This window comes from Tenebrio molitor, chromosome 2 (assembly GCF_963966145.1).
Source record: "Tenebrio molitor chromosome 2, icTenMoli1.1, whole genome shotgun sequence".
NCBI classification, from domain to species: Eukaryota; Metazoa; Arthropoda; class Insecta; order Coleoptera; family Tenebrionidae; genus Tenebrio; species Tenebrio molitor.
The window spans coordinates 20,870,847-20,993,459 of record NC_091047.1 but is presented as its reverse complement, the minus strand read 5'-3'; the positions used below and the strand labels follow the sequence as shown (position 1 = coordinate 20,993,459).

The window sequence follows — 122,613 nt, the reverse complement described above, 5'->3', positions numbered from 1 at the left end:
TATTAACTTAAACAGCATTATAAGAATTTGACTTGCAAACTATGTGATCCGGTGTAGATTTGAATTATCCCCCTATTAAATTGAATTCGACGCGAAAACCCTTGGAACCTTACAGGCAAGTCTGGTCTAATCCGGGGAAGAAAAATAAAAGGGAAAAAGGTACTGACACATGAAAAGAGGTACCCTATAAATATAGGGGTACCTCTTTTCACGTGTCAGCTGGCCTAATTTGATCACTATCCCACTTATGGGTCATGCGGCTGTTTGTGCTCTTACACCGGACCACAGCTAATTGAGTGCGACGGACACTGGCGGTAGCTTCCCCGATAGCGAGAGTCCCAAGGGAACGAACAATGGTTGAAGATCTTTTAAAATGATTCTAAAATAGATTGCTTTGGCGAGAATGCGTTTCCCCAATCGATAAATGCAACAAGATCATATACTTCGCGATAAAGAATTTAATCCCACATTTTTGAACAGTCCCGTTATCACCAAATTCTCAAAGAAAATAATCTATCTTGATTTCAGTTCCAAAAAGGACTAGTGCTGTTTGAGTGATCAAACTGTGACTACAATAAATTAGAATTAGAGTAATAATTTACCTTGTATTTGTAAAACACGTGGTCACAAAAATATCTGCTGTTGGTACTGGACGTACCTCTATCTATTGGGTGTTCATTTAAATTTCCGGTCAAAGTTGGCGTTGAAGAGTTGATTGTTAAAGCACCACTCATGTAAAAAGGTAAGATTTAAATAGCTAATCCGTGATCCGTCATCCATTCACAATCGACTCTTCAACGCCAACTTCGATCGGAAAATTAAATTTTAAATTTTATTTAAATTTAAATTTAAATTTAAATTTTAAATGAACACCCGATGCTGTGAAGATCAAGTTCCGAGAGAACGAAAAAATCCTCGTTTCCTGTTCCGCGTTCGGTTTTATCATTTTTCCAACACCCCACTTTCGCAATCCCTACTTGATCAAAATGGCCAATCAGCTCTGTAAGATTTTACTTGTTACTTTAGCCGCGATAGCTTTTCGATACTTCTAGAACTTTCGATGTAACCGTCTTTGTTTTCCATCATAAATTTAAATGTTTAATTTTAGACTTAATTTATGGAACCTATTCAGACCATTACAATATATAATTTACGCTACAAGTGCATAACGTAGTTGACGGCGCGAGTCGTTGCGAGTGCGGCAAACCCATGAGTTCCATACATATTTTTTCTACGACAATCTGCAATTAGGAGAATAATAATAATCAACGTCTACAATCTAAAATTTGACGAAAAGTGTGTTTTGATTTGGAACTGTTCATATTACAAATTGATTCTTTTATCGACGGAGATCAAAATAAGGTAGGGTTGATAGATCTGGGCCAAGACATTGCTCATTTTATGCTTAAAAATCCATAACGGGTGAGTGTCTAACACGCATTTCTTTAAATCACTCTGTATTTAATTGCGTAGGACAATATTTTTTTAATCTTTTTTAATAATCTTTACAATGATAATATAATCTTTACTGGGTCTATCTATTACGGGTATTGAATCTGGAATTCGTGTGGTAGAGCCACAGCTTCAGTTCATAGATCGGTGTATAAGCAGTCTTTTTGACCCTGTTCAAAGTAGATATGTTCGGCAATTATGCTATTTGAAATGATGTTTTTTGAATTAATTCTGCTGTTGCATTCCTTGAAGGTTTCTACTTTAACGCTGAAAAAGAAAATTGATTCAAATACATCTCATTTCTCAAAATTTAATTTAAATGTAATAGAATGTCGAAGGTCTGGTAATTCATCTTTGTTCCATTGTCTATCAAGTTAGATAGGTACATGAAACTTATTAAAACTGAATATGTTCACTTGAGAAACTGATAATAGATTCTTGGCAAGCAAAGTTAAAGCTTTTGTATAACAGTTTCAGGAAACGGATAATCAAGTATTCATATGCATACAAAATAATACTTGAACTAAAAGTTCTCACGTAACCTAATTCACTTAGGCCCGGTTGTATAAAGCTTAGTTAACATCGTGTCAGCTAACAACGCGTCAAGTCAGAAATCCGCCCATTTGAATGGCTGATTCAAATCCAATTTTAAATATCCCCCAATCAGATCAGATGTTAACTTTAACAAGAACTTGACATCACTTTATACAACCGGGCCTTAATCATTTTGTTAATTCCTGTCTCACTGTTTAAATAAATTAAACACGATTTAAAGTTATAAAGGGCAGAAACTTTAGCGGAAAGTTTTTGTCACTTCTTTGGTGCGAAGCCTACTCGTACATTAGACAGTAACCTCACTTTTAACATTTGACATGCCTCATGCCTGTCAATTTATTTGTATTTGTCTTCATTTTTGTATGATGTAACTGACAGTACTTTTTAGAATACCCAGTATTTCCGAAATACGCCCATAAAAGTTACCATATTGGAAAAGAGTTATTTTAACTTAATTTAAGTTAGAAATTGGAGCCATTCTAACAATTTTGATAGATTAGAAAACAAGCTTCAAAATTCAATTCAAAACATCAGTCATAATGACAATAAAGCGTGAACTACATCTTTTTTTTTTAAGTGACAGTAATTTGATTTACGAAATTCCCTGGCCGTGATTGTACAGTGCGTTTTTTAACTGTTGCCATAGGGAATTGCATGGTAAAAATTATACCCCCTATTAACTTTTGTTTTGATGAAAATATTTAATAAACCATTTGGAACAAAAGTTTTCAGTTTCTCTTAGAACAAATTACTATGTTATTTTTCTAGACTATTATGTTACTTTATTTGTTATTTGTCTTGAACATCTTTTATATGCTATTGTTTCATTTTCATTTTAGAATGTCCTGACATACAGGCAAAAATTTTCAGTACAGAAAACTATGCATGACTCAATTTCTCGAAACAAATATTGATATAAAACATTTTAGTAAACTTTCCCAGAAAGTACTTTTATTTCTCTAGAGTAGCGATTTGGTGAGAAAGTTCGCATGAGGTGACGATACAAATATTTCATTTCGGAAACTTTACTGGAAGACAAGAAAACTTTTATTCAGGGAAAAAATTGATTTCGAATAAAAAAATGTTTTTTATTTGATAAATAAACTTTATATTGAAATATGATACATAGTAGGTATATTACAACTTTTAAAATAATTTGTAAGAACATTGTTGTAGTTGATTTACACTGAACAGCGGTATCTAATGAAGTAATGAGAGAAATATTAAGAAATGCGCCCAAAAAATTGAATTTCATTTATAACAATAAAAATACAAATGTACCAAAAAGGAACAAACATATTTTATCTACGATCGTGCGATATATCCTATTCATCCGACCCATTTCAGTCAAATGATGACTTACTTAACCGCACGCTGTGCGGTAATAAATGTTTTTTCGCACACCGTGTGGTAAAGTAAATAAAATGTTTTAAAAAATAAAATAAACAAGCTAATTGATATTGATCGAAAGCTAAAATAACGAGTGACTTTGCAAGTTTTACATCAGAACGCTGATTCGCATCTTTTTTTGTAATTTAATTAAAAATGTATCAATTTTAAAACATTGTGAGTGATCACAGATAAAATTTTACGCAACATATGGGATATAACTTTGTTATTGCACTTATATTACATAAATTCAACCTGCAGCCTCTTTTTGAAACCCTTACATATTTCCAATAATAACGTTCATATTTAATAAGGTGTAATTTTGTTTGGATCAGTGAGTCGCAAAGTGGGAAATTAAAAACCAATTTAGAACACTGAACGCAGTTTTATTTGATAATAATTGATAATTTACAAAATTATTTAACGAAAAATAGATTTGCCAAATGTAGTTTATGACCAAAAGAGTTAACAACTTTCTTTCGCTTTTTCACAGAACAGCAATTGTCGTGAATCGTTTATGCTTGTTTATTTTAATCATTACAATCTACAAAATCAACATTTCTCTAAAATTAACTACACAATATTTCTTTCAAAATTATGGTATCCTTATTTGTTGGTATAACACAAATTCTTCTTCTATTTGTTACATAATAAAACACGAATAACTTGTTCACAGTTTAATTCACTGTCTCCATGGAAAATTTCAATTATAAAATACAAGAATCTGTCATTTATTAAAGAAAGATAAATTTAAATATTAAAGACACGTATCAAAATATGTACTAACCATAACAATTAAAATACACACTTATAATAAATATCATTACTTGGAATCACAGTTTTGGACTAAACAGTCCTGTGGATAGATACAACCATTACGTGCACGGGAAACACTGATATCATTATTTATTTTATTCAGTACTAACGCCTTTTTTTTCTATATATTTTAAATTTGCTTTAATGACATCCGTATCTGTCATACAGATCTACAGTTATCAAAAAAAACAACTGATTGTGTGCATCTAACCACAGCAAACATTCAGAAAAATTTTTACGTTAAAACACTACATGGAAAGATGAGATTTACATAATATTAACGAGACAATATTTAGAGTTTCTTAATTAATAAATCAAAACATGTTTTATTTATAATTAGATAACGTGTTTGCAAAATTATCTCTAGTTTTTTGAAATCTACCTATATGTATTAATAAAGTTTTGACACCAAAATAAGAGTTTTGGAAGTTTATAATTGTTTGACAAAACAAAATTCTATCACTTTGTTCAAAAATGTTTCTAATGGAAATTGGCAAAAGAGTGCCTTAGGGTACGATTATGTTGGAGCTGCGATGAGCAATAAGAGCGAAGTATTATGGTTTTCAAATGGCAGTTCGCTCTTATCGCCCCTCTTATCGCTCATCGCAGCTCCAACATAAACGTACCCTTACCTACTGTCGCGGTTCTTATGGACCCTGTGTACAAATATACAGATTGTCCCACCAGAATTAGTACATAGCAAAGTAACTTACAAAATTCTTCTTGTTGTCTTTAATGCTAAAGATTAATACATTTTCTTTGCCTTTAAAGCAGAAGGAATGTGACCAGTTATAAAAAGTTTGAAGGAAAGTTTGCAAGAAAATGTAGGACCTAGAAGACCCAAGGAAAATAAGGACTGGTTCACGGAAAAATACAAAAGAGGTCTAGAAGAACGGAACCAAGCAAGATTAATGCTTCTAAATAGACAGACAGACGAACACCAAAAAAGATATGAGTCACCAAGCAAGACACCGAAATAAGTATGCAGGCAGGAAGAAAGAGATAATTTAATTAAGAAGCTAAAGAGAATAGAGGAAAGTTACAAAAATAAAGAAACAAGGAACTTCTATCAGGGGACAAGGAAAGCTAGAGCGGCCCAACAAAAGAAGAACGGGGAAAAGTCGAAGAGATGGGTGGAGTCTTCGATGAAGTCTTAAATAGCGATAGTCATGAAGAGCAAGTGGAGGATTTGGAGCCCCAAGAAAGTACCTAACGAACAAGAAGCAGTGTAGGAACCAACAAAGCAAGAAGAAGAACTCAAAAAATTAAAAAAACACTACAGGAGAAAATGGCATCCCGGCAGAAATATTAAAATACGTAGGGTGAAGGCGCTGATTAAGCGAATCTGGCAGGAAGAACGAATGCCACAGCAGAGGAGAAACACGAAAAGGTGACCCATCCCAAAAAAGGGGATAGAAGGAACTGCGAAAGCTACAGAGGGATATCGACGTCACCTACAAAGTGCTGACAAGAGTACATAATTAGAAACAAACTAAGCCTCTTTGACGATACCCTAATTGGCGAGTACCAAGAAGGATTCAGGAAGGGAAGATCAACAACAGACCATACCTTTACGTTGAGGGTGCTACAGAAGCAAATCTCAAGTCTTCATATCTTGTTCATAGATTTTAAGAAAGCTTACGATTCGATAGAAAGAAATAAACTGCACCTAGCAATGAAAAACTGATGATCTCGAAAAAACTAAGAATGACCCTGACAGATACTCAGAACAAAATTACAGCAGACGGAAGACTATCGGAAAGTTTTGGAGAAAAATCGGAATCAAACAGGGGACCCGCTATCCACAATGCTAGTGCAAGGAATAATGTACCACCGAAAACAACAAGTAATTACCTATGTGGCACTGTTAACAAAGTCAAAAAAGGAAATAGAAAAGATATTTAGCAATTTGGAAAAGGCGAGGGGTTATGGACTGAGGATAAACGAAGAAAAAACGAAATACGAGTACCTAATAATTAAGCAGGAAATAACAATCCATGACCATACAGCAAATTCAGGACAGAAACAAAAATCTACAACTTCGAGAGGATCAAATACTTGGAATATCTAGGACTAACAATCTGCTATGATAACGAAGAAGAACTGGAGATAGATAAGAAAGTGAGCAAAGGAAGCAAGGCAATGGGTTCATTAAATAGAATGCTAACGTCGAGAGAAATCTCTAGATCAGCGAAGATCAGGATATACTGGATACAGGATATACAGGATATGCCTGATCAGGCTCGTCATCTTACGTGAATAACCCTGTATGTATAAAACGTAAGTTGATTCATTTGTAATATTAAGACAAATATCTACATGAACTAGCACCCGTTTGCAAAATATACATAATTTAATCCTTACCCCATCACGTAAGTCCCTTACAGATCTTAAATACCATTGGTTAATAACTTTTTAACTGAAACTGGACACAGTAACTTCTTAGAAATGAAGAAAATATCCCATTCTTTGTGCCAGCTGTGTAGCAGCATCTACTGGTGATATCACTATGGCAAGTTTAGATATGACAGTGTCAGAGATGGAAATTTTACAGCAAAGCCATAATGTGATGAGAAAATATTTATTTTTACAACAACGAAGGCAAAGATGGATTTTTTCAACGCAACTATGTAGTTCATATACAACACCAAATGTGCTTATACAGGCTCGGGCATCGTATACGCGCATGCGAGAAACCGCGACTTCTAATTGTCGAAATTTTATATACCTAACTAATTATTGATAAGGTATATTTGAGATTTTAAAAAAAATTTTTTGTTAATAAATAAGGCCGTAACAGTTTAATTAGTTTTCTGAAATTATCTGTTAATTTACCTATAAAGTTTTTACACTAAATGAATCTGTACCTGCTAGCGCATTAAATCTTGGTGGCACAATTACAAATTTTGACTTGGTTAGCTAAATAATTCGCTTTTTATGTAAAGGCAAACCAGATGCGTGATTTATGGCCCAAATGGTATAATTTGCCAACAAAAGGACCATTCACTAGTAGCCGGCCGTTTTGAGCCTCTTACTTACAGCTTTGCCATAAAAATGACAGTTCCCATTATTATCTAAATTTACGACAGCACAAGTAGCAGGTCATAAATAAAAATTATTTTGAAAGTTGAAATGTAAAACTGCGTTAAATTCAAAATCTAATTGGTGTTTTTTCCGCTGATTTCGTAAATAATTATAGGAAGTGAATCTGGGTAGGTCAGTGTAAAAATCAGAATTTGACTTTTTGATTGAAATTTACATTTTTTTGTTTTTGTTTTGTTTGTAAGTGTAAAATTGTGTGAAATGTACCTTACCAATAACCAGGTAAGTTTGAAAAATTTCTCGCGTGCGCGTATACGATGCCCGAGCCTGTATAAGAGAATACCCAAACCAAATATGCAATAAAGATCAATAAAGCTTGCAGAGTCACACTACCCACCAAAGCAGCAGAACAACCAGACCAAAAAGTAAAATTGCAAATATTTTCTAATAGATAATAAATAAATAAATAAATAAATAAATAAATAATAAATGAAAGATGTCTTCTAGAAAAGTGAACAAATGTCTAAGAATGTATAACTGCATAAATATTTTTGTAACATCTATTTTTAAGTTTAATACATTCTAATACTATTTGGGCTGCTTTTTGTTTCAATTGATGATGTTAAACGGAATCAAAAATTGAGGTCAACGCTTGGTGTACGTCCCAATAAGCTTCATGTGCTAAGAGTTAAATTTTATTTTATGAAACACGATTACTTTCCAATAATTCTCTTGAAAATATCATCTAGGTACACTAAATATACGAGCTTTTTCCTAGAAAGAATTATGTAGTTCTACTTTAGCATGTAATTCTGGCAGGTCAGTCGCTTAGAAAACCGCATAGGTACATGTATAAAATAAATGTATGAAAATCCTATTGGACAACCCTGTTTCGTTGCAACATTGATAAAACATCTACATTGACAAGGATTGTACATTTACAGACAGGTATCTACAACAGTCGATTCAGTTGAAAAATCTTGGGCGCAAGAACAAACCCGCCGTCATTTCCCACTGAGAGCACACATTCCTTTGGCATCCACAGGAAATTCGAAAGACTCTCCGCAACTTAAACAAACATCTCTTTGGTGTCGCATCGCTGTCACTTGCTCTTTCGCCGGCTTCCTCCAGGACACTAAACAAACAACGTCACCTTTTCTAGCAATACTAACTTGGCTTTCGGAATCAATTCGGTCAGGTATCTGCAAAGAATCGACAAGGTAATCGGCAATGCGTCCTTCTCAACGCAAATAGTTCAAATTTACATTTCACTGGAAGGGCTTAAATGATTGGTTAGGGGTTCGAGCAGGGTGGTTTGAGGAATTCATTATTCTCTCAACCTAATAAATAATTTTATACAATATCGACGGTTGTAATTCGTATTCATATTGCTCGAGTGTCAACAAATCGTTTAGGAAATATATATTGACTTTACATCTGAAAGTAGACGAAATATTTATTCGTAAGCCACTTTCGAGTACCACTAATTTAATTTAAAGTAAATTTACTTGAAAGCGTTTTCGTTCAAAGCAAAACATCAACATCAAAACTAACTCACGATTAAATTAATAAAGATACATTTGAGGTAAATATTTGGTTTCTCAACAACTGTAAGCATGTTTCAATTGAAATTAATTTAAAACGTAAAATAAATACTGAAACTCTTCTTGAAACAAATATAAATTAATGTTGGGTATTTAATTAAAAAGTATATTTTCTGGGTAGTAACTGAACATCCACTCAGAATATGTCACATTAAAATGATGGCGCTCTTTTCTTTTCCAATTGATATTACGAATAGTATGAAAAGATGCAATTTTTTAAGTTATTTAGTGAACAAAAACATAAAATAAAGACGAACTGAGTGATTAGAAAGAAGGGACATCGATATGATTCCAAAAAGATAATTGTATCCATTTTTAGTAATTTAGAAGACTGGTGGTATTAGATTTTGTTTAGCGGTTCATAAGATTTAATGAACACACTAACACAAATTAAATTTAATGAGGTTGTATCTCGGTTTTGTTCGGGGTACTCTGGCCGCTCATTGGTCGGCCAATGAACGGGCTCCGTTCGTGTCGCGTTTGGTCCCAATTTTCCGATAAATAGATGAGGCCGCCAGAAATTCCTTCACTTTCGTTCACGCTGTAAACATATTCGTTTCGTTACTCCTCTCCTCTCCCTCTACAAAAAAAACTGCGGCTCCGTTAAAGCGAGCTGGACAAAATAAGACGATGCTCTTCCTGGAGATTACCGGCTCTTTCCAGAGTCACTCCGGCGTGGAGGAGGCATCGACACCGGCCCCGAAGATTTTGTTTAATTAATTTTAAATTGAAAAAATAAATAATTGAAAAACAACAAACAAGTCGCTACCTAACATCAGTACTTTTTAAAAAGAGTTCTCAATCAGTATTTCATTTGAGATAAAATTATTTTTACTAATAAAGAATTATTTGGACGGAGTAAGAAAAATTAACTTATGCAACAGTCACGCTTTGGATTTAAAGTTTCCAAAACAAACTTTGTTATCTAAAATTCCCACTCGTCCATTTTTTAAGTCAATTAGCGTATGTTAAATTTTCCAAGATAACCATCCCGCAAAGTATGTGAACAAACAGAAAAAAAAAACTACGTTTGACAAGCGCAGCTTTCGTCTGATAGCTACTTAGTAAAATGTTAATAAAACAATTCATGTAATTTTTATTATTTAAAATTCATCACAGTTGAGCCGATGAGTTGTATTTACGACTTGTTGTAAGGACCATCAATTTACTCGTAATATGTTTGTCTTTTAGTTGAATTTATTATTATTATTTTCTGTTGGGGTAATAATATCTATTAAAGTTCACCCAAACTACTACACGCTCTCAAATTTCATTTTGAATTTGTAATTATAATTTGGCATCGTTAGTTTCAAATTACACAAAGAGGTTTCACATAAACATTTTGGTGTTTCAAAGAACAAAGCAAAATATATGTTCATAATTAATATACAGGGTGGAACAAAAGTATCAAATATTGGCTGTAACTTTTTAATTTGACAATTTATGAAAAAATGTTTAATATAAAAGTTGATTGGTCTATTATCCTGCATCATCTGGTCTTTCTAGTTTGTTCCTATCTTCTTTTGTTTCGCTGCTATGGCAACCAACTTTGGTGTTTTAAATAGCACCCATACATTTTTTGTGTGATTTTCAAATAAGCGTATCTTTCTGTATTCATAAATACAGTTTTGCCATTATGGGGAAAAGAAATAAAATTAAAAAAAAATAAACAAAGGTGATAAAATTAACTTACTAAGTAATAAAATGCAATATGAAGAATGCCATGGAAATTTGACAATTTTTGTTGAACGTCATGCATGATAATTGATAATTAACCAAACAATTTTTATATTTAATTTGAAAAATTATGAAAAAATGTTTAATATACAGAGTGTCCCCAAAAAAAAAGACGAGTCCATAGCTCCCTTATTTATCGGACAATTTTAACTATCTGTACACCAAATTAAATGGTTATTAATAGACTACAAAACGGCTTAATAAATTCACGTATAGCTCCAAGAGCTTCAAGACTAAACTGTCAAAATATTTTTTTTCAAATGGGATTACATACTTTTTTTTAGTAATTCTGATAGAGATTTTAATTCTGAAAACAACAATGTATCACAAGTATAACTTCACATAAAAAAAATAACACTAACTTTTGAAACAAATGACGAGCACCAAGCGAAAAGCTATCAAAATGCATTGCGTTACAATGTAATAACCAAATTAAGGTAGCTGGAAAAACAAATGACAAATAATAACATGTGGGATTGCGCAGATATGCCGCCAATGTTTAGCGCAAAATGGAACATAGACGATAGTAGCGTTTTTTACATTTTTTTTTGTGAATTTTTGGTATTTAAGTGTATACTTGTGATACATTGTTGTTTTCAGAATAAAAATCTCTATCAGAATTACTTAAAAAAAATATGTAACCTCGTTTGAAAAAAAATATTTTGACAGTTTACCCTTGAAGCCCATGGGGCTATACTTGAATTTATTAGGCCATTTTGTAGCCTATTAACAACCATTTAATTTGGTGTACAGATAATTAAAATCTTCCGATAAATAACGGAGTTATGGACTCGTCTTCTTTTTTGGGGACACTCTGTATATATTTAATTTTTAATATATAATATTTAATATACATTTAATTAATATATTTAATTAATATATTAATTAAATATATATATTTAATTTGAAAAATTATGAAAAAATGTTTAATTTCTTGATATTGCATTTTATTACTTAGTAAGTTAATTTTATCACCTTTGTTTATTTTTTTTTTAAATTTTATTCTTTTTCCCCATAATGGCAAAACTGTATTTATGAATACAGAAAGATACGCTTGTTTGAAAATCACACAAAAAATGTATGGCTGCTATTTAAAAATCCAAAGTTGGTTGCCATAGCAGCGAAACAAAAGAAGATATGAACAAACTAGAAAGACCAGATGATGCAGGATAATACACCAATCAACTTTTATATTAAACATTTTTTCATAAATTGTCACATTAAAAAGTTACAGCCAATATTTGATACTTTTGTTCCATCCTGTATGTATATTTTTTCTTCTACGTTTTTAATGTAAAGGACTGATGATATAAATTATTGTAGAATCTCATAATTCGTTTACGATAAGGAGAAATTTCCAAAGTTATATTTCGACCAAAATATTTCAATTTGAAGTTGATCATAAATAATAATAATCATAAATGTATAATTTTTTGTTGATGTTTGGAAAAATTCATGTAAAAGATAATTGTTTTTTAAATACAATTAAATTAAACCTTTTCACTGTTTCTTCGATCATTCTTTCACTAAAGGTAACATAACGTGGCCCCGGGAATCGAAATCTTCCAAATAGGAAATATATTTTCAATTAAATTATCATTCGAATAAAGCAATTTGTATAAAGTCGTAGCTTGTAAAAATTGTGGTAGTTTGGTGCTTGGTTCTGTTTCCATTAACCAATGACGTAGCTTTTGGAAAAAAGGGAGAAAACCACGATCTGTTTGACCGCAAATTTATTTGAACACTCATTATAAACAAGACTGAAGCGACTAGAAAAGTTCATACTTTTCTAATAATAACATTTCAATATTGTTTTTTATAATTATACATTTTTTACCATTAACAGTTTGCTTAAAAACTTTTAAAGACAAGTTGCATGAAAGTTCTTCAAGTTTTTGTAGTCGTCTTTGAATCTTCTTCATCATTACAGAATTTGGAGTTGAACTTCTTTAATCTAATTTTCACATGTTTAGCTGATTTGTCTTCCCATTAATTGTGTACTGAAACTAATTTCAATAAACTCATTTAGTATTATTTTTATTAAGCCAGTGTTGTGCTGACCACCATAATAAGTTCTAGTCTAGTACCGATTATTTTCACTTATTAATAAGTTATTTATGTATTAAGGGCGTGTTTTTAGCCCTCGTCACTCGGGCTCAAAATCACACCTCAGGCCATCAAAGTCATTTCACGCCCGCAGTACATTTTATAGTATATTTAATGCACGATTAAGGCCTAAAACCTTAACATTTAACAAAAATTAATAAATAAATGTCTGCCCACATCACGGATGTTCGCATCGCGTACTGCTCCCGGCAAATTTTTAGCTTTGCGTGCACACCTTGGGAACAGTGAAAACAACCGTAGCCATTTTGCCATTTGCAATTTTTGGTTATAAATTTATTAACGATGTGATGAACGAGGTTGAGAAGGCGGCAGAAATGAGTGCCCACTACATATACCGGGTGTAGAATTGGTTTGAGAGAATTAAAAGTACTGTCTAATTCCACTCTTTGTTTTTTTCTAACATCTTGTGGTACTGAAAGAAAAGCAAGAAAGGAGTTAAGACAAAAATACTAAAAAGCAGTAGGTACTAGCAATGAAATTTGACTTCTAAAATTATTTGTCGGGTGGTTTCACTATTATTTAATTTTCTTTTGATCTGCCCTTCAAATGAACTCGTACAGGACTACAGGACGAATGAAAAGGTATCTTCCATTAAATGTTCAAACTTCTCTCCAATTCTTCGAATTGTTTCTATGGCTGAAATTGGTCGGTCTGGGAAACCAGAAGCAAGTGTTGCTTGGAAGTTTCTTAAAGAAGATCCTCCATAATACCACTTAAAGAAAGAAAGAAAATTTCATGCCTAGTAGTACTCTTTAGTATTTTTGTGTTAACTCTTTTCTTGCCTTTATTTCAGTACCACAAGATGTTAGAATAAAACTAAGATTGAAATTAGACAGTAATTTTTAATTCTCTCTAACTTTCATTTGAAGCTCTTTACTTTTACATGTAAAATCCTATGTCTCGTAAGCCAATTCTACACCCGGTATAATTCGGGATTAGGTACTATAGTTTGAGGTAAGTAGCAGTGTTTTCGGAATTTCACCAAAAAGATTTTTGGCTTTTATTTGACATATCTTTATGGCCCACGGACCACTTTATGCCCGTGGGCTATAAAGAGACGTTTATGTCAAGAAAATTTGTGCATAATTGTCAAATTATAATATAATGGTGCATAAAACGTATTTCCATTACTTCTCACTTGTAATAATTATCTAAAATCTTATGTAAGCTACTTTTGAGAGTGTCTCAAGAAACGATAAATTTGTTTTCAACATTTTTACCTTTGTTCTCTTTGGAATTTAACCGAGTTCTTGGAAGTTCTTAACTAACTAATCGATGTAGATTTCCCTTTCTTGATTACTCAGATAACTCACTAACGAATAACCTCGTCTTGGATCCAAGTAAGAAATAGTTATTTATCCAACATGTGCATAAACTACCACTTTTTTATAGGTGGGAAGCTTTTACACACGATCGCAGCGAATATTACAATCTCGCAAACAAGGAAAAAGTGTTTTAGCTATTATTAAACTGTGCTCCTTGTAGTTGATTTCTAGTTTGATTGTATGACGTAATATTTTGTAAAATTCTCTTTACTAGAAGAACGACCGTTTTAATACGCGCACTCGACGTAATGTATAATACGAGTACCACAAAAGTTAATTTAAATTTTATGTAAAAAATATAGCGCCCACAATAACAACCGCTGAATTTCATTTACGATTAAATTAGGTGTTTTAGTTAAAGCAACGATTAAATGAGCAGATAATGAAACCAAAACAGCTACAAACAATCCGTAATCAACTACTAACGAAGATTTGGATGACACTGTAAAGTGATAATTACATTTTCCGTTGACCGCTTGTTAATTTCAATATTAATGAATTCTTTTGTCTAAATTATAGTGTATTAATGGACCTCGAACATGTATTGTTTGCACTTACCAACAGTGCAGCAGGTAGTGCAACAGGGTTTTCTATATTTTATAGCTCCATAACTGCACAATTACAAATTCACTTTTTCAAGAACCGACATTTTTGGTTATAATTCGCATGTCATATTTTTCAAAGGTACCTAACTAGGTTTCCTTAGCAAGCGTGATTTTTACGTGAAATTGAATGTGAGTGGAGTTGACGTCTTCTGACACTCTTTGTGGAAAAGTGAATAGAAAGTGTTGAAAAATTTAAAAATGACCTACCGCGAGGACAAAAAAAGGATGAAGGTATTTTATAAGGTCATATCTTTATCGAAAAAGATGAAATTGGTTTTGATTTGGCTTTAATTTGAAATTTTGTCATCAAAAAAAAAGTTTGCGGTCAACGAAAAAATTTTGTAATCAATTCGTTTGTTAATGGGCGATTAATAATCTCAACTATTAAAGGCACTCACTCGCTACACTCGTTCGTGCTTTAAACAGTTTCGATTATTAATCGCCTTCATTAAGAAACTAGTTTATTAAATAACTATAAATACACCAATTCAAAATATTTACGAAAATGTTGAACACATATTATTGTTTGTTATTGAAATATTATGGTTTATTTTAGTGCACTGCAGAACTAGGTTTATGAAACCATAAGAAGGATTTTGTTAACAGATCAAGAATCAAGAATCAAGAAAATGGTTGTGGATAAATATGGCAACTATGTACGAAAATTTATGCGTGGGTGGGATAGAGTTGACATTTGTATGACATTTCATGTGCGTGCATTTGATTTTTTATATAGGTACTTTTGCAAATTAACTTCACAATTTTCAAAATTGCGGGCCTACGCACTGTCAAAGAAACGCCAATTCTATCCTGCCTACAGAGTTGCCACATACATTTTCGTACATAGTTGCCATATTTATCCACAACCATTTTGAATCACCCAATACTTTATTTAACTAAAATTTTAATCATCTGAATAAAATATTACATTTCAGACAGGATCTTTGGAAAGCTCATATATTTGAAAATAAAACAAAAAGAAAATCTTTCCACTGTTGTTTAGACTAGAACGTGATGAAAATAAAAAGTTCTCCTTATTAAGCAGTTTTCTTTTCATAATTTTGGGACGTCTTAAAAAAATTGCCAGTATTCTATAGCAGTTTAGATGATTAAAAATAACTGTAGTTGTTGTTTTCCTTGAGCTTCTTATTTTCATATTAAAATATTATTCCGTTATATTATTTCTCTACTTGTTCTTTGTTAAACTACATCCATTGCTTGCTTCAACACCGTCTCACTAGCATCAGCAAGCTGCAATAATTAATTGTACCACTAACGCTGTCTATATCGGGTGTGTCAAAAAGGATGGACACCAAAGAAGGGTAATCATGGAACATGAAGAAACATTTTTTTGGCTCGTATCATAGCAACAAAAAAAAAAACACCTTCATAAAATTAATGTCAATTAAATTGTGACAATTTTCAAATTGTTGTCAAAATGAGTTTTACCGCAGATGAATATTGCAATATGTACAGTCGCGATCAATAAATTTTGGACATCATTTTTCTGTCATAAAAAAATTACTCTAAATCATGCTTTATTGAAATTGTCACACATGAATTATTATCTACAATTTGTCGATATGAACGATGACAAAATATTAACCTTATTTATTCATTTTCTATTTTTTATTAATTAAAACCTCGTTCTATTCCATTTGTCTGATTTATAAAACTTCTTGAATGTTTTGTCGGTAAAGCTGACACACATTTTCAAAATGGACACAACAATCAAAATTAAGGTTATTAAATACATAAAGGTCGTTTTAAAATGTTTGACAGCACGATGACACTAGTGTCCAAAATTTATTGATCGCAATAGTACGGTCGCTGGACAAATAAAACTGGGACACTTAAAAATTTAATTTATGTAAATCAGAACATTGAATTGTCAATATATCTGTCACTGTCTATATAATATGTCATACCAAAGTTAACCTATTTGTGATAAAGCCGTAATTAAACGATGCAAATTTGTAAATTTTGACTTATGTGATTGTCATTTTTGTCCCAGTTTTATTTGTCCATCGACTGTACCTATTTAATTCTGGGTGCCCCAGAAAATAACGCGGCATTTAACCTCACAGACATACACCATGCGTTTTCCTAACGGAAGCCATCCCAGTGTGAATGTTATTTATTAGGCTTTTTGATCAACGACTGAGAAAAAAAGATGTAACCATAACAACTACATACGCTAGTTTTTAGTTACCTATTGTGTTGCTGCCATTTTCATTTTCACTTTCTGAGAGTTTTTTCTGTAACTGAAACCTGCAGAACGTTTTTGTTACAAAATTGGGGTCTATGTTATGCTATGCTATGCTACTAAAACGCCTGTCCGTTCTTTTTGACACACCCGATATCTCCCCTTTAAAATTAATTACATATTTTCAAGTAATTTTAATTGTTTAATCATTTCTATTGATTCATCTGAGGTCTTGCGTCATTAACAGCTTTTCCAGAACAACACATTGTAAGACTGTATAATACCACTGTATTTTGTTTTAAAGATCATTTTACTCCTCCATCAATTTTCCCTCGCTCTTGTTCTCATCTCAGTTGTGACCTCCGATTCGTCTCGGTACATTTAAGGTTAACACACTTGAATAAGTTCTATTTCATTCACAAAGACAGTAATCATAACCACAAGCTCGTACAAAATAAAGTCTGGAAGCCTGGCAGATATTAATTAAAATTCGTTACCCGAAATCTGAAATTTATTGCTGCGCACTTAGTCTCCTACGTTCTTTTTGTCGTGTTATATTTTAATATACTCGTAACAAAAAACGATCTAGATATTTTGTTTAAATGCATTATCATAAACAGGGTTCGTAATGGAACTTCACCTGAAGAAGTTTATATTGTCATAAATAAATAAATGGGCGATAGCTATTGTAAAGTGTGCCTCATATACAGGTGTCCCAGAACTCACTCCCCAGAGAAAACTGACCAATGCCGACGACAATCTAGGTTCCAAGAATACAAACGAAGAAAAATTAATGGCTTTCATAACATAGTTGTGAGATGTCTAAAATCCACAAATTCCAGAAAGGGAACTCCAGGTGTTAATGTGAATAGAATCGATTGCTAAGCGTATACTAGCACACTGTCAGAATGACGTTTTTGCAAAAGTGTCAACATCAACATGTTAGGTTAAGGCAGATATCATTCAAGATGTCACTCGCCATCGATCACATGAATCTATTTTTATTTTTTTTAAATAAAACAACAAATGGCGGTTCTGAAGACAACCTTGTTTATTCTAATGCACGTGAGCTTATCGTAAAAAACAGGAGAAAAGGTATAACACACGCCAAAAGGGATTATGAAACGAAAAATAAACACAATCACCATTCATTTGCAAGCATAACCGTGCCAGTCGCAAAAGATTCAGTTTAGAATTCGTAACCACTTCAGGAGTAATTGTGGCAAACGCTTCCTGAACGCAACCCTTGAATTTTTCCCTATAGCAATAGAGCAATAGGACCACACAGGCCGGGAAATAGACCTGGATGGCTTAAAATGCTTTGATTGGTCGTTAAACTGTTCTTTTCTTGAATACCGTTCAAGATAGAAACATTTTTCATTGGGATTATTTATTTGTCCTTTTATGAAGATGTCTCCTCTTTTCTCTGTCGAGCGAGTTCTGGGATACCCTGTATTTTATTTTCGTTCAGCTTGTATCATAATATTTTGTAAATTTCGCTATACTAGAGGGTCGAGCTTTTTTAATAAACCCAAACACCCACACGACATAATTACTGCAAAAGTGAATTTAAATTTCATTTAAAAGTATAGCGGCCACGATGAAATTCCATTTACGATTCAATTCGGTATTTTAGGAAAATCTTGAATGAAATGAGCAGCATTTTACGAGGTCGCAGAGAAATGTGATTGGCAAAATGTCTTTCCGGTAAAATAAAGTTTGTATGATTCTGTGACAAATTATATTAATCAAAGATCAGTGCAAGTCAATAGGTTTATAAAACTAAAATTTTAAACCAAAAGAGTATAGGAAAATTTGATTAGGTCGAGAAGATATAAATAAGTTAAACAACCAGGATGTTAAGAAAATTTTTGCGATAAGATTCTTGTATTTAAGAAGATATTTTTTATTACTCCATTTCAAAACAAAATCTGAAAACGTTTCCATTGCTGTTTGAACTTGAAATTTCCTCTCATGAAGCAAATTTGTTTTCGCCCTACAACACCTTATAAAAGTTGTTGTTAATATTTTTCCGACGACCACTATGAAAAATGCGTAAATTCGCACAAATAACTATTATTGAAAGTTGGCTATTCCATGCAAATAGCGAACCCGTGTGCAATGGAACTGGTTAGCCAATCAGATACCTTCTAGCCTGTGCGCAATGAAATGATTGCACACAGTTGTAGTAACCATGGCCACCAATGTATGTTTTGTCCGCAGCTCTGTCGAATAATATTTGAAGTTTGAAGGGATGCCGAATATTAGCGTTTTTTTTGTGGTCGTCGGAAAAATATCGTGTATACCACGTGTTGAAAATTCGATTTCACACTCGTTTGCTTAAGCCACGCGCCTACGGCTTGTGGCTAAATTCTGCAAACTCGTGTGAAATCTTTCATTTTCAACTCTTGATATACAATATACTATTACAATAGCCTATTCGTATAAATCAAATAATCTAAAAATAAATGGAGTCGTTATCGGTTTTCTTTATCTTTATATTAATTACTGTCGCGAGCAATAAATTTTGGTCGTCAATGTCATTTCAAAATTTGGTTAGATTGTCACAAATTTAAAAAATTTCCCTGCCAGATTATGCCCATGTCAACAAAGTGTCAAAAAAATGAGAACAAAATGACAATTAATGTCATACAACATGATGATAGGTTATGACATTTACGACTGTTTTACATGGAGCATTTTCGATTGCGTCAAAGAATGACCTTGACGACCAAAATTTATTGCTGGCGACTGTACGTTACTCCTCTGAAATTATTTATATTCTTGTTTACTTCTCTACTTACTGTATGTAAACTTCATGTATTGCTTCAGCACAGTCTTACCAGCATTAACAAGATGCAACGATTGGGAAACTCCTCTTTACAGTTAGTTATTATCAAGTAGTTTTTTAGTTATGACATGACCATTTAAGGGATACATACATTTTGCCTAATACGCTAAGAAAGCTACCTTAGCTCTGATGATCTGACAATTATAGTCGTATTGATCTTATTTTTGTATGTACAGATTATTCAACCTTTTCGATTTAAAGCATCTCGACTTTATACCTTTTCAATTACATATACATTATAGTTATTAATATAACGAGAAGATTATGGGATTTATAATATGCGAGGATGTTGCCAGGTGACGAGGAGATTAGCCGAGTCAGCTTCACGACGTCCGAGCGTTGTTTAAATCCCATAATATTCGAGTTATATTTCAAGCTTTATCGTATCATTGTATCTAACGTATTATGAGCGCGTAACTAATGTATTACATATTATGACTAACTAACGTATTATAAGTAACTAAGGAAGCTGAGTTATTCGAATATTATGGACTTCATAATTATCAACAAATGTGTAACATAAAGTCATCATAATCGTTAATGATACGATAAAGTACATAAATTTGGAAAATCTGTTTTAAAATTGTCTTTTTAATTGACTTTTAACTACGTTGCCATTAATTTTGGATAACTGTCCCTTAATGTAAAATTCACCTTTACTCTAACTTGAAACAATTTCATAAATTAATTTTCTGTCGTGTGGCAACTGTCGTGCGGTATAGGTTGAATTTGGTGGTTTTCGTTTCCAAACCTCTTGACAAAGTTAAAATAGAATGAATTTTCGCCGAAGCTTACAGTTCAGCGTCAGATCCAGCACTAGCAAGTATATTTTATGAAGATTGTAAACAAAAAGTATTATAAGGATTTGAAAAAATTCTTTAAATTGTTTTAAGTAACTCTTCTTTATTTTCAAACATTTTAAATTCACTCATATCTGTCAACACGGTTTATTTTCTTTGACAAAGCTTTACCCGTAATAGTATCGGGTGTTTTTAAATTTCAGCTCGTAGTAGGCGTTGAAAAGTCGATTGTGAACGCACCACTCGTGTAAAACGTAAGATTTAAACAGCTGATCCGCGATAAGTAACCTGTATAGTGCGTCCACAACCGACTCTTCAACGCCTACTATGAGGTGAAATTTAAAAAAACACCCGCTATATTACATATCTGTCGAGAGAACAATAGTTCACAGAGATACTTGCCTCGAGGTGAACTAGTTCTCGAGATACAGGAATGGTACTTTTGCCGAGGTTTGTATACTATTTTATTCACAATCAATCATTTAATAAAACAAGCAATATTATAATAACAAACAAAAAATAAATAAAAACCTACCTCCATAATATCGTTTATTTCGACAAAATATTAACACTTGGTAGGCGCTGCACGATTGAGATTGTATTAAATTTTAGTTCACAAAAGTCAAACCAAATTGACATTTGCTCAGATTTTTTAACAAACAAAAGATGTGCGATAGTGAAATAGAGTGTACCCCCTCCAGAATTGCGGGAATCTGCACGTAAATTAACACGCAATATCTTACCTGAGAAAAACAAACTACGATACGAAAAAACGTACAGAGATTTTTCGCGACTAGTGCGATAGTAACGCCGCGCCGCCACAGATCAGTAACGGGTTTCACTACTGACCGATTACGTTTCATTACTGACTCCTTTTTTCACTATTACTGACCGGTTGAAGTGTACGCGTGTAATCGCTCACTTTCCAACTTTTAAGGGGTTCGAAAAGTTGTCCATTACTAACCGATTGTGAATAAAAACATTTAAATGTCGTTATTATAACTCTTTGAGAGAAATTGTGAACGCAGTGGTATTAATAAGTTCAGTTGCAAATGCGTCGTTGTCAAATCTAATTAATAGGCGAATAATATTTCTTCCTTGGCTTCCACAATTCGAACAGAAATAACTATCGAATGATATTAGAAAAGTAAATGTATTTGTCTAAAAATAAATCCACTAACAAAAGATTAACAATAAAATTGAGACATACAGGTGTAAGTTGAAGAGAGTTTTATTATTCCAGTGTCTTTAGTGATATTTCAAGTGGTGGCAAGCGTGTGTCACTGGTCGGAGTTGGTATGCAAGTGTTAACTGTTATTGTGTTGGTTCTGGGTCTCACCTTCCTTCCTGTTCGCCGAGCTCTTATATTAAACACTCCATAAACCACCGGATTCATGCAAGAATTCGTGCAAGCGAACAAAAAAAGTCCTTTTTGAATCCTTTGATCCACATCCATCGCCGATTCTCTGTCCAGCCAATACCTGCGAACAAAGAAACACAAAAAAGATGACTTTTACTACAATTTGTTCTCGCCCAACGTGTCTCATTACTTAATGTCACTCTAATGAGTTATAAAATAGATTCGTTATTCGGCACGGATAAAAGACACTTTCAAGGACTCTTGTTAAGGGTAATCTCCAGAGACCTACGTACAAACAACTCTGTCAGTCTGCGTTTAACTGAAAATATTGTTATGTCCTTCACGTGCATTCATTGTTAAGGAAAGTTATTGACAACCTATTGAGATGAATACAATACTAGCGAAATGTATGATGTCCAAAACAGATTTGTACTTTGGTAGGTATTTCGCAATATGTGTGTGATGGATGCCGTAGTACGTCATAATAGAATGCTATATGAGCATGAAAGTTGACATGGGAACAGACGAACTTTACATTTGGTAAGATCGCTGAACAGGAAACATTTAGAAGCAACAAGTTATCGCGATTTTGTACGGCAATCACACTGATTTCAGGGAGACGGATTACTTGATGCACTCATGTGTGTAAACTTCCCACTTTTAGTGTAGTAGTGCTTTATACACGTGTACATGTGTAATTATTACTGATAATAAAAATTTAGTAGAATGCAATGTGATCTCTGCATAATTTCATGTACGAGTATTGTACAGGCTGTTTCCTAAAAAATGCCGCAAACCGTAGCTCTGTTACTTATTGTCGGATTTTAATAAATAAAATTAGCAATACAATGGTTAAAAAAATACTACAAAACGGCTTAATTTTTTATTTTTTTTCAACATTAACTGTTATGTCAAATAAGTGTCACTTTGTTTTTTTAAATGGAAACATATATTTATTTATTTTCATTATAGTAGAGAATTTTTTTCTGATTTTAATGATGTCTAACACGTTGGCTTTTGTGCAATAAAAATTCAAGAAAATTGAAAAAAAAAATATTTTTGTTCGACACTGTCAGAATTTGAGAATTTTCTCCTGTGTGAACGGATTTTGATAAACTTGTCAAAACGAAACGTCAAACTAATTTTAAAGATTTTAAGCGATTTGGAGCCTTTAAGAGGCTCGTAGAACAAAAAACGTCGTATTCAACTCATTCTTGTGTAAATTGGGCTTTTTTTGGCACTCGTGTTCTAAAATATATATCAGCCACGTTTTATGTTGTCAAACTTACCTAACCTATATAAAAAATATGACGTTCAAATTTCAAAAAGGCATTTTTACATGTGGAAAAAACTGTAATAAATCGACTTCTTGATTTTTCAGGTGTACCCTATAATTTTGAAATTAACTGTACTTGTATTTAGAAAATGCTATTCGCTGAAATTGAATTTCACAAGTCAAACTTAGATTTACGGATAATAAACTAGTAAATTAATTCCGAGGGTTTCAGTTCAGCTGAGTTACCTATTTACTATGTATTACGTCAAAGCGTTAAAGCTTTCAAGAGAAACTGAAAGGTTCTACAAGTTTTCATTAATGTAGTCAGCCGGAACAGACATTTATTTTGAGTAAATTTCTTTTATGTTTAAAAACTATAAAAATTTACTTGTTTCCTACCAACATCAAAGTAAAGAAGAAACACGCTATCAGTTTTATGTAACAATTAATGCTGCAATTACATAGTTAATAAAACTTCAAAATACGAATCGAGTAACCTTAAATTTTTACTGTCATTTATAACTTAGGTAATCAGATAAAAGTCACAAACTGTCATTTTGTTGAAGTTGAAGTGTGCACATTTAGAATTCTTTTACAATTATTTCCATAAAACGAGGCATAATAAAGTGCTGCCAAATACTCCACCAAAAATATTTTTTTAGTTTTCTTTACTTCGGTCCAAAATGAACAAAAACATAAAAACATTGCAAGTGTTTTAAAAATGTAAAATAACAGTTCCAAACTGTAAATTAAGGTTGTTTAAATTGCCATTTATCGCATATGCTAAGTGATTTTTATACACCTTGACAAGCTGTGACTTTGTGCGCTTTCGTCACAAGGTGAAGTTAGCAACGGGCTTTTTAGTCACGAGCTAAAGTTAGCTTCAGCTATTTATTTGCAAAAATCATGTGACACTCAAAATAAAGTTAGTTGTCACTTGTCAATTGACGTTTATCAGTTTCGAATTTTATGTTTAAATTAACGTTTAAAATAAAGAAGTTACTTGTTTTATTTGTTTTGTTTATTTGATCGTAGAAAAAGTATGTGCAGTATGCAATTCGTGGTGTCTAATAAAACTCGTGACTAAAGTGCTGTTTATAAATCTCGTTGCATAATATACTATTATTTTACATTATGAACCAAACGCCCACTTTAAAGTTGCAAAAATCATTTAAGATTAAACATTCCAAATTCAAGTTATTTTGAAACAAGTTGGACAATTATTTTCATCAACGGGAATGTAATTTTAAAGATTAAAACGAATACCTACTAATTAAACTTGAACTTTGGTGGAAAGAGTTGCTCAGTTTAGGATAATAAAACAAATAATTGTAAATTTTCACTTTTAGCTTAAAATAACAGAAGCAAATATCTTTCGTAAACTAATACATATTAATCTTTGCAACCAGGAGAAAGGAACGAAATGAGTTCTTAAAATAATAATCAAATAATAATTAATTTGTTGGAAATATTTAGTCATAATTCAAACATTATATTATCGAAATGCATTTACTGAATTTATTTATTTACTTATTAAAGTGACAACTGGGATAAAGACTACCTATTATGGTTGTTGCTAAATAACTAGGATTAGTTTTTTAATCACATTTAACGAAGGAAATTTTAGTGAAATGTAATTTGATCTCGATAAAGAAAAAAAAACTGAATTAGAAAATTTGTCGTGAATTTTATTTATCATACTAAACGTGGAGATCAATACAATCTTGGAATAAGCGGATGTACTCCTACATGTTGTATTCCCTGATGAATACTCCGGTGGTGAAACGTTTTGTGACAAAACTCAAATTTATCTATTCCAAGACCAAACATTTTTTTTATAAAATACTTTAAAATGAAATGAAAACATTAAATATGTATACTTATTCGTGACCAAAGTTACAGTGAGATAAGTGATAACGAACATTATTTTAGTTAGCTTCTGGACGCTATATAAATAAAACTATATTCGAGGAAACATCACCAATTCGTGCAAGAAGTTTAATATTAAAACAGTAGAAAAAGAAATATTCCCGAAAATGTAAGACAAATGTTCAATGATTCTACGGGTAGATGTGTAAGCAAAAAAATTTATTTCCAACAATGAAGTTATTTCAACTTGAGTAAATTACAGTACAATAGCACAAAATCAATTCAAGAGGGAGAAAATATTGGAAAAGAAAATAATACTGTGTTATGGTTTCTCACACAGTCATTTCCAATTGGTTTTTCAGAAATTAAAAAAATATCTCTTAGTCAACATTTATGTCTTGTGATCAAAGCTTCGTAACGTTAAGCTGAAATTGAAACAAACTAATTTCTTAGTAAGAAACATTCTCTTTGTTTCAAAGAATTCCACCATTCTCTGTTTTTCACGTCTGAAAATTGCTTTTGTGAAATTAGCTGTTTGGTTTATAAAAAGAGGTAAAGAAGGTCAAATTATGATGTAATTAAAAGGGTTAATTTTAAACTGTTTAAAGGAAATAAACAGAAATGAGTTATTAAGTACCTATGCACCAATACAGCTATGACTATGATGAGAAGCTATATATTAAATGTAATTTATAATTATAAAGTACATATAGTTTTTCTACTTCGGTGACACAATGAGTATTTTGTGACACCGAAAACAGTTTCACTAAGATCAACTTTATAGCATTGTTTCTAGTGGTTATTGAATGTGGGGTTGGTATTGATAGTAAATTTCAGTATTGAATGTGATGTCATTTGAACCTGAATCCATGTTTTGGATCAAAATAAACTATTAAACATTTGGGAGACAATTTGAAATTTAATTTTCATATATAATATACCAAGGGCAGATATATTGCCGGAAATTTTTTCGAGCTGTCCTGACACACGAGGGTTTGTAGCAAGAAAATTACACGAGGGCGCCAGCCCGAGGGTAATTTTGAGCGACAAACACGAGTGTTGGACTGCAAGAAAAAAATTCTGGCGATATATATCTGTCCCAAGGTACGAGTATATTCGGAAGAGAATTGCCCGAAAAAGCTTTTCCCTATAATGCATTCATTTTTGTAATGACGAACTAACTGTAACTTTTTTTTTTGTTAGATTTATTTACAAAATAAATGAAAATACGACAGTTGGCAATGATTTAAATTGTCATATTGTCTTATTGTCACTGCCAAAATGAATGAATTTCCAAAAGGGAGTAAAGCATCAATAAGCAAGCAGACGAAGCAGCACATTTTTAAGGCTTTCAACAAAATAAAACACATTTCTCATGGAGATAATGGAAACGTAAATACGCAAAGTTCAAAATTGTAGAAGCAGTGGTGGATGTTTTTTCGGTAAATCCTAATCTAAAATAAAACTCTCCCTAAGTGATGTACAGGCTTCCGTCCCAGAAGTATGTACAAAATTTTAAATGAAGAACAAGAACAAGGCTTATGGGAAACTTTATTATTGTTAATTTGGTTGAATCGATTCGGATTTAGAAAACAGCGACGATGACGAGGATGAGTTTGCTTTTTTTCAAAATAATTAAACAAATTTAATTTCACTATACTTTGTTTGGGACCAGTTTTGACAGAACAAATGACGTGACCCATAACCTAACTTTTTAAAAGCCCAAATTCGCGGTAAAAAGATGTGTTCACAAGACAAAAGTTACTAAATTTAGTAACTCTGGTTCGTCATTACAAAAGTGAATTGATTATAGGTAAATTATGTCGGAAATCTTCCCTAGGGAAAATTTCCGCTTAATTAAATTGTGATTGGTTGCTATTCATTCATGAGAATGAGTTTTTGGTCGAGACCGTCAGGTCGACACTTCAAACTCATTCGAATGCGCCAACAAAACAATCATCTTTCGCACAAAATACAAACACTATTTTTTCTACAACCGCATTTTAAAATTTTTGAATTTTTTAATGTTTGTAAAATTTTCCTTGGATGCTAAAATATAACTATTTTAGCACCCAAGGAAACTTTTTGACAAATATTTTTTCACTATCAAAAATGACATACTTTGCGACTTGATAACGATGCATAAATGTCACGTTTTTTTGACGGTTGTAGAAAAAATAACATGTCACACTCGTTTCACAGGACATGTTCCTTTAGAGCACTCCTCACTGCGTTCGTCTTGTGTGCAACTCGTATAACAATATACTATTGTGTTGCTCTTGAGAAAACTATTTCACTAATCATCAAAAAGTAGACGCAGAAAATTTGTTTGTATTAGAAAAACCTTGTGGAGAAGAATCCGTTTCAAGCACTTCATTTTACCAAAACAATTACGCGCCTGATATTACTGAAATATCGAGATTAAAAAAAATATGTATCAACTAATGGTAATTTATTGACAATGACATAAGTGAGCACAAATGTCTGGAATGGTGGAAATATTTTCTTCCTCGTTGAGCGTTTGGAAAATAACTTTACTTTTTAAAAGAAACATGTACTCGTATTCCCGGATTATTTAAAAAAATTTAAATGGTGATATAAATATTCGAACGAAGTGGTTAAGAACTGGTCTAGAAATTTTAAACTCGGTGGAGAATCTTGTATGCACTAGGCGTCGAAATGATACATCTTGTTTGTAAAGCTTCTCGTTTGTGTCTATTTTGTTGATATGAGTGTAAATTGCAATTGATATGTTATAAAATGTTGGCAGCGCTGCTAGTCTGAGATGCCGAAATTGGATTAAACAACCAAGATTTTCACATTTTATTCCTGCATCGTGTCGTGTCGAATATGACACACGTGTCTCGACGACAATGGCAAATACATGACCAGACTGAACAGAGCGGGTCCTTCAGGACGAAATTGTGGCTTTCATGAATAGTAATAGTTCATTTGGGAGTGACGGCGCGTGCTTCGAGACATTCAATTAAAAGCATAACAGCGACTTACCATATACACATGACGTAATAAGGAGTCCAACATACGAAGAAGACGAGGACTATGATGATCGTCATCTTCAATGTGCGCACCTTCGCTTTACCCAGAAAACCCAAACTGGATCTTGTGATGCTGTCAGCTGAAAAACGTCTCCGATTAAAATTTACATCTGCTGGCAAGGCATTTTGTTTTGCTGAACAGGGATGTTTTCAGTTTTGTTTTTAATAATGAAAATCCTTTGAAAATGTTTTCATTCCGTTACTTTAACAGTTCTATTTGTTAATTTAAATAAAGTTTTTATTTTCTGGGCTTATTATTATAAAGTCTCTTCTAGATACAAGCACTTTGTCTTATACGAATCTTTATTCAGGATGAGATCCTGGAAAGGCTTAAATTGGAAGCGTGTCGGGGCGACAACCCTGAAACGTAAGCTTTCAAATTAGGACAAAAGCTTTCAACTTCGATTTTTAATCGTTGCAAGTGACGTTTCACTTTCTCGTTTCAAAAGGAAACATTTTTTAAATCTGTAAACAATTTATCGACTGAAGGTTTCTCATGTACGTATTATTTTATAGAACAATCGGTATTATTACTTTTACTTCGTAAGCAAGTCAAGCAAGACAGATGACGAAAGAAATTAAACGTTGAGTTCAAACGGAACAACGGTTCTCCCTTAAAGGATAATTTGTAAGTTGAATGGAGCTTTCGGATGACAGATAATAATAGTGCTACTTGAAGAACGCTATTGTCTGAGTTGAGGAGTGAATTTATTTTGTTTATTTGCAGAGGCGAACATCGATCAAATCTCTTACGTGGCGGGAACTAAGAAGACAACTCTCAAGCTTGACAAATTATAGCAATACCGCGTCCAGACGCAATAGAATCTAGACTGGAGTTGGTGAAAAGACGTAATGACAAAGAAAAAAAATGTGGTGTGTGTTAAAACGGTAGTGAGTTTCTTAAATTTACAGATTTATCTCTGTTAAATATAATGAGTGACTATCAAATGGTCTCAAGAAAGGGTTCATGATCGTAGCTCTAAATCTAAAGCTCAACGTAGAACTTAAAAAAATTTGGTCGTAAGAGACAGACAGATTATTATCTACAGCACGAGCTATTGGAAATGAACGGAAGAATCTCGATGTCATATCGCCGAATAATTTAATAATAAATAATAAGTACGATTTCAATGAAAGAAGTCAGTATATTTATCATTCGTCTTTAGTTTTGCATTTTGTACACTTGGGAATTTACTCACCTCCGTAAGGATTTCTTGTTCGGCGACATATCTCCGTAAGTATGGCGGCATATGAAAATATGATGACGGTGAGTGGCAAGGCGTACATCATTATCATACTAAAGAGCAAGTACGCCAGTTCATGGGCGTATGTGGGAAATACGTTGTAAGTTACGCACTGGAGATACCAAGTGATGTTTGGATGAGACTCGACGTGGAAAACCACCATCTGTAAGATTCTCATATTTAGCAGGAAAGCCCGAGCATTATCTGTACATTTACTTGTGGAATGCTGCATAAAGTGGCTCCCACCCAAGCACCGGTTAACATCACTTTGTCCCTTCTATCTAAGGCCCGAAGGTATAGAGGTTTCAAAACGGCATAAAATCTAAAACGAAACAAATATATCAAAATAGATGCAACAGCTCAAGAAATAAATACTCGTATATGAAGCTCAAAATTCATCCATGTGGGTCATTTTCTCGTCAAAGAAATTTTTTGGAAATTTTGTAAATTGTAAAAATTGAAATCTCAGAAACCACAAATTTTAGAATTTAACGATCTGTACCAGAATTTTTTTAGATATGTTTTAACACGAATATATTAAAAAATTTAACAGCGATTATTTCCTTCATGTGTTTAGCAACCAATTGCGTGACAAATATTGACCAATCAAAACGAGAAAACAAAAAATAACCCGATAAAATTTCTCTAAAATGCACATGTGCAATAATCTGACAAAAAATGTCGGTACCTGATTTTTTTTTAATTATTTTGAATAAAAAGGATTGGAAATAATGCGTTTGGTTTCATTCTATTCAGGAAATAATCAGCCGTATACCCCTCGTGCAAAATTTTAATATCGGCAATTTTTTTGGTAATGAACTCAAACATCCATAAATTATTCGGTCAGAAGACCAATTATTATCAAATAAAAGCCCTCGACTTCGTCTCGTGCTCTTATTAATAATTGGTCTTCTGACCTCATTTATGGATGTCTTCGTTCATTAGCAAAAAAATTTCCGATAAAAATTTTTGCACTTGGGATATAATATGTGAATAAATAAAATTGTTTTTTAAATAAAGAAGTAAAACGTATGATTTAAAATTAGAGCGTTAATAATTTTAAATTTTGTAGCAATAATTATCACATGGTTGATTTTGATCTGCATGTCTCTTTTTTTATTGTTTTCTGTTTAACCTTACCTGTCGATACTGATGCAAACAAGAATGAAGCTGGATAAGTAGAGCCCAAACATTCGAAAAAACATCATGATCCTGCACATCGCATCTCCAGCACGCCAAGATACCGTAGCGGCCCAACCAATTTCCAGTGGCATCATGAGAAACGTGACCTATAAGAAAGAAACGTTGCACTGTTATAGTTCTTAGGAATTTTACTTTACTACTTTCACTAGTGATTTTGTAGAATCACTAACTACTACTACTACTACTACTACATACTAACTATTTAGACCGTGGCTAAACACACGTCATTATGCGGATTTCTGAGGTTCACCATATGCAAAATATCACTGGTGTAAAGACAGCACAGTAAAAATCTTTATTTGAACTGTTGGTACATTTTGAAAAAAATTGTTCCGGCTGACCCAAATACCGAAACACGGAAATTCTATTCAAAAAATTGCAATTAAGTACATGAAATGAATTTCAATCTGAGTACCTACTACAGTCACTTAAATACAAACGTGCAATGTTTGCAGCCGCAGTAACTTTCATGTGTCTTTCATTTTTGTTCAAATTTATTTTGCAAAATTTTGACACGACGGTTTTAATATTCACGTTTTGTGTGATGAAAACCTTAACAACCGGCCACAGACATACTAGGTAATATTTTATTCCAATATTTAAAATAAACTCATGAAAAAGAAAGTATGCAATTCAAAATAACTTTGATAGTGGAAAAAAGTTAATAAACAATTCGGGAGGTAAATATTAACCAGTCTCGAACTCTATTGTTAGCCCTCGCTATCGCTCGGATGCAAACACGTCCTCAACAGGTAAATATTAGTTACCTCCCTTAATGTTTAAATAACTATTATTTTAATTTAATTCGTTGTAGTCGTATTGTGCACGGTATAAAAGTAAGTATAAAATGAAAAAACGTTTCATATTTTATGTGGAATAAATAGAGTTGTCGCAGAAATCAATTTCCGTTAGTAACTATTTTAATTAGTAAGATCAAAGGAATATTTATTAAGGCCCTTTAAAAAAAAAACAGTACTCGATGTTCCACTGAATGGAGATTTCCTTTGGTAGCATTAAATAGCAGTAGCAGTAAATACAGGGTATCGATAAATGATTGTCTGGTCCAGCTTGCTATGAAAACTTCTCAAATTTTAAATGTGCCTCCTTTATATGTACAGTTAATTTCAAAATTATCGAGTACACCTCAAAAATCAAGAAGTCGATTTATTAGAGTTTTTCCCAGATGTGAAGATGCCTTTTTGAAATGCAAGACGTCATATTTTTATATAGGTTAGGTAAGTTTGACAACATATATTTTAGAGCACCATAATATTGTTTGTTTTATCCTCTCTACATGGTGCTCTTCGCGATGTTATAATATCGGGCTACCCTCCGGATCAACCACCCTTCTTCTAATTTGGAAAGAATGTACACTTTCGCGTCTTCGGTTAGATTAGGCATTTTGTTTGTCAAAATTGACATTGATCTTTGACAAAAAATGTAAGTGCATTTTACACTGTAGAAAATTAGGTGTACTCTATAATTTTGAAATTAACTAACTGTACAATAAATTCGGTAAATTCTGAAGTTACATTTTCAGTAAGTTGTTGGCTACCTACATTGACAAATTTTGTTTAGCTATAAAACCGAACGTATTTCCAATTTGACTTGAAAAATACAGATTTATGGTGGTTTATTAAATATGAAAAAACGAATATAAGGAAAGAAACAGCATTGAAAAACGCGAATGAAACATCATTAATGCTATAAGTGACAGTCAATAATAAAAATTGGGCATTTGTTTCAAAATATTTATATTGGATTTATACCATAGGTATATGTATACAGTGCATTTTTTTAACTGTTGCCATACAGAATTGCATGGTAAAACTTATACCCCCTGTTAACTTTCGTTCTGATGAAAATATTCAAACCATTTTTGGAACAAAGTTGGAAGATTTTTTAAACTATCGGATAGTTTACAATTCAATATCCTAAACTGTCGAAAAAGTTGTGAAAAAATATTTTAAAGCGCGCCGGAATAATAGTACGTCGAGCGGCCGCCAGAATAGCGTCCCTGTCGGCTCAACCCATGACCAACTTCATTAAACTATGTTATGGCCATTCCAATTCCATTAAAATGCGCTTCGTATAAAGTATGTTATGGATAGTGATGAAGTGGTGCCATCTGTTTGTTAGACATCAAGGTAAAATTGCCGTCAAATTTGAAATTTTGTCAATCAAAAAACTCTGAAAATGTTCATTAAATGCATTATTTGTGGCAATTCTGAAAAACCTTTATTTCAATTTCCCAGCGACAGTGGAGTTAGAGCTAAATGGTTTGAGGTTCTTCGGGAAATTTGTGGTACTAGAAAAGAAATTCGTTAACATAGTTTAATGAAGTTGGTCATGTGATGGAGAGGAAGTGGCGATATCTAGTGAAATTTAGAATAACCACACATTTAAAAAGTCAAATATCAGGTTATGTTATATGCCATTTCATTGTCAAAAACTGTCAGTTTATACTTTTATGACACTATGGCAGGAACATGAAAAATTAGTTAGCGTCTTAGAACCTCGAATTCTGTAATTCTTGCATCGTTTTACTCCGAAATGATCAAGTTCCACGACGAAAACGTATAAACTGACAGTTTTTGACAATGAAATGGCATATAACATAACCTGATATTTAACTTTTTAAATGTGTGGTTATTCTAAATTTCACTAGATATCGCCACTTCATCTCCATCAACGACTTGTCATTTGGTTTACTTTTTTTCGACATTTGGGATGGCCATAACATAGTTTAATGAAGTTGGTCATGCTCAACCAGCACCTGACCAAATTCCATTACAGTGCGACATTTACAAAATAGTGGAAGAAAAACATTTAGAACAATTCCTTTGATAATTTCTGTTAATTTGTTGAATTATTTGTTTGTTAACGTTTTTACGTTTTGTTTTTTTTTATAAAGAAATTTAATTATAGCCACGAGAAGATCTCGCTATTTATTTTTTAATTGAAACTGACAAAAATCAAAAGTGGGGATAGGCAGTTGCTGGTTGAGCCGACAAGGACGCTATTCTGGCGGCCGCTCGACGCACTATTATTCCGGCGTGGTACAAATATTTTTTCACAACTTTTTCGACAGTTTAGGATATTGAATTGTAATCTATCCGATAGTTTAAAAAATCTTCCAACTTTGTTCCAAAAATGGTTTGAATATTTTCAACAGAACAAAAGTTAACAGGGGGTATAAGTTTTACCATGCAATTCCCTATGGCAACAGTTAAAAAAAATGCACTGTATAGTTGCCACACGGTATATTACTTCTCTAATCTAATCGCTAACAAAACAATAATAAATTAGTTATTATGAAATAAAATCATTTGCTTAAAATAGTAGTTTATTTAACGAATTCGTGTGTAATTTGGGCTTTTTTGGCATGAGTGAGCCACGAGTGCCAAAAAAAGCCCAGATTACACAAGAACGAGTTGAATACAACGTTGTTTTGTTCGACGAGCCCCCCAAAGGCTCCAAATCGCTGAAAATCTCTAAAATTAGCTTGACGTTTCGTTTTAACAAGTTGTCAAATTTATCAAAATCCGTTCACACAGGAGAAAATTCTCAAATTCTGACAGTGTCGAACAAAAACATTATTTCGTATAAAGGTTGTTTTTTTTTTAAATTTGGCGTCGAAGTAGGCGTTGGAGAGTTGATTGAGAACGTACCACTCGTGTAAAAGTGAAAGATTTAAACAGCTGATCCATGATCCGTAACCTGTATAGTGCGTTCACAATCGACACTTCAACGCCTACTTCGACGCCAAATTTAAAAAAACACCCGTTATCATATTTTCAGCAGACAGTGTTTACAGAATTATGGAGGGACATACTTAGTACACAAGAATTTATTGTTGGTCTCAAGCACTCCAGTAATAATTCAAATGAGTTTATTTTGGATTTAGATTTAGTCCACGTTGTGAACATTCTCATGACTTTCATGAGGGTTGTTGTGTTAGGCAGCTTCAAGTTTAACAACAAATATTTTCATATCTAATCTAGATTTTGAAAGTTATTGTTTTATCTATTTCGTTACCTATATAGCATATACTCGTACAAGGTTATTCACGAGAGGGGTACTTCTAAATTTTTATTTTGCCGCAACCAACAATACAATGGCAGTGACTATTAAATCAAATGTGTTATTTCTTTTAAATTAGAAATCAAAGTAAGTTGAATAGATTTGTCAGAAATGTCAGATTGGCAGATAACCTGTATTTAATCAAAATTAACAAATTAAGTTAATGTAAAATGTGTTCGAAGTGTCGACCATCGGCTTGGAAACATCCGCAGGGGCGACAGAATTCCTTCCACGCTCTCCAAAATGAGGATCATATCAGTCTTTTCGTCGTTATTGTAGACATTTTTTTCGAATTGACAAAGATTTTTTGCTTTAACGTCAAAGAGACAGGACTAAGAGCCGTCGTGGATTCAGTTATAATTATTTTCAAAATTTGAAATCAAGATATTGTTGCAATGTGTATAATGGGTTGCGGCAAAAAGAAATTCAGAAATACCCCTCTCGTGAATAACCCTGTATGGTATGTGTGGTATTTGTACCATTACCTAGCAGTATTGTAGGTACTATTGTGTAGTATTTAATACGTAATGCAGTAATTACGTTGAACTAATTCTAGAATACCTGATAACAACAATTTATTATAACTTTAAAATGTTTATAATTTATAATACAAAATATACAAAAAATAAAATTATAATTACGGAAATAATTGTTCAATTAAACAAACAAACCTTTAAACTAAACTCAAAAACTAACGAATCAATTTTCTTCAAACAAGTTCGTTAGAAACGAAAAAATTCTGATTGCGTTCTGCACTTTGTTTCATGAAATGACTGACACGCAGCAATGATAAATCTGTGCCAAATACAATATGAGTCAATTGTGGCTTATTTCTGAAAATTTCTTAGATGCAACCAAAATAGTATATTAAAGAACGAGTTTTATAAGGGTTCATTTGGCGCACAAGTCCCAAGTGTAGAAAAAGAGCCGTAGGGGAGTTTTCTATGGGACGAGTGCGGAAATGCCCTTATAAAACGAGTTTTTTAATGTTATTTTTTCGAATTTGCACCCTTTTTTAATTTTTAAATAAAAAAATTAAATTTTCAAATTCTAGGGAATTTTGTATTAATTGGTAATTCAAGGTAACGGATGCAACTACATCTGCAACACATGTTAAAAAGTAGAGTTTGAATATTAATATTGGAAGTTTTTTGGTGTAAATGACAATAATACACTGAAATATTCATAAAAATTTTCTTAGAGATCTAATAAACCACGAGTGCTTTCATAGATAGCCATAAACGACTCCAAATTGAATACAATAATAGGCCTATTAGAGACGCGAATTCTAAAAATACTAATTCCACTTACCACTTGATACTGCGTTTAATTTAAACGATAAATTGAATCAAAATTGCGTTTTTGGCTACAAACCTCAAAATGACAATGTAGGAAATTTAATCAGCAAAATGACAACGTAAAAAGAAAAGCAACGTAAAAATGGTTCAAATTTTGGAGTGAATACGCGTCAACCATATTTAAAACGGACCTTTAAACGTGGCGTAATGTCTCTGGCGTTATGGCGATATACTCACGAATTCTTTGAGTTTTTCAATTGTAAGTACAACTCTTCCAACAATAAGGGCTAACTCATTTTGTAAAAAAAATGTAATACATAAATAAAAAATAAAAATATGCCAGCGATTTGGATACCTCTGTAGATACAGATCCGCAGCGACCATGGCATTTTTACGACATAAGCACCCCATACATGAGAAACATGTCCACTTTCGTTTGAGTCATAATAGTTTATAACCAAATTTTAGCAAAACTGTAAAGACAAAGTTGACAATTCTCAGAGCAATGGAATTGTGGATTACTGTTTTAATTTTTTTGAATTACAGAGCTAGTGAATCCTGGAATTATTATTTTTGGTTGCATCAATGACCATTTCAGAAGTAAGCCACAATTGACTCATACTGTATGTTGCAGTGTAGAGAGCTCCTCGCGACTATTTATGTTTCGTCAATTTTAATCTGGAAAACGGACAGTCGTGTCGTGTCTTGTCAGTTTGTAAAAAAGTTTTTCCAACGTCAAGTCTGAAAATGACATTTCCATCACTCAATTTAGAGATGAAAGTAGGCATTTGCATCACATGTGAGGAAAGTAAATCACTTCCCTCACTAGTGGGGAAAGTAAAACAAAAATTTGATCCCCATTTAGGTATGTACATACTTTCTTTAAAATAACGTTCAAATATACATTTGTAAGAATTCTTTATTAACAATTAGCACTTACAAAGATACTTAACTTTTTTTATCAGTATTATAGAAATTAAATGTACAATTTTTTACACGAATTAAAACTCCAAATGTTCCTGTTTTTTTTTTTCTAAATAACGTGTCGGTACAGAGCTTGACGTTGAAGCCAAACTAGCGCTTCTTGCTACTTGTCTCCATCTCAGTAACGCATTGTATTCTTTTCCGTAGCGTGCTCGAGATTTTATAGGTAATAACTCCAAAGATACCTCGCTGCTTCTTTAATTTCTGTATTTGGTAAATTTACAACACTATCTTCTACTTCCATCACTATTTGTTTAGTAAATTCTGATTGATTTTCAAGTTTTGGTAAAAACACGACTTGACATTCATTAATTAAATTTTATTGTTCACTGTGAGCATGGAAACGTGATTTTCAAATTTTACTTGTATGTTGATTTGTATAAAATAATAAATTGACAATCCTATGCAATATAAACCGAAAGCTCTTGACGTTGGAAAAAATAGTATGTTATATACGTGAGGAAAGGTCCATTGCTAAACTTGAATGATTAGATCAACTCGCTATCGCTCGTGATCCAATTGTCATTCTCGTTTAGCAATGCATCCCTTTCCTCACTTATATAACAATATACTATTTTCTTTCGTGGCAATCCTAAATATCACAAGTCAATTTTTCAATTACTGAATTCTTACATACTTTAATTTCTTTATGATTTAAGATACGTACGGTTATTTACTTGATTTCATCTAATTTCCTGATTTATTTGGATAAGTTGTTCTTTAAAAACGAATTTTTTAATGCCACACGCAGGAAAAAAATGTGTTTAATAAACTCTAGACTCTTTATGTAAGAATATTCATCTGATTGTATCACCAATCCGTGACAAATAAAAGGCACGTACAGAAAGCGAAATATGTAATATCTTTCTGCAATAAAATTCCGTACCAAGTTAGACTGGATGAAAGACTAGCACAAAGAATAATAGAAATCTGATTTCGTATCCCACATTTCTTTTTTGAAGTTATAATTTAATTAAATTCTCTCTCGGTTGTATTTACACTTACCAGTAAATCTGCAATAGCAAGATGCATCAGCATGGTGTTTATTCTAGAAGGGGTCTTCCTACGTCTTTTCACTATTAACACTAACACAGTCGTATTTGCGATAGCGGAGAACACCATCAAAATACTGTACACTATGATGGATAATTGATGACCTTCATTGAACCGCATGTTTATGGGCAATTTGTGTTGTGTTGCATTATCTAGTGAGGTTTCAGTCCAGTCTAATAAGTTTCTGTGGTCTTGCACCGTTTCACTGGCTACCACCGGGTCCTTCATTTTCCACAGTTTCTCACTAGCGTTCATCACTGCAACGGCTTAGCAAGGTATCTGCAAAAAACACTCGTCAGAATAAAAAAGGATAACAAATATTATAGGATGATACAAAAGATTAATGTCAATATTTATTTCATTGCTATTTATAACAAAAAAAGAAATTGAAATTAAGATTTTGAGTTTTCAGTGTTAAAAATTGAAATTATTTTTAATTAGCATTAAAGTTTCTTTATAGTGTGTAAATACTATACTTTTTTTTGTAATTTTTAAAATTTAAATTTTTTCAATCAAATGTTACGAAGCCAGTGTGAACTGAATAAGTCACGCGAAATTGAAATATTTTGCGGTGCTCCTTTGAACGCCTTTCACGCCTAAACTATAATAGCTACAATCCGGCCGTTCTTTTTTATATGAAATTTTATCTTCTAAATAAAATATTCTAAGCAAGGTCCAAAAAACGTGATTTTCAAAAAAATTATTTTCTTCATGAAATTTCAAGAAAATGTATGATTGGGTCTAATAAACCCGTTTGTACCTGTATATATACAGGCTGTCCCAGAGTTGCGAAAAAGCTCCATAACTAGTTTGTTATAAAAGATATCAACTTTTTCTTTTTTCTAGATGATAGCTACGCTCCTACTGCATATTCGGAAAATATTGCGGTATATATACAGAGTGTCCCAATATTATAAAAACACTAAAGTTATGTTTTTTTAAATGGAAACTACCCAGTTTGATTTTATTTTTGAACTCTATGCTAAATTATGAATCAAATTTATACAGGTCGTTTTTACATATCTGCCATCGTTTTTAACCAGTGGCGCTTTTTTTACCAGAATTCCGAATTGCAGGGGTCCCTTCGAAAATTCGTACCTTCCAAATCGTTGCACATAAATTAAAATAATTGACACTGGTTGATTCCTGAATGTTTGCCGCATCTGTTAAGTGTTTACTCAATAACGTGCTTAGAGCCCGATTTCAAGTCAGGGTGACAAGTAAGCGATGCAGCGCAAATGTGTAGCTACAGTGCATTCACATTTGTTTTAGACCAGAGTAGGCTATGGAAATTTGGCGAGTTGTATGGTAAGACTGTGGCTGAATGACAATATACATCATGTATAATATTTGAGGTTACACTTTCTTGTCAAAATTCATGACCATGTAGCCAAGCATTATCATTTTCCAATTAACTACATAGTTTCGAGGACTCAATAATATGTGTATTTAGTGATAAATGTAAATATTGCACAAATTTAAAACTAATTTACCTTAATACTTAATAATAATGTCAAATTTGACACTGGCAGTTCGAACAATTTTGATTTTGTTATTTTGACATAGCCCCGATACCAACATTTAAAAAAATTAAAATAGCCTACTCTGGTCTAAAACAAAAATGAATGTATTATATCTTTGTCCTACACATTAATTACTAATATGCGTCATCTTTCTCAAACTTGCAATTTTGGCCGTTACCATGACAATACAAGTTGCAACTCAACTTGAAATCGGCCTCTTAGTCGCATATGCCTACTGCGATTTTTTAAATATAACAAACTAAAAATGTCAAAAACTCATTTTTTTCAAATGGCACCCTGCATTGCACTAGTCGAAAGCTTTTTTGACAAGCTTTCCAACTGTATAGGATTTGTATAGCCGAATGTGAAAATCTAGGGTGCTATCTTAAAACCACTAAAAATCACTAAAATAATTAAATGTTGAATTGTTAAACACTGTTTTGTTGGTTGATTCATCTTTATGGAGTGACCATATTGTGTGATTATCTTTTGTTAGGCCTACTAGATTTTTGTATTGTCTTTTTAACGGAAAAATTGCACCAAATTTAGCGGCTTTAGGATAGCACCCTAGATTTTCAGATTCGACTATACAAACCTTATATTGTTCACAAGCTTGTCAAAAAAGCTTTCGACCAGTGCAATAATAAATACGGTGTGCCACTTGAAAAAAATGAGTTTTTGACATTTTTAGTTCGTTATGTTTAAAAAATCGCAGTAGGCATATGCGACTGAGCAGGTTGTTGAGTAAACACTCAGCAGATGCAGCAAACATTCAGAAATCAAACAGCGTCAATCATTTTAATTTATGTGCAACGATTTGGAAGGTACGAATTTTCGAAGGGACCCCTGCAATTCGAAATTCTGGTAAAAAAAGCGCCACCGATTAAAAACGATGGCAGATAAGTAAAAACGACCTGTACAAATTTGATTCATAATTTAGCATAGAGTTCAAAAATAAAATCAAACCGGGTAGTTTCCATTTAAAAAAACATAACTTTAGTGTTTTTATAATATTGGGACACTTTGTATATATACCGCAATATTTTCCGAATATGCAGTATAAGCGTAGCTATCATCTAGAATAAAGAAAAAGTTGATATCTTTAATAACAAACAAGTTATGGATCTTTTTCGCAACTCTGGGACACCTGTATGTATATTTTTATATTCTTAGCATTAATTCAAGCGATTATATGGATGCTGCGGTAAATAAATTGCCTGGACTAAACTATCTCGAATTTAAAACAAACATTTTAAATTATATTCTATGATAATTAACTTTGTAGTGATTCTTTAAGCAACACAATGCCCGATAGCAAAAGAAAAATTATTTTCAACTCACACCGGAATTGGGTGTCGGAGGTTTTTAATTATCGAAGTACCATCATGAAATTATTAACAAACAGATGATTTATAAAAGTAGACAAAAAATATGATCACAATGGTTACCACTGCGTACACCGTTCATATTTTTTTCAACAAGTATTCATTAACGCTTATTATTCTTTTATATTTTGCTCTTTAATAATATATTGTCGAGAAACATTCAAAACTCATCACACTAATTATTTCTGCTTACAGTTATTTTTTACTTTGAAAGTTTAGAGCCTGTGTAATCATAAGACATCTCTTTCTTTGTCCTGGGTAGATTATTTTTGCGTAATTTGTAACCGGAGCAAAGTAACGCTGGGACAACCTTCAAAATCCAGGACTGTCCCGGCTAATCCTGAACATGTGGTCACCCTGCTTATAACGCTTCTAACTAAATATTTTTCAGAAGTTTAAGCTACATAAACACACAAAATCCTTACTTAAATGTTGTAAATTACAGCATGAGACAATTTCGACAGATTATGAAAACTGGCTGGAAGTGTTAAAAGCTATAATATTTCTGCTAACATGTTAACAGCAATATTTAATTTTGTCAAATATGTATTAACATATTTCAAACAATTTTACATTATATTTCGATGAAGTTTTTGTTAGTAGTTAGAGTATTTCTTTAGCTTTCTTCTAATATAGAAATTATTATCCATCTTGAGAAGAAGCTGAATAGTTACGAAATAGATCAAGCAACTTGCAGACTTTTTGTAGTAATCACTCGGAGTATTGGCTTAGCAACAGCATATTAGCAAACCAAGTTGAGAGATTGGAATGTTGCTTTAGAGAATCTTTCCAATAGAATGACAAATCGAGGAAGGATGTGAAAAAAAACACACCAAACATGTACGAAAACGCTGACAACCCAAGGAATTCAGGTTTCATTGCACACAATATTATTCCACGAGCGTGTAATCATAGCTATTTCTCATGACAACGAAATATGTAATCATCCATTACACTCGTAGAAAACCTTTTATTTCTACGGCGAACAAAATTCCAGATTTTCGTAATGATAGTTCATTTATTACTTCAATTTAGCGAAAAACTTACAACAATTTGCGAATTATTACATTTCAAAATATGTAATCACCCCATATGAAAATTGCGCTGTATTATAGCTTCATAGACTGCGGTGATTGCGATGATTCGTAAATACAATTTGCGTAATGAGTCATTACTCAAGACCATAGATAATGAATAACATTAATTAACACTAAACTCACATACCCAAATTAGTTACATATTTACTTTATAGTGAACTTATTAATAATAAGTTGCTAAATATATTATTATATATCGGGCGTTCAAATGAAATCCTGGGCTGAGTAGGCGTTGGAAGAATTAAACCGTTTAGAACAGTGTAAAGTTTGAATTTCCCGCCGTTTGACACGAATGACATTTGTTTATGTTTAATGGGGACATAACTGAACATGTTTGTTTTCAGCAAAGGGTGCCCTTAGATATTTGCTTCGAGAATAGGAATCGTTACGTTATTCTATTTTTGATGTAAAATATTGCAAAGAAAGAAAAAAAGAAAAATTTTTAGGCTCTAAATTTTAGGTTAGCTGTCAACATGCTCCAATTAATCTACGCTTTAAAAAAACACAACAACGCCTTCCCAGCCCAGGATTTCATTTGAACGCACGATAGCTTTTATGTAATATACAAGAGAGTAACGAAAATTGTTAACTCTTTTGTCCAACGATTTAGCGATTTCGTCGTTATTGTATTATCCTGACAAATCCGAACACAATAAAACGTCTAAAAAGCTTTAAATCCTGTATTTGATGTTTTATTTCTCAGTTGTACAGAAACAGATATTACTCAAACCTGTAACCCACGGTGACCTCACCAACAACATTAAATCGTATCTTATTTTGTTATTTACGCTACAGTTTCACCGAAATATGAGTAACAAACAACATCATTATAGACACATGATTTATAACATATGGAGGAAAAACATGTACCTCTTTATAAATATCTGTTACGACAATAATAAAATGTACCTAAACCCAGTAGGCGGAATATTACGATTCAAGAATTTTTCCAACTTGTTAATCCTTAATTTTCCTACCCATCTACTCTGCTAACTGCCACTGCTTTTGAACGAACAGTTTCACATCTTTACGGAGGGCAATATTGCGGTTCAGTTCCGTTTCAGCCTTCATTCGGTTTGGTTTTATGCTTCTAAAGACAAAGTTTTCCGCATAACTAACTAGTAACTAGTGGAAAGTGCCACGAGAAATGCTGGTGGTAGATTAGGACACCCAATACTTGTTTGCTGTTAGTTCAAATTACATTTATTAGTTAGATCAAAGCTGGTAGTAGCTAGTTGTATTTATTTTTTAATTGTAGGTACATTAATAAAAACAATGTTGCAAAAAACTTGCATTTTTAATTCATTACTTTTTAATGCATTAATTACTCTTTGTAAAATTAAACTGTATCATTACATCTTCTAATGCCAATTAGGCGTAACCCAGAATACCCTGTGGGTCTAATTGCCATTGTTCTACAACAGAATAACGACCTTTAGCATACGTTTGAATGTGATGGAATTATACTGAGATGACCGAGATCGACTTATACGAAAAGGGGTATTTCCGACCATCAATCAGATTTTTATGATATAACGAAGTAATCGTTGAACTTGTGAGTAGAAAGTTGAGAATCTGTCCAAGCATTATTAAGGCTAAAGAAAAATAATTTGTCGAGAAAAAAATGGACATGTCAGAATCTCAATTCGTTTTCATTAGATTGTTTTGATTAATGGCTAGTAGTGTACCTCTTTAAATTGGTAATAATAATAATAATTCTTGCAATTTTGAATTATTAATTTAAGTAGCTATTTTGAAAAACGAAATTTTTTTTTACTTTTTCTTTTGCTAGAGAAAAAGTTTTATTTTAGACGGTAGACAACAATATTCATTTGTTTTACCTAGGGCATTTCTAATAAAATCACAAATACGAAATGCGAATACAGGGTGGTCCCGATATAACCTGCCAGAAGAAATCCAGCAATAGGTGACGATGAGTAGAACTTATACACAAAAAAAGTTTCTAATAAAAGTCTTTTCGTTTTCGAGATAAAAATAATTGAAAATTTGGTCAAAATTTGCTGTACGCTAATGAGTTAATCGGTTTTAAAAAGGTAATTCTGGTTACTTGGCTGCGATTTCTTTAGCAACGGTACCTGCAACACCTATGACATTTGTCAAGTTTAATTTTAAATTTGCGAATCCTTCAAAAAGTTATGAAATTCACGAAACAAGATTACGCCGATTTTCATTTACTCTATGGCGAAACACGTGGTAATTCAAGACCGGCAAGGCTACCATACGGCAAGCGTTTTCCTGAAGGAGTCCTTCCGTCTCGTTGTACTTTTGTGGAGCTACATCTGCATTTATGTGAGGTTGGTTCTGACTGATTCCAATACGATGGCGTCCCCGATCCTCCATTTAACCCCTCTGGATTTTAATTTTTGGGGCCACACGAAAGATTTGGTATACGAAGTTGAAATAAATACAAAAAGCCAACTCCAGAAACGCGTAACAGTCGCCGCGAACCAGATTCGTAAAAACCCAGAAATGCTGAATTCTGTTTATGAAAATTGGTACCAGCGTACTCAAATGTGCTTAAATGCCAACGGAAGGCACACAGAACATTTATTATAAAATAATGTTTCTAGTCTAGTTTACCTTTCATTAGTTAGTAGATATTCTCAGTTAGATGTGAAAGTACGAATATGCAAAGTCTAAATAAATTTATTCGATACATTATTTTGGTTATTTAACCACAATTAAGACGATACTCTTATTACACAGTTCTTCCACAATTTTGCACACACACTACCTCTACATTTATTTACACATTGAGGAACACCACTTTATTTATTACTCAATCATCTCAGTCTACAAAATCAGCTTTTGTACCTAAATAAGCTGGTGAATTAACGCACGCAGTGTACAGCGTTTTCAATAAATGTCATTAATTTGATTTAGTTTGTCAGATTTGAGATTTGTCATAAACGATACAGGTTGCTTAGATACTGTCATCCTTACAAACACCAACAATTAATTCCTGAGTAGGTACGTATTTTTGTGGTCAGCAGCGTCGAATGGGTGTGGATAGGGGTTAATTTATCCCCATTATTTTGGACCTAACGAAGGGGGTTTTTTTGGACTTGTTAGATCTTTCTAATGACCCAGAATTTTTTTGGCAGGTTATATCGGGACCACCCTGTATAATCAAGTGAAGATACAGTTTGTTTCTCTATTACATTTCTCTTACAGTAAATTTCATCATCCAGTATATGTATATACTGGATCAATATAAATAACTGACAATAAATCGGCAAAGAAAATTGTTGAATTGTTTCAGAAATTCAGTGATTCCAATTTCTACAAAATTATCAAATGGCTCGTCCTAGAACATGTTCTTTGCAACCATACCTTATTTTAATTAAATGTCTCTTCTAGTTCGCTTCGTAGCTCACCAAGAAATATGTTGATTAAACTTGTTTGAAGAATCAAATAATGACAGCACATTTCCTAATAATAATGCAAAAGTGCGTGCATTGAAGTTCCCGATAACTCATTAAATTATTGACGACACTTAAGATTTAATCATTGCTTTGAAGAGGTTGTGTTGAATCTTGGACGACAAAAGCATGATTTTAGAGAAATTCATTTTCTAAATGTGGCAATTTAATTTTTTCCATGTAAGCTATAAGGTAGGAATTTTGTAATTTTGTAATTAGTTTTGAACTACATAATTATTATTAGGTTCGCATTACCAAATTTTGTAAGTCATGTACATTCAATATGTTTTTTTATTCCTCTCTTATTAATGATAATAATTTAAATTAATTAATATCGTTATATGATATTCGTATCATAACTTCATAAAACGATACTCGATTATTATTATATTATCCCCTCTCGTATCATAAAATGGCACGTTACAAATAACTATTTTTTTTGCAACTTGAAGATATTAATGTCAAGACAAATACATAATCTAAAGAAATACAAATGCAAAATAGAATTTGAAAAATGAAATTAAAACTTGGTTTAAGCCCACGCTCTCAAAGAATGTCAAACATGATTTTAATGATATCAAGATCATTTTTGTCTCCATCTGATCAATGATTTCTAGTATTCTCGATACTTCCTTTCAGCAGATATCAAGGCTTAGGTGTAATCCTTGCTGGGTACAACGATTTTGTTTCACACCACTTTAGGAGGTCTTCTTTCAAAAATATGAATTTACCTTAAACAGCTAGGTAAGATAACATGTAATTTGCCTTGTTATACAAATTGTAACTTGTTAAAAAAATTAATCATATACATAATGATGTTCTCTCTGATTATTATTAGTGATTATCGATAATGAAAGTAAAAAATTTTTTCTTACATCCTTATTTCCTGTAATTTTGCTTTATGTCATTGTAGGCTAATTTTCATGAAAATGCCATAAAGTGATTAAACCCAATAAGAATTCGAAAATACATAGAAGTTAAACAATAGTAGGGTCATCGAGGTCATCGAGAAATGACAACGGTAATGTGCGTTACTGCAACTGTCGAATATCGTACAAATGCATTAACATTAAATGTATTAAATAATAATAGATTTTCGTATTCAGAATTTATTTCTACGAGTTTTAAATATTTTAAATGGTTTACCAGAATATATCTGGTCCATATCAAAATGTCGATAATTTTATTGAGTGTGCATTCGACAAGTGACACTCCATCAAATGGAAAAATCAGCTGACCTATGAAATAGCAATATAGCCAAATTCACCAATAAAAATACACTTCCGGTTATTCTTGAATTGAGGAATCGAGTCAACAACACAGATTTTTTTGTGTAAATTCTTGAAAGTCTAGACTGCCATATCAAAGAGTAGCGATTTTAATCACAAAGAATTGTAGAAAAACAAGTTGTTCAACACGTCTAAAAATTTCTTATCAAAGTCGCCTTTCAATTCAAAACGTAAACCTTGCCAATATAAGTTACGACGTACTCTTGCGAATATAAAATGTGACTTTGATGAGAATTTTTTTTAGACATACGTTATTTATGCGCTTTCATTTCGTGCAGAGTAGAATCAACGGGGCAGCGTTTTTATCAAAACCATTTATAACGAACAACAAATTCGCACAGACTGCGTTCAAGCAGGCTGTTTTTATTATATACGTTATGATTTTATAAAGTTGAGATCCAATCATTTTGCAAAACTCGTTCAGAGCAGGTGCCTCTTATTATCTGAACTGCACTCTACGCAAACTTTTCGGTAATAGGTGAAATGCTGCTTCTGGACCGAGCAATTAGGATATTTTAATAGAAGTTTTCAATCGCTCGTTTCTATTCCTAACAAATTATCAACCACTCAGAATTGGAATTATTTGCTTAAAATATTTAATAAATGAATAGCTAATAATAGCAATTTAATTCTGGATCAGAGGAAAAAAAAGTTGTCAGGAAACACGTTATCTAAAACTTGTAAACAAGTTCAAAAAAACTTTCAGATAATTAGGGAAACTTTTAATGATTTCAATTATTGTGCAATTTTCAATTTCATTTCTAGCACAGTAACAATCGGAAGGTATTTTCAAGAAAAAAACTGGTCAAACCAGTAAATATCACATCAAAAACATTTTAAAGTATGCAAAAAACCAAATTTCGCATTCAAAAAAGCATGTTATATGTATGTACGAGTATGTCCAAAACAAATCAAGTAACATTGACTATTCACCTCAACTTTTATTAATTAATTATTAGTAAAATTTATTATACATTTTGTCCGTTGAATAGTCCCTCGAATACCAATCTTCGCCAAAGTTAAGTAGACTATTTTTGTGGTGTTCTCACTCATGTCCCCCACGCTTGAGAATACCACTCGTGCTGCGCACTCGTGGTATTCAAATTCAAGCGTGGGTAACATTCGTAACAGCACCACAAAAATAATCGACATAACTTTGCTTACTCGTGGTATTATAAGTGAATATCATATTCTACTTATAATAATACAAATTTGCTTTGTGCTGAAGACATCGGTAAATGAGTGATCTACGTAAATTGACAATTTCTGTAATAACAGGAATTTTTGTACAAATGGAAACATATTTTCTTTCTCGTTTAACAACTCATTGAAGCAATCTCCCAAAGACTTTCAATATTTTGATTTAAGCATTTGAAGATTAAATCATTATTAACGAATCTGTCAATTGTCATTTGTCCTTTACAACTAAAGATGCTCCCAAATTTCCCTACGATGAATAAATATAAATCTTTTTCTAACAAATATGAATTGTGGTTCGGTTGTTCCCAAACAAATAACAATTAGTCTTAACTATTGTATTATATTAGCATTCTGTTTAACTAGAAGCTTAACTATAACGACGTTAAGTTCAAGTTATTGTTGACACATTAGTTATTCGGCTTAATTTAAACGACAATATGATCTCCATGGATTTGCAGATCTAATGCGCTTCATTATGTTGAATGTATCTAAAGGAATTAATGGTGCAAAGCATGAGTTTAGTTTCAGATTGTTAGTTACTTACAAAAACAAAAACATTGTCAGACCTTTATAATAAAACTAAATATTTGAAAGTTTATAAATTGAAACCTGTTGTTACAGACATCTCTATTGGTGACAACTTGTCTTACTGACTTTCGAATTTGCTATATAGGAAATGCAAGTAAATATATAAAAATAATCTCATTCAAACTGTAATTCAAGGGTTCTACACGCAAATCCAAGGAAACTAATTGTCGTAAACATCCTGATGAGATTAAGATTGAATCTGTTTTGTTACACATCTCGTCAACACTCTTACAAGCAGCTTTATCACAATCCGCAGGAAATGATGAAGGAATTTAACAAGATTGTTTGTACGATTTCTGTGCAAAATATTTTCATTTTCTGTTACGAGAGATATTTTTAGCTGGCGAGCCTAAATTGTCACCAATTAGTTGGTATTCACTCAATAAATCGATCTGTTATCCGTTAAATTATTACTGCTCTTAGGAAGACCTAACTTTAATAGTTCTTTGCGCAACAAGTGGGATATAGACATTATTATCACACGCATGTGAAGTCTGCATAACAAGGGATTTGTCGACTTTTAATTACATAAATACGATTCCAATATAGCAGAAAATTCCATCATTGATTAGAATCGATGTATGATACCGAAGAGCCGAACAAGACATTTCTTCTATTCAGTTTCCTTAATTTTCTGTATAGCTTTTACAATGAATAATTATAAGAATTTGAGATTACTTCAAATATCTTCTTATGTATCATTTTCTGAATCTGAACATGCTTACGCTGTCTGCTATGGAATTAGGCTGGCATAAAGCTGGCTGGCATAAAAATAATTTCTTGTACCCACAGGTAAAAAAACTAAAGATATAATCGTATACGCAAACAACTTTAGTGGCTTTTCATTTTTGTTTCTTTTTATTTAAGACCAGAATTTTCCACTAAAATCTAAACAAGTTAAAGTTCGTTATTTCGGGTTTGCTCGCTGTAAGTAGGTACTTTCTCAAGTTCAAATCTCTAACTTTTATTACTACTTCCAACAGTCATTTCGTTACTATTTATCCTTTAAAGTACATAGGTAACATCCGCTTGTTAGAACTTCACGACAACAATTTTATTAGAGTATAACAAGTTGGTTGAGATGAATTTCGGAATATCAACTGATCACTCCGAAATTATTAACGAGCAGGAGATTCATTACGTTAAGCAGGGCTTTATATTAATCCCTTGATGTATACCCAGATACTTTACGTCCGTCGTTTAAATCGTGTTTTTTCACAGGATCTCTTTGCAAAATCCCTTTTCGTTACGTCACGAGCAGGACATTATGCCGTTACAAAACGCTACTGTTAGTTTACCGACTATTAAAATTATTTTTAATAACACATTTATTCATTTCATAAAACCGAGTCTAAAAATGAAATCTTTTACATCGCACATTTTTCCAGAATGTTACGGTTTTTAGTTTTCAGTAGAAAAATTAATTGACTGTGTGGCTTTAATATTGAAATGTGAACCAGTAGAAATATATTGAAAAATATTCCTTGCATTTTATAAAATTTGCGAATGCTACAATAACTACTAGAAGTATTGGTAGCTCGGTGGTCGCATGGCTGTCGGAGACAGTGCTCCGAGGTCGCGGTCCCGGCGCTAGTGGGTTCGAATCTCACCGAAGGGGGAGGATTTTTTCGAAGGAAGGAACCTCCGCCGGGCCATGGATGTGTGTGTATGTCTACCAGGGGCTGACGGTAGGGTGGTGGAAGGAAGAGCGACACTCTTCCGACACCACCGCGAGGTCAGCGGGGTTCGAATCCCAGGCCGGATGGGCCTCCCATGGATGTTGTGTGTTGTTGTATTCGTGTTGTGTCGTCCAGAAGAAGGAGAAGAGAGAGGGTGGGCGTGGGTAGCGGGGGAAAGTTCCCCGGAGCCCCGCCGCACCACATAAAGGAAAAATGAGAAAAACAAGCCGACCGCAAAAGGTACCTGATAGGCCAAGTGGTGAAAGGGGAAAGGCTATAAAAAAAAACTACTAGAAGTATGATTTCTTACAAAAAAAAACTCTTACTCATTTTGATAACTAGTCTACTACCATCTTTTACTTTTTAGAAAAAAATCCATTTAAATCTTGATTAAACGTTCACAGAATTAAAGCATCGATCTGTTATAAAGCGCTTACCGACCTTGCAACGTAATATACATACTATATTTTAAGTATGTATCGAAGAATGTTTAATTAGTTGGATTATCCTCATGAAAATGGTGTAAAATATTATCTACAAATTGCTTGTTTTTCTGACTCTGGTTCACAATCTGTGAATAATAACAGATTACTCGGTAGATTTCACATTGCTGCACTATCTAACAAAGCAATCTCATAATTACATTATTCAGGTAGCTGTTGATATGTGTATTTCTTATCGCTACCATTTAAACACTTTTTATTACAATTGCAACAACATGGAGGTATTAATTTTCGTTGGTAGGTTGCTGGAGAGCTTTTATTGAAATTTGACAAAACTTCACCACATTTCATAACGAGACGGCACATTATTCAAAAACTAGATGCCGTTGAGCGTCATCTTACAGCTAAACAAATTAAAGAAACTTCCATCCGCTTACTAAATTAATTAAACTTGATAGTATCGCCTAACTAATTTCAAACAATTTGCACTTTTCACCAATTTTGTCGTTCTAAATTTAATTGAAATCATAATTTAAGAGGCCACAGTATTTGATACGAGTTTCCTGCTAATTAGTTCCTTTCTTTATCTTCTAATTTTCGCGTTCATAGTTCACACAGGTATTCGGGAGCAAATATAAATCTTAAAATTTTCATTCGATTCTAAATTCACTTTTTTCGCAGTGACAACATCAATCTCTATAATTGAACTGAAAACAGATCATCACTCAACGTCATGTGAACTATTCTATTGCGATCTTCGCATTTCTTTAAGGAAGGGATGAATTATGAAAATATGTGTGGGGCTTTAAAAATAAAACGTCAGATTCAGATGATTGCGAATGAAAATCGAAATCGATTCTCTCTGCTCTTGAAAGCCATAGCTCCTACATATCGGATAGAGAAAAACTTTCAAACCGTCGTTGTTTTCACCTTATTTGATATCCGACTGTCCCAACAATTTTAAATTAGATCAATAAGTCTGACGTTTCCTAGACATATTTTGCAGGAAAATCATGTTATGCAGATCAGTTTTCAATAAAACATCTCCTGTACGAAAATTGGATTATTAGACTTTTTGGCATTTTCGATTTTATCTAATTTAAACCGCACACTTTGTACGTCCAAATTAAATTGTTCTTGTGATTTTCGACAGTTAGTCAATCCCCATTCTCAATTTGGAATTTCAGATTTATAAGATATCTTTAGCATAATGGCTTTGCCGAAATGAGTTCCGTGACATTCGTTACTGCAAAAACTGAAAAAGTTAATCAGAGATCGATCCAATCGGCAGCTATTTCCAGTGACGGTGTAAACATGTTTAAATTGACTTCTTTTCAAACAACCGCACGTAAATGAAACAGTTAATTTAAACATAGAGTAGATAGAAGATTGGTTGCTACAATCCGCTTGTGGAAGCATTTAATGCAACTGCACAAACGAGTTGCAAACCTTTTAATTACACAGTAACATGTACGCGGAAATAAAAAAGGACCAGCTTCCCGCCGCAGACGTGACTGTAAAAAGGGTCCATTGTCGTGTATGTTGTAGAAGAGATTGATGTGTCTGGTGTACAATTTCAACAAGAATTATTCATGACTTTCAGAATGTTAATATGGACGCGACTTCAGATTTATCAACCAGAAAATAAACTCTTCAAGTTTTGTTAAGATGTTTCAAGACCATCTTAAGAAAAAAATGTTTTCTGGTGAGCGAAAATTTACAGCGAAAAATGTACATATTTACAATTTAAAGTTGCTGTAAAAGATCCAGACAACAGTTTAACAAAAACGCAAAGTATTTGGAATGTAGAACCGCTTGAAACATGACACTGTTTATCTTCTGCCCCATTTCGCTAAAATATTGTTCAACTGTTTTTACGTATTTTGAAGTGGTAATGTGGATCTGGTGGTAATCTGATCGTCCCTTTCCCTACGTTGTGATTTTTCCCTTGCAAATCTAAGTTTTGCATGACTGAGCTTGATAAACAGTCTTTAGATGTAGGAAAGTGTTCATGAAACAATTCGTTAAATTGTTTTAAAAGAGCTAGAGCTTTGACGACAGCAAATTTACCGTCTTGTTTGCTTCAAGAGAGATCACGAATTTCGCCTTTGAGACATGCAACTTTGGTATAAAAATAAAACGAAATGAAATTGAGCGAAGTACTTTTATTTGTTTGTGTTACAAAAATGACAATTAGCCTTATTCTTAAAGTCACTCCAAACATCACACTCTAGTGCAACATGTCTAAAAAAAAATTCTCATCAAACGTTTTTGTTGCCAAAAATTTTATATTATTTAACTTGTTTATTTAAACCCTACAGTACTTTATAAATGGATATTTTGAAAGCAGAGAATGGAATTATTATGCCACACCTTGCTTGCATTTCGTATTCGTTTCCTGAGATACTTATATAACGTGGAAAGTCGTATATAACTAAATGTATAAACTTGGCCTGTTCTGCAGCACTCGGCTGGCGCCTCGTGCTTCAAATTTCGGCCTCATACCTGAAAAGTAATTTGACAGTGTATGAAAATAATTATTACAAGATAGTTGCTCGACTTTGAGAAACCAACAGCAAGAAAAAATAGTCAGTATCAGTATTAGATACTGCAATAAAGAAGCGTTTGTCATTACATTACTTTTACGGAAGCTTATCACAGAAAGAGAAATTAATTTTGAAATTTTGTATGAAGCTCATGAAATCGCCTTTGTTTACAGAGTTATTTAAAACAATCCCTACTTTTTTAGTCTGCGTGACGTGAGATATATCTGATTGATGACAACCACTAAATAAAAACGTTTTTGATTAGCTTACCAATCCAATTATTGCCGTTTTATTAAAAAAAAAGATGTTTTACAAAATTTCACATCAAAATAAATGGACAGATTTCAATATTCAATAATGAAAAAGAAACATCAGTGGAAGTATAAACGAATTGTGGAAAAACAAAATAAAACTCCTGATTGAATTGGGAGAGATTTTATTTTTAAATGTATGGAACAGAAAGATAATTTCTGTGTTGTCTTTACTGATAAATATTCATGGAAACCTTTTGCAGAAGACAAAATGAAACTATCCAGTAGTTGCAAACAAAAGTGTAAAAGTTATTTGATTTTATTAAAAGTTACTTCTAATCCAGATAATTACTGTACGCCTAGCAAAATCTTGAAATACATTGCTCGTGATATACTGGGCGTTCAAATGAAATCGTGGGCTGGGAAGACGTTGGAAACCGTCAATCGTTTTGCTTTTTTTAAGTGTAAATTGACAGTTGTAAAATTACAAAAAGTACAAAAAATCTTTCTGTTTTTTTATTTCTTTGCAATATTTTACATTAAAAATAAAATAACTAACGATTCCTATTACCGAAGCAAATATCTAAGGATACCCTTTGCTGAAAAAAAAACATGTTCAATAATGTGCCGATTAAACATAAACAATGTCATTCGTGTTAAACGGCGGGAAATTCAAACTTTACACTGCTCCAAATGGTTTTCTTTTGGTTTTATTCATATCAAGAGGCGTTGAAATATGATTTGCCACTACTACAAAATATTCCACAGTCTATTACAGGCACTTAAACATTTTCTCTTAATCACGGCTTTGTTTTAAATAGACCAGACGTGATCAAATGTGACCGAAACCTCCATCATTCATTTTTAATTAGCCAGCACTATTCTTCCACGTCTATGAGGTCAAACCCTTTCACCTTGTACACTTGCATTTTCAGATACGAAAGAGTCTGTGGTCGAATTTCATCTATGTATAATAAGCACCTCGCTGATCATCACCGCCTCTGCATTATTTTGCAAACTACGCTGTCGAACAGTTGTTCAAAATCTCCATTTGGTTTCCATTCAGCATATTGTCATTGAATAAAGTTGTATGGTTAAAATAATTTATTGTCATAGATTTTCCAATTTGATAAGTATTTCGCTTCATGTTTAAAAAATTATCAATCTTCTAAGTAATTCCATTCATATCTAAATAAAAACAAACGGTAGACGAGGAATGATTATGTATGTATGTATTTTAAAACAAATTTAAGATATGAATTTTGATTCTCCAAAATTATTATGTTAAATATCAAAGAAAGACGGAGATGAAGTAATATTATTTAGGAATTTAAGGTGGAATTTAAATTTTAGGAGAATAATTTAGAGCACTAAGGATATTAATTGTTGTGGAAGAAATAAAATTAGCATAAACGTTAAAAAGATATTCAGACTTTGTCACTTAGGACAAAAATGTATGCCATGAAATAACGAAGGAATCCAGAGTCGGTGAAAAAGTGTAACGAAAACTAGAAATTATTATTTCGTGTTCGTTTCCTGGGGTATATAACCGGGAAAGTGGTATATAACTAAATATATAAACTTTCCCGGTTATATACGTAACTTGACATCTGTCAAAGATGACCTCAAAATGTACAATAAATTAATGTTTTTTAAGACTTTGCCTAAACGAACATGAAAAATGTTATTCAATATTCGTGTGCTGTCCGTTTTCAGGTATTCGGCCTGTTTTGCAGCACTTGTGCTTCAAATTTCGGCCTCATACCTGAAAAGTGATCTGACAGTGCTACTCATATGAAAATAACTAATTATGCTCTCATAAATAATGAAAATTATGTATGATGTCATGTAATCCGCCCATTGGGATAAATCTAAAATTTAAATTGTTTTATGGAGAACTTTCATAAGATGGTGCTTCTGCCGAAGATAAAACCGTAAATATATGATCGATTTTATTGAAAGCGAAAGTTTTTTCAACATAGTCCGGTGTTGGATCGAGATTTATCTCGTCGTAAATGTGGGAAACGGCACACGTTGTGGCGAACAGGTTGGCACATCGTGTCAGCAGTAAGCACTCGAAAAGGAATTCGCACAATTTGCAATTTATCAGTCGATGGTAAATGATTGATGTGACAAACAATCAGGCGCCTTGTTTGTGATAATGGGGGTACGTTGGAAAATTTATTTTCAATTTTTATGGAAATCATTGTTATTGACGCGGTTCTTGCTAAAGCGAGTCGAGATGTATAAATTCTTTCGCAAACATTCATCTTTCTAATGGGAGACGCTTGTTTAATTTATTCCCAAGTATGTACAGATAACCGCGAAAATGCATACAAACACGAATTTGCCCACTAAAAAGTGTGACCGTAAATTGCACCAAATGCTCCGAATACTTTCCAGCAAGAAAATTAGAAGAGTAGTAAAGTGGAAATGGGGCGAAAACAGTAACAAACGTACAAACAAGAAGTAACGAGAAGTAAGAGCTGCTTCAGAGATTTCATTTAAAGGAGATTCTTGTGAACTTGCACCAGGTGCAAAATTATTTTGGCACAAGAAAATATTGATTTGGTCCAGGATATGATTTTCCACGATAACGGGTCACAGAATTTCTTGAAACATTTTTTACAGGAATCACAGCTTTGCTCGACATAACACAAGGGAGGGAGACACAAAGATTCACCACTTATTAAAAAAAAATCGTGCCACAGGAAAACAGCTTTTTAAGATTTGATCCGTCGCGTGCACAAAAGGATTATGCTAAATTAATTTGTAAAGTACACGATTTTGTCAAAGAAAAAGGAAAATTGAAAATGTAGCTATGTTTCACCTGAGCTTTCACGGTTTTAAGCCAATTTCAGGATACTGGAGTAACCCCTTTATTATTCGTCGGATGTTTATTTTCAAAATTAAACAACAACCTGTGTGGTAATCATTTTCCGGGCAATGAAGCAGTGATGACCGAGATAAACAAAAGGATTTTTCTCAAAGCATTAAAACAACATCGAATCCCTACGTTAGTGACTTAAGCAATTTTTCTGGAGTTTTTATCCGTGTCAGAGACATTCTAAAACAATTTTTCTTGGTTGAATGTCTTCATAAAAAATTGTTTTTCTAAATAATTTATAATGGAACAACTAATATTTCAAGCTCATTACAATTACATGTTACAAATACATACAGGCTGTTTGATAAAAAACGCCTCAACCCATAACTTTTTTATTTATTATCCGATTTCAATGAACAAAAAAACCGAAGATATGGTTTTTCATGCGCTACGAAGCAACCATAAAATAAATTTTTTATATAATTGATTCAAAAAATTGAAATTCACGCATAGTTATCTGTGCATGAAGTGGGTCATTTTCTTACGTGTCTTTCTTTTTACATTGTTAGTAAGATCGAAACCATAGAAACCATACAAAACAGTGTGTGAAATGCAATTTCACGCATACGACTATTTCTGTTTTTCATTTCACGCACTGTTTTTATTAGTTACCTAGCAACATGGTCACTGCATTGAAACTTCAGAGTTCCTTCAAAAATTTGAATTTTTAATTTCAATTTTTTGAATCAATTATAGAAAAAATATTGTTTATATTTCGTGCGCGAAGATGTTTTTGTGCATTCAAAGGCTTATACTGCCTCGACCTTCGTCTCGGCGTAAAAGACCTTTTCATGCACAAAAAACACTCTCTTCGCGCACTTAATATAAAAATAACTATTTTTGGCGTTATTTTCAGTAGCTTACGATAGTCAACTTTTTTTTTTTAAATGGACACATGTAGTTTTTTAGGCTCAGTCTGATAAAGTTTTTTTTTCTGAATCTAACGATGTATTAAAAATTACCGTTTGGTTCATAGCTGACTGAAAAAAAAATTTTTAATTGTGGTTCAGTTTATTATGAAATTTTCAAGTGTGCCGTGAAAAACAATTGGAATACAAATAGCAACAAATGTCAAGTGTGAGTTTGAAAATTTTCAGGTGCAATCTTGAAGAGTTTTATTATTATTTTCTTGGAAAACATAAATAATAATTAAAAAAAATATATTTTTTTAATTATTATTATTTTTTCTATTAACTTTTTGTTTTTGACTAATTACGATTTTTATTACACTCGAACATAAAATAATAGTCAAATGACTGCTATCCTGCATGACTGACAATGTTATTTTATACTTAAATAAAAAAAGTTTAAAAAAGCAGATGAAAACTTCTAAGCTGACGTTTAGATGACATTTATCGTACTTTGTATTCCGATTGTTTTTTACGGCACTCTTAAAAAATTTATAATAAGCTGAACCACAAAAAAATGTTTTATTTTTTTTTCAGTTAGCTATGAACCAAATGATAACTTTCAATACATCGTTAGATCCAGAAAAAAAACTTTACCAGACCAAGCCTAAAAAACTACATGTGTCCATTTAAAAAAAAAAGTTGACTATCGTTAGCTATTGAAGATAACTCCAAAAAAAAAACATTTTATGGCTGTTTTGTAGCGCTTGAAAAACCATATCTTTGATTTTTTTGTTCATTGAAATCGGGTAATAAATAACAAAGTTATGGGTTGAGGCGTTTTTCATCAAACAGCCTGTATAATCGTATAAAGTGCTAAGAACATGCTTGAAAATTTAATGAAATAGTAGCAAGATGTAAGTGACCAATACCTAGATCAATTCAATTTGTTTTCTGACAGAGATACGTCAAAAATCTCCTTTGAACTTTATTTATATTTAAGTGCAATAACTGGAAGATCACATCAATCTAGTATATTCCACCTGAGAACTTCCAAATATACAACATATAAAGTTAGGACTGCTTCTAATAAATAAAGATAAGTATCGTATCCCTTGAGCAATCAATATACAGTGTGGAAACTACTTATGGAATAAATTCAGTAATTTCAAAACTAATTACATTTGTTGAGAACGCTGAAACAGGTCAATTTTTATTTCTCATAGTGCTTATTTTAAGTTACTTCACTTGTTCATGACATTATCCATATTTGAGCTATTACGTCATCACCAATTTTTTTAAATAACAACCCCCACTTTTTTGATCAAAATTAAAGTAGAAATAGAGGTTGATTTTTCCCCCAAATTATAGCAGTTACCGTGTTCAATTTTCTTTAATGTTTGCCCTTATGTACTATTACCGCACGGCGTGCTGTAAAGACATATATTATTGCAGCCCGTGCGGTAAAGTCGTCGTTACTTGTCAGAAATGCCTGGGATAAATGCAATATACAGGGTGAGTCGGGAGGAACGACCGAAACTTCATGAGTGTATTTACACCTGAAAATAATGTAAAAAAAGTCATTTGTTCTTATCCGCCAGTCGCCTTAACACAAAATTTACCGCGCTTTTACACCATCTCCTCGTCGAGATAGGGCGAATAGTGCACTCCTCGTGTTACCACCCGAACGGTGAGAGATGCACTTATTTGCTTATTTCAACTCCAAATGTCCAGCTCCAACGGTTTAGGAGCTTTTAGAGCAACTCCGACCGCACGGAGTGAATAACCCCAACGCACCCATATTACCTTATATACTTAATTAACTAGGGCCAAATTTGGAATCCTTTGAAAAGCGGTAAAGTAAAACAATTGGTCCATAATTTTCTACCAACACTGTAAGATTGAAAAGTTCCTCATCCCCTTCACAACAGTCACTTTAATTGCATTAAATAATTATCATTATCGTTTTGGAAAAGCAGAGACAACAAAGGGAAATTCTAATTGCGTCATTTGTATTGGATTGACGTCATTCTCTTTTTGCAAATTTTATTCCTTAAACTGGTGAGAAACTTACGTGAGTCCATAATTATTATTTCCATTATTTTGCTTAATTAATAATTGCCCAAATAAATGAAGCCTCATGAAATAAATCTTTTAAGAACACCTCACCGTCTAATTATTGAATCCCTGTTCCATCAAGTAGGGAGTTTACAATTCAATTACCCATCTGGTTTTAAGAAGTTTAATAAGATATTGGAGGCCGTTTCATTACGTAACTTTGAGAGAATAGCAAACGTTGTTAATAGGTACTTAAACCGTCACGTAGAACTGCAACACTTAACTCCTGGATCTTGTATTAATCCAATAATCTTGCATAATTTATACCGACAGGGTAATGTTCAAATTGGAAAAGTGCGTAAAGGAGATGATTAGTAAGCTCGAGTTAAGCTCCAAGAAACGCTTTTGAGTATTAGCTTAATAAAAAAAAGTGTTCAAAGATTCTTCACGGTTCTTTTTCTACTCTATTTCTGAATCGACGTAATACGTATACATTAGCATTGACAGATTTTAAAATTTAATCATTTATTTGAGGAAAGCGTGGGCATTTATCCTGTGAGCATTCACTTAATACCAGAAATGCTTTTGTCTAAATGTCAATTGATGGCTTCCAATATTCTGAATTATTTGTATCTGTAACTTATTCAATGCCTTTTCTTAGGCTTCAGAGTGAATCAACTACAAGAAATTTATTTCAGACATCATCGAACGCAGGAATGCTATAAATTTTTGTAGAGAATTTCCGGTTGGAACTTGTATGCAGTTTCTTCATCGTGTGCACCAGGAAATTAAGAAAGATGAACGTGAATCCTTGGAATATTTAATATGAAGTCATTAAAAATGAGCAGAAATTTGTTGCCTCAGCATTTATTACATTACACCACATTAATGTTAATTACAAATAGATATTAAATTACATGTTATAGATTTGTATGATGTTTAGATTTTTAAACAATTAATGATCAATCCCTATTCAAAAATTATAAATTATGATAATGTTTTAACATTAAATTGCCAGTCACAACTCACAAGTAACTTTCAACCACAAAATATGAGTTATCGTTGTAGACATATGTATTTTATTGAAAATATAATTCATGTCATCTGATTCCTTTTCAACGATTTCGATTGGCTGAAAAAGGGTCTCTCATAAAATATAAACTCGGGATATGATTAATGATACGACTCGTGAAACCGCAGCAGCACATTGTAGCTCGGTTTCACTGGTAGATATCATCCATGATAATCACACCACCTTAGCTGAGAAATAAGTGAAATTTGGTTGCTGTCTTTCACTGTAATATTTTTGCAAGAAATAAATATTTGTGACGAAAGAAAATATGTAGTTATTTATGTGACAAGAGATGAAAGTGTATCAGACAGAACAAGAACAATTTCTTCTCTAGGGAAGATTATGTAACGAATCGGATAACGCAAAAAGAAATGTCAAAATAATAACATTTTAGTTAATTTATTGAGCAAGTCGAAAACGTTAAAATCATATTCCACATTGAGAAACAAAGCTGGGTATTATTAAGAAAAATATCAGTTTTGATAATGTTAACAATTAGTAATATTAATAAATAAATTGTTTCTAAGATTCAAAAAATCACGACAGGTGTAACAAATTATTACCTAGATAGATAATTTTTCAAAAATACTTCTAGTGAGTTTTCAATATGAATAAAATAAAAATGGATAATTTTAAGAAATTGTACATGTTTATTAAAGTTATAATTTCAAAATTGAAACACAGTATTTGCTGCTTTAGTAAATGTTGCAGGCTTTTCAGCAAAAAAGTCTTCGAGATCCATCTTTCACCATAAAAAAAAATTCAAGATTGCCAAATTTTTTTTAAATTCATCTTTATTTATCTAATAATCTTAAAATTATGTCAATACATCAATAAAAATGTTAAAAGTACCTTTTAAAAATGTTTCGTTTTTAATCTTACATGGTTTATGAAACCAGTCGTAGGTATACAGGGTCTTTCAGAACTGCCGGACCAAAATAATACGGTGAATTCATCATCTTCTGGGAATAATAGGAAAAATGTTCAAAAAGATCTATTTTAAATAGTGATTAGGAAAGAAGCAATTTAAACTGACCAATCCTGTTGTTGATGTTAAGTTACCTATAAATTAGTTTTCCTGCTTTATTTGTAACTATGGACGCATTTCAAATGATGCCTATGCATTGTTGGGTATCCGCATTGTTTGTGCAATGACGGACATTTTCGGGTTATAGTATTTGACATAAAAACTTTTGATCACATAAACGACAGTTTATTTAAGAGAGTAACAAAAACACTAAACATAATACTCCTGAGCAGCAACCAGCAACTGTGGCACTCTCATCACACTGTCCATATAAGACAAGCATATCAAAATATTCTGAAAAAGTAAACATGACGCGTTTTTAATGACTTTTGTAATTGTCAGAAATAATTTATTATGACAGAATATTCAATTATTATGTCTTTGCAACAATCAAATTTGTTTCGATAGTTACTAATATAATTTTTTAAGGTAACTTTATATCTACTCGCGATTGGTCAATTAAAAACGTTCTTATTTTAAAATCCAATGAGGATGGATTTTTTAAAATATTTGTACTGTTATTCCCAGAAGATGATGACTTCACCGTATTATTTTGGTCCGCCAGTTCTGAGAGACCCTGTATACACCTCAAGAAAAATCATGCATTTCGCTCCATAGATGTAAAATATATTATTGTTGATATTCCAAATTACTAAGAATGTTATTTTTAACAAATACAGAAATGTCTACTTTTCGTATGTTAGAAAAGTTTTTTTTTTCTTCTATAGTTAATAACATTCTTATTTCATTGTTTACTTCCGTACCTAGATCAATTGGTACTTTGTGTTTGATGATTGCTTTCAAAATAAAAAAATAAGCATATTATAACAATGCTGGATCTAGATGTGATTTGATTTGGGAAATAAAATGTATACACAGCAGACCAGAATTTTGTTTCTTCAATCCTCTTTTGACTCAAAGAGAATTGGTTACAATATTCAAATTTCCCACAAAAAAAGTTCAATTTCTATTGACCTTCACAAACAAATAAATAAACATTTCATTCCATCTTGTGTGAACAACGAAAATTAAAATGAAACAACGAATTTACAAACAAATTTCAAGTTTCTTACAAAACTGAATTTTTTTATATTCATTGCAAAAACGAATCATACTTGTTGCGAACAAATCATAACATTACATTATTCAACCAGCGTGATGGTTATTACCTACGGAGATGCGGCACGAACCGTTGGCGAGTGCTGTAATCATCCGAGTGTGTAATAACCATTACACGTCAGCTGAATACCGATACTCTCTCGGCAATGTACAAATATCATCATTTTCACAATGAGAGATCATTTATTGTTCTTTTAATTTTTATTATTTTTAAAATCGTACACAGACTCACGAATTATAACATTTCCAACTAATTATAACATGTACATGTACATGTCAATATTGCTTTCCATTATTGCAACTTTATTGCCTATGCGCTGATTTGCAATAGGTAATTTCGCAATTGTCACAAACTCGTGTAAGTAAGGAGTCATTACTCACGGCCGTGGGTAATGAACAGTAATTAATAAGTTTGCCGAAATTTCTTTATACATTTTCGTAAATCGAAAGATATGAGTATGTATAACAAATAATTACATCAACACAAATTTTATATCTGCTCAAATACATATATTCCAGTTTATTTTATGACATTAATATTACGTAATATCAGTGATATGTTGGTCCTAAATGATCTTACGCCCACGTTATGTTTTCAAATAAACGAATAAATAAAAATCATAATAATTGTCGTTTTTATTTATATGGCTCAATACAACAAGCATTGCATTATCAGCTGTACTAATTGCGCTTTTAATACCCATAGGATACTCCAACCGCAAAAACGTATTAGAGAATAATTATTCAGCTTTAGTAACACTTGTGTCAAAATTTCGCAATATCACAATTCAGTATTGTATCATACTGTTTGTCTGAGTTCTTTAATATGAATATCCATGGAGGCAATTTTTTGTAAAATTTAAAGCGTGACAATTTCCTAGATCAATGGTTTTTTTTATAAATGTACAATTTGTAGTACATATAAGAATATTTCAATAAATCAATTTTAAAGTCTAAGTCAAATTAAATTTTCCGTCCGACTTCTATATTCTCAAAGCTCAGTTATTAAAAAAAAAATACATCAAGAAATAACATAACCTTCAGAATCATCTCAAAGTCAAAAAATATTTCAATAAAAACAAACATTTCACTTTGGAATAATGAGCTTTTTGTCCCCCGTGGCGCAAAACTTTTCACGTTTATGTCATATTTTGCATTTTTATTTATCAACGTTTTTTAATAAAACCCAAATTTAAATTTAAGAAAGCTGTGGATAAGTACGTTGACAAAAGCAAATGAAATTCAACCGCTTTAAGAAAGAAATTCCAAGCAAAACATTGCATTAGCGCCCAACTTCATATTCAAATGACAGAGTTAACGTATTAATTAATTTATTCCGAGAGGACTTTGCATCACGTAAAGGTTCTTTTCTTGTTTCTTGTCAACAAACCGTCGCAACAAATATTTAATTTGTAAACCCAAACTTACCGCAAAATATGATCAGGAGTGACACAATTGAAGCAATTGGACAGCATTCAATTAGGTCACATGTGGCACCGACTCGATGTAATGTTATTATCAATCAAGGGACATGGACATCGCGGACAAGATTGAGAATATCATGGAAACGCGCGATTGCAACTGGTGGACGTCGCGACGCTTATCATGAAGCTCGGCCAAGTTGCAAAAGCACCACTGAAAATCAACGGACGCTTGCGCAAACATTGGAAAAAATTGCCGCTTGTCGCTAAAATATTGTACATTTTGCGTGTTTACCAGAGTTTTTGGTCGTCTCATTAAGCAGTAATTACTTGAATTTGACGGTTTGATAACCGACGATTAAAATAATTCGTCTCAGTGCACCCACTCCCTTTTATCTGTTTGGCGATTGGCTGCGATGTGCGAATGTGTCAATAGAGACTGATGAGGTAGTTATTAAAACATTAGGTACTCGTACTCGTATACTTCTCTTTCTAATTTTATCTTTGCCGAACATTTTGCCGTTTATTTTTTGTTTGTTCCCCACCCATTATCTGAAAGATTAGTCCTGTTGGTTGCCAATTTTCTTGTTTTAATACAGATAACTCTGCCTGAAGGATAACGACCTTTAACCTTTCCAAAAATCTATCATCTCCAAATACATGTTTCATGTTTTATATAAATTTTATTTACTTTCACTAACAAGCACACAAATGTTCGTTCTATCAAGGAGACTCCCTTTTGCTTAATTGGCTGTCGAACATACATAACTACTTGGAAAATGTTCTTATTGTCAAAGCCAAGACATTCTAAATTTGTTAAAAAGCTGCATATCAAATTATGATTCGTCCCGGTTATTCCATTGAGAACTAATTGATAAGGATGCTTTTTGAAACTGTAAACAATAGATTCCATGACAACGACCCAATAAAATCCAATCAGTGTTGGTGAAATAAATACTCTCTCTACAAGCTTCAAAGGTATACCGCAAAAATGCTGTCTCTCGTAGTACATACTGGATAAATCTAAAAATAAGTTGAAAAGTGCCAATTATAATATTATTCTTCTACAGCTGCTTTTGAAAATTCTGCTATGGACTCTAGTGTTAATCACAGATCTTCACTTGGTGGTATGACTGAAGACGCAGAAGCTACTTTACTATGAAATTACAATCGGAAAGAAAACTTTTAATAAAGCGCGCTGTGACTTTGACAATATGTAAATATGTCCGAGTGCGCTCACGGGCCTTCTCACAGCTTACCCAGTCAGTCTCGATAAGTTTACGTTTACGAGGATTTAGAATCTCTAAAAACCTTACTAAAACGCGATCGAAAATCATATCTAGTTTATGCAACACAAAATTGTTGTTGTCATTTCTATCAGTGATAAAAAATTATTTCACATTTGATAGGCAGTCAAGAGTCAGACCTAGGAAGTATAGCAAGAATAAAAATTAAAAATAAATGCTTTCACGAATGGTGTCAGAAAACGATATGCTTTCTGGTGTGAACATGTCTGAGAATGGAAGATAAAATTTCAACACTTCACTTGTCTTGAGACAAGCTCTGTCAGGAGAATACGGTAACTCAACGCATCCACCACATCAAAGGCGAAACTCACTCTCTTCGCTGTCCAGAGGATTAAATATTTAAGTCGTTTAGAGTACATTACAACATCGCTTTCGGTTATATTTAGATTCGTTACAGTACACCAGTTGACAATACAAAGATGTTGAAGAAGCACACAAACCAAAACTTCTCATAACTAATCAAGCAATAAATATCATTAAAACAGTCGAGCATTGTTACGACGACGTTTCCCAAGCTGTAAGGAAAACTGTTTACCGAAAACGTTGTGTTAAAAGAAAAGTTTGTAGCGGAAGACCAAACAAAACAATGTTCAGATCCAATCGCAAGCTTAGCCAAACAATTGAATTTATCGTTTGGTACCACGAGATCAATTTTAAAAGAAGACTTGCAAATGTATTCATATAAAATTCACCTTTACCATCAAATTTTATCCGAGGATTTTCAATCTAGAACAAACTATTGTAACTAGTTTATGAACAATTTTAATAACAACGAAATTTTGGACATTACGTACTTTAGGGATGAAGCTTAGTTTCATCTTGATGACTGACTGACGCTTGGTTATTCTGAAAATCCCAATGCGATTGTTAAGGCTCCGCTTCATCCAATTAAACATAGTTTGTGAGTTGCAACTTCAAGAAGACGCGTTATACCAACTTTTTCAGGAAAACGGTAATGCAAATGCATTAAACAATTTAATGATGAAGAGCTGCAGAAGTAGTTAGTAGAATTTTATAATCACAAGGGTTGGCAGATTTTGTAACATTTCCGGTGCGATTTTAGGCAAATCTAACCGGAAATGTTAGAAAACGTAAGGGATGCATGTTATTATTAATTTTCAATTTGCCAAGAAAGAAACGGTGTCCATTTTGAACATTTGTTGCATTAAATAGAATTCAACTTATAAAATTGGTTATTATTTTTTAGCACGTAGGCTTTGAAAATATTCAGGAAACAACTAGTGCGTTGTATTCCTTACGAAGTGGGCTTTCAAACGGGGTGTCACTTGGCATACCCTTATATTTGAAAAAAAAAGTTAGGGGTGGTTGCGCACTTACGGGAGGAGATATGCAAAAACCATAGGCACCAAAATATAGGCAAGCAAAAACAAAAATCGATCTGTTTCGGGATTTTTTACAAAAATCGCCCAAGTCCAAGTTATGAATTTTATTCCAGTTAAAGTTTCCACACTGTATATTTCTCAGGCTTCAAATTGTTGGTGGCTTCAGGTCCATATTTGAAAAATACAACGAATTATTCCACTGCAATGACGTTTTCTTTCACGCCGGATGCGAAGCTGATAAACGTCAAAATACCAACTTGATCTAGAGCTAAACATATCCAAAAAAATCAAGCCGTGTTTAAAGCATAGCCAACTGTATCGATATACACTAGACGTGTATACATGGCCGTTTCAATTTCAAAATAAAAGTGTTCCTAGAAAGCAAACCATGAACTACCGTAAAGTAGCGACATCTGTTGGACCCTTTCATAATCATTTTTTTAATTTGAAATTGTCAAATTGAACGTCACTAACGTCAGATTTTGGAAGTATTTTCTTACCTTCCTGTGCTCAGTGTCAATTATAACATTTACTGTTCTGTTTATGATTGTCGTGTTTAGTTTCGTTGTGTTCATTTTAACTTATTAATTTCGAGTGACAAGCAAATTAACAGACAAACAACATACGACAACTAACCGTTACCTAACCAAGAATATAAATTTGACAAGTTGACGTAGTCGTAGATTGTAGATTGGTTAAAATTATATTCGTATGGCGTCGCTACTTTACGGGAAATTTCAATTGTTTCATCGGAATTTTTCTCTTATGGAAAAATTGCAAAATGAAACGGCCATGTATACACGTCTAGTGTATATCGATACAGTTGGCCATGGTTTAAAGAAACTTCGAGCGTGTTTAATATGCCAAAAACGCCCGAATGGACATCCAGTTGTGACTAATGATAATGAACAATCGTTTTTAAAGTGACGTTTTATACACTTATTGGTCAGTGCAAAATGTGACACTTTAGAGAAGGAAGTAGAAAAAATATGTATTTGCACATTTCATAAATACGTTATGCATTTTCACTAACCAGGCTTCCTTTTTTGTCGCTAAAGTTGTTATGAATGAAGCTGTAATAAAGAGGAAAGCCACATCAAAAATGTACACGTGCAGCGACATCATAAACAACTTATGTTGACAACTGCTAAAAATAATCCAAATGTTTTTGGCGATGTGGAAATACATTGTTTCCAATGGTTCGTTCACCGCATTCAAGAATAAAAGGAACCGGGAAGTCATACTTTTATAACTTCAGTAAGATTGTTCACAATGTTATTCTGCTATTATTGATGAAGCTTGAAATTTCTTTTGGAACTCGACGCCTAATTATAAAAAAAAATTCATGATTATTGATTACGTATGCTGATGTAAAAACAACCGGAGTCGAAGACCTCCAACTAGTCATTCGGTCGTATGAACCCACCTCCAACCCCCTACTTATACGGGGTTATTAAAAATATTTTTTAAATCATAGGCGGCTGTGAAATTTGCCACCTACTGTAACTGTCGGGGCGTAGAGCCACCCCCCTCCTTTCAGAACCGAGAACCACCCCTGCGTGGGTGAAGACAGAGATTTGAGACGACAGTAGTGACAGTACCGAGATGGACTCAGGGTTGAACAGTCAGAGTCACAAGTCAGAAGTCATTTACCCAACATCTCGAGTACGGTCGTACGGTCCAAAGAATTGTATAAATGTAAATAAACGTTTTACACAAAACGACACGGTGTGTCAGTTCACGCGCGCCTACAGTCAAACCAGTGAAGCCTCCATTAGGCTGAGCAAACCCAGGAGCCCCATTTGGTTCCGAGCAATTCCTGGAGCCTCTTCCTGGAGCCTCCATTAGGCCCCAAACAGTAACTATACTATACTAAAGGTAAAGTGTTCCCATTTCTAATTTGGTTTTACTACCAGCCCTGTTGTCAGGGTCTGTTGTCTGACCAGGTTACAATATCTTCACTATTGCCAAAACCACAACCCCAGCCCCTAATAATTACAATTGCACTGCCATAAAACCAAATTATAAATGGGAAAACTATACATTGATATGATTACTTGGTTGTCTAAAAACAAGGGCCTTCAAGATAATGTCATTTAAAATATTTTTTTAAATAAAAAATTAAAATCAACCTCACAACAAATTTCATCGGTTCAGTTGATTAACATTTTATTGAATCTTGAAAAATACTCTTTTGCTTCTGTACATAATTCAGAATACCTTAATTAACGCTTTGAAAAATGGAAAACGATGTAAACTGCAAAGTGACAAGTGTGACCTGTCAAAATTACAAATCCAATCACAATCCAATTACAAATCATAAATCACAAGCCAACTACGATGTCAGCAACTTTTATAATAACTCTGTATATCATTATATGATTTTATGTAAAGTTAAAATATTTTGCACATCTGTAGAAACAATGCATTAATAAATAATTAAAAATAACAGAAATATTTATATCGCATTCATAGACTACAAAAAAGCTTATTCAATACCACATTCATGGTTAATTAAAATTCTTAAAATTTATAAAATTAATTTGGATTTGATTAACTTTTTATCCCATGTTATGACATTTTGGAGAACTACTTTAAATTTATCAATAAACAATACTAAATTAAAATCCGAGGCTATTCAAATTAAACGGGGAATTTATCAAGGAGATTCTTTAAGTCCTTTATGGTTTTGTCTAGCCATTAATCCTTTGACAAATCTATTAGATAGCATTGGATATGGTTTCAATATTAGACTTAATAATACCACACTATCCAAATTAAATCACCTTCTTTATATGGATGACATAAAACTTTATGCATCTAAAAAGAATCACATTTTATCTTTACTAACAATAACTGAAAATTTCTCAAATGATATTGGCATGAGTTTTGATATTGATAAGTGTAAAACACAATCAATATGTCGCGGTCATTACGAAAATTTAGAATATATAACTAAAGAATGAGAAATCATTAAAAATTTAAATAAAGGAGAATTTTATAAATATTTAGGTATTAATCAATCAAATCATATTCAACATTCAATTTAAATATCCTCAAGACTCAAGATCTCGTTTACGAACTACCCACTGGAAAATTAGTGATAAGGATTTAACCGACGCAGGTCCTTCAAACGTTAATATAAATCTTGACGAAAAATTCGGAAATGTCAAGAAATGTCACAATACAATTTATGAAGATAAATTAGTTTTTCAATGTGAAGAGTGCAATAGGAACTTTAAAAATGAAAAGGGTCTTAAAATTCATAGAACAAGAATCCATGGACTAATGGGACAATCTTTTTTGTGTGAATCATTTTCCTCAAAAATTGATAAAACAAGGAAAAATGAAAAAATCCATCAAACTCCACCTACTTCCATGGATTATGAGAAACAATCCGGATCAGAAGATAGTCATCCTGATGGATCTCAACGATTACGTTGTACTCTGTGTCCTGGAAAATCATTTAAGGATAACAACAGATTGAAAATTCACGTAGATAAGTATCATGTCGATAATAATCTATCAACTTCTACTACTTCTTCTTCAACCGATTCAATAACAAAATTGCTAATTAATTTGAAACTTCAGTTACCAACTATTAGAAGAATTCCAAAAGCTTGTAGACATTTAGCTGCAGACAAATTAAGTTCCATCCAAATACGAACTGGTTCTAAGAAACGTACAAATTTATCATTAGCTAAGAAAGTAGAAGCAAAAGTAGCCGATTTTGATATCAGAGGAGCTGTTAAATTATTGTCCTCGGATGACTCATTAGCTTCATTCAACGAAGATGTTGCTGAAGAACTTAAAAAAAACATCCTTCACCATCTCGCGAACTTTTTTTCCCAGACCCTTCCAAACCAGGAGACATTAGTTGAATAGTCAATGAGCAAAACGTTCGAGAAGCTATAAATTCATTTCCTACCGGTTCTTCCCCAGGTTTAGATGGCATGAGACCACAATACATGAAAGATATCATATCTTTGTCAGCGGGTGAAGCAGGTCAGAAGGCACTAAGAGCTTTAACCAAACTGTGCAATTTTTTATTATCTGGGCAACTTCCTTCAGAAATCTGCTATTTATTGTATGGTGCGTCTTTATGTGCCCTTAACAAGAAAGATGGAGGACTTAGACCGATCGCTATCGGAAACTGTTTGCGAAAATTGACCTCAAAGCTAGCCTGTTTTCAAAGTCGAAATATTGTAAATTCGTATTTATCTCCACACCAACTTGGAGTTGCAACTAAATTAGGATGCGAAGCAGCAATTCATACCACACGAACCTTTGTTAATAACGATCAAAACCGTGGCAAAGTTCTTAAATTAGATTTCAAAAACGCCTTTAACTCAGTCGAACGGGATTGTATTCTGAAAGAAGTCCAATGTCATACCCCACTTCTGTACCCTTATGTTTATCAATGCTATAGAAATCTTTCAACTTTATTTTTCGGTAATCATTTAATTTCTTATTCTGTTGGAGCCCAGCAAGGAGATCCCTGCGGTCCCACGATTTTTAGTCTTGCCATTCAACCAATTATTTTATCTTTGGATTCTCAAATGAATATATGGTATTTAGATGATGGAACCTTAGCTGATTACCCAGAAGTAGTTTTATCCGACTTTAAGAAAGTTATAAATTTATCTCAGGAAATTGGCCTTGAATTAAGCTTTAACAAATGCGAGATCTTTTGCTATTCTGGAGACACAGATTTAAAAGTCATAAAGGAATTTCAAAATTTAGCACCAGGCATTAAAATCTGTGACCGAGAAAGTTTATCTCTTTTAGGCTCACCAATCTTTGACCAAGGTTTCAAAAACACCGTCGAAAAAACTATAATTACAGTTGAAAATCTTTTAAACAAAGCTGAACTCCTTAACAGACACGTGGCTTATACTTTAATCAAAAACTGTCTTTTCATACCAAAATTTAATTTTTTATTAAGAACAACTCCATTTTGGAAATTTTCTAATTATGTTAGTTCAATTGATTCTTCTTTAAAGTCTTGTTTAGAGAGAATACTTAATTTACGTTTAACTGATTTACAATGGCGTCAGTCCACTTTACCGATTAGATTTGGTGGTCTGGGAATTCGTCGCATTTCCGATATTTGCCTCCCTGCTTTCCTATCTTCAATTAATGGGGTTAAAAAGCTTGTTTCTTTATTACTAAACTCAAAGGATAATGAGCTTAATATTCACCATTATGATGAAGCTTTAGCAGTCTGGAGTGTAGCAAATGAGAACGAAATACCAACAATTCCACAATTTCAGAAGAATTGGGATAATATTAATATCCAAGGAATAATTGCCAATGACTTAATCTTTAATTCACCTAGAGACTTGGCTCGTTTTAAAGCTTTGCAATGCAGAGAATCAGGATCTTGGTTACATGCAATACCTTCTCCTAATATTGGTACTCTTTTAGATAACACTTCCTTCCAAGTTTGTATTGGTTTAAGATTGGGTTGTAATCTTTGTACACCTCATATTTGCAAATGCAATGCGAAAGTTGACGAAATTGGCACCCACGGTCTAAGCTGTTTTAAAGGCAGTGGTAGATTTTCAAGACACACTGAAATTAATTCCATTATCAACCGGTCTTTAACTTCTATTCATGTGAATTCAATTTTAGAACCAAACGGACTGTCTCGGGATGACGGAAAACGCCCAGATGGGATGACTTTAGTACCTTGGATTAAAGGTCAACCTTTGGTTTGGGACGTTACTATTGTAGATACACTTGCAGAGAGTTACGTATTGAAATCATCTGAAGTCTCAGGTTCTGCCGCTGAAATGGCTTGCAAACGCAAACATAGCAAATATAGTTCAATCATTTCGTCAAACTACGTGTTTAAGGGTTTAGCATTTGAAACCTTAGGCCCTTGGTGCAAAGAAGCCATCGATTTCATTAATGTCATCGGAAACCGACTTATCGCGGAATCAGGCGAATCAAAATCAAAGAAATTCCTTTTCGAGAGGATTTCCCTTGCCATTCAACGTGGAAACGCTGCAAGCATTCGGGGCACTTTTCCAGATATTATCGGAAATTTTTGTATTATAAAACAAAAATGTTTATGTAATTATGTTATTAATATAAGCTGTTACATTGTTGACCTATTCTTTTGGTGTTATAAAATGGTCCAAAACTAATTTACAGAATATAAACATTCAAACTAGAGTTCTCTTTACAAAATTTTGTAAACATCATCCCAAATCTGCCATTGAAAGATTTAATTTACCACGCGAAAATGGTGGTAGGGGTTTTTCAAATCTAGAAATTCTACAACACAATCAAATTGCTTCACTAAAAAATTATTTTCTCAATAGAGCTCGTGATAACACTTTTTTTAATACTTTGGTTTCAGCGGATAAAGGTTACACACCTTTAAATTTAAGTGATAATATAATTTCAGATATTGTTGAGCCAAATATACCTGACACTATAGCAAATATAAAACAGAAGTCTTTACATGGGAGATATTTTAAAGAACTGGAACAAACAGGAATTAATATTCAGGCTTCTCATGCATGGCTTAAGAAATCAAATATTCATCCTGAGACTGAGGGTTTTATATTTGCAATACAAGATCGTGTTATCAATACAAGAAATTATTAAAAACACATATGCGGTTTACAATCGATCATCGATAAATGTAGGATTTGCGGAACTGAAGGGGAAACCATTGAACACATCATTTCTTCTTGCACCGTTTTAGCTCAAAGCAAATATAAGAAACGTCATGATATATTCGCTAAAATTATACACATGAATTTAGCTGTTAAATTCAATTTATTATGGCCCGGTTGCATAAAGCTTAGTTAACATCGTGTCAGCTAACAACGCCTCAAGTCGGAAATTCGCCCACTTGATTGGCTGATTCAAATTCAATTTTAAATATCCACCAATCAGATCGCTTGACAGTATGTTAACTTTATAACTTTAACAACGAATTGACATCGCTTTATACAACCGGGCCTAAAGGATACACAACCACATTACATTTATAAACCAGAAAGTTGTTTGGAAAATGACAATTACAAATTATATTTTGATCGCACAGTTTTAACTGACATTCACATTCAGCATAACAGACCAGACATTATTATTTTAAATAAACAACAAAAGCAAGCATATCTTTTAGATATAGCTGCTCCAAATTCACATAATATAACACAGACATATAACACAAAAATTAATAAATATTTAGAGCTCTCCGTTTCTGTGAGAAATCTTTGGAGTTTAGAAAAATTTCTATTTTACCACTTATAATTTCAGCAACGGGAATAGTAACCGCAATCTCTTTTTAAAAATTCTGGATTTAGAGACCACATTGGTAGTTGAAATTCAAAAAGGTATATTATTTTACTCATGTCATACCGTGAGGAAATTCCTTAACATTCACACAGAACATAATACACAACAAAGTCAAAATGCGGAGGCGAGACGCCGGTAATTATGTTGATAAGCACTGCACTATTACTTGATAGTAATATGCGTAATAGTGTATGGACTCCGGCAAAATTGCCGTGCCACCGGGTGGCGGAGGGATAGTGGATTGTTAAAATAATGTAATTATAAACAACTTTTAAAAGATCATTTTTATTTACCATTTGGTTATAATAATACTTCACCCAATAGCCGACGGTGCCGGCGTTAGGATAATTAACGTCAAAGCTGAAACTGAACCAATCAAGCCTGACCACCTGTAAGTAATTTGTTTGCTTTATTTATTTTATTCTATTGATGAAACGCACTTTCTGGCTCTCTTAATTTATATTTTCGTGATTTCAGACTTGAAAAGGAATACATCGAAAATGTAATAAATATTCCAGACCTTGATCGGAATGTTTTCCTGTTTACAGTAAATATTGAATGTTTTGGTAATTTAGAAATTTTAATGGACAACATATTTATTTGTGGCTTGTCCGACTTATTTATATCTAATCAATCCTCTCAGCTTAATAACAACGCTTTAAGAATTCTTGTACACTTGAATAACATTATATTACCTCATAATTAGTGTTAAATTCTCTCTCCATGTTGTTAAAAATTCGGCCTTCGGACAGATATTTTGAGTGCTTTTTGTACAATATTAAGCTGGATCAGATTCGACTCCTACGCTGTCACATCGGTGGCATTGAAATATCAAAAAAATAAAATTTAAAGAAAATTTAACAATATTCATAAACAAATATTGAGACATCCCTGAATCATCTTGAATTTATTTTTTATGACTTGTTAATATTTGTAATAACGATAAAAAACATTTTTTCTACCGAAGAAACATTATACAGCCTGGAAACTCAATAATATGTCATTTATTTGAATGTGGTATGTAAATAGCTGTTTTTAGAATTTGCGTCTCTAATAGGTCTATTAACGTATTCAATTTGGAGTCGTTTATGGCACTTAAAGCACTCGTGGTTTAATAGGTCTCTAAGAAAATTTTTATCAATATTTCAGTGTATTATTGTCATTTACACCAAAAAACTTCCAATATTAATATTCGACTCTACTTTTTAACATCTGTTGCAGATGTAGTTACCATCCGTTACCTTGAATACAAAATTCCCTAGAATTTGAAAATTTAATTTTTTTATTTAAAAATTAAAACAAGGGTGCAAATTCAAAAAAATAACAAAAAAAACTCGTTTTATAAGGGCATTGGCGCACTCATCCCATAGAAAACTCCCTACGGCACGAGTTTCATAATGGCATTTCGATCACGTGTGATATACGACGTTTTATCTTACAGCTGCAACTATTGCAAAAAATCCAAGAAATGAAGTTTCATTCAAGTAAAATGACAGCTGTCAAATTTACTCACTGTGAGTACCTACTTTATCTCAAGTAAAATGGCAGTTGTAAAATTTACTCACTTGTGAGTACTTTATCTCACTTGTGAATAATATTTGATTTCTATCACCGAAAACAATGGTCTAAGGTTGTTCAAAAACTCAACCTCTAAGATAAAAATATTTTTTGTTGAAACGGAAACAGAAATTCATTAAACTCAAATCGTTACTTGAACGATACAAATTCCAGTTGTCATCGTGAGTCAGATGAAAGTGGCGTGCGACGTGATGAAATGTTTAATAATCCTTCGCAGCTAATCGGGGTTGTGGGAGGCCGATCGATATTCTCCCACATATCAATCGAGAATAATTCAGAACATAGCAGAGATCGGTTAAAAGTCTCCGTATTATTGGCTTCTAAGAGCTTTGTCTTTGCTTTGCCAATGTGTTGCGTCAGATTGTTGTTTCGCCACAAAGTGACACTTCAATTGATTCGAATGATTGTATAGGAAGGCAGTTGGTTACAAGATTGTTAACTTGCTGAAGTGGTTTTAGGGATAATTAAGAGCAATCAAAATTCAGAACAGCATTGTTACAAGCTTACCAAACTGTCACTTGAGGTCATTGTACTGGGGGATATAGTGCGAAAATTACAACTGCTCTGTATCCAAAACAATACAATGTAAATTTAAAATCATCTCTCTTCAAATCAAATAAACGTAGACGAATTAAATATTGCAGTGACACGTGTATAAAAATTCAGTGAGATATAAATGAGGAGACTGCGTAAAGGAGTACCTTGAGAAGTCACTCCTTGTGTTTTTACAAGCTCCAGACCAGCAGATATGTGCTCAAATTTCCCAGAAAAGCATAAAAAATGTTTTTCTATTTTGCACCTATAACACAGTCAGTATAAAACTCAAACGGGGTTCGAAAGGGAGCTCTTTTCGATACGCGTTTGCAGTGACTCATAGTGAATTGTTGCTAGGTGATCACTGCGTTTCACTTTCACGACACTTTAAATTCAAATCTTACAAATTGTTCGTCTATTTACCAGCGTTACCAATCCTTATACTTGTCAAATATAATTTTCCTAGCATTATGTTTTGAACTTTTTTTAAATTTAAGGGGCAAAATAGAAAAAATATTGTATTATACTCGTTTTATAAGCCATTATGTCGCACTTGTTTGCTTTATAGCACTCGTCGCTGCGCTCCTCGTGCTCTAAAAAACGCGTGCGAAAAAATGGTGTCTTATGAAACTCGTATAATAAAGAACTACTTTAGAATTTGCGTTTATAATACGTCTATAAACGTCAGTCAGTGGAAGTCGTTTATGGCTTTATAAAAGTACACTGTACTTTAATGAAATTTTTATCAATATTTCAGTGTATTACACCAAAAAACTTCCAATATTAATGTTCAAACTCTACTTTTTAACATCCGTTGCAGATGTAGTTGCATCCGTTACCTTGAATTACCAATTAATACGAAATTCCCTAGAATTTGAAAATTTATTTTTTTTATTTAAAAATTAAAACAAGGGTGCAGATTCTAAAAAATAACATAAAAAACTGGTTTTATAAGCATATTGGCGCACCCCTACGGGTTGTTTTCTACACCTGGGACTCGTGCGCCAAATCAACCCTTATAAACCTCGTTCTTTAATATACTAATTTGGCGTAGGTATACTTGCGCGTTATTCTTACATTACATTCTTGAATATCATCATAAATTTTTAGCAAGCAAGATATTCACATATATGGTATTCCTCTGTAGTTGCCGTAACCTGGCAAATAATGTTAATAACATGGCTAATTGTTTTTAACAAACGTCCCTTGCGATATCACTCGTCCATCTGAAATGGAACAGAATTGAGTTAATGAAGGTGACTTTCAAGGACCCTTGAGATAATTATTATCAGACCGTAATATTACCAGCGGTCCTCATAATAGCTTCAAAGACTAAATTCCACTTAATCTTAACACCTGTAAGTTTAAAGGGAAACGGAAATCGTTTATCAATTACTCCTAATAAATTATTTTATCTCGGTCGCCCGGAAATAACGTGATTGCGTTTCTCTTCCAATAAATTACAAATTATCTTGGAATAAACGGCTCTCAATCATATTTCTGATCCAACAGTTCAAGATTATTGCTTCCGTGTATTTTTCATTCTGAAGGTGTGTCAACTCTGTTTTTGAAATACTGATGTAATGGCTGTCAAAAAAAATGTTTCCAACATACTTGATTTGTCCGACATACAGGCTGTCTCAGAGTTAACTCAGAGTTGCGAAAAAGTTCCATAACTTGTTTCTTATTAAAGATATCAACTTTTACTTTTGTCTAGATGATAGATCACGCTTTTAAACGGAACCTACCCAGTTTGATTTTATTTTTTAATTCTATGCTAAATTATGAATCAAATTTATACAAGTCGTTTTTACTTATCTGTCATTGTTTGTGACCAGTAGCGCTTTTTTTACCAGAATTTCGAATTGCAGGGGTCCCTTCGAAAATTCGTACCTTCCAAATCGTTGCACATAAATTAAAATGATTAACGCTGTTTGATTTCTGAATGTTGGCCGTATCTGCTGAGTGTTTACTCAACAACCTGCTCAGTCGCATATGCCTACTGCGATTTTTTAAACATAACGAACTAAAAATGTCAAAAACTCATTTTTTTCAAATGGCACCCCGTATTTATTATTGCACCGGTCGAAAGCTTTTTTGACAAGCTTTCGAACAATATAAGGTTTGTATAGTCGAATCTGAAAATCTAGGGTGCTATCCTAAAATCGCCAAATTTGGTGAAATTTTTCCGTTAAAAAGATAATACAAAAATCTAGTAGGCCTAACAAAATATAATCACACAATATGGTCACTCCATAAAGATGAATCAACCAACAAAACAGTGTTTAACAATGAAACATTTTATTATTTTAGTGATTTTTAGTGATTTTAAGATAGCACCCTTGATTTTCACATTCGACTATACAAACCCTATACCGTTGAAAAACTTGCCAAAAAAGCTTTCGACTAGTGCAGTAATAAATGCGGGGTGCCATTTGAAAAAAATGAGTTTTTGACATTTTTAGTTTATTATATTTAAAAAATCGCAGTAGGCATATGCGACTAAACACGTTATTAAGTAAACACCTAACAGATGCGGCAGACATTCAGGAATCAAACAGCGTCGATTATTTTAACATATGTGCAACTATTTGGAAGGAACTAATTTTCGAAGGGACCCCTGCAATTCGGAATTCTAGTAAAACAAAGCGCCACTGATCAAAGACGATGGCAGATAAGTAAAACCGAGCTCGTAGATTTGATTCACAATTTAGCATAGAATCTAAAAATGAAATCAAACTGGGTAGGTTCCATTTAAAAAAACATAACTTTAGTGTTTTTATAAAATTGGGACACCCTGTATACAGGCTGTTTGATGAAAAACGCCTCAACCCATAACTTTGTTATTTATTACCCGATTTCAATGAACAAAAAAATCAAACATATGGTTTTTCAATCACTACAAAACAGCCATAAAATGTTTTTTTTTGGCGTTATCTCCAATAGCTAACGATAGTCAACTTTTTTTTTTTAATGGACACATGTAGTATTTTAGGCTTGGTCTGGTAAGGTTTTTTTTTCTGGATCTAATGATGTATTGAAAGTTATCATTTGGTTCATAGCTAACTGAAAAAAAAAATATTTTTTTGTGGTTCAGCTTATTATTGAATCAAACAGCCTGTATATACCGCAATATTTTCCGAATATGCAGTAGAAGCGTAGCTATGATCTAGAAAAAAGAAAAAGTTGATATCTTTAATAACAAACAAGTTATGGAGCTTTTTCGCAACTCTGGGACACTGTATATTTTTTCAAGCATAGCTATTATTACTAAAAATATCAAACTGAATTACATCCATGATATTCCAAAATTCCTATTCTTACAACATTTTATTAGCTTACTGCACAAATTTGTTGCAGATTGCCAACATATTGATTATTTTGTTTGCAAGTAGATAGGTAGCTCCTAACAGGCGACTTTTCAGGAGAAGCCTTAAAAATCATAAAAGGAGGTTGCAAGTAGTTCTCGTGTAATCGGTTGATGGTTAGAAATATGATCTTCCGCCCACACTACCACCCTTGTCAAAGTGACAGTAATTGGCGAAATAAATGGGAGTGAGAATTGCAGTAACCACAACATTATAATTTATCTTCTTGTAACTTTTCACTAAACCTCATCAATTATGAAAAATCTGACAACTGGTAAAAAGTCTATCAGGCACTTGTTCGAAAACAAATAATTAGCTGTAATTTAACTACTCAAAGACATTTACAAATAAATTTGCTTCTAGCTGAAATAAAAATATTTTTTTAAGATATAAGAGTTTTTTATAGATGGAAAGCATGAAAATAATGGACAATGATGTATAGAAAACAGTGTAGTGTGTAGTGATGGGTATGATATGCCAGTGGAATGCGATACTTTTTACTTTTTACACAAGCTCGCGGATTATGACAATTCAAAATAAGTATTGCATAAACATTACGCTCTATCATATTCATAAGAATAATCAATGTGATGATTTGCAAAACTATTTTGCAATTGGTCACACTCCGTGGAGTAATGAGCCAATACTCACACTCGTGGGTAATGAATAGAATTATTTGTCAGCGAATGAATATAATGAAAGTATTACGTAAAGTAGTAGAAAAAAATTAGTTTTTTCCACGGATATGACTCTGCCGTTGGACACAGTAGTCATATGGAATTAAATCAAGATCCATAATTCAATTTCTTCCAGTTATTAGGTATATTCTAAAGTAGAAACCTTCACAAGAGTCAGATGTGATGATAATGTGAATCAGTTCGTTCAGAGTTCCAAAAATTTGTGAAGACGTCTTGTTTTAACGTTGCATCACTTAACAGCATGATAAATACAAATGCTCTTTTTTCATCACATAATTATGACGAAATATGCAAACTCCCATCAAGTTACACAATCATGTTTCAAGTTGCCTGAGCAATAGTAGTTTGTTATGACCCTATAAAAAAATTGTATTCAATTACAAAGCTTGAAATAAAATCTGTTTAGAATATACAAATACGTTTCAAACACTGCATAGATTCTACATAGTTATAAATCTCTTAACCTTTGCCAAGAGGCAAAAAGTCTGTGCTACATCTAATCCGCTCTTCTTTCTAAACTATAAGAACTTGCAACATACGCTATAATATTCATTCCCTACTCATGTATTCACTTTGCAGGTCGTCCTTCTAGGATTTATCTTCAACAAACTCCTCTCGACAACGGAAATCCAAACAGAAACAATCTTTAATCTCCAATGAGTTTTTCCTGTGCAGAGAATTTAATACTGGCACTAATTACCAAACGACAAAAAAGAGAATAATTTTTGTAGTAATTGGAAAGAATACAACTTTACCAATATATATTTTATCTATAATCAATTACGTAACTTGAACGGTTATCCCACGATTGAAAAATATTTGCTCAAAAAAATTACCAATACCGGGGCTCTATTTTACAGGAAGCTCCAACTGTGCACGCACCGAATGTGTGCCAGATTTAATAAATTGCAGTTGAAAAACATCATTTCTATATTAATGGTGTTACACTCCCAGCTTAAATGTTCTTTGACAAGCGAGTCTATTATGTTGTGAAAGTAAGTAATATTCCTCTATAGATTTTCTTTTCCCTTAATTGTAATTTAATTTAATAATTTAAATTTTAAAGTGGGGGTAATGCAAATAAATAATAATATAAATATTGAAATGAGCATTACTTATCCGGCTTTGATGCCGTGTCCCCTTGTTGTGTAATTTAATTAAAAACTTTTTTTTCATGGGATATTAAATAAAATAAATAATGAAAGATAAACTGTAACAGTTAAAATGTTTTTAAATAGAATAAAAATTATTTCTTAACTCCTTGCTTTCCACGAACTTAAATAAATTACGAGTATAATGATAATATGTAATTTATTTAGTAGGGATCTGTTGTCTAATTGGATTTACTAAGAAGAACTTGTTTAAAATTGAAATACATAGGTATATTAATACGAAAATGACAGCTGCATTTAAGAATCCCCTGAGGTTAACCCAGACTTCTATTATAAAATAAACGTAAAAACTGCTTGATTTAGAAAAGTTTATTGACAAACAACATCGGTTTTAGTAAATTTCCCTTAAAGCTACCCAAAACATTTTTTTACTAAAATCAAAACAAAAAGTTAATTTCGATTAAAAAAACAGCTTTGTAACGGACGAGCTTTCCTTTGATTTTGTGACATGCAATTTTTCAGCCAGCTTGATCAAGGAAATTACTGAAGAAGGTTTTCCATTAATCCATTGTGTTGTTTTGTGGGAGGTCTGATAAGTAGAACAGTTGTTTGTGAATGAGAAATCCGGTTCTTTTATTAAACAGAGAGTCAGATAATAATTCACAACAACCTTTCATTAAAAGCTCTGGGGTCGACGATGAAATTAAAAAGACAGCTTCATCGCACAAATAAGGACAGCTAATGACAATTAACATTCTCTTCTCTCTTCCCCGTGCACTTAAAGAGTCATAACACTTTCCTGGTGATTTTAGTTAAAAAAAAAATTAATGTACTAATGGAAAAAGTAATGGACTAAAAAAATTAACCAGCTTTGTATCATCACAAAGTTTAATTTTTTGTAATTTATTTACTTTCAATTAATTTTATGTACCTACAGTTGTCTTAAAGTGTTGTACAGCTACTTTAGAGTTGTGTGTATCGGATTTAAAAAATATCAGAATATCACCAAGGTTGTAGGATCTGTCTTTCTGTGGAGCTTGTTTTTTCTATTGTTGTGTTCAATAAGCATTATTAGGATTGCCAGAGAGCGCACATGCAACAAAGTTTATGTAACACAAGTTCACACACTACAAATTCTGTACAACAGCTTTTTGAACATAACCAATTAAGATATTCGTTATTATGCATAAGCGCCAAGGGTGAATAGTAATCAACTGAACTTTGTAGAATCGGTTCGGTAATAGTTATTTATGCAACAAGTGAGTAAAGATACTTTTTTTACGAGAAGGAAAATTTGCCGCTCGAGCGAAGCGAGTGTGCAAATCCGCCGAGTAAAAAAAAGATACTTTACTAAGGAGTTGCATACAAAATTTGTTTGGCACCCGTAAATTTAGATAACAATTTTTTCGACACTCAAAATTTGAAAATTTTCTCCTGTGTGAACCCGTGGACCTTTAAAACGTTCGTTTTACTCGCGTTTTAAATTGGCCCATCATGTCAAAAAAATCCCAATATACATACGAGTTCGTACTACTAATTATGAATGAAAAAATTTTATAATTGCGTTAAAAAACGACACGCACGGCACTTTTTTTAACGCAAAATGCGTGCAAAAATGAACCGCTATGGCACTTTTTTAACGCTTCTTGACCGATTCAAAAATCACGTATTTTATGAACGCAAACGAAAGAAAAAACTTGCAATTTTTTTGACGGACGTTAAAAAATTGGTTGTATGTAGTACGTATAGTCAAAAAACGATTATTCAAAATTCTCGGTGAATATGCCTAACCCCTTATTTATCAAATTCATCGTAACATACGAGGGTCAGAGTTCTTATGCTCCACCCTTGACCCAATTCCAATCGTACAACTTGAAAGATATTAATGCTATTTTCCCACAAAAAATGATTCTCTTGAAACCAACACATTTGTCTTAAAGTTCCTTAACATTCCTACAGGTTCCAGAAAAAAGTGTCTCAATTTTTCAAATCATTGCTCAATAGCGTCGATGTCTTCGTTACGAAGCAAAAATGTTGTCATCTTTTTCAGAAATAATCGATAAATCATTGCAGAACAAATTTTAACGAATAAGGACCGTGTTGAAGAAGTCAGGGTTCCTCAGAGTTACACATGTTTGTTTTTATTTGTTCTATCAATACAAACTGCTGAGCTAATTAAATATTAAACATTCTTTGTGAACCTTCAGGATCCTTCCTTGTTCCTTGAAAACTATTTAGGTACTAATTCAAAAGCTAATTTTGAAACTGTAATAGTTATTTGTACAACAAGGTGAAAAAAAGAGACTTTAATAACGTGTTGTACACACTACTTTTTTGCATATCGATGTAAGTTGAAATTTGGTCTAAAAGGATTTATGAAAAATTACAAAAAAAAAAATAGGTATGTTTTGACAATCATCTCCAAGGAGATGAAATAAAATGATGCAAAAAGTACTACTTTCACTACGATTTTTCGTGTAAAAAAGTGCTACTTTCACTACGATTTTGCGTGTAAAAAAGGGCCACTTTCATTACAATATGCAAAAAAGTACCTTTTAACGGCATTCGTGTGATATTACGTTTTTCGATTACACTTTATTTTTTGTCTTTAATTCTGATGCCCGGAACTAAGACAGAATAAGTAAACCTCAGAACAAGAACACGATAGAATATCAACCGGGAATCTTAAACAACAATAGAATACCATATGTATTAGTACCTATAGCTAGAAAGAGCATGTTAAGAGAAAACGTGAAGAACTAGGCACTGAATATTGAAAACTACATTGGCTGTTGGCTCATAAATTGAAAATCAAAACTGTCGACAGAAAACAAATTACAAATATACAAACAGGTATTAAAACCAGTTTAGACTTACGGCATGCAGATAAGGGGTGTGCCAGTAGACCAGTGCTGATGATAATTCAGCGCTTCCAAAACAGAGTACCTACCTACTACGGGCAGTTGTAAATGCACTCCTGTACATAGTATATAACTTATATAAGGAATGGTGACCAGACAAGAACAGTTGTTTTTTCCGTAAAAGTCAAAATCTTTTAATTAACCATTATTTTTCGTATTAGTTTGTTTTCCGTAGCTGCAACCAATGATTGTCAGCTCGCCACAAAGCTGGCATTTGATTAAAATACTTGACTCTTGTTTACCATTGATATAACGGAGATTGTTTGTAAATCCCGGATAATTAAAACCATGAAAATATTTACAATTTGAGAATATCTGACATGTTATCTTACAATAATTCAGCATCAAGATAAAAAATTTAAATAACATATATGTAGCTATATGTACTTTCCGAAATATATTACTCAGGCGATAACTTCTATTAAACAGTAAATTAGAAGATTTTTAATAACGTCCGGTGATAACGAACCCAGAAAATGTAGCAAAATAAGTTCGCGACATCAGAGGTTCCCTATAATAGGTAAATTAAAGTACATAGTGTGTTTTTAATAGTTATTTTTTATTTTACATTTGAAATGAGATGAAGTAAATAAGTATTGAAAAATAAAATGAACCCTTTGCAGAACAGTAATAGACAGTGTGAACATAAAGTTTGGAACAAATTTCATAATAGCATTATGTATGTGATGTTTTTAAGAAAAACGCTCGGACAGGTCGATTTTATTTCAAAAAATGGCACCTGTGACGCGCAACTTGTTTAAATAACGTTATTGGTTTTTGAGCAATGACGTCATCACCAATGTTTTTTAAATGACAACCCCCACTTTTAATTGACCTCAAACAAAAACAAACAAACATCTAAGGGCCGGTTTCACCAACGCCAGTTAAAGTTAACTGTAGGTTAAAATGCTCCGTTACCTTAGTTACCTATTGTTGTAACAATGTTTTCGTATATTTTAATCTGTAGATAAATTTAACTCACGTTGGTGAAACCGGCCCTAAGTTTAACAATAAAAAAATAAATAAAATTTAATGCAAATGTAGAAATTATCCCCCGCCAATCATTTGACACGAATCTGTTTGCGTTTCGTTCATATTGTGTAGACGGAAGATTTTGTTAAATTAATTTCGTGGCAAATATCACTTTGCTTAACACCACTTTGTATTTTTTGAATAATGTCGTACTTGTCTTTTAGAGTGAAGTGAAAAGTAATCGAAGAATAACCCGTAAATCGGGGAAACCCCTCAAGAGTTCGTTATAAAAGGAAAATTGCATCACATTTTAAGTAATATCTGGTTCACATATCCGAAAGTTAGTTAAAAGCGGGTTCGCTATAACTGGTAAAAAAATACATTGAGCTTATGGAAATATTTTCTTTGCTTAAAATATAGTACGTTATTATAACCGAGAGTTCGTTACAAGCCGGTTCGCTATCGCCGGACTTTACTGTATATGCCAAGAATATAACACGTAGGTAATAAAAAATGGGACATCAAAGTTCTGTCAGTTTTGAAAAATTCGATGTACCATCGGCGCCATCGAAATGTGAACGCCAAATTTTCGTAGTGTGTGTTGAAACATCAATCATAGGCGTGCGTTAATGTGTCAGATTTGTGACATATTTTCACAAACATAATTTGTCAACAGATTTAATTTATTTTTAAACGATATACATGCCACGACACTTAACCGATGCAGAAAAAGCGAGGGCTGTTGCCAAACTCGGGGAAACTTGTAATAATTGTAATAGAAAGTTATAGGTAATAGAAATCTTTTCTTATCTGTCATACATATAGTACGCCACTGAACAAAGTTTTATTTAATCTAGATAAAAACAGAAGGCGTTTCTATGACACCAGAAATTCGTTCACATTTCGATGGCGCCGATAGTACTGTCGCGAGCAAAAAATTCTGGCGTCAATTTCATTTCAAAATTTAGTTAGATTGTTACTAATTAAAAAATTTCCCTGCCTGACTATGCCCACGTCAACAAAATGCCAAAAAATTAATTGATCATTGTCAATTAATGTCATACAACATTATGATAGGTTATGATATTGAAGACCGTTTTACAATAGAGCATTTTCCATTGCGGCAAAGCATGATTTTGACAACCAGTTTTTTTTTGCTCGCGACAGTAGTTCAAGCTTTATTGTCATTTTGTCTTTGATTATTGTCATAGAAATTTGACACTATTCTAGCTGACAGTTTAAAAATGTATTTTATACTCCTATTTTTTTTCCAAATGCCCCCTTCTTTTGATAAAGGTAGATTTTGATTGAGACTTTGCATTAAATAAATATTCACTAGTGCTTACTTACACTCATTCCCTACAACCTACAAAACTTTTAATGACAACGTCAATCAATTCAAAGTAAGATTAGAAACAGATAATGCTCATTTCATATTAAAAGTCAAGACAATGATGTTGATGTCTCACTTTTTTTGCTCCCAATAGTACTTGAATATTCTACATAAAAGACTAATACAAAATTGTAAATACATTTTTGTTAAAAAATGTACCTAACTATTGGTAAAAATGCAAAACACTCTTAAACCTGGTCTTTGATGTTATGTTTTATTTTACTCATCAATACCTAACTAGAACAAGAAAATGAAGGATTACTAAGAACATTAAGGCTAATAAACTGTTTTCTCAATGGAAAGACCTCGAATATCAATGAAAGTCCTTTGCTATTTGAAAATCGAGTTGTGTGTCTTGAATGCCGAGTAACATATACTAATCCCATTGACATGGATCTGATACGGTCTTCTAAGGGTTTACTCGCTTGTGTTAAACATACAAAACAAGTTTATAGTTATATGGTGTTAAGTTTTACTTCACAGACTTTGTAAACTCACACTACCATCCATTTATAAAAATTCAGATTAGATTCAGAATCTTACCAGATGCTTTGAACGATATTTTTTTGAATTTTATAAAATCAACATAATTTAGAAATGGTTTTTAAAGATAATTTCGCAACGCTTTCAAGAACAAACTCCAGAAGTTTAGAATAGAGTGAACTTTTCAAACCCAAACGATTCATCATTTTATATTACAGTCGGCATGTTTGTTGTTGTGCTTAAAAACTTTTAGAAATGAATAGTTTGCCAATCACAATATTGTGCCAGCTATACTAAAATTTTATATTTTACCTAACATCAAAGCATGTTTGCGTATGTAATTGAAACGTAAGGAAAATGAAATTATTAAAAAGATATAAAAGATATATTCAAGCAACGCAGCAGCTGCCGACCTGAAAACCTATTTCTTTTGTTTCCTTTGAAAACACGAGATCTAGAGATGTTATTTCTGACAGAAATATTAAGAAAAATAACGCCATTTCACAAATCTTGGAGTTCCAATGGAAGAGAAAACTCATGAGAAATTGAAAACATTTGATCAGCCGAAAAGTCTAATACTAATGTCGTACGGTATGTATTTTCCAGTGCTCCAACTAATCAGGTATAGTCCGACAGAAACTCTAGTGGAATTCGGCTTTGGTTGTAAATTTAACAACAACAACTGAAGAATAAGATTTTATTATCAAGTAATAACCGTTGTCATAAATACAACTACCACTACCTGTAACATCCCTGCCTGAAGCTAACATTGCGAACCCCAACTGACAACCCTCATTAGCATTTATCAGTAGGATTATTGCTGCAGTATAAAATTCTATTTTTCAAGTGACAAACATAAATTTACAACCAAAGTCGAATTCCACTAGAGTTTCTGTAGGACTATACTCGGCTTCGCCTCGAACCTGAAACCTAGTTGTCACGCTGAAAAGTAGACCTACCGTACTCCAATGTAAATAACTACTCTTTGAAACTAATAAATGTTTCGAAAACTGAGCACATTAAGATTGAGAATTACAAATTTATTAACAAATATTTAGTCGTTGAAGTTAAAGTTAAATGAAGTTAAATACTGAAGATTATTTCAAACATTATTTCCATTTGATTTTTGTGAATAAACTTTGAATTTTGTGAAAATAGAGCAAGAAATTGATTTGCACATCTAACAAAATAAATCTGCTGTGGAACGAATTTGTATTTATCTTTTTAGTTTAATAATTCAGCAACCAAGAATACAACGACCAAAATTCTACATAACTAGCGATTACATAATATGTAATTGTTGTTTTTAAAATGCAAGAAGCATGCCATTTAATAGAAATACTTTATGCCTCAAATGATAAATTGTTTAAACGTTTAGTGCTTAATGTTTAATTTACAAATTTTGTTTATTATACGTGTAGTAATTTGGTTTGTTATACGTACCCTCAACACAGAAACACGTAAATGTTACAGGACGAAGATCCAACTAACTGTTATTTCATGTATTTAGGGTAATTTTCACCGCTAAAGGCGTCTCAGCAATAATAAATACGTTTTCAGCTATTACACTTGTAAACATTAAATATTTCACTGAACCCCGATATAATTTATAGATTCCAAGATGATGCGGGAATTTTAGCAACCTCAATCTTTGTCCTTTGTATTTTTTAATCCCAGTTCAGCACAAAAAAGCGTTCTTTGACATTTTAAATTAATATATTTGCTGTTTAAAGACCCACGTTTCACGTCGGAAGCAATCTTGAAGTTAAAATACAAATTCTGACAAAAATTTAGAGCACGGGTTATAAACATCAATAATTCGTATCAACAAGAAGTTAAAATGTTATCTGAAATTGCTGTAGTTTAGTTAACTTCAGCGATGACCTCAAGATATTTAAAATTGTTTCTGTTGCCTTTTCACTAATAGCTGGCATTTCTTGCACCACTTTTTTCACAAAGTGTTGAATTTTTAATTGAAACTAATGTAACTAAATTATAACAATATATTGTAATGTTATAATTGAGATATACACTGTATGCCGGTATAGAGTTATGTAAATTAATTAAAGAGCAAAGGAGTGTTCTTTAGTTAACAACCCCGTACAGCAAAATCAATAAATTTCAATCTCAGCTAATTTACTCCGTTACATGGAAATCTCAACCACACATTGATAAAAGAGTCATTAATAATTCTAGTTATCTGCTACCCGAAGTCACATTTAAAAACATGACTGAATATAATTTTAGTCATTAAATTTCTCATCTTAATTAATTTGAGTGAATTATAAACAAGTTATCAGAAGCACCCACACTAATCACATGATGATTTTCTAATTTAAAACGAAATTAATCATCAATAAGACGCAAAACATGTGAGGGACACTAATTATCGCATTTATTTGCAGTCGCATTACGAACAAATATCTACATGCGCTTAAACCGTGCAAAGACAAGTCGAAAAGTGTCAAGCAAAAATTTTATAATTTATTATTGAACAGTTATTTATGCTTTTTTCACAAGTGGAAAGTTTACGCAACGAGGGCGGCGAGTATTGTAATGGCACGCAAAGAAATACCTACACTTAACTAGTAAACTTAACTAACCTGTTCTAAATTTAAGTAAATACAACTTTAACTTTGTCTGCCATCTCAAGACAGAACTCTGTTATAACTTTTTTGGACACTATTGCACATTTTTACAAATCTTCAAGGACAAGAAATGGCCTAGATATTTATGGAAATAACGGAAATAGAAAAGTGACTAGGTGAAATGTTTTAAAAGTCATGAAAGAGTTTAAAGATGTAAACAGTGTCTGAATTTACATAGTTTATTCTGTCACCCACATTAATTCCACAGAGACACTAACAAAAAAGGATTGAGGTTATCAAAATGAATCAATGCTGGATACTGCTTACAGCATGCAAAAATCGTGTTAGATAAAACCGTAGGGAACGTAAATACGTGATTGGAATAATTGCACACATTAATTACACTGGAAGATTTAGTAGAGTTTTTAGTCCTTTAATCTACAAATCCACACCAACAACTTGACACATAAACGGAACAGAGTTGGATAAATTTAATCCAAACGAAGGACGAGAAAATGATAAATTCTCACGTGTGGAATACCCTTTGAAACATTTTCAAAAAACAACGTGCGCGTTTAGTTTAGCGAAACCTCGACACTTAATAGAAAAATAATGGCAGTAGTAAACAAGATGAGAAGCAAATACTTTATGTTAATCGTGATTAGCACTTACCTTAAATAGCGTTCAAAGTCAACATATTAAAATGAAGAAGAAGAAAAGTATCCCAGCACAAGAAATCATTTCACTCTAATTAGCACATAAGCTCACAAAACAACAAACTTCCTCAAAAGATGATCGTCTATAGACTGATCACTAACATGCGAGGTATCAGTTGACCCTAAAGGTTACAGGCGGCCTTCGCCGGGGCTACATTTTCATTATTTTTTTTCCACCGTTGTCTGCAATTGGAATTTGATCGCATCCAACACTCCAGGTCATGATCAGATCATTTTTGTAATAGATGTGTCTCGTTTATTCCTCAGCGTTGCTGATGTCCCCTTCAACCACTGATAATGGGAGCAAAAATCGCCGTAACTAGACGTTATGTTAAAACGCTGCAATATTTCATCCTGTATCTCTTTCCTAAAGATTATTATTTATTGCACTCCTTATTTTGTCTGGTGGTTGTATCTCTTTCTGCGCGAATGCGACAACTCTACACACATTTATCTCTTTGTGACAAACGCACTTGTCTACAAGTAGATATCTCTAAACCTTTTTTAAATTCATTTTTAAAAGCAAGTTTGAGTTATAATACTCAAATATAAATGGAGATCAAACAATCTGTCAAATACTTTCCGTCCTCTTCGTGTCAATTTAAAAGCCAGCCAGCCGTGACACACAATGAAACACAAAGTAGAAATGTTTGAACAATACCGTTCGTTACGGGAGAATTCAATTTACTTAAAAAGCAGAAGGGCTGGCCCTTCCTTTGTCGCATTAGCAAATACCGAAAAACTATAGATAGACGACCGCCAAACTAAGCAAGACGAATTATTGTTTATTTTAATTAATTGTTCATTTCTCTTTACGATCTAGCTTGTGTTCAATATAACGAGTAAAATATCATCTAAACAATAATAACACTTTGAAAGTACTATCGTCGTTCCGTCAGTAAAGCAATGTCGGGTGTGCTCAGTGTTTGGATGGGTGATCGCCAGGTGAAACCGCTATTGTAACTTCACCACTTCATAGGTAATCCGCAACGTCGTATAAACACATTGCCTTTCAAGGGAATTATCATTGCCTGATTGAAATATCTTTAATGATAAATAAATCCCACCTCAATCCTAAAGAAATAAAAATCCAAAAAGATTTCTTTCCCAAATTGGTTGTGCTTCCTTGATATGTGAACGAGGCTTAAAAGTCTCTGACAAATAGTACAAAACTTTTTTTATTAAAAAGTATTGCTCGATGCCCATGTTTATACATTGCCGATAAAGTTCCAAAACATTAGTGTAAAGCCTGGCATCTCGCATTGTAATCCTTGAACTGTTAGTTTTCAAAGAAAAACATACTATTTCTTGTAAATAAGCAATGTATTGTCGTAAGGATTTGAATATTAAGTCCGTAGGAAATCCTAACGTACTTGGACAAATAAAAAATGCAAATGGTAAACATCGGATGTTGATTAAAATTGTCATTATGTCATTTATAAACAAAATGGCAGTAGACGTTCTGAATAAATTCTAACTAATTAATTATTATTAATCTAATCAGCACTTTAAAAAAATCATCTCTACAAGTATGCAAATAATTTTTTTGCCAGTTACTTGCGACGAGTGGGACGAATCCGTTATTGGAAAAAAACGGTGATGGAAGAATATTCTTACTCCTTATTAACATGCCAACGAAAGAAAACTCTATTTTCCCCAGAGAAATCAATTTAAATGAAAATAAAGAACATCAAGTTATTATTAATTAGTTAGAATTAAATTAATGTCTCCTTACGCAAACATAGAGAAGTTTAAATGTTAAAAAAATGGAATAATAATTATTCTGTCAAGGATTAAGATATTTTTTCCACTACTAGTATTAGAAGGCGTCATTATTTACTCCTGAATCGAACCCAGAAGTAGAATTTCTCTCCTACTGGTTAATAATTTTTTATCAACAGGTCTGTACTTCCATTCTCCGTTATTGAAAACACAATTTCAAAAGTAGGATTCAATGATGAATCTTTTATGTTCTGAAGATCTGAAGTAAAAACCACTTTTGCTTTAAAATGTAATTAATAATGACAGTTGTTTGGCGTTTATTAGCTGAATTACCAAAGATACGAAAAATCTGATACTGTCAAAATCATAGCCGCCCCTTATCTAAGTAATTGTTGATCGCACGGTATAAGGAGCAACACTGTACAGATTGCGAGTCTGACATATTCTGCATCTTCAAAACTAGAACTGATAATTATTTTTTTGCGCGATTGTACTCTATTTGCTTGTTTACCACGTCTGTTTCCAAGACGGTAAGCTCTGTTTACTCGTTGCTAACGATAAACTCGACGGTAAGTAATTTTTGGTGTTCTAGAACGGTAAGCAAAGTTTATTCAAAGTTAATCGATTATTATAATAATTTTTATGTAGACAGAAGTTGAAGACAAGATGTTAGCACTTTCTGGAAACTCACACGGCTCTTGTGGTCGGCATTCCTTGCCGCTGCAATGAAATAATATTAGCGAACTTGCCGCGACATTAGTATTATCAAAATTTTCATACCACAAATTTTCTTTGTCTTCTTAATTACACGTTGAGGTCGTTAGTTTCAAAAATTCTTTATTTGTGACGCACCCCACATTCAAAGTCTCTTCTACAACATCCACTTCGTTTTTGGAATCACTAATATCACTCATTTTACTGCTTGTTTTTCAACACAACTGGCGATATTTGCGCACAAAAACTGCAATGGCGGTAGTTGTTTGCAGATTGCCTTAGAAACGCGATACAAAAATCGACATTGTGGCAACACGATGTGAAGGGTATAAACACGTATCGCATTGGGCCTATTCTAGATGTGAATGTTTTGTAATAAATATCTCATAAGCATCACGAACGTTAATGACAATGTACCGATCTCAGACAATTTTGGAGTCCTCGCAAGCTCCTCCTCCAAACAATTGTCTTCGATTGGTACATTGTCATTACCGTTCTTTATACTTAATATACTATTTGAAATTATACTCATAATTACTACAGATGGATTCACCCAAATTAACTAATGGCTTCCAGTCAACATTTTGGTTGTTGACCGATGTAATCGTTACCAATGTGTGTTCGCAATCAGTAAAGAGACTTCAATGAATTCGTTATGTATTACATTTCTGTTGGTTCGTTAGTTTTGAATGAGCTTCATTATTTCTCAAATACTAAATTTGTCGCTGCCAAGTGCCATAACTCGCTACATCCAATAAACTGTTACGAAATCCGTAAAAACACAGCAGGAAAAGAATTTTATATTTCCTGTCACGGTGAGCAACAGGAAATGTGAACACGAGAATATGAGAATAAAAGTCATTCGGTCCACGACAATTTAATCAATACGTTCTGTGACTTACAGTAGTTAATATTGATTGCTGTTTGATTGTTTTATTTAAGACTAGGTCATCCTTTAATGGACAACAAATAGACGTAGTAGAAATAGTAAAATTAGTTAATATGACAATGGAGGAAATGACACTTTACTATGGAGGAATACATACATATACTTTCCCTGCTAGCAAAATTAGAAATATGACAATGGAGGAAATGACACTTTACTATGGAGGAATACATACATATACTTTCTCTGCTAGCAAAATTAGAGCATCAGAGTAAGCACACTTGCCGTTACCTAGATTGCGTTCTATAAACAATTTATTTTATCCTCACTGATTGCGTTTGTTTTTTAAGTGATTTTGTTTCCCAAGATATCCCCGAGAGGCTAAAACGGCGTCCTTGAATTTAATACCAAAAAAATCTAAGACGTATGAATTCGAATGTGATTGAAAAAAAGAATAACAGGGAATTGCTCTTTAACGAACCAGGATAAACAAAAATTATAAAAGGATAAGGCTGGTTGAAAAAAAATTCGGCAAAACCACATGAGACAAAGTCATAAAAAAAATCATTACTAAAGGATCTAAACCCTTTCAGGACAAACTATAAAAATCCTAGGAAATTCCGGTTTTTTAAACTACACAAATTTAAAAACATTGAGTTTTGCACATCATATTTAAAAATTTTCAGGTCACAAAAATTCCAAATTAAATGGCTTGGTTCAGGACGCATTTAGCGAGTCCCCCCATAAAATATGAAAAATAAATACAGACTGGCTACGAAAATTGAATTCATTTTTCCACATTTGCCCAAAAGATGGAACTACAATAAAAAAAAAGAAATGGAATCACTGGCAACATTGTTTTTTACGTAACTATGCTTTCAAAAAATGTTGGTTGTAGCCGATTAGGATATGTGCAAGATAATGACCCTGCACTCTTACAGCTGCGGTTCTACCAGAGCGACCTTCTTTAGCAGGATAATACCATTTTATGATACTTATTCGCTATTCAATAATGAAATTCATAATTTTAAATTGGCACTGATATTGACAATTGTTAAAAATAGTGACAATTGTACGAAATATTTAATTCGATGTTGCCATTTAAATATATTGTTTAATCCTCAATTTTTTTAAACAGCGACATCTCTTGGCGTATGAAGAAAAATGACTCCAATTTTCGTAGCCACTCTGTATATGTATTTTGAAAATTGTATGTAAATTCCAGGGCGGGAGACATTTTCCTACGAGAAAAATCTTCAAATAAATATATTTTGGATAATTATTATAGAGAATACATCTAATACAATCCCGATTAATAAATCAGGTTCCTTCATTTTTCTTATTCAAAGAGTTCTCATCTTTATCGTAGTTTGATGTTACTAAAAATAGATATGTATTTTTTTTAATCTTTTCAGAAAATAATTTATTCTTTGGTATCTATTATTGGTTATTATTTGTATAATCTGAAAGTTTATTTTATAAATGCTTTCATGAAAACTGTTCTTTGGAATTTTGGAGGTAAATTCAAATTATAATCAATATCATGTCCTTCATTTTTTAAAACAGATCCTTGTAGGCTTTCACATTTGATTGTTGCGTATTGAATTACGCACGAAGTCTTTAGCATATTTCTTTCTTTATTTATTATTTTAGATACCTACATGTGGACAGAAAGTGCATGTACTATGTGTACTAAAACGATTAGTTGAAGAAAGAACGGCCAAGCACAAATTACTTTGTGTCTTTTAAGAAATATGTAAGTAAAACACGTAATACATTTGTTTACATGTTTCATGAAAAAAATTCATCAACTACAAAAAACTCGAGAAGAAAATTAATAATTGTATATGCTGAACACGTAAAAGATACGTAATTGTAATAGGTACAGGTGTTGGTTTGCTCAAAGGCAAACAGAATACATTGTATGAAAAGTATTAACATAAACCAGTTCGTTGTAATGTACTAATAATATACAATGCTGTTCCCTTTAGGGCACGCAGATTGATATTTGTCACATTGGAATTGTCGATGTGGGATTGGACGAACAGTATAAGGAGGAATAATCTATTTTTCACTGAAGAACTCGGAAAAGTTGGTTCCAAAGGGAACGGGCTGATAATTCTAATTATCCTTTGTGAACGGTGAAAAAATTCTCATAAACTCGATTATGATGCCATCTCCAATGTCGGTTGGAAGCGTGAAGCTAATATTGGTAGTCCATAAGTAACGACAAAAAATGATTTCCTTGAAAAATGTGAAGTTTTAAAAATTGTAATAAAGCAAATATGTTCGGAGGAGATAATTAATTAAATTAATGATGATTCGACAGCTATTAATTATTTTTTTGTGCTGCCGTAGTTGCAATTGGCATTTTAAGTGGACGATTAGCGTGCGGCAATGGAAATGAGAAAACTCTAGTGCTGCAATAGACAAACAAGAAATCTAAGGCAAGAAAAAATAAACTAATTGTGGCAAATCAAGTACATATTACTGAAAGACAATTATGTCTCTAATGTTATAAAACAAAAGGTGCTTCGTAAATATTTAAAAAATGCTAAAATGTGTTAAAAAAGCGGCACAAAAAATATTGTATGGTACTCTTGTGAAAACTCCATTGCTTTACTCACTCACATACAGCGCTCGACTGCGTCTCGCGCCATATTACCGTTCGAAAAGCAATGGATTGTTTTCAGCACTTGTAACATAAATAACTATTAAACTGAAAGTGACAAGTTAATGAAAGTTAATAAAAGAAATACTATTCAATCGAGGAGCCCAACCTGAAAGTAGAAATTAAAACCTTTTCCGCTCTTGGCAGGGCAAAACTAAAAGCTAAAACTGCAAAGATCCACAGGTTGAACTCACTCTTATCAAAAATGTGAAAACCAACAGATGGAACGCAATTTATATCGAGTAGGTACAGGGTACAGAGTATTTCACGGGTGATAATGAGCCCGACGGAATTGAAAATGCAACTCACAATACATTTGCAAAGCTAACGTAGATATAATTCAAAAAACGTAAGACATTACTGTATAATCAATTCACTTTTGTAATGACGAACTAGAGTTGCTAAATTAGTAACTTTTGTCTTGTGAACACATCTTTTTACCGCGAATTTGGGCTATTAAAAAATTAGGTTATGGGTCACGTCATTTGTTCTGTCAAAACTGGTCCCAATCAAAGTATTGTGAAATTAAATTTTAGAACACTCGCTTTAAATCAGGATCATGTCTGTTTTCTCATCATTCGAATATATTTTAATCGTCGTATTTTGACTTCTTCGTAAATGTTAGTTGTGACAAATAAAATTATTGGAAACAAAACCATCACGGATTCATAATTTTATTTTAAAACAATACGAAATTGTTCGAAATAGGTAACCGCGTTAACTTTGGAAATGTATTGTGGGTTGTATTTTCAATTTCGCCGGGCTCATTATCACTCTAAAGTATGACCAGTGTTACCCGTGGGTCGTTTGGGTGGTCTAAAACCACCCCCGCTCGTTCTTTTGCCACATTTGGTCCCAACTTTCTAAAAATAGTCGACGCCGGCCGGAAACGGCACGCCACTTCTCTACCTGATCTAAGAGGAGAAGGTTGTTTTTTTTCCGTGCTCCTCTCCTTCTGCACAAAAGGCCTGACGGTCCGGGTAAACCGGCTGGATTGCGAAACGGCTATCTTCTTCGACGGGGTGCATTTGCTACCCCGGCGTTAAAACGGCATCGGTCAACAAATCTCGACACCGGCCCCGAAGATGGACTCGACAGTTCGACCGCTCCAGAGGGCCGGTGGTAACACCAGAAATATAGTGCGAATATGGGGCTTAATTGCCCGATTAGCTTTTCCCAGTTTTTACGACACTCAACCGCAACAGACTGTAAAATAGTTTACCTGCTAGACCCCTTACAAAGAACTTCAACTACTGTAGTTTCAATTTGGTTGTAGGTCGTAAAATTGTATGGTACTTTAAGTTAAAGATCTTGGGGGGCTTATAAATCCTAGTTTACCACTAGCAGGTAATATTTTAAGCACGGTTGTATTGTACATTTGGTATATTTGCATTGTACGGCAAACGGCACGCGCCGCTCCCCAACCTTTTCAAACCCAACCATTGTGCCCGTTAATCGCTCATAATATCCAATAAAATTTTACGGCCTACAACCAAATTGAAACTAGTATACATTCTCAACATCTGATCGGGATTACTTTGATTGGGGTTTGCGGTAGGGCTGTTATAAAGTACTCAAGGAGTCAAAGCCATATTCGCAGTATATTTATTTCTTGTCGTAGTTTACCTTGTATTTTGAAACGAGTACAGCTCGACCAAAACAGCTTGGCGCTAACGGAGCGCATTTTTGTTGTGTCTGCAGGTGTTTGGATCGTGTACGACCGTAGCCATATGCTTGTCTTACAGATACTCTCTCGTTTCCTCTTCTGCGCATCTTATCCGCCAAGCTATTGTCAAGCAGTAACTTCATATAAACCTCAAGTGGATTGGCAACCAAATATACAGAGACAAATGAACTCGAACTGCAAAACGAACCTCCATAAAGAAAACATGGTAAATTGCACAAAATGAACCTATAAGAAATTCCTCCAAAAAAAATCCGATCGCGTGTTCACAACTACAAGATTCTTTCTCCACGTTGTGTGATTTTTTTTAAATGGCAGTTAACACGCCTCTTGAAGACAGCTAGCCAGTAAATATTATACAGGCTCACTATAAATGATTGTCCCATCGCAGTTGGCGTTGAAAACCCACACAAATTTGGGATGTGCCGCTAGCTTCGCAACGTTAGACAAACTAGTAGACAACTTTACACTACCGCCAGCAGCGCTACCTATCGCTATCGGCGATGCTAGTCTCACATATGTTATAAAGCTTGCGGCACATTCAACTACGTCACCAACGCCTACTGCGAAGCATTTTTTTAATTCTCAATGAGTAAATTCTCCGAAAATAAAGCCAGAAAGCCACAGGTGAGATGTTCATATGATTTTTGTAATAACGAAAGGGAGGGCGGGTTAAGACAGCAAGCGTGACGATACTATACCGGGTGGGGCATCGTATACGCGCACGCGAGAAATCGCGACTTCTAACCTGGCTATTGGTAAGGTACATTTCATATTTTTTTGATAATTTTTCACTTACAAACAAAGCCAAAAAAAATTAAAATGTAAATTTCAACCAAAAAGTCAAATTCTGATTTTTATACTAACCTACCCAGATTCACTTCCTATAATTATTTACGAAATCTACGGAAAAAAATACCAATTAGATTTTGAATTAAACGCAGTTTTACATTTCAACTTTCAAAATCATTTTTATTTATGACCTGCTACTTGTGCTGTCGTAAATTTAGATAATAATGGGAACTGTCATTTTTATGGCAAAGCTGTAAGTAAGAGGCTCAAAACGGCAAAAAGGTTTAAAACGGTCGGCTATACCTTTGTTGGGAAATTATACCATTGTGCCGTATCTCACCTGTCTGGTTTACGTTTAAATAAAAAAAGCGAATTATTTAGCTAACCAAGTCAAAATGTGTAATTGTGCCACCAGGGTTTGATGGGCTAGCAGATACAGATTTATTTAGTGTAAAAACTTTATAGGTAAATTAACAGTAAATTTCAGAAAACTAATAACATTGTTACGGCCTTATTTATTAACAAAAAAATTTTTAAAAATCCTCAAATGTACCTTATGAATAATTAGTCAGGTATATAAAATTTCGCCAATTTTATTTAATTAGAAGTCGCGATTTCTCGCGTGCGCGTATACGATGCCCCACCCGGTACAGTGAGTTTTTTTTAAGACTAGCCATAGGGTTTTACATGCTAATTTTTCAACCCCCTGTTAACTTTTGTTCCGATAAAAATATTCAAACCATTTTTGGAACAAAGTTGGAAGATTTTTTAAACTATCGGATAGATTACGATTTAATGTCCCAACCTGTCGAAAAAGTTGTGAAAAATATTTTTTAAGGCGCCGAAATAATAGTACGTCGAGCGGCCGCCAGAGTAGCGCCATTGTCGGCTCAACCAGCACTTGACTATCTCCAATTTTGGACGCTTTCGGCGCGCTAAAAAATATTTTTTTCACAACTTTTTCGACAGTTTGGGATATTGAATTGTAATCTATCCGATAGTTTAAAAAATGTTCCAACCTTGATCCAAAAATGGTTTGAATATTTTTATCGGAACAAAAGTTAACAGGGGGTTGAAAAATTAGCATGTAAAACCCTATGGCCAGTCTTAAAAAAAACTCACTGTATATAGCGATATAATTTTCTTTTTTAACTCTTACCTCTAGACAATTACTGATGTATTTAAACTGATAATTAAGAAACCTCATTAAAAAATACAAAATACATTTAAATGTGTTTATTTAATAAATAAAGTATAACAAACTAAGTTTAGAATTTAATTATTTTGCACATTAAACACGGGCTGATTTTTTCCAAAGAGGGAATTGTACAATTCATTTTTTGCTTCTTCTGTCCACAAATTCTCATCAATGGGTCCCATAAAATTAACAAGTTTGCTGTGAACAGCATATCTAATTTTTCTTCCTTTTGTAGCTCTTGTATCAATCTTTCTCTTCATTTTACTCCTCAAATTCTGAAGCTGTATCCATTGCTGCCCTAACTGAACTGGATCAGTAACATCAGCAGATTTGACTTCAATCAATTCTCTCAACAACTGATGATAGAAATCATCATCATCAAATATCTCACTGTTACATTCCTCTTCCCCTTTATCATTATCATTTCCTTCTTCTTCTCCCACAATGGAATAGTGGGAGCGTTTCAGTTGCGTTCGCTTTACCAATTTTTCCTTATTACTCAAATTGTACTCAATCTGATCCAGAACTGAGTGTGAGGTGGCGCCACCTTTCAAAACGACTCTAGTCTTATCATTCCACTTTTGTATCACACTATTTCTGTAATCTTTGTATTTGTTGTGTTGGTCGCTTATCTCGCGTTCGTAGTCTTCTAATTTCCTCTTCTTCTTGCTTGGTGGCGCTTCCTTTTCTGCTGTACCATCAACTTCAGATTCCTCCTCGTCAGTGTCACTAGGTATCTCTTCATCTTCAGGATCGCCACATTTGGCAGATGTTGCTTCCTTCTTACTCAAATTCTTTGTCTCTGGGAACTGCTTTAACAACAAACTTTGCAGCTGCATTAACTTGTCCAGAGTATCACCCAACTTGATTTTTGTTTCATTCACTTTGTTAGAAAATTCAGGTCCTGATTCTTTTTTAATCTGCTCAAAGACAGTACTTTGTGGCATCTTGTTTCCAACTATCAGACATTTTTGCAACTGTATTCGGATTTCTAAAAGATTTTCCCATGCTGCCATTTGGTTCCTTACACAAACTCCCTTCTTAATTTGACTTGACACATTTGTATCATTTATGTGTTTAAAGTTAGTGCCATCATGTTCTTCTAAATTACTAATTGATACATCATCAAATTCTGAGGATTCATCCTCCTCCTCATCATCATCATCACTTTCTTCATCATCATCATCCTCACTCTCTTCCTTACTAACAACGTCGCTCTCATCATCACCTACTTCAAGGTCATCAGACAAATGATCTACAAAGTAAAAACAAAAGACCATTATATTTGTAACACCTCGGCACACTATTCAATTCAAAGTTTTGGGTCCTGGCTTACCAGTTCTCTTTATGGCAGAATTACTTTCTTCATCATCACCACTAGACTCTATATTATCTGATGAAATATCTACAAAGAATTTAATAAACACTATTTCTTTTATATTCTACCTTAGACGACATACCCTCTGAATCAGACTCATTCAAACTTTTCCTGCTGGCTTTCCTCCCAGCATATTTGTCGTCCACATCAGCCAATAAATCTATATTTGCTCGCCTAAATTTGCTCAAAATCTCCTCTTCTTCATTTTTATCTTCAACGCTTTTATGTGAAACAATTCGTGCGTTGGTAGCGTCCACGGCATCATCTTCAGGATCAAAACTATTAGGCGCTGTATTTAATATACCTGCTATTTTATCCGCTAAACTTCCTCTGCTTGGATTATCCATTTTAACAAATATTAAATTCTTAATACTTGCACAACGTTATAATTTATTTTCACATTCTTTATAGGTTATGTTTCTCGAACATGTGGCACGTGTTAATTCTGTCACTAGACAGAGATACCAACACTGATAACAATAAAGTCCGACAGAGAAAGCTAATGACAGATTGAGCATTTTGACAGTAGTAAATAATGAGTGTAATTTCACCGTTTTATTAATGTTTCAACATTTCGCTGATATTTTTGTGTTCATAGGGCTCCCCGGAGACTTCCTGGTCGCGTTTCGCCAAGCACTACGACCCCATAAAAATCGGCTCCATCGACGGGACAGATTCGGAGCCCCACGACAAGGGCATCGTGAGAGCCCTCAACTCGGAATACCAACCGAACCGTCACGTTAAAGGACGACCAGAATGCACAATTTTCGTCAGCCGCTTGAGCCTGAAAACCACCAAAGACACAATCAAAGACATATTTTCGAGATACGGCCCGTTGCGAAGATTCCGTCTCGTCAAGGACATAGTGACGGGAATGCCCAAAGGCTACGCGTTTATCGAATACGAGAACGAGCTCGACGCCGAAGAGGCCTACTGCAAAACCAACAAAATGAATATCGACGGCAACATCATTTTTGTGGACTTTGAGTGTGAACGTTTGCTAAAGGGGTGGCGCCCAAGAAGAGTGGGTGGCGGCTTCGGTGGTAAAAAAGAATCTGGACAGTTGAGGTTCGGGGGCCGAGACCGCCCCTTCAAAAAGCCGATCAGTTTGGAAATAAAGGAGAGAAGAGAGAGGGAGAATAGAGATGTGGGACGAAATGGTAAATACGAGAGCAGGCGCCGCTCAAGGCGGTCTAGGAGTTAGCGTTTGCAGACGTGGTGATACCAAGTTTATATTTTTTGTTCAAAAAGATACACTACAATTATTTAAGTTTAGAAATAAAAACATAAAACGAGAAATTATTCAGCATTCAATCCACTTTTCAAGTTTGCAACCTCACTAAGATTCTCCTGAAAAAGAAGGGATTATTACAGAACAAAATCATTAATTTTTGGACATATTACCAACTTTATCAGTATCGGGTTCGACGGGGCGATGAATGTCAGCCTCTTGTAACTCTTCTTCCTGTTCGAGTCTGTCAATAATGGCTTGACGCGAGTCTGCAAAAAATTTTTTTTAAAAACGACGCAAACACTACTGACGTACAATTACATGGTTCTGCACAGAGCACGAACACCTCTCTGTTGTTCAAGTGAACGCAGTCCTCTCTGAACTTCTTGACGACTTCGTTGAAGCCATCCCAAAAGTTGATGCATCCTGGGGGCAACTGCACAACAGACTTGAACTTCTTGTAGATCATGTCGGCTTTGGTCCTGATCACTTGCGCGTCCTGATTGAACCTGGTCAGCTCCTCCGGCGAGAGATTCCACTCTTCCGTGTTCCCGATATACTTTCTCAACCTTCTGATCATCTCCACAACGTGCGAGTGCTTCTTCAGCATGATTTCGTCCATGTTGATCTTGAACATGGTGTTCATGAACTCCATGGCCTTCTGCGGATCGGCCTTACTTAGCCCCAGACAATTCTTAATCTTGGCGTCAAGCTCGACCAGGCTCGACTCGCTTCGCAGCCTTTCCACCCTCCTGTATTTATTGTTAATCAGTTTCATTTCAGTGTCTCTGAAAATTTCGTTTGCGGTCATGTGAAAGTCGTCCGCAAACACGTCCGGGTCACTCTCCATCGTCACTTCTTCGCTCATGATGGAGTCTTTGAGCAGGAGAATTCGCGAGGCCGTGTCGCTGTCGTACATTGCACAGTCGTACTCATTAGCGAAGTTCAGCGGCCAAGTCTTGTGCAGTTTTACGCCGGCGTATTTACCAGTAGGTAGTAAAATGGGGACAATTTGGTTTTCAAAGTATTGTCTTTTATCGACTGGTCTTGCTGCAATTACAATGGTCAACAGGAATCTACTTGCTACCCACACTTACCTTTATACAACTCGGGGTTTTCTTTAACAGAGTCGGCCTGAAATGAGCAACAAATAGAAAGCAGTCACAACTTCTTGCAAAACTCACGTAGATGATCCAGTTTTTAAGATTCAGTTCTGAAACGATCCTGGCATTTGGGAGGAATGGTAAATCTTCATCTGCCGCTGGATTAGCCTCTGGTTCTTTTGCTCCCTCATCATCCTTTTCTTCATTATCATCCTTCTCTTCCCTATCTGCGTCCTTTTCTACTTTCATTTCACTAGGGCCATCTACTGTACTTTCACTCATATTTGATTCTACAATTGCAAGTGTAACAAATGAAACAACTAGTTTTACAAAATAGATACCCTCTTCACTCTCCAAATTTTTAGCGCTGATGTTATTTTTCTTCACCGGTACCGAGTCCGATGATTTTTCAGAATTACTCCGTTTGCGCTTAGCTGCTGGCACATTTTCCTGCAAACATGAATTTATTTGTTGAACTAAACCTGTTTCACCCTTACATCAGGTGTTGAATCATCTCCATCAGTCCCATCTGCAGCGATCGCTTTTTCTATCTGTTCTACCGCGTCCTTGAACTCTTTCTTCTTCGAGCCCTTGGTCAGTTGTTCTTTGTTTTTGAGATAGTAGAAGATGTCCTCTGGTTTGATGAAGCCCCTACAAACAACTTTTTAATGAGAGTGTTGGGAACTATCGCACAAGCTTTCCAGACTTGGTGAAAACTTGTCGGCAAATTCCGTCGCTGCTCTTGGGCCACATTTGCAGCCAGTTGAAGTTAAGCTTCACACTTCAACTGTTGAGTGGCCCTTCGACTAATTTCTACAAACTAAATTGATTCACTTACGTTTCGCCCGTGCCGTAAAACTGGACGTTAAACTTCTTGCCGCTCTTGCCCAAGATCTGTTTTGTAAAATAGAAACAACAATTTCTTAGCCGCTGCATTCACACTGACTTACCACTGCCGGCCATGCAGGATACCCCTTAATTTTGGCGAAGACTTTGTCGCCGTCCTTAAAATGGCGAGTCCTTTTCATCGCGTCAGTTTGTCGCATCCACTGTTGTATTCAAGCTGATCTTACCGAATTATTGTATAAATAAATAAAACCACCTTCGCGAACACAACACAATGGCGTCGTTCGGCAGTACAGCAAACAAATTCAATTTCTTCTGGCAGAATCAAGCATGCGTGGAAGAGCCCCCTGGCAACAACTGAGGTACTGTGCCGCACAAAATGTTTCTTAGGAGTTAAATTTGATTTATTGTGAATTTCAAAGCACAATTCAAACTATTTTTTAAATTAACCGAAATGTGGGAAATTAATTTAGTTATTTTTACTTTATGAGTTTATATCTAGTTTATTTATTTACACGCGCGTGGCGCGTGTCTTGTCTTTGAAAAGTTTTAGGGTGAGGTTGGTAGTACTGTCATTTGAAAATGCAAAACCATTTTGTAAAAAGAAATTAATATAACATAAATAAATAAAGCAAGAAAGACATGTACAACGCGTGTTTTTTTTTAGTTAAAATGTGAACAGATTTTATATATCGACATAAAACTTGCAATTGCAGTTGCTACTAGAGACTAAACTAGAGACAGACTTGTCCTACCCCAGAATTTCGCTTAACTTTAGGATCAACAAGTTACAGAAGAAAAGCTTCTAAATAAAAATTTTCTAAATGATTTTCCATTCTATCTATCCAAAACGAATCGTATTTTTTAATCAGACAGAATTTTATATCTACCTTTCTGTGTGTGACTTACCTGTAGCTGTCACCTTCTCATGTTATGTGCTGCATATTTACGAAATCGAAAAAATATTTTGTTACCAAGGAGTGTTAAGACTGTTAAGCGTAAAACATGTCGGGAATGTTCAAAAGTAAGGGAAAAGGTGAGAGAAAGAGATGTCACAGGGATAACAAATTTAAGGGAAATTGAACAAAACTTCAAAAATCAAACTAATAGAGATTTAGGAACCTGCGCAAAATTTAAAAAATCGTCGAGTGAATAGACTGGTTTCAAAAATGTATGCGACGACGATAAAACTTCTTCTGTGTTTAACTTTCTTGTCTGTAGAAAATTATACTGTAATACATATGTTGTTTTATCCCGTACTTCTAACAATAAGTGAAGTACGAGTATCCCCTCGGAGACGTTACGTCCTTTCTAGATGTGAATTGTATACAAGACCAGTTATACTTTTTTAAACTTTATATTTGATTAACGTTATAAAACATATCGAAAATTTACATACAAAACGAAGCTGTTTAAATTTAATAAATTACAACGTAACACTCTCCAGTTAATCAATGTACAAAGTTATAAAAATAATCCTCCAGAAATTTTTTACGATTAAGTGTCAACACATCTACAACTATATATCACATTAAGTACAGGTGAGAATGGCGCGGCAGATTGAGCACCACTAAAATCTGGTCGTCTCGATAAGAACAAGATCGCGAACGTCCTCTGGCAAACCGACACGATCTTTCCTTACGCGCACGACCAGACTTTACAACAGCTGTCAAAAATTCACATTAAACTAATAATACTATTGTGAAAAATTAAAACATACAACGAAGCTATTCCATGAAAAATGCAAGTCACGTACGTGTGGATCTTCATTTGGGACGATTCAGTACGAATTAGTATTAGAGAATCCTGCACGCGACAGTCACGCATACACACATACATAAATGCAAAATTCTGGTGGAAATCTTCAATAAAAAATCACATAAATTGGTCGGTGCTTATACAGCGTGAGCTGTTTTCATGATCGAGTCGTTATAATTGAGCGCCAGGCTGCCAATCAACGCTACCAACGTGCGGTCCAGCCAAGTCACGGGGTTCGGATAAATCAGGCCGCCCTCGTAGAATCCCAAGTGTCCTCCGTGGGCCAGTTCGAGATACAGCATGTTGTTTTTCTCCACTAAACAACAAAACATATCATAAAGTCTTAGTAACAGTAAAGAATCACAGTTAATTATGCAACGTGTGTAGTGTATGAAAGCATTGACACGTGGGAAGTTTACACGCACGAGCGCAGCGAATGTTGTCATCCCACGCGTCAAAAATGTGATCTGCGGTTTCGTTCGTATTTCAGCTAGAACTTAAAAATATTCAAATATTTTATTCCTTTTGAAAGTAAACATTTAGAATATGCCAAAAATCAAGAGAAAACTGTTTCCAAGCTGGTGGCGTTAATTTTTTAAATGTTAAAAACAAAAATGATGTACTATATTTCAAAAATTGTACCTTCCTATTCCATGATTACTTCTTGTAAATAAAACATAAAATACATTTCGGTTACAGCTGCTAAGTAAGTATGCACAATATGGTCAACAAAAAAAAAGAGATAAGGGGTACTTCTGTAAACGTACGGCCTAGCTTTAATCATACTAGTATCAGTGATAAAGAGAGATTTTGGAGAAACTCCAACATACGAAGGTGTGTGTAGTAAATCCAGTCGCTAATTTCCACGTTTAGAAAATAGGACTCTGTCAAGAATAATTTGTTTCACACAAATGTCAAAACTGACAAGTGACAGTTTATTAAACTACGCTCCATGTTTGCACTGTTTGCAGACATTTTCTTTTCCATATCCGTATCTCTGTTTTTTTGTTGCTCACATCGTATAATATATGGTTCATTTCAATGGAAATATTTCAAGATAGCAATTTATTGCCGTTTCCTGCGTGGAAATATATCTGCATACAAGACACATTTTTATTTATTTCTATTTTCAAAAGTAGAGTTGGAAAACAGTAGGTATTGATTTACTCGGAAAGATAACAGTGCCGATACATTTTGACGCAAGACTTATCAATTTTATCAAAACCAATGAAACCAAAAATTTATCTAAACCGACAGTCACAGCAATTATACTATCTCCTAGAAAAAATAATTCCACGGAATTTTTCATCCAATCGTCGAAAATATATTTTTTTCACGAGCACTACAACAAATCTTTGACTACTACAAATCTTCTCATACTCACTGGTCAACGTTTTGATGGGTTCCAACAGCGGCTCCGGAACAATGGGATCGTCTTTGGAGTTGATGAAGATCATCGGTTTGTTGATGTTGTTGACATAATTTATGCTAGAACTCCACGAATACAACTCGCTGAGCGAACCGAATTCGTGAACTTTTCTGGTGTAGGCCTCGTCGAGTTCTGGCAGAGTTGCGGCCGAAATGATTTCGTGTTCGTTCAGTTTGTAGCGGTTCTTCACCTCTTCGGACAACAGCATGGAACGATGCCTCAAAATGATGTTCTTCATGTTTTCGGTCATGATGTACAAGTAGAATCTTCGGAAGTTCTGCCAGTTCAAAAGCCACTTTGTGCCCCTGCAAGAAATTGAGGTCGGCACGGGTTATTCACATTCTTTCTCCAACAGTCTGTTTACAACCAGATTAAATGGTAGTTGTTAATTTTATGGTTTTATACAAGCTACTAGCTTTACCGAAAGTATCCAACGATTTAACAACTACATATTTACAAAAGTCAACACACAATTATGCTCTTGTTATACTCTGTTTATAACATTCACATGATTGTAAACTTTAATAAATATTTTGTACTTCGCTCGTAATCGATTTTAATTTTAACACTTCTATACAAGCTCAGTTAAATTTGTCTACATCACCAAAATTAATGTCACTTTTGTTTATTAATTAATTGTGTGTCCTTTTACCATCATGACAATGAACCCGTAATTTTTAATACCGGGTATTGTAACATGACAATCAATTATTCATTAAATACTTACTCAATAGCGCAGTAACCTTGACATATAGATATCCCTCCAATAATGTGTGCTGGTCTCTCCCTGTCCATTTCACCCATGTATTTGGTAACCAAATTACCACCCAGACTGAATCCCACACATACGATTCTAGTGTTGGAATGTCTGTTAATCAGACTGTTAACCATTTCATGGAAATCGTTAGTGTTACCTGAAAATCACCGACATTACTAAAACACACTTTTATACATTTCAAATTAACAATACTATATTGAATTTAATAAACGAAATAAAAATCAAACTAAATATTAGGTGTGCTTACCATAACTAAATATGCGAGGGGCCGTCACCGGCACGCTTTGCAGTGCCCCCACGTGGTTCAAAACGGCACATCTGTACCCGTGGCACTGTGCCCAATGGACAAAAGTCCGAATGTAGACACTTTCCGACGTATTTCCTATACCTGGACATATCGCAATCGATAGATCATCTAGAACAGAACAAACAACAAACGTAAGCAAATCGTAATTGTGTCACATAAATTTTAATGCTTCGACTGGCCTTCTAGCACGTTAATCACTTTGTACGCTTTTAAACATCGTAAAGATTTACCCTGAAAAGTCGCATCTAAAGGCTGGTACATGTCGTACGTTAACGTGGTCCCGTCTTGCAGCGTCAAAAACACTCTCTCCCCTATGGGCCATGGACACTTCACCCTGCCGATCACGCTGTGAAGGATGGTCTGAACGTGGCCGCTGAAGCCCCACAGTCTCGTCGGAACGTATCTGCAATTTTTTTAACAATCTGAATTATTCATGTCCGGATCTGTTTTCGGAACTCGCATTAAAAAAAAAAATAGAAAGTTTGTGTCGAAGCGTTTTCACGTTAAAGTGTTAGTTTTGTAGGTCATTTGATTTTCTTCGAAATCAAGATTATTTAGATGCGATTGGATAAACAATGAGTAGATGTAACGTTCTTATCAAATATCACACAGATTATTAAGCAATAAACCCGTGTCTGAGTCACGGGGTGACGTCACTCTCATGCTCGGCTAACGACAATGTCAATGCTAAACGAGTATCAAAACAGATTCTCCACTTCACCTTTTAAAGAAGTGAGCGGAATGGAATAATTGATATTGAGTTATTGAGAGAGGGAGCTTCAATTGAATCGGGTCAGCAGATGTCTCATTAATAAACACAAACAAAAATTATTTCAAAAAATCCATAATTCGCCTAAAACAAAACAATAAAGTTGTGTAGGTATAAAACAAATTATATGGTTTGTTGATACTCGAGCAAAATTGTGTGTTGTCACAAGAAAAGTACTTGATCAACATGTCCGACAGTCAAGGCACTACGACATAGTCACATATTACAATTTTACTTCATTCAATAATCTATATTGTAACATGCAAGTTGCTACTGCAAGAACTGAGTTATTTACTACAGTTACTTATTACATTGGTACTCGTTTTTTTTTTTTTTTTGGTAACTACATTTTTTATAATCCGATGGACACATGAAGCCTGTTGAAGTGTCAAAGATCCACCAACACCGCAATTTATCTTGGACGTGCACAAAGCAACGCTGTATGTAGGTCTAGGGGAAAATGAGAAGTTGGGTTAACTTGTGTGATGTGTGGTGAAAGCTGTCAAGTGCCAATTGGTGGCCGGTAAAATTAAAAAATCCATTTCCATTGCATTAATGTAAATATAAATTTTTTCATTGCCAATTTGACTGGTGAGCTGTCGTTTCTGTTTTCCCAACTCGTCTTCAGTTAGTACAGATGATCAAGAAAGTCTCTTTGCGTTGGCAATACAATTAAGAATATTTTTTTATTCTGCTATTTGTAACATTGCAACCTAACTTTGTTATTTTTGTTGCCTTTTTTGACAGATATATGACGTACGTAACATTAACAGCGACAAAATGGTAGGTTATGAGAGTAAAAATTAACGGTAGAAATAGAAAGAAATTACATTTGAAATACAGAACCAATATTTTCAGTGTCAAGCTGTCAACAACTTGAAGTTACTCCAGTTGTACCATTTAAAAAGAAAATTCAGTATTACCAACTCTAAACAGTCCTTCTTGATCACCCCGTATAATTGGGATTTTTATTGCGAATCTTGGATATGCTAATAGGCTTTACGTAAATCGCTGCTAAGGGTCAGTTTACAGAAGCCAAATTAAGTTAATCGTAATCAAATGCGAGATTAACTGAACACGTGATCAGATTGAACCAATCGAAGTTTCGGATTCATGGGTTAATCGCGCATTAAAATTTAATTCTCCTTCTACGAACTGGCCCTTGGAGGGTTGTAACTTTAATCTGCTGTTAAATTTAATAAATTAATTTAAAATTAAAATTAACAAATTTTTTTACACATGACTTAGTTTGTTCAAGTTTTACGTTGTGGAAAAAAAAACTACAAAAATGCACTTGTTATTACATACTATCTTTATAGCCACCACAGTATCTTCTAAAATATTCCCACTATTTTGACTAAAATAAATCCATTTTTATCCGTGCGTATGTATTTTACATATCATCGTGTAAATATCATAAAATGGCCATTGTTTAAACTATGGCCAATCTTTACAAACATTAAGTACATACAAGCACAACATAAAGAAAATTACTATTACTTCATTTGTTAATAAAATAAAAATGTTCATGTTTTTGTTGCGTGTTAAGCTTAGAACACGATAATTTTGAAGATCACTGAGAACGTAATTTGTAGGAAACGTTTATTAGTTAAGACTGATAAAAGTAATTTATCGTTAAAATGTTTTGAGTAGTTATTGTATCGTCGCTATAAATTAATTCAGTTTGGAACACTTTCTATTTTAAATGTTTATAAATCTTGAAAAACGGTCTATCAAATTCTTTGCAAAAAAACTATGCATAAATATTTCTCGTTTTTAATTTTTATAATTTAAAGATTAAACACAAGCCTACAGAGGGCATTATTAAAAAGAGCTGTTCATTCTGAAAAATAATTAGTAGATAGGTAGATCGAAGAATGTACTGTCGCGAGCAAAAAAAAAACTGGTCGTCAAAATCATACTTTGACGCAACAGAACAACGCTCCACTGTAGAACGGTCGTAAATATCATAACCTATCATCATGTTGTATGGCAGTAGGTAATTGTAATTTTTTTCTCTTTTTTTTTTTGCTCTCGACAGTAGTTGTACCTACATAAATTGAAAGAATGAAATTTTGGACTTTGTGGAAAGAATTACAACAAATAGAAGATAGGTATTTATTTTATTGCTTTATAACAGTTTTCAATTTAGACATAACATGCAAATCTCTCAGTTTAGTTTTATCTTTTTGGAATTATCGTCGAAAGATAAAAGTGACCCGTAATACTGAATAGGATACTTTTTTTCGCTGATTAATCAAAATGAAAGAGATAAGAACGTTTCATTACGGCTACTCTCCTTGTTGTGTAAGAATAAGATTTGGTGCACAAAAACGCTCTAATATGGAAACTCCATGCTCCATACACTTCATTATTACAGACATTAGAGAGTTTTCGCGTTACGTTTTTCAGATAACCGTGGACGCTAACGCCGGTGTTGCTAGGCAATAGCGTAACCGATTCATTTTACAATAAGCGATTACGGTAATTGCTCGAATAGCGTACCGGTTATTTTAATGGAACGTAACGCGAAAACTCTATTATGTCCACAAATCCGGTGTCACCGAAATAGAGTTACTGCATACATTCTGATAAGATTAAAATAAAAATAAAGTCGCTTTTATAACACACCTGCTAGACGCTTTTACATTTACAGTGAGCTTTATCATAATACACGGAAAGTAATGATCTGAAACAAATTTTACGAAAAATTATATGGTAAAATAACACTTGGAAAATGATGTTTATTTTTTTCATTTTGTAATTTGACGAGACTCGATACTTCATTAATTCATATTGGCTAACCCAATGGGGCTAGGTCCTTTTAGGAAATGACGGATTTACAGCTCAAAAATATGTTCATTGTGTTAAATCTACAACCAATTTGCAGCTTATAAAATTATCTGCGGGGTTTGGTTGTTCGATTTTTTAAAAAGATTTAGTTCTTTTTATATTATTAAAAAAGGAAATACATAAAAACCAAGCAGTCTACCATACATTTGAAAGCATAAGCTGGCACGTGTGGGATGATTCATTGCTCCTAAATCGCTCATAGCAGGCTACCAACCCTCTCGTACCTTTCTAGGTAATGAATGGAATAATTTAGTCACCCATTTATAATTTTAATATTCGGTCCATCCTATAGTGTATTAGAAATAAACAAAAAGTTTGGTAAAACATGCTTGCAATTTTTAAAATAGTATATTAAAAGACAAGTTTCATAAGACCAGTCTTGAATCACGAATTCAAGATTAAAAAACGAGTGGCTTAGCCACGAGTTATTTTAAAGAATGAGTGCTTCAAGGTCTTATGAAGCGAGTTTTTTATACTATTTTTTCTAATTTGCCCTTTTTAAGCCGTTTTTAAACAAAAATGTTTACTTTCCTTGATTTAGGGATTTTTGTGGCGGTTGGTAATATCTTAATTTTAAAAGTGAAAATTTGATCAAGTCTTCAAAGTCGCCTTTTGTTTTATCCAAATTCTGTCACAAAACACGAATATGGAAGATAATCTTTCATGTACGCCCGCTGAAATACGTGAAATTGCCAAAAATACCGTCGCGAATTTGTTGCCTGATAAATAAATCTTTGCACATTTTGTAATCTAAAATGACACGCATGACGGATCAAGCTTTGCCAACCTAAAAATTTTCGTAAAATGTTCCGTGAAATAATGGCTATAAGGACATCCCAGATGATGACGTCGCGTTCGTTAATATGTCTATTAGAGAATCTAAATGGAGGCAAATTACAAAAAATATTATTAAAAAACATGATGATGAACCTGGATATGTATATTTTTTCTAAAAACTGTTTTTGTGTATCAATAAACAATCCGTATTTTTTAGTCGTCCCTGTCTAATTTTCAAATAATCTTTATTACATTATATTCATTTTCATAACATACGCTAAACGTTTCGGTAAAACTCTTAATGAATTTGGAGAATTCGGATATAAAATGTCTTCACAATATGAGCTGTAGGCGTCTTTAACTCGATATTACAAATATTCCACAATTATTTGCTGAAAGCGATTTTCTGGATTTCACCTAACGTAAGTTATTTGTAAATTTACGTTTTGTTTCTTCAAATTCGGCGTCCAACGTAGGTATCTGGTAAACTACGTAATTTCATTTATTTCGCCGTCCCTACTTCTAAAAATTTGATTTCGATGATTCGCAAACCTCTTTGTCTAATTCCTACATTGCCACAAAGTAATTTAGTTAATGTTCTCAAAACAAACAAACCTTTTGTGTTGGTGTGTTACAACAGCACCATAACAACTGCCTTCAAATGAACATTTCAATGAAAAATTAATTCGTTTTCTGTCTACAAAGGTATTGACTATGGAATTGAACGAATCTGCTACATTATTATTAACATCGAGCAATGGAATTAATGACAAGCTAGCCACCCTACAAAGACACTGAGAAAATGATCCAGTATAAGCAATTTCGTTACTTTATTCGCTTTGTTAGAGAAATAACTAGAGTAATCCAAATTACTTCTAAATACACATGCTTTTGAACTTTGCTAAATTTTAAAATACATATTACTCCCATATACTCATTTTTTTTAACAAAGTAATGCAGTCTACACAGGGTGTTAGGTAAATGTCCTGCTAAACGTTGAAGAGAGCATCAGAATGCTGATCAGATACAAAAAGTCCTGAGTCGTTTTTGGCTCAGCTGCACAGTTCACTGAAAATCTGTTGACAAAAAAAGTACACCAACTCGTTGAGAACCAGTGAAAATTGTATTGTTGCAGTCACTACTACCGTAAAAATTTAAATAATATACTTGGAAACGAAACTTTTTCTTAATTGTGAATCTCAAACGATGGGGTACATTTTTTCCGCACACCATTTTGAACGAAATTAGCATCCAAATAAAAAATGGTAGAGGAGAAATCTCTCCAATTTTGCCTGATAATGAGTTGTTTACATTTTGGCAGATCATTTACCTAACACACTATATGAGTTTGTACAAAGTAAATGTAAGTATCAGAAAAATATCTTAACACAAGGGTCATTTTTATTTAAAATACATATATTGTAACGAAATGGGTAGGTAGGAAACGTAAAACCCCCGAAAACGCCTTATCAACTGTAACACCGTAGATGAAAAACGTCGTTTATTAAGGGACCAAGTAGTGGTGTGAGTTATTTCTTTTACAAAAAATAAATCTATTTAGAACTAACCAATGGGAATTGTCTTGATTTTATTAGTGGGACCAGAAATATTGTACTAGCGGTTTTATCCTGCAAAGTATGATTATTATATGTATAAATATTATAGTTGATAATTTTAATTTGTGTAAGTACTCGTACATAAACATATCCATTTTGCGCACATATCCCAGCTGAATCTGTCAGAGCAAATAGACAACATGTTATCTTTGGAAAATTTTCGAAGAAGATTCTTTCAACAAAATCAATTCACTACAAATTTATACATTTCTGTATCAACAATTTAAAAAAAATAAGGATGAAAAATATCCACAATGTTATACAATCTACAAAAATAGTTATTTTTATATTAAGTGCGCGAAGAGAGTGTTTTTTGTGCATGAAAAGGTCTTTTACGCCGAGACGAAGGTCGAGGCAGTATATCCATTTTGCGCACATATCCCAGCTGAATCTGTCAGAGCAAATAGACAACATGTTATCTTTGGAAAATTTTCGAAGAAGATTCTTTCAACAAAATCAATTCATTACAAATTTATACATTTCTGTATCAACAATTTAAAAAAAATAAGGATGAAAAATATCCACAATGTTATACAATCTACAAAAAGTGCGCGAAGAGAGTGTTTTTTGTGCATGAAAAGGTTTTTTACGTCGAGACGAAGGTCGAGGCAGTATAAGCCTTTGAATGCACAAAAACATCTTCGCGCACGAAATATAATAGTTATTTTTATATTAAGTGCGTGAAGAGAGTGTTTTTTGTGCATGAAAAGGTCTTTTACGCCGAGACGAAGGTCGAGGCAGTATAAGCCTTTGAATGCACAAAAACATCTTCACGCACGAAATATAAACAATATTTTTTCTATAATTGATTCAAAAAATTGAAATTAAAAATTCAAATTTTTGAAGGAACTCTGAAGTTTCAATGCAGTGACCATGTTGCTAGGTAACTAATAAAATACAGTGCGTGAAGTGAAACACAGAAATAGTCGTGTGCGTGAAATCGCATTTCACACACTGTTTTGTATGGTTTCTATGGTTTCGATCTTACTAACAATGCAAAAAGAAATACACGTTAGAAAATTACCCACTTCAGGCACCGATAACTATGCGTGAATTTCAATTTTTTGAATCAATAATAGAAAAACAATATTTTTTCTATAATTGATTCAAAAAATTGAAATTAAAAATTCAAATTTTTTAAGGAACTCTGAAGTTTCAATGCAGTGACCATGTTGCTAGGTAACTAATAAAAAACAGTGCGTGAAATGAAAAACAGAAATAGTCGTATGCGTGAAATTGCATTTCACACACTGTTTTGTATGGTTTCTATGGTTTCGATCTTACTAACAATGCAAAAAAAATACACGTCAGAAAATGACCCACTTCAGGCACAGATAACTATGCGTGAATTTCAATTTTTTGAATCAATTACAGAAAAATGTATTTTTACATAAATCTTTATTTTGGAAAGTTTTAAACTAAAGCTATCCACTAAGATCATCCTAATAGTCAGTTATTAATGATTGGATTACAGATTGATCTTTGGTTGGTTATAAATTATAACTTAATAAAATAATAAAAACAGAATGTAATATAAAAAAATCCAAAGAAATTCGTTTCGAATTCAACCATAAGAGTCTTAAAACTGGTTGTTAAAAAGTGTTAATTTTACGTCGAAAACAGACCAGCATATTAATAACCATTCCTCAGAAACTAACAATCTGTCGTACAGAAATTTTCGTAGAAGAGATTTTGTTCACAATTTAATAAGCCACAAAATTGTTCTGAACAGTTTTTACCATAGGAACAATCCTAAATGTGTTATTGTTAAAAACACTCTTCTTTGCACTTTTTCACTTGTGTAAAATCATCGGTGCAACTGAGATAGGTGAGCAAATAATGTTTTTTACACATTTAAGCCTATAAAATTTACCAAATACAATTTCTCCGCCACGCTTTGTAGGATAAATTATTTTAAACCTCGCCGACGACTTGACCCTTATGGTGAAATCCTATTTTAGTAAACCGACAAAAACTCATTACCGAGATGTTGTACATAAATTTATTCGGTGAAAAATGAAAACCTCTCGTAACTGTAAAGAAAAAAATCCAGGTGATTCAAGAAATAATAACCCAATGGGTGAATAACAGACAAATGAAGTGCATGAAATTTTGTCATCTCTAGACAACTCAACTTTGTACTTCGCGTCGTTCTAGACCACACATTTTTTTTTGCAACACACGGTACAAAAACTCAGTGGGCGATCTCCCCAAAATGATCCTATACCGAACTCTGGGTGTCTTGGGTCCGGGTCCCCTTGGTGGACCCTGATTAGTGATTACACTAACAATCCGTTATCATTTCGCATTAGGAAAATCCTAAATTTTTAACAACGGTTTGTTTGGTTTGCGATAACAATTCCGTTACGACTTACGACTATTTGCACACTGATATTGTTATTATATACAGCGATTGTCTGAATCACAATGAACTTTTTCACTCGCCGTACAATCCATTGAAGAAAGTTTTCACTCCCAAATATTGACAAGTTAATTGCCCCAGATTATGTAATATAAAACAACTAAATTTCAAACGCTCAGTACATACCACAGCAATCTCAGTTTCAAATTATTTCAGAATTAACAAACTCGACTAACTGGAGATTAGTAAATTAGTAAGTAGCTCTTTTGAAACTTGTTAACGAAAAGCATACGAAAAATGTTTAAAATTAGAAAAAGTTGCAAATCGACATAAATGGACAATTTTGTAGTCGTTTACCAAATATGAAACTTTGAATTGGTAAATTTTCCGAATGAAAAACTTCCACGGTGATAACAGAAATTAGAGTTAATTTGATCACGGACTATCTATAGCGATAATTACATCCGTGTTGTTAAAGTGTTAAACATTACCAAAGCGTTTATTTTTACATGTAACTGTCTCACTGAATCATCATTGACTTACAGTAAAAAGATTTGCACTTTGACCTAGACTGTATTAAGTCAGATCTTCTCAGAAACCGATCATGTCCTCAACACATGTCGCGTCTCGTGGGATTCTTAAAATAAATTCTAATCAGTTCATTTTAACTTCACCTCGACGGGAACTTGTCTGTTTAAACAATTACAGTAATTATTATTCTTTGTCATCGGAAAAATGTGCACTAATGCACATTGCATAACGAGCTACGTGTGAGATAAGGACGACAAATAAAAGTACATAATTTGAAATTATTCGATAATAAAACACCTGGAAAAGATAATTCATGTCATGCAAAGCAATCTAAGAAATTCGACAAGAAGCGAAAAGGAATGTGGTATTAAAATTAACATAAAAAAATGCTTTCACTGTGACACTCATTGATAAGATTTGAACGCAAATCAACTTGTTGGGCTATAATGTATGATTTGGAAGGATGTGTCAATCCAACCTTGGGATCACATTCGAGCACAAATTTAACACCACTGTTCCAGTTCTTGTTTTGGTCGATTTTGCAACGGTACGTCAGGAAATGTCACTTTTCGTACTCACGTCCCGCCGCTTCGGTTGGTTAAAAAAAAATTATACAGTAGATATCGCAGGGGTGCGTTGTACTTACGGTTCTTGTATGAGGGGCGATATCTTGAGGATGGTGTCGAGGAATTTGTGATCGCCGCACCAGATACTGGGCTTTTGGGGCTGACTGTTGACGTTCAGTATCCTGAAGAGGATACATAAGATGACGGCGATAGCGGCTAACAGGGCTGTCGACATGATGGCGAAGGAACGCCCCAGCTGAGCTTCTAGAACTAACACCTCGTCCGACCAAAATTTCAACCGCTACTGAATAATGTGGTGGAAACGCGCTTGCTGTCGGCGATTCTATTCACCGAGCACGGGCGAAAATTTGTTTTGCGATGAGATCATCTGTCGATCGCTGTTATGCTGTGCACATGCTCGTTTATGCAGAGATAACGTCAAACGTCAAAGTCGGCATTTGTTTCGGTGTTGTCGACAGGAGTGGCATCGATCTGGGTCGGAGCCGCAACAGTCACGTGAATTTTTTTCTGATTTTGGTCACTGCGGTTTCACGGTTCTCGTTAATGCACTTTAAGGTTGGGCCGCGTCGTAACCTAACATTAACAGCTGATCGAAGACGCCGCACGCCGCTAGAAGTTGACATGCGCCAACCGCGACACAAGGTCAGAGCCGTAATGCAAAATTCACAAAAAGGGTCCGAATATTTTGTCTTACAATTAGTGTATACAGAGTGTTTTTGAAATACTCATCTATCGGGCACACAATTGTTCGAAATTCTTAAATATCTGGCCTCTACTCTACCTCTACGTGTGGCAAATGACACAAATGACAGTCAAAATTATAACGGGTGTTTTTTTAAATTTGGCGTCGAAGTAGGCGTTGAAGTGTCGTTGTGAACGTACTATACAGGTTACGGGTCACGGATCAGCTGTTTAAATCTTACACTTTTACACGAGTGGTGCGATCTCAATCGACTCTTCAACGCCTACTTCGACGCCAAACTTTAAAAAACACCTTTATACCGCGCGTGGCAAGTTTTACCTACTTCCACCTCCAAACATCTTTTTTTTGTAATTTTTCGTTATTAAATATGATTTGCTATAAATGTTATTTTTTACATTTACTGTGCTTTTATTAACAATCTCCCGCTCTTTGTCTGTTTTTAAATCTTCTTTGAAGTAAAGTTAAAACGAAACATGACAGCGCGGAGTTTAGGACGCGCACTGTCCAATTTACCGCTGGCAGGGACGTATCATACAATCGTCAGCTTAGGGGCAAAACTCTTTAAATAAACTACTATTTTATTATGCGTAACAAATGCTCTAGCTGACAGCAACTTGATTTTATTCGCTTTTTCATTAATATGTCTCAATTATTGTTTATTAAACATTTTTATTTCTTCAAAACTTTTCAAAAAACAAATAATATTTTTATACAGCAATGTTTAGAAAAATAGCGACTTTAAAAATAAGTAATGAAAAACATATGTCACAATTTATAATAAGAAAGTTAAATATCACCCCACTTAAGCTGCTTCTTTAAAAAATAAATATTATATGGTAGTTCATAGTCCCTTAAATGCCTTTTCATTTGATATATCGCTTATTGAAATCCGACAAGAAATAAAGTTACTAGAGCATTTAAAAAAAAATTGGATCACCTGTATGTACCTGAATCATAATCTCTGTGTTTGACACTAAAATGCGTGCAAAATCGGCCCTTTAAAGAACTAAAGCTTTAAAGTCGCTTAGGTAACAACAAATTCACCTACATTTTGAACAATGATAAATACACATTTATACACAATTTATATAGCAATAAAACAAGAACAATTGACCATTTTTATATCAACGATTAATGACACAGATTACTTCAAAGAAGGTATTTTAATTCACTTTTTTTGTTATAATTTTCAGATTGTAGTGCAGTGGTAAATTTTGCGACAATGGGATTTGTTAGGAGTAGGATTTGGGACGGCTCATTTCACATTTATAATGAAACTGTAAATAAGATGCTCTAAGAAAGTAAATGAATGAAAAATGATAGGTACATACTATTAAATAAATCGGTTTGTCTTGCAATACAAAAACGCAGTTATTTAACAAATGTATCCAATTTTTGTAATTTCTATCCAAGAATTAAATACTTCATTAGATGAAGATTCACCTTGTTTAAAATTTAATATAAAAATTAACAGATTCTACTAGAAAAATCACAAAATTAAAAAGAGTCTAATTTTTACACTGATGTATGGAGTTCTACTCTCAATATTTATTTATGAAATTAAACTGAAAAAATATTAATCACTAACCAGATTCTGAATAAAACATACTTTTGCCTTGTAAAATCAATAATTGAATTTATTTATGATGTGCGTAATTGCATTGTAGTACAGTAAGGCCGACCTGAGATATGACATTTGGTGGGGGTGCGCGTAGACGGAAAACAGTCGGACGAGTCCATCTTTCGTAAAATAGGGGTGTTCAACAGATTAAAAATCAGCTGATTGTTACTGTGACCGTTATTCTCTGCTGTGATCGGTTTTGCCACGCCACTGGAATATTTTGTCCGCGCAGATTTCCCCCACCAAATGTCATATCTCAAGCCGGCTGCCGGCCTTACTCTAAATGATGTGACAATGAAATTTGTCGGCAACAAGAAATCAGGCTGGATTGGTCACATTAATAATGAAGCTGTAAATAAGGGATTTGAAGAAGTTAAATGGTCTTATTCACTCCATTGTTGATAAGTTAAGTATATATATCATTTTGTCATAAATCATTTGATTGTTTTTTCTTGTAATAGAAAAACGCAATTATTTAAAGAACTAATTCTATTGTTTTAATTTTGATCGCTGAATTAAATAGGTATATACATACAGGATGATTTACGAGGAATAATGAGCCCGACGGAATAGAAAATGCAACCCACAATACATTGCAACAAAAAGCCGGACATCGAAGCGGTAAATGTCCGGGTTTTTCTCCTGATGAATTGCGGGTTGCATTTTCTATTCCGTCGGGCTCATTATTCCTCGTAAATCACCCTGTATTTAGTTATGTTATTATTATTATGTATTCAACAAAGGTAGCCTCCAATTATAGAATACATTCTGCCGATTAGCTTTGTGCGACGTTGCATTGAAACAGATCTGCTTTGTTGTGAACCGTGTTGGCAATCTCACAAATTTTATATATTGGTGAATATTTTAATAAATTCGTTCTTGGTGTTTTCAGATAAAATAGTTTACAGGAGCGAGCACGGTGACAAGTGTTAAATCCAGTCCAGCTTAGAATTTTAGGGCAGTTAATATTAAAACTTATTAATTTAAATATATTGGGTGATTCAAAATGATTGTGGCCAAGTATGGCAACTATGTACGAAAATTTATGTGGCAACCGTGTGAATGGGGTAGAGTTAATATTTGTATGACATTTCATAAGCGTGCATTTGATTTTTTTAATTCCATTGCACATTGATTTGACAACTTTCAAAATTTCACGCCTATGAACTGTCAAAGAAATGTCAACTCTACCCTACCCACACAGTTGCCACATAAATTTTCGTACATAGTTGCCATACTTGGCCACAATCATTTTGAATCACCCAATACATAAAATTAGCTGAGAGCATTTTACATCTGTCAGCCATGCCTACAACTGCAAACTCTGCTAGAAGCTTCGATTGGGGAAATCCTATCCAAACATACTTTAAAAACCTGCGTTGCACCCTTTCTGTAGTAGCAATATGCACTGCCTGATAAGGAAACCAGATGATCATGGCATAATCAAGCTTTGATCTTATAAACGTCAAAAATAAAGTAATAAACTCTTTTGAATTTCTGATGATGAAACCCAGAGCTCACGACACTTGACCGATGCGGAAAAAGCGGAAAAAGCGAGGGAAACTTGTAATAATTGTAATAGAAAGTTATAGGTAATAGACATCTTTTCTTATCTCCCATACATACAGTGAGTTTTTTTTAAGAGTGGCCATAGGGATTTACGTGCTAATTTTTCAACCCCCTGTTAACTTTTGTTCCCATGAAAATATTCAAACCATTTTTGGAACAAAGTTGGAAGATTTTTTAAACTATCGGATAAATTACAATTCAATATCCCAAACTGTCGAAAAAGCTGTGAAAAAAATATTTTTTCCAACGTCAAGTCTGAAAATGACATTTTCATCACTCAATTTAGAGATGAAAGTAGGCGTTTGCATCACATGTGAGGAAAGTAAATCACTTCCCTCACTAGTGGGGAAAGTAAAAAAAAAATTTGATCCCCATTTAGGTATGTACATACTTTCTTTAAAATAACGTTCAAATATACCGAGTGACTATAAATGATTGAAGGAAAATAGTGGATTGGCAACACTGATGCAGTTGGTAGTGCAAGTCTTCTCGTGCATCATCTGTCAATCATTCCTATTTAGGTTAGGTTAAGTCACGAAGTACATTGTCGATTTAGATTTTTTTGACGTTTGTTTCAATTTTAAAAA

General features: G+C 33.3%; 5 protein-coding genes across 9 annotated transcripts; 1 reads left to right on the top strand and 4 right to left on the bottom strand.

Annotated features, from left to right (window-relative positions):
* Window positions 1-1,698: 1,698 nt before the first annotated feature.
* Window positions 1,699-90,353, bottom strand: AkhR (Adipokinetic hormone receptor). Of its 3 annotated transcripts, none has more exons than XM_069037680.1 (8): window positions 90,098-90,325; window positions 37,888-38,214; window positions 30,455-30,603; window positions 29,531-29,636; window positions 29,270-29,477; window positions 28,024-28,150; window positions 21,849-21,990; window positions 1,699-1,719 (listed from the first exon to the last, which is right to left on the bottom strand). In XM_069037680.1, exons 2-8 carry the CDS (start codon window positions 38,188-38,190, stop codon window positions 1,714-1,716), a joined length of 1,041 nt encoding a protein of 346 aa, XP_068893781.1. In that variant the 5' UTR covers window positions 38,191-38,214; window positions 90,098-90,325; the 3' UTR covers window positions 1,699-1,713. The 3 variants fall into 3 exon arrangements, with proteins under 3 accessions (XP_068893781.1, XP_068893779.1, XP_068893780.1); XM_069037678.1 differs by lacking the exon at window positions 1,699-1,719 and adding an exon at window positions 4,059-8,456 and having other exon boundaries at window positions 90,098-90,353; XM_069037679.1 differs by lacking the exon at window positions 1,699-1,719 and adding an exon at window positions 12,542-12,601 and having other exon boundaries at window positions 90,098-90,331.
* A 9,478-nt stretch (window positions 90,354-99,831) lies between these two features.
* Window positions 99,832-101,533, bottom strand: Aatf (Apoptosis antagonizing transcription factor). The gene is made up of 3 exons (XM_069037754.1): window positions 101,269-101,533; window positions 101,145-101,213; window positions 99,832-101,063 (listed from the first exon to the last, which is right to left on the bottom strand). Exons 1-3 carry the CDS (start codon window positions 101,531-101,533, stop codon window positions 99,886-99,888), a joined length of 1,512 nt encoding a protein of 503 aa, XP_068893855.1. The 3' UTR covers window positions 99,832-99,885.
* Window positions 101,534-101,608: 75 nt separating this feature from the next.
* On the top strand, window positions 101,609-102,485 carry LOC138123182 (U11/U12 small nuclear ribonucleoprotein 35 kDa protein-like). Its single transcript, XM_069037755.1, has 2 exons — window positions 101,609-101,727; window positions 101,785-102,485. Exons 1-2 carry the CDS (start codon window positions 101,722-101,724, stop codon window positions 102,388-102,390), a joined length of 612 nt encoding a protein of 203 aa, XP_068893856.1. The 5' UTR covers window positions 101,609-101,721; the 3' UTR covers window positions 102,391-102,485.
* LOC138123180 (PC4 and SFRS1-interacting protein-like) lies at window positions 102,403-104,848 on the bottom strand. 2 transcript variants are annotated; one of them, XM_069037752.1, is made up of 9 exons: window positions 104,471-104,848; window positions 104,359-104,414; window positions 104,018-104,171; window positions 103,862-103,970; window positions 103,602-103,810; window positions 103,515-103,551; window positions 102,739-103,467; window positions 102,591-102,686; window positions 102,403-102,536 (listed from the first exon to the last, which is right to left on the bottom strand). In XM_069037752.1, the coding sequence occupies exons 1-9, from the start codon at window positions 104,564-104,566 to the stop codon at window positions 102,526-102,528; spliced, it is 1,497 nt and encodes a 498-aa protein (XP_068893853.1). In that variant the 5' UTR covers window positions 104,567-104,848; the 3' UTR covers window positions 102,403-102,525. The 2 variants fall into 2 exon arrangements, with proteins under 2 accessions (XP_068893853.1, XP_068893852.1); XM_069037751.1 differs by having other exon boundaries at window positions 102,595-102,686.
* An 856-nt stretch (window positions 104,849-105,704) lies between these two features.
* On the bottom strand, window positions 105,705-118,693 carry Hydr2 (abhydrolase domain-containing protein 2). 2 transcript variants are annotated; one of them, XM_069037577.1, is made up of 6 exons: window positions 118,193-118,693; window positions 108,869-109,041; window positions 108,579-108,746; window positions 108,281-108,467; window positions 107,509-107,858; window positions 105,705-106,440 (listed from the first exon to the last, which is right to left on the bottom strand). In XM_069037577.1, exons 1-6 carry the CDS (start codon window positions 118,345-118,347, stop codon window positions 106,262-106,264), a joined length of 1,212 nt encoding a protein of 403 aa, XP_068893678.1. In that variant the 5' UTR covers window positions 118,348-118,693; the 3' UTR covers window positions 105,705-106,261. The 2 variants fall into 2 exon arrangements, with proteins under 2 accessions (XP_068893678.1, XP_068893679.1); XM_069037578.1 differs by lacking the exon at window positions 118,193-118,693 and adding an exon at window positions 117,478-117,518.
* Between the last annotated feature and the right edge of the window lie 3,920 nt (window positions 118,694-122,613).

Bases quoted from the DNA above. Each gene is read 5' to 3' on its own strand.
- AkhR (XM_069037678.1), bottom strand. From the start codon at position 38,190: ATGAACGCTAGTGAGAAACTGTGGAAAATGAAGGACCCGGTGGTAGCC. The intron at 30,604-37,887 runs GTAAGTGTAAAT...TCTTTCTTATAG, and splicing joins TTGCTATTGCAGATTTACTG to GTCACGTTTCTCATGATGCC. The intron at 29,478-29,530 runs GTAAATGTACAG...AGAATCTTACAG, and splicing joins CTTTATGCAGCATTCCACAA to ATGGTGGTTTTCCACGTCGA.
- Aatf (XM_069037754.1), bottom strand. From the start codon at position 101,533: ATGGATAATCCAAGCAGAGGAAGTTTAGCGGATAAAATAGCAGGTATA. The intron at 101,214-101,268 runs GTATGTCGTCTA...AATTCTTTGTAG, and splicing joins GAATGAGTCTGATTCAGAGG to ATATTTCATCAGATAATATA. The intron at 101,064-101,144 runs GTAAGCCAGGAC...TTTACTTTGTAG, and splicing joins TTCTGCCATAAAGAGAACTG to ATCATTTGTCTGATGACCTT.
- LOC138123180 (XM_069037751.1), bottom strand. From the start codon at position 104,566: ATGCGACAAACTGACGCGATGAAAAGGACTCGCCATTTTAAGGACGGC. The intron at 104,172-104,358 runs GTAAGTGAATCA...AGTTGTTTGTAG, and splicing joins TTTTACGGCACGGGCGAAAC to GGGCTTCATCAAACCAGAGG. The intron at 103,468-103,514 runs GTAAGTGTGGGT...TTGTAATTGCAG, and splicing joins AAACCCCGAGTTGTATAAAG to CAAGACCAGTCGATAAAAGA.
- Hydr2 (XM_069037577.1), bottom strand. From the start codon at position 118,347: ATGTCGACAGCCCTGTTAGCCGCTATCGCCGTCATCTTATGTATCCTC. The intron at 109,042-118,192 runs GTAAGTACAACG...AAAAAATTGCAG, and splicing joins TCGCCCCTCATACAAGAACC to ATACGTTCCGACGAGACTGT. The intron at 106,441-107,508 runs GTGAGTATGAGA...TTTGTTGTTTAG, and splicing joins ACCCATCAAAACGTTGACCA to TGGAGAAAAACAACATGCTG.